Source organism: Lipophrys pholis, assembly GCF_963383615.2.
Source record: "Lipophrys pholis genome assembly, chromosome: 8".
NCBI lineage: Eukaryota > Metazoa > Chordata > Actinopteri > Blenniiformes > Blenniidae > Lipophrys > Lipophrys pholis.
In genome coordinates this window covers 5,897,589-6,041,767 of record NC_137630.1, presented here as the reverse complement: position 1 = coordinate 6,041,767, position 144,179 = coordinate 5,897,589, and the positions used below count along the sequence as shown (strand labels likewise).

Sequence of the window (144,179 nt, the reverse complement as noted above, 5' to 3'; positions counted from 1 at the left end):
AATCTCATTATATGAAATAAACCAAGATGAAATCCTTTCAAACTTCTTTTTCTTTATTACAACCGTGAGTTTTACACAGTGAGACGTGAACTACTCTGGACTAACTCATCTTCTACATCAGAGATTATGTTGCTTTAAGAGTTGCACGGTGCTGCACAAATCAACGGGTCGTATGCTGCTCCACAACAGTCCTGTCTCTCCTCTTCGTGTTCAAAACTTTGTTGTTTCAGCTGCCTTCTCCTCGTTATCAAGTTCATATACCTAATATAGGGCTCGATAAATAAATAATAAATAAAGTAAACTATACAGGTAGTCAAAATACGATACAAAATTATAAATATAACCAATATGATTATTTTTTCCTTTTATTCCCCACTTTAAATGACTCTGGTCAACTTCTAATCTCTATTGGCAGAATAAACATCTCTATGGATGAGCTTCATGAGGAGTGTGTGACTGCAAACAGCAGAACCTCACTGCAAAACCTCACTACAGTACATCACTACAGTAAATCACTACAGTACATCACAACAGTACATCACTCCAGTAAATCACTACAGAACATCACTATAGAACCTCACAACAGTACATCACTACAGTAAATCACTACAGTACATCACTACAGTACTTCACTACAGTACATCACTACAGAATCTCACTACAGTACATCACTACAGAACCTCACAACAGTAAATCACTACAGAACCTCATGACAGTACATCACTACAGAACCTCACTACAGTAAATCACTACAGTACATCACTACAGAACCTCACTACAGTACATCACTACAGAACCTCATGACAGTACATCACTACAGAACCTCACTACAGTAAATCACTACAGTACATCACTACAGAACCTCATGACAGTACATCACTACAGAACCTCACTACAGTAAATCACTACAGTACATCACTACAGAACGTCACTACAGTACACCACTACAGAACCTCACTACAGTAAATCACTACAGTACATCACTACAGAACCTCACTACAGTACATCACTACAGAACCTCACTGCAAAACCTCACTACAGTACATCACTCCAGTAAATCACTACAGAACATCACTATAGAACCTCACAACAGTACATCACTACAGTAAATCACTACAGTACATCACTACAGTACTTCACTACAGTACATCACTACAGAATCTCACTACAGTACATCACTACAGAACCTCACAACAGTAAATCACTACAGAACCTCATGACAGTACATCACTACAGAACCTCACTACAGTAAATCACTACAGTACATCACTACAGAACCTCACTACAGTACATCACTACAGAACCTCATGACAGTACATCACTACAGAACCTCACTACAGTAAATCACTACAGTACATCACTACAGAACCTCACTACAGTAAATCACTACAGTACATCACTACAGAACCTCATGACAGTACATCACTACAGAACCTCACTACAGTAAATCACTACAGTACATCACTACAGAACGTCACTACAGTACATCACTACAGAACCTCACTACAGTAAATCACTACAGTACATCACTACAGAACCTCACTACAGTACATCACTACAGAACCTCACTGCAAAACCTCACTACAGTACATCACTACAGTACATCACTACAGAACCTTACTGCAGAACCTCAGGAGAATGAAACATGGCAGTCCAAGAGAACAGCAGAGAGGTTCTAGTTCCTCCCCAACATCCAGGCTGTTGTGTCCTTTGCCCTCAGCATCCAGCTGATACAGTGTTTGTGGAGAGGATTTCTTCTTACATGAAGAATAAGTGCACTGATGTGTGTAACAAATGTTCTGCTGAATTATTAGAAGTGAGCTCATTGTCAGCCTTAAATGGTGAAATGTCTTGCTCAGAGTTTTACTTTGTAACACTGAAAGACAATAAACTCCTCACTGCAGCAAGAGCTCAACAGAAATACCAATAAAACAATGGTCTGTCTTTACATGATGGAGCATTGAGCTTTTGAATTCACGAGTTCAATCTTTTTTCTTTTTTACTTCAACTGTAGCCTACCGTCGTTCACTTGGAGGAACAAATATTCTATGTTTAGAACTCTTCCACAGACTTTCTGTTTGCACTTTTCTTATTGTACTTAATGTGCACTATTATAGGAATGTTCTGCTTTCTATGGATTTCCATTAATTTATACAATTTGAAGTACATTTTAATTTATTCTGTTGTAATTTAAGTCAGACAGAGTTCTGTTAAAGAAATATGTATTTTTATTCTATGAAGCGACAGGTATCTATTTAAGAAAAATACAGATTTTATTCTGTTAATTTTGGTAATTTGCAATAAAAATAAATTGCTAAATAATTTGTTTTCAATGTGTTCATATAACAAACAATATGCATCTACTAAAGGGTTCAAGTCAGATAGTAAAAAAATTGTTTCATACACAAAAAATAAAACCTAAAAAAAATGTCACCACGCCAGGAACGATGGACGCAGTTGGGTCGGCCGGCCCTGCCAGTGAGGTGTCCCTTATTTTTTTCAGGGAGTTGGCAACCCTAGTTTCAAGTGGGCTAAGACGTGTAAACAATGTGACGTCAGCAGATGGCAGGCCACTGATTGGCTGGCATGTGATAACGCAGATGAGTCAGAGGGCGGCTTATTCACCCTGCCACTTTTTAAACCCCATCACAACAGAAAACGCTCAGAAACAGAGATAGACGCACAGAAATAAACCCCACGGAGCAGCAACAATGTGCAGGTGTTTTTTTTGTCCAGCAGCAACCAGAGGATTCAGAGGGAATCCTCTCTGAGGTATCGGGAGGTCTCCGAGCCACAGTAATTTGGATTAACACGTTTCCCTGTTAACTGGTGACCGACGTCCTCAAACGTCCCCTGTTCACAGCAGAAGTTAAAAACACGACCAAAATCTGTAGCTGTCCTAGCGAACGCTGTTTAGCGGTATTTACATAAAAGTATAAAGTGTGAAAGCCGTGAAAGAGGAGACAGAGTTATTGAGTCGGCTTTTCATTATTGCTTCCGTTCACCTGTCAAACATTTCCCCATTGCATCACCGTATGTCCTCCTTTAACACCTCCCGCATCACTAGGCCTGTCACGATAACAAATTTTGCTGGACGATAAACTGTCCCAGAAATTATAGCGATAAACGATAATATTACCGTTTTGATACCAATTTTCCACTAATATATTAATAATGGTATAATAATGCAAGTATACCCTTTTAAAGATAAATAAACTTTTATTTCTTAAGAATATTTAAAATTGGAATTGTATTGTGAAAAAAGACATTGTAAATATCCAAAATAAATAATATGAACTAGTTCAGTTCATAGTTCCAAAAATGATCGAGTTCATAATTCATTTTTGTCAATATGTTGCTGCAAGCATTGGAGTTACGTGACGCACCTGAACGCATCACCCATGTAGCAGCGGCACGAAGCTCGTTAACCCTTAAAAAGCCGAGTCGTCCACCGCAGGGTTCAAAGCATGTAAAAAAAAAGAAAAGAAAAAGTAGTGGCTTGTTGTCCAGAAAGTACGGTAACCATACGAAGAGGAAGTATTAATCGCGGAGACAGAGGCCGTTTTCCAATACCCATACTTGTCTATACTTGTGCTCTCGTGTACTCGTGAAACGTCATCAGTGGGAGACCAAGTACTGTTCCAATTCTTAGGCCGTTTCTCACCGACTACACATGGAATACCCGGATGTATCCTCGCTCCGCCCTCTTTTTTGAGGATGCATCGACACTGACCTGTGCAGGCTTGAGAAGCCAATTTACCCATAATGCACTTGGCAAGAGAAGCCGGAGGAGGAAACACACAACGGTGCTTGAGTTTTAAGAGGGTTTTAGGCGAGAATATAGTTGTTTAAAATGTTGTTATGAGGTTGATATTTCAAGATCACGTTTACTTAAACATTTGTTCTGGCGTTTTCATGAGATCTAAATGTTTTAGTGTAAATCTAACAGTGTTCATGGACATTTATATTTGCTGCTGAGGGGAAAGATCCTGTTTAAAACTATTTAACTTGACTGAGAGGTGAAGGTTCTACTGGCCATAGTGTTTTGTCTCAATTGCACTGAAGTGTTCTACCCATTATACTGGAGGTTCTACTGGAGGTTCTACTGGAGGTTCTACTGGAGGTTCTACTGGTTCTACTGGAGGATGAAGTGGATTCAAACTAACACCATGCACTATTTGAATCCAGGACTCCTGAGGAACCTGAAGCCCCGGTCCAGTGGCGAAGAGGAACTCCTCCAGATGAGGAGTGAGGATTGTTTTTGATGTTTGAATTATTACATGTATATATTTTATTCATACATGTGTTAATTACTTACTGAACTGGTAGTGTGTCTTTCTTTTTGTTCTATGTTCTCTTCATAGACCTCATAGTTGTTGAAATTCCTCTGAGACAATTTCTTCTTTAAAGCAACATTACATTGTTTATCAAATAACACAGAGAAATGTTAAGTTCTATATTTTACAGTCATAAACAATCATTTACAGTCTGTTGATCTCTGTTGATCTCTCTCTCTTTATCCATCTATCTACATATATTTACACATGAGTAGGGAACATGACTACATGAGGAGAGCTTCCTGTCTAGATGTGGTTCTGCTCTCTGAGGCCTGCAGGTCCTTCTTCAGGAGCAGGTAGCTGGACAGTGAGTCTCGCTCGCACATCACTTCCTGCCAGGTCCCTCTGGGTGTCCTCAGTGTCACCTGGTCGTCTCCATCATCATCCCTGGACCTTTCTCCTCCTCCTCCCTGGACCGTCCTTCTCCTCCCTGGACCTCCCTCTCCACCTCCATGATGTCACCCGATGCCACACAGACAACACTCAGACAGCAACAAGAGGACGTCTCTCCAGGCTCTCAGAAAGATGGAGCACCAGCAAGTTTGGCCTGGTGTCTGTTGGGTTTCATCCTGCCTGTCAGTTAAAATTCACATGAAAACATTTGATATATTTTGATTTAATCATGAATCAGAATTTATTATTTCCTTCGTGTTCATGATTTAGATTATTGAAATAAAGCAGGTTGCCATTACAGTGATATAATAACAACTGTGCACTGCAGGCATGGATATAGTACTTCCTCTGTCACCCAGCAGAAAGTACTTGGTGGATACAGTACTTCCTCTGTCACCCAGCAGAAAGTACCCAGCTGGTACCAGTACTTGCTGGTATATGGAGGATCTGTGCAGGACAAGAGCATCCTGCACAGATCCCCAGTTGCCAATGTAGACGTCAGGTGTCAATAAGCCTCATATATTATAGAGTATTTTTTAACGACAGGTAGATGCAGGAAAGATTCTACCTTGCTGACATGTTTCAGCTTCATCTGTAGTCTTCCTCAGAGCTTCATCTGGTTGTGATGACATGTCGGTCTTTATCAGGTGACCGGCCAGATGATGCTCTGAGGAAGACTACAAATGAAGCTGAAACATGTCAGCAAGGTAGAATCTTTCCTGCATCTACCTGTCGTTAAAAAATACTCTATAATATATGAGGTTAGAAAGAACTTTAGAATTTTAAAAGACAACGTCATTATTCTATGTACATAATGTTTCTAACTTGTGTTTTTACTGTTGTAGGTTCTGCTGAAATTTATTAAATAAAATTAATTTTATCTTCTGCTTGATATCTTTCTTTACTTGATAGTGTAAGCGATGTGTGTATTTATGTATGTACTCTCACACAGTATAAGCCATTTATGTATTTATTCTAAAGAGAAATTACAGCTAATGATTGGAGTGCTTAACTGTAGGATGTATATTAGACAAATGTAATACAGTACATATTAATGACATGAGCAGAAGGATGACAACAAGCAGCAGGTATGTGAAAAGCTGGTTACTTCATTTAATAAACATCAGGGATCTTCAGTAAAACAGTAAACTAATTGTTTGTATTAGTAGAACATTTCTCATCAGCTGCTTTCATTGTTCAAGGAGATCAAGAGTAAAATAAAGGCTGTATTGGAGGAAGAAGTAATAGTAACACTGTCCTATACACAGAACTATACACTGTACTTTATACAGTACTGTACATGGTACTAAACACAGTACTGTACATTGTACTACACACGGTACAATACACTGTAATATACACAGCATGTATGCAACAGAAAAGGTACTATTTTACAATAATGTTCTAAAATTTAGATCATCATATAAAATATCAGGTACAAATCACCTTCCTGCTGAACTAGAGAGACAACAGGTTCCTCCTCCTCCTCCTCCTCCTCCTCCTACTCAGCTCCAGGGTCCATCATCCAGCCAGCTACTCGTGTTCCAATTCTCCTTTAACGCCGATGCGTCCTCGTAAATTTGCATTTCCGCACATCCGAGGACGCCTTGCAAGTAGATACTCGTGACGTAGGCGAGTACACACTGGCGCTCTAAGAATTGGAAAACGGCCAGTGTCTGGGAGGCTGGGGGGGTCTGGAGGAGAGTCTGGGAGGCTGGGGGCATTGAGTGGTGGAGGCTTCCAGTGCTCTTGTTGGATGTGGAGCCTCGCCTCTCTTGGAGCCGGCTCATAATATTGAGCCTGCTGGTCCTGGGTCAATTGGTTCCACTGTGGAATAACGTCAACACTCTGTCAGGACCCAAACTGCTGCACATCATCAAGCCGGCTGAACACACAGTTGAAATTCATCCTGGATCAAACCCACATAGAGGAGAGGAGACACTCCCCCTGTCTCCCAGGACTTTGTTCACTGCCGTGCTGCACATGCCCGTGATGGTTTTTCGTTGTTCTCTCAGGTAGAGCATGAAGGCGTTCAAGGGTTTCTTACAGCGCGGCTGGTCGTCATCCTGGATGTTCTGACGTTTTCTCTTCCTATTAAGATCAATCAGAAAAACCCAGTGTGTTAACACCATGTAGAGCCGCCACCAGAGGAAAGAAGCACTTTAAATACAAGAAAACATAGAAGCACAAAATGATTCTGATCATCAGACACTTGAGTGAGTATGCAGACACCTGATCCACTTTGATCCAGACCAAACTCAAGTTGGCGTGGAGGAAAGAACATTTCGGCCAAAACTGACTGAAGAAAACTAACTTTGGTTTGGAGACGGTGGGAACCTGAGCCGTCGGGTCCATCCAGTAGACAGGCTGAGCGTTCCTACACACATGTTTAGATCCTGGGAGTGTTTGATCCAGAAGCTGTGTTCTCATGGTGAGATGAACTCACTGTGTTCCTGCAGGCCTCAGGTTGGGAACCATGTTTGGTGCCACGTGGCCCACTGGCCCATTGTTCCACTGGCCGGCCATCAGGGGCGTCTGCTGCTGCAGCCATGGAGCCACTGCTGCAGTAGACCAGCCACCGTATCCTCCACCGGACACACCCTCAACACTGCTGAAGGTGTGTGGCAGGAGGGCTGGTCCGGGTGGAGGTGGAGAGGAGCTGGCTCAGTCCCTCAACAGGGCCTCGATCCTGTTGATAAAGAACTAACAGTGAGCCTGACTGATACTGTGGCACTAACATCTTATATTATTCCTAATATAAAATCAATCAACAAGAAATGTGTGAGCAGATGTTTTATTTTCTATTTTTATTAAAAGATGACAAAGATCAGATTCTTCCAGAAGTTTGAGCTAAAATGATCATTTCTGTTATGTCCAAATAAATGATCGTTTAATTAATTGATTGATTAATTAGTTTTGTTCAGTGTTGCTATTTTTTTGTTAATTTTGCTCTTTTCTCCGTGATATTATAGGAACTTCATTTTAAACACACTTTGATGGTTGGTACAAGTCCTGCTGGAAAACTAACCCTTTTTGTTTGCTAAAATGTGAGTCAAGAACATGATTATTTAACTAAGTAACATATAGTTTTCAAATCAGGTGACAAGCAGCAGCCGAAACCAGGAAGGTGCAGGAAACGCCATTGGCGAGGAGGTGGAACCAATCAATAACTTCCTCTCAAGAGCAACTCAGACTACAAAACACATGACCAAGTGAGCTACAGCACCAGATTACAAAATAGAATTTAACATGATTGGATGTCATTAAATTTAATACCATGATTTTGCTTAGTTTTTTCTTATTATGTAGATATTATAACTGTGCTTGTCCTGGGATGGAACCATTGGAGGGTGGAGATTCTCCACCAGACACTGGCTCAGAGATTTCTTGATGGAAGTAGTCTACAATGTGAATATTTACAGTTAGCAGGTTGTTGTTTTTTTAATGGGATATTAATAGTTATTGAGCTATTGCAAAAAATTGGATGCTGATTGACTCAAGCAAGAGCTCAACATCTCTCCTGAAGAGACCCAAGAAGAAACTCCAGGAGAGGAAGATGCACTACGACTCCATGTGAGCATCTGATCAAGCCGTCGATCCAGAAGCAACATGACGTCTCCGATGATGTGGTTCTGCCTCGGGATGTGCAGAGAGACGCTGAGACACCTTTTGGTGCATATAGAAGGAGAACCATTATGTTTGGGAGATTTGGACCAGTTCCATTCATGTATTTCCTATTTAAGTTTGTGTTTGTTGTTTTATTGATTAACATTATTTGCAGCAACCCTTTGGTTGGATGATGATTTAATGGTTTTGTTTTCTCATCTGTTCTCTTAAATTAGTTGTTTTGTTCCACTTGAAGAGGTGATGGTGACTGAGTCCTGCTCGTCAGACGTATGGAGGAGAAGTAATCCTTGTGAAGTAATGACTCACCGTTACCAATATCTAGTGAAGGAGGTTGTCCAGTTTGTCCTATTCCATTCTTAAACTGAAGAGGACATCAAAAACCACAGTGAAAACCCTTCGATGTAACACAGTAATCTTTAATCTCTTATCCAGGTGTGATATTTTCACAAAAATGTAAAACCTCAGAATGTTTTTGAAAATACATGTTTCAAGCTTCAGCGTTGCCTTTTGTTCGTTAAACATGTTTTTGTTTTTTTACTTTAGCGCCTTCTCCAGGCGTGACGGAAGAGGGACACGGGGGACTGCACTGCTGTCTTCTGCAGAAGCGACACTTTCTTCTGGACAAACTGAGGTCCGTCACCACAACCTATTCATGTTTTGACATGGACCCATCTTTTCTCATGTTGGAGGATGAGGAAGAGGAAGAGGAAGGTGACCAGGATGACAGCGGTTCAGAGGTTTCAGAGGAAGACATGTAAACCGACTGCTGTTTCCTTGGCAACGCTTCATGTGTTAACACATTTGCACACTGCAAGCTACGATGGAGAGTTCTCACAACCATTCAGACAGATTATTCAGACCACGTTGGAAATATACTGCCTTAAAAGTTCTGTACTCCAACTTTATTGTCAAAAGATTCACTTCTTAATGAAATGTAAAAGGATTTTAGTTCATTCAAATGTAGTATTCCTGTAATGTTTTGTATTACAGGTACTGCTGGCAATACGTTTGTATATGATATTTGGCTGGAGTACATTACAGCAGAGCTGTTTTTCCTCCTAAGTACCTTGAATTTGTTAGGTGAGTTACATTACACAACAGAATGGTATTTTAAATCGCAGGTGTCGTTGACCAGATTTTTAATCAAATTAAATGTTTTGATATGATTTTAATGCTGATCAGTTTCTTCCCAGTCACATATTATTAGTTCTATTTATGTTGCTTATGTATTCTGTGGATAACACGCAAGCATCGTAGGGCACTCACTGTAAGAATGCTATAAATGCTACTTCTGCCATTTTACAGTACTTTATCTGTTACACCAGGCGCATACATTTAGCCTATATGATTATCAATACGCTACAACAGAAAGAGACGTAGGTGGATTGTTAGGATATTGTAACGTTGTTGGACACATCCTATTACTTTCAAATTCAATTTTATTATGTGTCCCTTGAACATTGATTTGTCGCACAGCCGTTGTAAAAGTAAAAAATACAGTGAAACAGTACTCGCACACAAAACATAAGACAGACTCAGGTGCAGTTTTATGCAAACAGTTGCTTAGTCAGCAACATCAAGACAGGATAACAAAATGCATCACCAAACAAGAATAAGTGCAGTCTGGTAAATGAGAGGACATGGAGTGACTACTATATCTATTGTATAGCCATATGACTGTTGTTTAAACACTTGAATGAGTGTTTCCATGAGCAGATAAAGCAGCTGGTTAGGATGTCCTACATATGAAGGTTAGGATGTGAAACAGGGTTTAACCAGGAAAAACACATCTTTGACTAGGCCAAAAATATAACACATGAGTTCCAGTGAGTCAAAACAAAGTTGTCATTGAATAATTTACACACTATGTTTGACAAAAATATTTCAGTTTTATTTTATCAAATTGAGCTTCACACGTCTCCTTGAAAACTTCACCTGACATGGGGCTGCTCCAGAGGGGTGAAAATTAAAGATTTGTCATTGGACCAAACATACATCATTGAAAACAATACAGCAACATTCAGTCCACAGTAATATTTCCTTAATTTGTTGAAAAGGAGCTCTAGAGAAAACAAGCTTATCTAGTTGTCTCATCATCTAGGGAATACAGTTACTCCACAAAGGAAGTTTTTCATCGTGTAACTTATATTTTCAAAAGCCTTACACAAGCCGCATTGACATGTCATATTGTTATATGCATATTGAAGCATTCTGAGTGACCTCTTCACAGAGGTATGCTGTGATTACAGAGAGATGTTTATGCCACATAACTTATCTATGATATATATATAGAACTATATATAGAACTTTGCCTCACAGTGAGAAGGGTCCAGTGTGAGGAGTTTGCATGCATGGGTTTCCTCCAGGTACTCCAGTTTCTTGCCACGGTCCAAAAACATACATGTGAGGTTTACTGATATTTTCCCAGTGATGGTTGTTCAGGGTGCACCCTGCCCTCGGCCTCTCGCCCACAGTATGCTGGGACTGGCTAAACAGTGCTTTACAGTGTCATGAATATGTTGAGTTATATTTATTTTAACACAGGTTGGTTCATTAAATACATTCTAGAAAGCTGTTAAGATATATCACATTCCATAAATAATTGGATTTCAAAATTGAGTTTTTTTCAGACTTGTGACTTAACTTGAACTTTACTCTCTTGACTGGGACCTTGACAGCGGCACTTGGCCACAAGACATTTATGTAATAGAACTTTGAAGTACAATCAGGGTCTAATTTAATTGATTTAAAGCTGAGTCAAATGGGATCTTTTAGGAAATGAAAATATGATCAACTTAAGTTACAATACATGATTATACAATCTATTACATGATTATATTACATTAGATGATCACAAAGCAAGTTGACATAATAACCAGGGAACGTATCCTGTTTCCCATTACACTGAATAAAAATATGTTTTAAAAAAAAGTAGATAGATAGATAGATACATAGATAGATAGATAGATAGATAGATAGATAGATAGATAGATAGATAGATAGATTACATCCTGGATCATTTCCTTATTCTCTAGCTTTGTTTCGTTTACTTAGAATGTGAATACAAAGAATTATTGATTGTACTTTTGTGGCTGTATTGATTTGAGAACAAGCGCCATGGGTCCGTGTCTTTTTTCAACTTTTGTTTAAAATTTAAGTTTATTGAAAGAGGAAAAAAAATAATAATAATCGGTGGAGGAACCGGAAATACCTCCCGGACGTTCTCTATTACTTCCGGGTCGTCTTCGTTTCGACCTGACACACATCATGGCGGCCTCCTTCAGCCTCCAGCGGGCTCTGAGTGGAGTTCTCCGCCTCCCGCCGGTCTCCCGGCTCCGGCTCCGTCCCTCGGGGCTCCGGCCGCTGTCTCACGCCGCTCCGGAACAGACAGACTGCGGGTTCGTGGTGTCTGCGGAGGAATACCGCTTCGTGGAGCGGCTCATTCCGCCCTCGCGCATCCCCGCACCGCCGAAACACGCAGGCCCCCCACCGTCCGGCTGGATCCCGCCTGCGGACTCCCCGCCGCCGTTGCCCTACATGATCCGCCGCTCTCGCATGCACAACATCCCGGTGTACACAGACCTGACCCACGGGAACCGCAAGATGACGCTGATCCGGAAGGTGGAGGGAGACATCTGGGCTCTGGAGAGCGAGGTGAAGCGGTACCTGAAGGAGGTGACGGGGAAGGAGCTGCCCACACAGGTCAACGAGGTCACCATGACCCTGAAGGTCAAAGGTCACTTCGACAGGGAGCTGAAGGACTGGCTGGCGGGGAAAGGCTTCTGAAGGACCGGGATCTCGATCTGGGATGCCTGCTGATGAACTCTGACCTCTGGAGGAGCTGCTGCTTCACTTGTACAGACTTTATGTGACATTAAAGAAAAACGTCCGGCGAGAAACACGAGTCTGGTTGTTCACTTCCTCCAGAAATCAATTTCCTCTAAGTTACTTTAGTTACTCAAAACAAACACGACTGAGCTGAGTTATTGTGGCTGTACACAAAAACAAATACTTTGCGACCTAAAGTAGAATGTTTGGGTACGTATTCTGTACTGGAGTGATTATTCTAGCTTTTTTACATCATAAGTTCTCATGTAATTATCTATACTTTCTAATCCTCACATTAAAAACAGGCCTGTTACTCTTATTTCACTGAGGCCTGTGTTTTTTGTTATTTTAATTGTTAAAAGAAAATATAAAATCACCATCCAGATCAATTTGTTTGTGATTGGATGAGAAGTATAAACATAAACCATTCCTACACCCTATTGGGTTGTAGTCCATCCATCGCCCCTGCACATGAATGACAGATTACGTCACACACAAGCCAGAGACTTCCAAGTAGTACGGAGACGCTCTGTGGAGAACGTCCAGGAATAACTCATCCCTCCTCGCTATACCTGAAGACGTTTTCCAAATGGTTCGATTAAGAAACGACTCATTTCGATTGCGCCGCACGAACAGCTACAAGCTAATGCCTTTCAAAATAAATTCTTGTCGCTGGTATTTAAAAACATTCGAGTTTTGTTGGCAGGTGGGGGTCGTGCTCTATAGACCTCTGGCAAACAGCCTCACCTGGTTTTGTCCTTAATGGCATTTTTTTTTCTTTCTTAACATTACTTCAGTTTTATTCTTTAAATAGTTTTGAAGCCAGTACTTTTACACTTGCGTAAAAAGTTTGAGTGGATACTTTAACTTCTACAAAAGTACCTTTAAATCCCAGTATCTATACTTTTATTTGAGCAATGAATGTGAATACTCCTAAAATAAGTTTTAGGGCAGAAAAGAAGAGTGTTGCAACACTTGGGGACTATAAAGACGAACTAGATTCCTGTTTGACAGTCGCATGAGAAGATTTCAGCTTTTTTTACTGTTTTTGAAACTCTTCAGAAAAAATAAACAAGCAGGAGACAGAAGCTGCGTTATCAGAGGTGGGGGACACAATTAGTAGGAGAGATCTTTAATTATGGACATAAAAACAATCAAGAATGTTAAACTACAGTTTGTATCAAAGACATTCAGTCAGATATTTACAATACGGACAAAAGGTATAATGGATAGATTAAATATTAGAGCGTCACAGTTTCAACAACAAACTGTTCACGAGTGAATAAAACTCCTCAGTCACTCTCACGTCTGACGGCTGCAGACAAGACTGTGTGTGTGTGTGTGTGTGTGTGTGTGTGTGTGTGTGTGTGTGTGTGTGTGTGTGTGTGTGTGTGTGTGTGTGTGTGTGTTTCAGTGACATCATCAGGACTGCAGCACAGAGACGTAGTCTGAGATTCGTGTCCTCAGTTCCTCCAACTTTTCAGCTGTGGTGAAAAAAACCCAGGAAGCAGTTAAAAACATGATACTTAACCTGTGTGTGTGTGTGTGTGTGTGTGTGTGTGTGTGTGTGTGTGTGTGTACATACATAAAGTGTGCTTCTGTCCTCCCCTCCAGTACTCGGGCCTTGTTTGGAGCTGCTTCACGTCCTCCGTCACACAAGCAGAAGCTTCAGACGCTTCCTTCAGCATTTCCAACTCCTGAGGAGACAGACACACACACACACACACACACACACACACACACACACACACACACACACACACACACACACACACACACACACACACACACACACACACACACACACACACACACACACACACACACACACACACACACACACACACACACACACACACACACTTCATGATGATGTCATATTTTGTCTGACAGAAGATTTTCCTCCCTGGTCTGGATGTTTTTAACCTCCTGTTGTCCTGCAGTGAAACGTGTTCATGACACAAAGGTTGATAAAACACTCCTATCATGGACAGCGAATAAATCTGGTGACTTCATTTTGAATGACTGGAGGAAGTTGTGTTTCCTCAGAGTAGTCAACAGAACACACCACAAAGATAACAAACGAGCCTCAAACCCAGGCTGTTTGTAAAAACACCCATAATGCAACAGTTACAAAAGAAGTTGTTTGGACAGGAAGCGCCATTAGAATTGTATTTATACTGAGATTGGAGCCATTTTCTGTCATAATTGTTTGATTTTGTGAAAATATAGACATTTTCATCACATATGCGCTGCGCCACAACAAAGAAATACTCCAAAGTTTAAATGTACATTTTATGACACTTTTAGATAATATTGGCTGATATTGGCTGAATTAAAATGTGTTTTCACACCTCTGCCAGAGAGATTAAGAGGGAACCAAAGTGGATGGATGGTAATTTGTCATATTTGATAAAACGTCACAGATAAAAGCATCAATCAGTTGAGACGTAGACATAAACACTGTTCATGTCAATAAACGAAGACTGCTGTTTGCTCATTGCGTATATAAATTCAAACAATCACACACAAGCAGCTGTAATTTAAACTATTTCTTCAAGTCTTTTGATCCATACTCATTGTTTGGTTGGAGGAAACAGGAAGTTACCAAAGAACTCGTCCAATTAAAGACCTCTGGACACTTTACTGTAGGACCTCTTGCTCTACACGCTTCAGGCCACCAGAGGTCACTGTGGTTCTTTTATATGCTCATTTCAGTGACTCTTGGGCTTCAGAAGGAGTCCAGATAATGTGAATGAATTCGTCTTAACAGTCATGTGTTCTGGCCAGACTCCAGTCATCTGTCCTGGATTCACACTCTGCTTCCGATTGTCTCAACTGTCTCACTTCTTCTCATTGAGCTGGAAACACTCACATTGCTGAGATACGTTTGAAGACTCGTCTAGTTTCTCACAAGGTGAAGCTGGTGTGATTTGCGTACCGTGTCGCAGGCGAGCAGCAGCTGCTGCACCCTCTGGAAGACGTGGCAGTCGGCGCTGAAGCCGGGCGCCTCTCTGCCGCAGAGATCCTTCAGATCCGACTCAAACACGTGGCTGAAGGTCGCCATCAGCTGCTGGAGGTCGCACGCCGCCACGCGCAGCGAGCTGGGAACGAAGACGGCCGCCTGCGCCGCCTCGCTCAAGAAGTCACACTGAGGGGAGGAGAGGAGAGTCGCCGTGAGCGTACAGACACGGCGGGACGGAACGTCTCAGTTACTTCAACTAAGTTCTTCTTCTTTCCTGCATGTTTTCTCTGATGGTGCTTTTCCACTAGTTCCCACTCGCCTCGCAGGCTTTTCCATTACGTCTTAGTACCTGGTACCAGGTACTTTCCAGGTACCGACTCGACCGAGGTTCCAAGCGAGCTGAAGCGAGGAGACAATGTGATGTCGACAGACAGCAGGCCGCTGATTGGCCGACAGGAGAGAGGCTCATTCACCCGCCATTTTTAAAACCTGATCACAACATAACGCTCAAACTGATATCGACGCACAGACGCAGGCGTTTCTTTGTCTGGTGGCGACCAGAGGCTTCAGGAGCGCGACACGCTACGAGTATCGGGACCCACTGATAGCATCGGTGTTTTGGATTAACTGGTTTCCCTGTTAACTGGTAACCGGCTTCCTCCAGCGTCCCCGTTTCACAGCAGATGTTAAAAACCGACCGAAATCCGTAGCTGTCCTGGCGAACATCATGTAATCGCATTTTCATTAAAGGTTTTGTATCATTTGTTTGTCTTATTTTAACATCAGCTGCTGCTAACGGCTGGTGGCAGTAGTCACCAGTTAACAGGGGCGCGAGTTAAACCTAAACACCGGACAATGAAGCACAGCTTGACAATAAAGCGCGATCGGAACAATCCACATTTTGGAATAACGATTTGAGCTGATATCAAACACGGAGGTGTAACTCCACTCTTCCAAATGCCGGTTGGTTCCGCATCAGGAGACACAGATTCTATCGGGGGTGATTAACTTGTGCACGACGGGGAAAAGCTCTGACGACCCCGCCCACGTCGCGGTGGTGCAGCACTGAAACGGAAAACCAATGAAACTGAGTGCAGGTGAGGCGAGCCGAGTCTAGTCGAACTTTAATGTCATGAGCAGTAATTTCTCAATAACATGACATGAGCCGGTCAGAGACGTCCGAAGGGCCGCACTCGGCCGACTGTTTCTAAAGCCGGAGACATCTAATAGTGTGTGAAAATGTGGAAAGTCTTCCAGTTTCCTCTCTCGGTGGTTCAGAAGTAACGATGAATAACTTCCCCTCAAAGTGAAAACTGTCATTTCCATTACAAGATGTTCTTCGTGAAAACATAAGGATCATTGTTCTTTACTTTGTTATAGGGATCGGTGAGCTAAAATCTAAGATTTTCGAGTTTCGATTCGATTTCTCTCCCTCAGTGCACTAAATCAGATATAAGTGCAACTTTACTGCTGTGATTGTCCTCAGAGTTAAAACGATTATAAACAATCCCAAAATAAAAAGTAAATGAGGCTCAGCCATTCAACAAATTCAAGCTTTAACCCACAGGTTTAAGCAAAAGTTCAACAGAAACTACAGAAATCCACCTGGAAAGGTAGAACAGAACGTTAAAAATGTCCCAAAAACCTTGAATTTGCAAAATAAAAATCATACAAATTCTCAAAATTCGATGAAATCAATTTGTTGCTCCGCCCTACTTTGTTATAAAAAGAACAGGTTTTGATGGAGAAACGAGATGATTCATCCGAACCCATAGGTGAGACGCCACAGAGGCTTTGAGTCGGATCTCACTTGAGGTGATTTGGATTCAAAAACAACACGGAAGCAGTTTTCCTGTGAGGTTCTGGGGGATCCTGGCTGGACGGTGTGGCTGAGCTCCAGCCACGTTTCTGACATGTGGTACCTGCGACTGCAGCCGCTCCAGCTCTGACCGAGTGGCCTGCAGGACGGACTCCACCTCCGCCGCCTCCGCCTCCGCCTCCACCTCCACCGGCTGCTCAGACGACTTCATCTCATCGCAGATCTTCCTGCAGAGAAAAGAGAGCAGATGAGGAGACGAACGGTCGGTGCGGGAGGGACACGGTGCGAGACGTACTGGATGTCTGCGGGCCGCTGGGGGAGCTCGGGCTGGAACATCCCCGTGAGGTGAGGCAGGTTCCCACTTTTAAAGAGCTCGCCCACGAGGTGGCTTTCATCCTCCCCCTCCTCTTCCTCCTCACAGTCCTGGACCACAGTCAGGAGCTGCTGCAGGAACAGGAGCTGTTGCAGAGGAGTCGCCTCACCCTGGAGCCACAACGTAAACACAAAGGTCTGAAAACTGCTTCCTGCCACACAGGAAGGCTCCAGTGTTAAACACTACGACGTCCTCCAACATTAACATAACAGAAATAAACATAAACAAATAAAAAAAAAGAGAAAAGAAAACGTGGATGATGTGTAGCGTGCTTCAGCGTGCTGCCGCCGTTCACCTTGGTCAGTTTGAGGTCGTTTGCTCTGCACAGCATCAGCTCCTGTCCCAACAGGGCCATTTCTGTGAGCACAAGCAGAGGGAGAGGTTCTAGTGTGAAATGAAGACTTGTGTTTAGTGTGCAGGAGCACGGTGTTACCTCTCATCACTGCTTCAGGGTCTGTGCCAGTTCCTGGCAGCTTCTTGGATGTGGGAAAGTTCGGTTTGATCCTGTGGACAGAGACCTGCAGGTTATTCTCCTGTTCTGCTCATATGCTGCCGTCGACAAGGGGCGAGAGGTCAAGCAAAGTGTGACAGGAAACAAAGAGTCGGTCCTCCTACCTGCTGCAGATCCACGTCAGGATCTCAGAGCGGAGCGGCGAGGGCGAGCAGAGCAGCTGCACCATGCTGCTGGAATCCTGGAGGTACAGGTGCTCCACCAGCGGGCAGGAGACAGCCTCAACACAAACAACGTTTGTATGTTTAACGTAACTTTAATACCAATGCGATGCAAGTTTTACATTTGCTTCTTATTTAAAAAAAAAAAAAAAAACACACCCTGCAGACACTTTCACGGTGTCGTTATCGTCGTACAAACTTCAATCGGGTTTCAGTTTATCAGAGATTATTTGATGAGGCCTTAAAGGCTATTTTATAAATGTGGGGATGGAAACTTAAACTCCATTTATCTAACTAAATACTGCGACTTTCAAACAGTTGCACAGACACACATCGTTCAGATGCTGATCGTCTGGATGAACGCTGGTGTTGAACTCATTTAAAACTCGTGTTCCTTCATTACTCGTTGCACCGTTTGATAGAAATGTCTTTAAAATACACTTTACACTGTTTTTGTTGTTGTTGTTTTTTGCAAAGAGTTTGAACGTGAAACTAAAATAGGGAAATTCTTGTTTTGGGTCCATATTGAACTTTGAATTATGCGACTTCTCACTTATTGTTCAAGTGATGAAAACTGTTGTTCTGAGGTTCTCTCTGGAAAATTTGATAATGATCCGCTTCAGGTCGTGAACAAGCTTCATAGTTATTTACATTTAGAACAGATACGAAAGACAGAAAAGGGAGGTATTGAAAGCAGCAGTTAAAAAACTGTTGAATATTTAGAGGATAACATTTGTGTTTTTAGTTTGTCTACCTACAAGGAGTTCAGGCCACGTTTACTTATTCCAGTTATATTTTACCTTCGGTTCAGAGTAAACATGTCGGATGGGTCCGTTAGTTAGTGGTACTTATATGAGGTATTTTCTATTTTATTACCTGCAGAGCGGAATAAACATGTTGACTGAGTTCTTCTTCTTTCACTTCTATTTCTTTTCTGGAAACTCCCGCCATCTTTAAACCGGAAGCTGCTCTTCTTCGTCTTTCGTGTTAAATGGCGGGTGGCTTCGGCTTTCAAGCTGCATTACCGCCACCTATCGGGCTGGAGTGTGACCCAAAGTTCATGATGAGTTTTAACGCCGCCTGAATGATAGTGTTGTTGTTTTTAAATGTCTTTCCAGTCTGGGCTGGGACTAATAAAAATGTGTAATAATAAAGTTTAATCCATTGGAGTGTTGCATTAACTTTAATTCCCCATTGAAATGAAAAAGGTGTGAATAAATAAATAAGAGATTGAAGGGGGATCTGTGTTTTCTCCTCAGACTGGTGACACGTAGCTGTAAAGACAGCAGTTTCTCAGTCTGACTTCATCTAGACCACAGTAGTTCAGCTTCTTTCCTTTACAGTAATATGTATTTTTAATTCATTCTTCAGCCTCTGGTCAATGAAATTCCCAAACTGCTTCATGTGTCAGTGCCTGTTTTAGCTGTTTACAGTTTCCCTCCCTTTCACCGCTCTGTGTGCTCGTACCCATAAACATGATCAATATGTTCTTATTCTTCTATAACACTCTATATTAAAAGCTTAAAAAATATTTTTTTATTAATTAATCAATACTTCTGGGTAACAAACAAAATGTTTTTGTAAATTGTTTGTTTTTTCAACTGATTGAGGACAAGTTTGCACCGCTGAATCCGAACATGACGTCCGTTTCTCTGGATCAGGTCAGGTTTTTACGCAAAGTTGTTTTGAAGAAAGTCCGATCTCCTGATTGCATCGATTCTATTTATGTCATTATCGGTTGATTTTTGATAATATTTCTCACCTGAAATAGGTTTTTGAGAAAAAATCTTTTTTCCAGCAAAATGTATTAATTATATGTTACAAACTTCGATTTCTGTAAATTCAGGAATAGACACTGATGAAGCTCGATCATTTAGCTCTTTTTGGGAGAAACGATGTGGAGCGTCATCGTTGAGAATCACTTCTTCTTCCTCAGTTACTTGTTCACTGGAGGAATCTTCCTCACTAATGTCAGGAAGTTCTCCAGAGACAGGACGACGTGCTGATTGAAGATCAGGATAGTTGAGGCTACTCCGGTTCTTTCTGTTGATCCCAGTCACATCAGTAGTACAGAAGTAGTGACAGGATTTGTCCCTCCAAACCATCGGAATCCCAAACTTCAGACAACTCTTCTTGTCTTGGCGCAGACACTCAGTGCCTTGCAATACCATGTGTGGCACCCGAGCTTTGTCTTGATCACCAAGCTTAATACCAAGACTCACTTATATAGTGAGGTTTTGCTGAGATCAGCCCCAAAGTGCTTTACATGGTTCATCACATTCACTCATACATTCACACACCATTGGAGGCTGCAAGGCGTTGTCACTCCAATGGGGGCGGCTTGGGGTTCAGTGTCTTGCCCAAGGACACTTCGGCATGTAGGCATGCCAGAGATGGCAGAGATGGGAATCAAACCTGCAACCTTCTGATTGGGAGACGACCGCTTTACCAACCGAGCTCTGCCGCCCTACATACCAAAATAAGCATGGTCAGCACGCTTTATGAAACTTGTGACTGGATTTGTGTTTGGATCGACGGGGTATTCGCCGCAGATGTAGCAGAAAATGTCGGGCTTATTTTTGCAAGATCTTCTAGTCGAAGCCGTTCTATTCACCTGTAACATAAAGAAAAAATACCACTCAGTCATCAATTGGTGCATGCGAACTCTTCAGAGTTCCCTTATTTCAAGAAAGAAAGATTTTTGTATCATACAAAGTGAAAATAGTTGTACATGCAAACACAAACGTCAAAAAACATGTAACCAGCTTAGTTAAAAAAGTTGACCTGATTGAACAAAACCAACGTTATTTTTGGATTCAGCACATCAAAATTACTCTGTCAGTTGAAAAAACCCAGACAGGGTTATTATAAATGAATAATTCTTTCAGCTCACAACCCAGACAGGGTTTTTTGGCTGTTGACCAGTGTAATCGATGCAAAGTTTTAATATTTCTATATATATATATCTTGCTCTTTCTCTCTCCCCCAACATGGGAGAAGTGCTCTTGTATGTCTTGGATGTTGCTTATCAGAATTTCCTACATATCAGGAGCCCCATACATTTAGTAAAGTACAGATCTCTACTGTTTAAATTGAATTGGTCGGAATGTTTCATTGAGAAAATGTAATGTTTGAACTTGTTAGGAAAAGCAATAAAAGTGTTTTGGTTTTTTTTTTCCAGAGAATTTGCAATAATGAATATAATACTTTCACATCACAAATAAAATATTATTTGGGTAAGTGGAATTTGTCTTTAGCATGATCAAATCGTTTAAACAACAAAAGGGTCAAAAGATTTTCAACATTAATCTGAATGAAATCACACAATTTCTGCAGTTTCTTACAGTTGGGAAAGATCAAAATAAATGAATAATTCTTTCAGCCCACAAACTAAATGAAGGATTCCTCCCTCCGCCTCTTCCGTCTTCTCCTCTTCCTCCTCCCTCCTTATTTTAATGAAAAAATATCTGTTAAAGGTTTCCTTAGAAGGCACTAATTTGGATGTTCAAAATCTAAAGCAAATGATTGTTTTTTTATGAAAAATGATATAAGATATTATTGTTAAATGTTATCATACGATATATTATATCATTGTTAAATGTTGTTGAATGATATAATACATAATTGTTTAATGTTACTATATGATATAATATATTATTGTTAATGATCATATAATTTCTTTCTGACACAGAAACTGAACCTGAGCGCGGTCTCGGTGTTGTGTTATGTGTCATCTCAGCCGCTAGGTGGCGGTACTGCACCTGTAAAGAGGCGTCACCGCTCACGCACACGGAGGAGAAGAAAAACCACTTCCGACATGTAAACCAACGCAACATGAGAAGATTTTCATCTGGAAAAGCTTGAAAACGGCAGGATTTAACACGCGTGGGTTTTAAAAGCAAAAGATATTCGAGGATCGCTTCGTTTTCCGGGTTATAAAAGCGACAAAGTGTCGGTGGGAGGGCGACATGAAGAAGAAAAGCTCGGAGAAGAGACGCCATGTGGTGGCCTGGGCGAACAAAGCGGAGTGGGACCAGGTCCTGGAGTACCTGTACTCCCAGGACGCCTCCCTGCAGCTCACCGCCCTGCACCGCATCTCCGCCTGGAAGGCCCGCTACGCCAGCAGCACGCCGGTGGCGGTGGACTGCACGGCGGACCTGGTCCGGTGCCAGGTCCTGGACCGGCCGGGGGCCCCGGGGCGGCCCGGGCCGCTGAGCGGGGACGACCTGGTTCTGCTGTACGGAGCGGCTCTGGTGAGGTTCGTGAACCTGATCACGGAGCGGCAGCAGGGGAGGGTGGCCCGGCCTCTGAGGCGTCTGGCCGGGAACCTGAACATCCCGGAGTGGGTGGTGGACCTCCGGCACGACTTCACCCACCGGAAGCTCCCCACGCTCAAGTGGTGTCGGAAGGGCTGCAAGGCGGTGCTGGAGTGGCTCCAGCAGGAGTACTGGTCCAGGCAGATGGGAGGAGGCCCCGACGAGGACTGGGACTCGCAGTCTGACGGAGAGGATGAGGAGAGCAGCCTCAAGCAGCAGGATGAACTCCTGGCTCAGCAGAAGGAGATGGAAGCCTACAAGAACGCTCGAGAACTTCTGATCTCGTACGAGAAGGAGCAGTACGAGGCCTTCAGTGGACTTCCTGAAGACCGGGCCAGGAGCTTCTGTCCGGCTCCGTTTGCAGACCTGAGCTGGTTACTGGGTGAGCTCAAGCAGTTTTCTCTGGAGTACGACGGCCTGCTGATCGACGTGCTGCTGGAGGAAGGCTTCCTGATCCCCACTGTGGAGCAGCTGGACACTCTGGCCTGTAACACCTCTGAAAACGCCGACCCCGCCGAACCCAGACTCCCTCAAACCTTCCTGCGCTTCTGGCTGCCACTGCTGAAGATCATCAACTCGCCGTCCTTCATCCACCTGCTCCTGGAGAAGCTGTTTGCGGAGCTGAAGCTTCTCGCCGTGGAGCAGAACTCGCAGCACAAAGCCTTTTACATCTCCGCTTGGGCCTCAGAAGTCCTCCTTTGCAACAGCAACAAGTTTGAGTATCATTTTGAGACAAAGACGCAGAAGAAGGCCCGAGTGCGGGACAGGATCTTTGTGCACCGCATCCAGCTGAGGTGGCAGCAGCTGCTCTCTGCGTGCCTGGATGCTCCCTGCGTCAGCACGCCTCACCTGCTCCGGTTAGTCCTGGACGACATGGAGCATCCGCTGCCTCTGGAGACCCGGGAGCGGCTGCTGCAGCTCTGCTCCATCTACACGCAGACCGAGGCCTCTGAGGCCTCCCGCGACTCCCCGCAGCAGCAGCAGCAGCAGCCCATATACACGCTGGAGAGTTTGCACGAGAAGCTGCATCACTCGCGCGGCCCCAGCCGTCCTCAGCGCCCCGAGTCCTCCAGGGAGTACAAGTGGGCAGATGCTCAGGCGGAAGCGGCGAAGGTGCTGCGAGGTTCCCCGTGGCAGGTGTGTCCCGACGACGTCCTGTGGAGAAACCATCCTCTGGGGAAAGTGCCCGGCCAGTCCGACGAGCCCTCCAGCCTCATGCTGGACAACTACTCCACCATGACGGTGTTCGACCAGCCGGTGGAGCCGGAGAGAGACGCGGCGCAGAGCAACCCGGGAGCCGCCACGCCGGCCCGGACGCCCGACGGACTCCTCTGGAACCCCGGAGACATGAACAAGCTGAAGTCTGGACTGCAGCTGTTTTGATTGGTGCTGTGATCCCGGAGGGTCTGAGCTCGTTCCAGAGCGGCGATGAAACCTCGCTCGGACGCTCTGTCGGAGCGATCCTCACACGGCTGCAGCAAACTGATATTTAACTTATCAAATGTCACAAACTGGGAGGTGTGTTGACATGAAATGAACAGAGGTTTCATATTTATGTTGACTTCAGATCCTCTTAAAATGACATTGGCAGAGAAAGTGAGGTTGAATGTGAAAAATACGGGAAATATATTAATATTTGTCACTATGGTAACACGCCGGCCTTCAGCCTGAATGGTTCAATTTCTCATTTAAAGGTTTGTTATAATAATGTGGCTGCAGATAAAACTTAATTAAACATATGATTCCTAATTGAAATCCGTCATTTGTTTTTCATAGTTAATGAAAGAGACTTTTAATGTCATCTTGTGTTCTGTTCATTCAGTTTAGCTTTGAAGACAAGTAAAACATTACGGTTAAAATGTTTTAATGACTGAGAATTGATTATCTGTCCCGGCTAATTGAGTAACTTTGACCAGTCACTCATCTTTTATATTGTTTTATCATGTGAATCATCTTGTCTGTATAAACGCAGCAGAGACTAGGGTTTTGTTTTCTAACGAAACTTTCAGGAGGAACACAAACACTTTGAAAACCTCAAATTCTGGTTTGACGCCTTCGGGCTTCTGGTGTTTTCCTGGAAGAAAACCATCTGAATTGTAAATAATGCAAAACAAGGCAAATAGTCTCTTCAGAGGTTTTTTTTTTTTTTTTCAAACAAACCATCTTTGTAAAGCGAGACTGTGGAAATATTGACTGTTATCACAGTTCTCTTCAGTCTACGTGTTTCTGTGGTTTTAGTATCCAGCAAAAAATGAATAAATGATTTCATTAAAGAACCAATACAAGGATGTTTTCTTTCACTTTGGTTTGCTTTTCCCATGTTGAAGTATTCTGAATAAGGTCACATTCTTCAAAAGGGGTTTTTTGTTTTTCACTTCTTATTGGGTCGAATGAGCACGTTTATGTTTTACCAGCTTGAATACGTGCATATTTATGTTGTATTTATAAACAGTAACCTGCATAAAATACTTGAGAGAGCAGTGAATCTGTTTGGGACATCTCGTGCAGTTATTTATTCATTCAGAGCTCATAAATTGTGTTCATCTTCGCATTTTAATGACCAGACAGAAAGAACAAAGTTCTATATTAAAAGCTTGAACACATTTTTATTAATTAATCAATAACACTGGGTAACAAACAAAATGTTTTTGTAAATTGTTTGCACCGCTGAATCCGAACATGACGTCCGTTTCTCTGGATCAGGTCAGGTTTTTACGCAAAGTGGTTTTGAAGAAAGTCCGATCTCCTGATTGCGTCGATTCTATTTTGATGTCATTATCGGTTGATTTTTGTTTATATTTCTCACCAGAAAATGGTTTTTGAGAAAAAACTCTTTTTCCAACAAAATATATTACTTATATGTTACAAACTTCGATTTCTGTAAATTGAGGAATAGACACTGATGAAGCTCGATCATTTAGCTCTTTTTGGGAGAAACGATGTGGAGCGTCATCGTTGAGAATCACTTCTTCTTCCTCAGTTACTTGTTCACTGGAGGAATCTTCCTCACTAATGTCAGGAAGTTCTCCAGAGACAGGACGACGTGCTGATTGAAGATCAGGATACTTGAGGCTACTCCGGTTCTTTCTGTTGATCCCAGTCACATCAGTAGTGACAGGATTTGTCCCTCCAAACCATCGGAATCCCAAACTTCAGACAACTCTTCTTGTCTTGGCGCAGACACTCGGTGCCTTGCAATACCATGTGTGGCACCCGAGCTTTGTCAACAACCGAGGTATGCCGCCCTACATACCAAAATAAGCATGGTCAGCACGCTTTATGAAACTTGTGACTGGATTTCTGTTTGGAACGACGGGGTATTCGCCGCAGATGTAGCAGAAAATGTCGGGCTTATTTTTGCGAGATCTTCTAGTCCAGGGGTTCTCAATCATGGTCCTGGAGGGCCGGTGTCCTGCATGTTTTAGCTCTCTCCCAGCGTCAGCAGCCTCAATCTGATGTCATCATCAAGCTTGTGAAAAAGCCAAGTAACGAGGCCTTATTGCATTCAGGTGTGTTGCAACTGGGAGAAACCTAAAACATGGAGGACACCGGCCCTTGAGGACCAGGGTTTGAGAACCCCTGTTCTAGTGGAAGCCATTCTATTCATTCATTCATTCATTCATTTTCTTCCGCTTATCCGTTTCTGGGTCGTGACAGTCTGATAACTGTCACCCAGATCGCATCGCACCATTTAAGAGCCTTCCTGCAGGTGGTGAGCCCACGGGAAGGTGGCGCCTGGCGTGGGACACGAACCCACTGCCTAGAGATTGTTAGTCTCATGCTCTGCCAACTGAGCTAGCTGGGGCCCATTCTATTCACCTGTAACATAAAAAAATACCACTTAGTCATCAATTGGTACATGCAAACTCTTCAGAGTTCCCTTATTTCAAGAAATAAGAAAGATTTTTGTATCATACAAAGTGAAAATAGTTGTACATGCAAACACAAACGTCAAAAAACATGTAACTGGCTTAGTTAAAAAAAGTTGACCTGATTGAGCAAAACAAATGTTATTTTTGGATTCAGCACATCAGAATTACTTTAAATCAGTTGAAAAAACCCAGACAATTCTTTGGCTGTTGACCAGTGTAATCATAATTTCTCCACATGTGAGATAAATAAAGGATATCTTATCTTATCTTTTCTTATCATGAGTCTCATTCTGAGCTGCATTCCTTCCCCCGGCCGCTGGGTGGCGGTGTCTCCATCCAGTGGTGAAAAAGCGCTGTATTTTCAGTGCAGAAGAGAAACTGGATCGGATTCTTCGTCGACGGACCTGAAGAAGAGCCACGTTTTTTTCTTACACAAATTCATCTTTTGAACACTCCAGAAGACATCTGGGGACCGGGACTGCTTGGTTTAAGTCCATCTTTCTATTGTTTTTCACCTCTTTGGTAAGTTTCTGTCTTGGGATTTGCTGCGTCACGTCGATTTAGCACTGTTAGCTTTGTTAGCGGAGTGTAAGCGCCAGCGGCGTCTCGTTAAAACTTCACTCGGATAAAACAAAACTAATCCCAACAGGGGAGCTTAACAGGTATTGTTTTATTTAGCTTGGATTCATTGATTTATTTTTTTTCAAATTCGTGTAATCAAAGCACTCAGCCCATCAGGATTTGCCGGAGGACGTGTGGCCGTGCTGCTCGCAGCACAGCAAAGGCCTAGTTAGCATGTTAGCGTCACTATAGTTATCAAAATATTAAACTTTGAATTTAATTTTAACTGGAAGAGGCTTTTCTCATTTCGTTATTAGACCTGGCGTGATTTGAGGCACTTGACGGAGACATTCACGGTGTGTGAGCACACCACAAACATGTCCTTCAAGGCCTCGCAATGAGGCTTACGTCGCTGCAACGTTCATGAAACGCACGCGCCCACCTGCTAAATAGTTTGCTGCTCAAGTAGATTTCAGATTGCATAAGGTCATTTAAATACTTTTCCAATCCTAGTCACTAGGTGGCCTTATCTAACCAAACACTATTTATAATTATGCACTTTTTTTGTAAGGGCATGCTCTTCTGGACACCAGGATTCATTCCAGCAGGATAGTTTTGTCTGTCAGGATACTCTTGGTCATATAAATATTTAAAAATGACTGCCCAGGTTCAAACATATCCTGCTTTATTCCCCAAATTTAAACAGGAAGCAACTAGATTTTTTCTGTTCTGTAGAACTGATAAATATCTGAAGTTCAACATTCAGAACCGACTTTGTCATCCACCGATGCATGTCATTATTTGATAATAGCTTCTACAGCACTTGAGTAAACATGTTGTTTCTTGAATAAAGTGTAACAATCTGTGTGTTTTCTTTGTCTTCAGGTGAGGAAATAGAAGATCTACTTTGCGCCGTGTCTTTAAAGTCTGTCCTTGAAGCAGGAATGATCACCAGAAGAAGAGGCCGTGCCATCAGCAGAGCAGACGTGGAGTCTGTGGATGTTGAAGTGGTGGATGCTGTGGAAACTGTGCAAGATCTGCTCAGTCCACCTGAAGAGTTCCCCGCTGACGGTATTGGAGCCACCGGACTGGATGAGCTGAACGACCTGTTTGGAATCGAAGACCTGAAATGGACACTGGAGAAAGATTCCTCGTCTCCATTCTTAGATATGGAATTTGGTGATTTCGACACGTACAGCTCGAGAGGGAACGAGTCCGAGCTGGAAGCTTCGACAGCCTCGTCTCCAGAGAGGATGAAGGCCAGCTCCAAGATGAAGACCAGACAGCGGCAGTTGAGCCACGGGATCAACAAAAACGCCATCGCCGCCAGATTGAACCGCTTGAGGAAGAAGGAATACGTTAACAGCCTGGAGAAGAAAGTTGGCAGCCTGGTGACGGAAAACGGTGCTCTGAAGCAGGAGAACTGTCAGCTGACCAAGAGAGTAGAGGAGCTGGAAGATGAGACCAGGTACCTGAGAGCTGTGCTGGCCAATGAGAGCATGTTAGCCCAGCTCTTGTCCAGGCTGAGCGGTGTGAATGGGATGAAATTATCTTCCTCGCTTTTCCAGGCGCCCACCTCCAACGACCATGACTATGCCCTCCCCCGGAAGCGCGTGAAAGTGGAGGAGAAAGAGAAATCTGGTGGCGTGTGTCTGCACGTGGACAAGAACCACGTCTCTGTGGAGTTCTGCACTAAGTGTGCAGAGAGCGCGAGCACGTCGCTCAAAATGTAGGGTCAAGTACTTCTCTCTGTTTTCTGATATTGACACTGAGGCTCGCTGAGCTGTAGCGGGTGGATAGACCCTGATGAATGAGTTAAAATTACCTAAGAGCTGCAGGATGTGCATGTGTGTTGTTCTGATGATGGATTGACTTTGTGTTACTGCTAAACTTTGTTGACAGTTTCTTCTAGGTAATGATTGAGCCTCCATGTGGGATGAGTGGCTTTCTGATCGCCTTTACCTGCTTGGCTTCATGGTAAGGATCAGACAAGAAAAGACTGTTTTCTGTTCTTTCCTCTAGCTTCAGAGTCCAGCGGCCACAGACTTGTTAGTGGTTAAACTTTTTTTCTTGGTGAATTGTTGTTAGTCTAGGAAAGGGTTTGATTTTTAGGTAACTTGTAACTTGGGCTGTGTTCACTTTTGTGTTTCCCAGAAGAATCACGAGCCAAAGTGTTTTGGTTCAGTTAACGTGACACCAAACACGAGGCACTTTGAAATATTCTAATGACATTTATCAATCAAACACAGCAATGTTAAAAGTAAAATGAATCTACACCTCTCAACCATTTGAGAGCTGATGCATTAAATCGTTCTTCTGTTCTGCTTTCAGTCTTTGAGTTGAAATGTAAAGCAGACTGAATTTTGGTCTTTGTTTACTGACCTCCAGCCGGCTGTGGAAAACGGTCCGAGCTGAGAACAGTTAACCGCGTTAACAAAGTTAAATTGATAAAAGTGTGAACACACCCGAAGACATACCTGAATGAAACTGTAAAGATGGAAGTGAAGGTCCACAGAGAGTGATCCGACTCTGGATTGGAAATGTAAAAAACCTGTCTGTGGCTTCAGATTCAATGCGAGTCGAAACTCTTTTTGAACCTTCACTGATTTACTAAAGAATACTTTGATTTAGCGCCACCTATTTTTCTTTATGCTAAAGTGGATTCTGCTGGTGGAAGGTGAAGAGGCTGGACAAGCTGCTGCCGTCGTGGCCTGGTATTTTTTTAAAGGTAGTATCGGTAACAAATGGTATCTGTGACTTTTTGTTTTAAGCATTTCCTCCACAGCAGCTGTCGCTGCACATCCTGTCAGCTCATGGAGCTTTTCTGAGGCCTGAATATCCTGAATATCAGAGCGATGCTAAGAGTCTCTTTATGTCTGTAAATATTGAAATGTATGTTGCATCTACTCAGAACGATCTGTTGTATGGAAATCTCCAGTTCTGATCAAATGTAACACTGTGTAAATGTGTATATACGTCTAATTTTGACCAGATTGTTTGAGTTAAACGGCCTTTGAGAAACAAATAAATCCTATTTTCATTATGTTGAGTTACACGTATCTGCTTCTGTGCTGTTGATATTAATGCTTCTCTTTTTCTCTCTCTGAACAGCAAGCTCTCTGCAGATAATCTGAACATTTGGGTCAAGTCTGGTAACGGTTGTCAGTAACCGATCATGAGTCCTCATTTGACAGAAGTACAAAAGCACGCAGTCACACAGAGACCCAGCGCAGGCTGTTGCTGAGGCTTTACAGCAGGTTTCAGAGCCCAGCCACCGTCGCTGGTTGTTCCCTGTAGTGGTCCAACCTCTCTCGTCCTCTCTCTCACTCATAAATTCATTCAGACGCTGCAGGTAAGCCTATAAATGCACACGAGCCTGAAACGCAGTCTGTCCACAGAGTTCTGTCCAAGTTTTCAACTTCAGTTCATTATTGATGCTGGAAAGTTTTAAGATCTTTTTTTTCTCTCTCATGAGATCAGAATGGCGTCCACAATGTGTAGTAACAGCAAGTTTTTGTTCTGGGGTTAAGATTAGAAGAGATTGGACATGGTGGGGACATTGGGGGTCATTCATGTCCTTCAGACTTTTTACTGTTACAGTGAGATTTCTCTGAACGAGTCTGCAGACGACAAGAACAGTCTCTTCTCAATGTCTGCCATTGAAGTGATGAATTACAAATAGATGCATTACTGGAATCATTTAATCACCAAGTATGGCCACAATAATTTAGAATTTTCATATTAAAACCTATTGCAGTCAAAGAAACTCATTAGGATGAGTCAATTCATTTTAAAGTTATTTATTTTTTTTTTACAGACTTGTCTAAAAAAAAAAAAAAAGTAAGAGTTGTAGTGTAAAACCCTTCATTTTTGATCAATAGTGTCCGGCACGTGGCTCGACTGAGGGGTCAACCGTCTAAGCAGAGGTATAAATATTAAATTGTACTCGACTAAGAGTACGAAGTGTGATACTTTTATCCTTCCATCTTCTTAAGGACTTTGGAGTTGCAGACGGCTGCAGTCCATCACAGGATCGCGACAGGCTCATCCACACCTACCAACCAGGCGGTCGCTCTTTAAAGGTCCCATATTGTACAAAGTTAATCTTAATATGGTTTTCTAACAGTAATATGTCCCCATAGCCTGTATATGAGGTCCGAGCTGGGAAGAAAGTCTCGTCTCCCTCACTTGCTTCACTTTTTACTGAATATGTGCTCAAACAAGTAATAGATTGTCCCTTCATGACATCATACAGGGAAGTAACCACTCCCTCTGGTAATGGAGCTCTGCCTCACTGATATACTGAATAAATTTAGTATAATGGAAAAACTAGTTAGCTACTTGATAGTAACTGCAATGACACGATCAAACTTTAACATATTCAGACAATATTTTTAACTCACCGTCAATTTTCAATTTATTTATCAGGGACAGTGCAATATACATGGGTAAAATCCAATGTGTTGCACACAGAGTATATAGCTCGACACTAATTTGCAACTCTCGTCCCATCTTCAGGATTCTTTTCTTCTGAGTCACATTCTGGTCCAAACTGGTTGAACAGTGTTTATACGAGTCATAGTGATAAATTCACCGTAAACGGCGCAGTTGACTTTTTCAGGTTAACTAGTTTCCCTGTTCAGTGGTGACTTCCTTTGGCGTCCGTCGTTGCTGCAAGTAACAGCAGTTATTAGCATATAAGACCCAGAAGGTACGACACTTGAAAACTTTATTGTAAACACTGTTAAATGGCGTTCGTCAGGACAGCTGACCTTATTTCAGATCTTTAACACCTCTTATTGGCAACAACATGGGACGCTAAAGGGTCACCAGTTAACAGGGAAACCACTTAATCTGAAACACCAGAAAGCTCTTTTCCCTTGAGACGGGACTAGACGTGGACAGACGCAGAAGCAGCCTGTCCTCAGTAGAGGGACTTTTAGACTGGCTGACATTCAGGACCAAGGCTGGATTTGATGAAAAACACTTTGAATATATTGTTTGGACCTTTGACACTGATGTGAAATAGTTGAAAAACTGTATAATATGGGACCTTTAAATCTCAAAAGTTTTTGTACTGCAGGAAAAATCAAGGTTATGGGTGGAGCCAATAAACCCCAAAAAAGAACCCTTGAACACACAGAGGGAACATGCAAGCTGAGCCAGTTTACTGTGAAACTACTTGGTGAATTGAAGCACGGGGGAGTTTTGGTTGGAGGGGAGAATGTGGGTTTAAGGGCAGTTTGGATGTTCTGCCTGTGCTTCTGGATTCAATCCAGTCACTTTGATCCGAGTCAAGAGGTTTAAACTGATGTTTGCACCCTCAATACCAGGATTGAAAATTATACATTTTTCCTCAAACAATAAAGACGAGTCGTCTTTTAAACTGAAGTAGGAATAAAACACTTTATCTTTCTAAAAAGTACTCGTAGTTCATAAAAAATTTTAAATCAGCTTTTTTATTTTGAAAAAGTGGCTTAAACGTCCTGAAATCAAAATTAAACACATCCGACTGTAATTGCCTCCTTTCACACACTGTCCGTCATGTTTGGGCTCTAACTTGACCTGTGATGAGTAAAGTGCCGTCCTCAGTTTGTCCTTCATCTCTCCAGCCCTGAGCTTCCTGTGGACAGACCTGCTGCTTCTGACTTGTGGACATTTTGTGGCGTTTTACCCTCAAACACCTTCAGAGGTTCTTCTCTCCGCCTCTCGTTTCCCACTATGAGCAAAAAGGTCAAAATATTAAAGTCGTCTTTCACATGTCTGCTGCAGGTCAGTCAGGCGTGAGGTGTGAAGAAGTTACAGATGTTTTTGAGATTTAGCAGAAGGGACAATTAGTCTGCACTCTGGGGGAAATCCCGTTTTTTGACCACCTGAACACGACCCCAGCGGGGAAACTACCCGACTGGCTGCACGGCTCGGCTCAACTTTCAGAGAATCACACACCCAATTCACTCCCTGTGAGATTTGCATGGATCTTAGGTCCATTGTGACAAAATAGCTGAAAGCAGTTTTGAGTGAGACGTTATAAAACCCACATTTAATTTAAAAGCCTCAAACATGAAGAGCTCAGGTTTTAGTTGTAATTGAGTTTCAACAGATGTTCTCAATAGTGAAGTCGGCTGTTTAAACCCGCTGACTGAGTTGTAGATGTTGGTTTGCTTCAAGTGGAGTTTACCGACGACTCTAATCAACATCTCACGTTACGATAAATGGTTAAATGTTAAGCTTCTTTGAAAGTAGGTTCATGTGTCAATGAACCATTTCTTTCGATAAAACCAGTTTTCTGTGCTGTGCAGACGAAGGTCGTGAACCATTTTAAAACGTAACTCGTCTCAGTCTCCGGGTTTAGGACGGAGCAAAGTGCGTTTAACGATGATACATCTAAAGATTTACCGGCATCAGATGTCGCTAATGTACGGAGCCCCGGAGTGGCCATAGAGGAGAAAAATGATGCGTGGGAACGAGATAAATTGGTCCTTCAAATTAATAATGCATGGGAACGAGATAACTTGTGTAAATGGAAGCTTAAATCATTTTAGCCATAAAATGAACTTTTAGTGGCTTCATGTGAAGGAGAACTTTAATCAGCGTGTGTTTACGTAGGTTGTCATGGAAACGGCTGTAGAGCAGCGTTCTATCATTCTACACCTCCACTCCTCCATGCTGAAGCATTCGATTCAGACGCATCCAGAAATAAAGTGAAAGGAGCAGAAATTCTCTATGTAACGCAGAAATGTTGATAAATAAGCCCCAAACTCATTTATTTATGGTAAAAAGAGGGACTATATGAGAGTTAGATCCTCTCCTTTTGGACCCACATGATTCTGACGTGTCTGTAATTCACATGGTTTAGTTAGAAAACTATACCTAATGTGGTCCACATCATTTGAGCTCAAAGCTCCAGAACAGCAAATCAGACGGGGGTTGGTTAAAAAATATAAGCCGTGGCCATGAGATAATTCATTCCCTCAAGTTAATAACTTGAGGCCGTGGGTTAAATGATCTCGTTCCCTTGCATTATTAATTTGAGGAACGACTTCTTTCCTTCCCTCGCGTTATTTATATTTTTCTCTGTGGCCACTCTGTACTGAAGCACGCCTACAGAGAATTCAAGAAACACCGATTGACCTCACGAGTGTTGGAGGAAAATGGAGTCCCTTAGAAGAAGAAAAACAAGAAGAACATGCAAACGCCACAGAAATTCTGCAATCAGCCCTGCGGCACCTTCAGTATAAAGGAAGCTGGAATCTGAACAGGCTGCACGTTCTTCAGGCTAAAAACCAAAAATAAAACCTTTTCCTCGTGATTTGTCGCCGGCGAATTCTGCTCATAATGCTAAGCTAAAGGCTAAGCTGGGCTTGTTTTCCGGGAAGTGTATTGGTGTAGTTTGGTAGAAACAAAAAAATGTTTCTCAGCCACAATCCAACATGAAAACTGCAGATTGAAAGTCTCGGGAGACTTTCTGCTGCACCAGCTGAGGTTCCTGGATAGAAACGAGTGGGAATCAAAGCTGATGAGGTTTTGCTGTACAAAGTGCCTGCAGAGTGTATTCTTCACCCTGAACTGAAGGGAACGTGTGTATTAATACTGTCAAACTGACACTTCCTGTGTCATCACGTTGAAGTTTTGTGTGTAGAACTCGTGGACATGAGCAGAGAGAAAGTTGTGTAAAATCTCCAGGCTTCATCTTCTCTACTCAAACTGTCCAACGCCAGACGAACTCGTCCCGTCTGGTTTCACCAAACTAAGAGTTTCATTGAGAGAAACTAACAAACTCACCAGAGACAAATCAATAGATTTGCTTTAAGCGCCTCAGACTGAAGAGTGGAGCCCAGTTTGTGTCTGTACTTTTATTGTATTTCGAGTACTTGTCTTTTTGCTATTTATTTGTATTTATGAACATTCTAGTATTATGTATTGCTACCAGGACACACTTGTAAAAGACATTATTAATCTCAATGTGTTTCTCCTGAATACATTAAGGCTAATAAATAAATAAAATAAAGCAATTTAATTCCAAAAAAAACAAATTGACGACAGGAGACAGTGGTATATAACATGAAGGGAAATTAAAACACCCAGTGATTGAAGGTAAGTTGTAGTTTTTAAAGGAAGGAGTGAGGGTTTCCATATTCTCCAAAAGTTGTCGGATTTGTGATTTAGGTCACGAGCAAGTTTTTTTCAAGAGGAATAAGAGCAGAAACCTGTAATAGCCACACATTATATATATATAATATTTTCTTATATTTTCATTGGACAACACTGAAGAAGTGACACTTTGCTATAATGTAAAGTAGTCAGTGTACAGCTTGTATAACAGTGTAACTTTACAGTCCCCTCATAATAATTCAATACACAGCCATTAATAGCTCAGTTGGTAGTGCATGAGACTCACAATCTCAAGGTAGTGGGTTCATGTCCCACACCTGGCACCACCTTCCCGTGCGCTCTCCACCCGCAGGAAAGGTTCTTAATCGGTGCAATGTGATCTGGGTGACGGTGCTCAGACTGTCACCTGGAACCAGATAAGCGGGATGGGACAGCCATTAATGTTTAAACTGCTGGCAAGAAAAGTGAATACACCCCTAAGAGAAAATGTCCAAATTGGGCCCAAAGTGTCAATATTTTGTGTGGCCACCATTATTTTCCAGCACTGCCTTTAGCCTCTTGGCCATGGAGTTCACCAGAGCTTCGCAGGTCGCCACTGGAATCCTCTTCCACTCCTCCATGACCACGTCATGGAGCTGGTGGATGTTAGAGACCTTGTGCTCCACCTTCCGTTTGAGGAAGCCTCACAGATGCTCAATAGGGTTTAGGTCTGGAGACATGCTTGGTCAGTCCATCACTTTCACCCTCAACCTCTTTAGCAAGGCAGTGGTTGTCTTGGAGGTGTGTTTGGGGTCGTTATCATCTTGGAAAACTCCCCTGCGGTCCAGATTCCGTAGGGAAGGGATCAGACTACTTAAGGATGTCACAGTACATGTTGGCATTCATGGTTCATTCATGCAGCCCCAGGCCATGATACTCCCTCCACCATGTTTAACTGTAGGCAAGACACATTTGTCTCTGTACTCCTCACCTGGTGTCCATCACACGCCTGACACCATCTGAACCAAATAAGTTTATCTTGGTCTCATCAGACCAGAAGACATGGTTCCAGTAATGCATGTCCTTAGTCTGCTTGTCTTCAGCAAACTGTTTGCAGGCTTTCTTTTGCATCATCTTTAGAAGAGGCGTCAGAGCAATTTGATGCAGTGTGTGGCGTATGGTCTGAGCACTGACAGACTGACCCTCCTCCCCCACATGGTCTGAGCACTGACAGACCAACCCCCCCCCCCCCCCCCCCCTCCCACACACACACACACACACACACACACACACACCTTCAACCTGCGCAGCAATGCTGGCAGCACTCATACGTCTATTTTTCAAAGACAACCTCTGGATATGATGCTGAGCACGAGCACTCAACTTCTGTGGACGACCATGGCGAGGCCTGTTCGGAATGGACCCTGTTCTGTTAAACCGCTGTGTGGTCTTGGCCACCGGGCGGCTGCTCAGTTTCAGGGTGTTGGCAATCTTCTTATAGCCTCGGCCATCTTTATGTAGAGCAACAATTCTTTTTTTGCAGATCCTCAGAGAGTTCTTTGCCATGAGGTGCCATGTTGAAAATGGCTATTTGGGCCCAATTTGGACATTTTCACTTCGGGGTGTATTCACTTCTGCTGCCAACAGTTTAGACATTAATGGCTGTGTATTGAATTAATTTGAGGGGACAGTATATTTACACTGCAGACTACTTTACATTATAGCAAAGTGTCATTTCTTCAGTGTTGTCCAATGAAAAGATATAATAAAATATTTGCAGAATTGTGAGAAGTGTACTTTTGGGACATACTGTGTGTGTGTGTGTGTGTGTGTGTGTGTGTGTGTGTGTGTGTGTGTGTGTGTGTGTGTGTGTGTGTGTGTGTGTGTGTGCGTGCGTGCGTGCGTGCGTGCGTGCGTGCGTGCGTGTGTGCGCACACACCCACACAATGTGACTGCATGGTAATATTTCACTCCTCTTTCATTCTTTATCTTTAACATCGAAGGACTTTCAGTCCTCAGTTTTTAGTCAAAGCTGACTTGCTGCTGCTGATGGAGCTTCACTGAGCGTTGTCAGCTCCAGTTACTGCAGCATCAACGTGTTTTTGTTTTTTCACTCAGAATTGTAATGTATGTAATCAAATTGTCAAGTCATCTCTATGTGTGGAAAACATGAATAATTAATGATAACAATTACAGTATTAATAGAATTAAAATAAAAAAATAGACAGTATCGGCTCCAGTCGACTCATGATGCTGAACTTTAACTCTTTCCATGAAGGCACCACCATCTAAACCTGGTGTCAAACATAAGGTGCCGGACCAAAAATAAATTTTTTGGATCAAAGTCACTGTTCTGAATAATTTGTGTGATTCAGTAAGAGTATGGAACACAACACAGCCTGAGACCTGTACTCAGGAGCTTCACTGTGAGGGCGAATATGTAAAAAACTAACAACATAATGCTGAATTTGTAGCTATTTTTAATGTGGAACGTTTGCTTAAGTTTTTTTAAATAGAAATTGAATCAAATCTAAACTTTTTACAGTCATTGCCTGTAAACAAAAGAACATTTAAAGTTGTTGTTTTTAAGGCTTTATCAGCCCTGATTAAAAGAAACAGACAGAATAGAATCAGATGTCAACTCCTGAGATAAGAACATCACAATCCAAACCAGGTATGGCTTCATCCAGCTCCAGACAGATAACGACCTCCATGACTTCCCGTCAAGCTCTGACCTGTGAAAGCTGCTGTGGAGTGAAGATGAAGCAGCTGATGCTTCTTTCTTCATCACTTCTTCACCTCATCAGGAACGAAGGTAAATCCTTTGTGTCCATAAACCAGACGAATTCAAAGGAGGAACAAATGTTTCATGATAGTAGGAACATATCACTGTCCCGATGACACTGTCGACTCGTTCTGCCATAACGTTCTGCTGACCATGAAAATGTCGTGGCAGGAGACTGATAACAGGCTCTGTACCTCCCTGCCTCCCAGAAAACATCTTCTCCCCTCCTTCTTCTGATGGGAACTCCTGTAAACTGAAACATGTAGCATGTCTCTTTAAAAACACTCCACTGTCATAATCCTGCAGTTACCGTCTTGCCTGGACGTGTCAACTCCTGTTCATCTCTTTACATGAAAGTTCTTCTAAAATCTTTCATATTCAGAAGAATATTCTGGACTATAACTTCCACCAGAATCGGACTCAGACACATTTATCCTCCATGTCCAGATGGAACTGTTGATGATCCAGGTCCAGCAGCTGATGTTTCAGAATCTTCTGTGGATGTGATCCTCAGCTGTGAGCCCACGATGAGCCTTCTCTCTTCCCTTCATCATGATAACAGTTTCTCTTCTCCAGTCCCTCAAAAGTTTCTCACTCACTCTGGACTTTTCCAGTTGGCTTTCTTTCTCCTTTTACTTTAAATTCTGACGTATATATATTGAATTTTAAAATACTGGGTTGAAGTTGAGTGCCACCCCCACTCGGCGAGCTTTAGAACTTTAGAAGTCTGCCGCTCCCGACCATCTGAGACCAAGAACTTGTCTAACGTGTGTGCATCGGTTTGAAACAGCAAACAAACAAACAAACAAAAAAAACACAAGACCACACAGACTTTGTCAAAGTTATTATTGTAGAATACTTTGATGTATTTTTTCTTTCATACAGACAAAAGGTGTTGGACTTAATTCCCATTAAATTATCTTAGATTTCATTACAGATTTAGTCTACAGTATACAGGTGAGTTCTTCCTCATATATAGATATTTATTCGCTTAAATAACAGGCAGGTAACTCTTTAATATATTCAATAGTCTTTATGGTTTTTTTTGTACTTTTTTTTTGGTCTTTTTTAAAATTTTTCAGCACAGTTAAGGCTGTATTTTCTGTCGGCAGAACAGCACTGCGTTGTGCCAGGAGGAGGAGTGGGGGGGGGGGGGGGGGGGGGGGGGGGACTGATCCACACACAATATTTACAACAGTATGTATGATGAATAATGTAAAAGCTCCGTTCCTTCCCGTCAGCAGCGTGGCAGTAAATATTGGTGGCAGATCTAAAAGGGCAGCCTAAACAGTGCATGGAGGCACTGCACTTCTGCGCTCTCTAGCTCTGCGTCGGCCTTCAGCTCTCCAAACCCCCCCCCCCCCCAAAAAAAATAAAAATACAACCAGCCACCACTTTTTGTCCAGTCCTTTCATGTCATGATGAGGTACGAGTGATTTTTTTTCTTCTTCTATTATTTGTATCTCTTGTTGTCTATTTACAGAGTGGCGTCTCAGGTTTTAAGAGACGGCGAGCATCTCTGTACCTCTGCACACACTTCAAGGCCGTTCCATGGACAGAAAACACAGCCCTGGGAATATGCTCAGGAGAATGTGCAACCGTCTTGTTTCCATCAGTGGGAGCACCGGTGGAGAAAAATCAAGAATATAATCATAATAATAATTATAATAATAATATACAAGCGCTTCTGTTTGTGTTGTTCCTCTTTACAAAAAGCAACAGGAGTAGGAGAAAAGAAAAACAAAAAGTGTAACAGGAACATAGTACCTGTAAATCAAAGATGCACATGTGCACATTTGGGCAATCTGTACAGTCGTGGTGCAGTTGTACAATTTATAATTTCGATAAATAGAATATATTCTTTTTCACATTTGTGTTTTGCCTTCTGTGAATCTGTCTCACAACATTAGGATGGTAACGTGGCTGGACGGATGGACTGAGATGGCTGGAACTGGGACCGTCAATGTTGTACACCACTGGCACACCCACACACACACACACACACACACACACACACACACACACACACACACACACACACACACACAAACAAACCCCCCACCCCCCCACCCCCCACATGCTGGCGTTTGCCATTTGGTTGGTGTGCAGCGTGGAAAGCACTGATGGAGCCATGCTCAGAGGTGCTCAAGTAGAACAGGCTGAACCGTGTGTGTGTGTGTGTGTGTGTGTGTGTGTGTGTGTGTGTGTGTGTGTGTGTGTGTGTGTGTGTGTGTGTGTGTGTGTGTGTGTGTGTGTGTGTGTGTGTGTGTGTTTGTGTGTGTGTGTGTGTGTGTGAGTGTGTGAGTGTGTGTGAGAGAGAGAGAGAGAGAGAGAGAAGAGGGGAAACAGAGAGCTGGTGTGTAGAGTTCAAAGCACACAGAAGTGACAGTGGCCTAAATGATTTACCAACACATAAAGAGTGACATTAATGATACCAAATGCATGCTTCAAAAACAGACAGACCAATACAGTGCCGCTCCCCCCCGAAGGGTTCGGGTAGAGGGGGGGGGGCGACGACGATGATGATGAGCATTCAAGAAGAAGACAGAGTTCTGTACAGGTCGGAGGCGGTTTTCCCAGAGGGCCCTGCGCACATCCTGAAAGCAGACACGGCGGGACACGTGCGCTCTCTCTCTCGCCGCGGCGTCCCCCGTCACAGGCTAATCCCATGTCTGGGTGGTACACGTGCTGATACCACCATGGCAGTCTGTTGCATATTGTCTGCCCGAGCCTTCTGCTGGCGGCGGGACCGGGTCGGGGCTTCCCACCACGGGGGCATTTGGAGGGGGGCGGTGGTGGTGACTGGGATGGGGGAGGGGAGGGTCGACGGAGGAGGAGGGGGATGCGATTTTCTCTGCAGTTTCCGAGGCAACATGAATTCAGCAGTCCGCCTACACCTAGTGCAACATGGGAAAGCGGGGGCGCCAGGGGGCGCCTGGCGGCCCCGCTCTGGAATGTGGTGCCATTTGTTTGGAATGTCATGTGGAATGTCGAGGTGGATGAAGCATGGCGCTAACGTGGCAGTTGCTTTTATTTTTGGGTTTTTTTGTTGTTTTTTTGGGGGGGGGGGGGGGGTGCTCATGCAAATGGTTTATGGCTTTTAATGTTTGACAGGAAGCTTGAACACTGTTTATCTGTAACACAAGCTCGTTAGCTTTTTTGTTAGCTTAGCGTAGCATAAACACTGGAAACGGAGGAGAAACTGCCAGTCTGGCTCAGACTAAAATAAATAAAATCATTCAAGCAACAGCTCCAAAGCTCACCTGGTACTTCTACTTAGTTGCTTCCCTCACGAATAATCAGCACATGATCCTCCAGATAAATCTTTCTATACGGTCTGTGATTTCGCAAGGTTTTCCTTCACTAACATTCAAGGAAACGTCTTTTAACACCACTCACAGCTTGTAATTTGACACCAGCCTCCCCTTCTGTAACTACCCGGATGATGGTATAAACAAATCCATGACAAGCTGCCGTCAGATTGTCCAAATTGTGCATCCAGAATGTGAAACTGGAGGAGGAAACTGGACATGCAGTTCCCCTCATTCTTCAATACTTTGGCCACATTTACTAAAAAAATCCCCCCAAAGAAACACTCTATGCTGCAAATCAACTTCACTTATATTGTGCACTTCGACACAACAATTGGGGGTTCAGTGTCTTGCCAAAGGACACCTGGACGGGAAGGGACGAGCTGGGGAATCAAACCGTCAACCTTTGAAGACGAAGAGCTTCACCTGCTCTTTACTTCTGGTGTCGAGGTTAAAGCCAAAGATTACATATGAATATCATTAATATCTTATTTCATAACCTCGCTTCAGAGTAGTGGACAATTTCAAATAGCTATAAACTAAAATACAGTTTGAATGGAATTACACCTTCAGCTTCAAGTCATAGAGGAAGAAGCTGTAGAAGATGTAGGCCCACATGGCATGAAACAACGTTATCTTGTGTTCAAAGTCTTGTTGGGCTATATTGTGATTTAGAGTTCGCCCTCACAGACGCTCATTGTTTTCAGAGGAATTTTTGAGATCATGTTCATCAACGTGAAGTAAAACCGACTCCTGTGCACATGTTGGACGTCTCGTAGCACAATGGCGGTGTTCGGACTTTTCGCACTGAGATGCCAAGAGAAGAATATCAATAAATCAGCTTTGAGGTTCTTCCAGGTTCTTGTGACAGAGCCAGGCTGACTGTTTTCCTTAGGTTACAGTCATCATGCTGAGCTACTTCAACCTGACCGATATACAAACCTACTTTTATCATTTCTCGTCCTGGTACATCATGACGTTGGAAAAGGAAGCTGGACACACCACGTCCTGGATGTACCCGATAGATCTGAGCGGACTCTCTGTTGCCTGAACCTAAAACTGAACTCTGATCTTGACCAGAGAGTAAAGTGTGTTTTTTTTTTTCTTCTACCTCCTCGGTGAAAAATGAGCAGGCCTGAACATCGAACAAGAACCAAATGAAACAATCGTCGGCGAACAGGGCGACCGATGACGTGACGAGGACAACCCGATGGCACGTGAGTGGGAGCGGCTTCGAAGTCAGTGCAGGTTAGTCTTTAAAGGGCCATCGCCTGTGCATTGCGAGTTTTGATGGCATTTAAAGGGTTAATGCTTCACAAAGCGCCCGTCTTTTTCTCAAAAAGAAAAAGCCAGGCACACACACACACACACACAACCACACACTCATACAAACATGCGGACAAAATTGAACAAGTTGAGCGAATCGGGATCAGGTGAGGGCGAAGACGATGGAACAGAAAGGACAGTGGAAGAAGACGTCACCCGTAGGCCTCAGATGTTCCCCGAACGTGACTTCATGGACGTGTCGGTCGAGTTTGTGATGCATGGCGGCGTGTTTACATCCAGGTGAATATGAGAGATCACACACTATATCATCTCCTGACTGATAAACGTTCTCATGGACTCATTACTGGGAACACGACGAGTTCTGTGTTGTCACCGCATGAACATTCAAACCATAGATCCCATACTGTCCATCATTTTTTTTTGCAGCCATTCTACTCTCTATTAGGTCTCAATGAACAGTATCATTGTTTGCATTTTTTGTTAGGATTTTTTTTTTTTTTTTTTTTAACCAGAGACAAGACGATACACAAACACACACAGAAAGAAGAAGACGGAGGAGAGAAAAATTGAGAGAGAAGATATAAATCAAGCGAGATGAAAGAAAAGAAATGAATGAGCACCATTATGTTGAGAAATAAACGACCGAAAGACGGGAATGACTGAAGTCTAGTTAAAGCTTTAACAAAGCGTTTCACTTATATCACAAGCAAAGTGGTGACTTTGAAGTGGCTGCAGTCAGATAAACTGGTGGGATGAGGCGGGCGAGGAAGCTGACGACAGCACGAATGATGAACAGCGATAGAAACCGGGTGAGTCAGCCCCCCGAAGCCGTGTGGCACCGCTCTGCTGAAGTGTAGGGGGACAGGGGGGGGGGATGCGTTACTTTGCACATCTGTCCCCTCCCTCTCCTCCCTCACCTCCCTCACCCATCCCCTACCATCGCTCAGGACAACACAGTGAGAGCGGACCTGTGCGTGTGTGCGACGAGCGGTTGCGTGAGGTCGGTCGGCCGTAGGGCCGGGGCTGGGCTGGGGGGAGGTGGGCGGCATTCCTTGGGGACGGGGGAGAGCGGGAAAAAGGGGCGGATGAGAGGGAGGGGAGGAGCCGGAGCTGGTGGCGGGAGGCGGTGGTGGAGGTTAGACTCCCGGTCTGACCCCCACCACGACGTCTGCCCGGGAGCGAGGGCAAAAGTCGCAATGTTCTCAGGGGAGCTGCGATACGGAGGCCATTGTCCACTCCCTCCTGCTCCTCCCTCGGCCTGCGCCGCCTCCCGTGAGCTCGTCGTCGAAAAGGGGAGTGGATGGAAATGTCATGTGCACGTCCTTGGCCCTCTCAAGTGCTCACCCTTTCCTCCCCCTCTCGCCTCCCCGAGACTCCACCCCACACTCAGCTCAGTTATAAGGACGTCTCCACGCAGTAGAGGTGGGCCAGGTGGGGGGCGGGTGGTTTTCCCAACTTGTCCCTGCCATGATGGTTGTGGTTCTGATGGTGCTGATGGTGCTGACGGGGGCTCCGGGTGTTGGGGGTGACTGCGTCGGTCGTGTGTTTGTTGCCGTGGGCGGCCGTTGAATTGATGCTGCTGCTGCTGCTGCTGTTGTTGTTGTTCCTGTTGCACGGGGTCACCGGGAGGCTGTGCTGGCGGTAGGGCCGGGTCGGGTGGGAGCGGGCCGGGGGCTGGGCGGGAGGAGGAGGCGGCTTGCGGAGGGCCGGGTGCAGGTGCTGGTACCTGCTGAGCTCTGATTCGTCGTCGACGTCGGTGTCGTCGATCAGCGGGATGTTGTGTATGAGGTCGTTGATGAGGAACTCTGGGTGGGCCATGAAGTTGTGGATGGAGTTGCGGGATTCTGGTTTCTCCCGGCCCTCGTACAGCGAACTACGGAATGCTTTCACCACTCGCATCTGCCAGGAGGAAGGAAAATGAGGGAGAGACCACAAAAAAGAGAGGGAAAAAAAAGTCAGACAGTTGAAAGGGCGGAAGAGAGGAGGGAGACCCAGAGGCAGACAAGAGTCCTTGAGCAGACAGATGGATGTACAGACAGACTCTCAGGACCAAGAGGATACAGACACACCCTCACAGTGTTGGTTCTGATTAAGCTACAGAAAGTTTGACACAGGACACAGATGTACGTCGACAACATCCTCTTACAACTAGTTTCAACTGAAGGCAACGTCACGTGACCACGACCGGCACCCGGTAGAGGTGCATCGGTCCAGCAGTCAGTGAGAGGATTAGGACACAGATTAACACTCTTGTTTTCAGCTTAAGTGTCTGCACATATTTATCTAGAAGTAAAACTATTAATTCAACACAAACGGTGTTTCATTTTCTGCCAGGAGCTGGTTTCTGTTACCAGAGGAGTTCCAGTCTTTTTATGTTATGGTATACCTCAAAGCAACAAGAAAAGGGGATTAATACAATAATGTAACTATTTACAGGTGCATTGTGGGTCAGCAAAGGACACAGTACATGGACAGAGTTTATGTGTCAACGTTGGTGAATCACAGTGGTGTCCAGTCCGTCCTTAATCCAATCTGTTTCTGTTTTTATTATTCCAGGTATAAAGGTCTGACTACAGGGACTAATTACATTATCCTGGGATTTATTAATCTGGGGACCTTAGTTTAACTTACTGACTTCCGCAGATATAATCAGATAATAAGAAACTTTGAGGTCAATTTTGAAGCTGAAGCCAAAAGATCTATATTTATTCCTCATCACGAACACTGGCAGAGGGAACAGATCTCGGTTCTGCTGGACTAACAATCCAACTCAAATGACACCAGGATTCCCTCCACTTCGCCTCTGATTGGCTTGTTTGCTGTTTTGTTTGGCTTCAGAAATGAGGAGTAGCAACGGTTCTGTAAAGTGTGTTTATTATGAGCGCCTCTCAGAGCTTCAGCCACGCTGAACGTTTTAGTCTCAAGCCAAAGTGGTTGAATGTCGAACTTACAGAAGCTTTTCATATTTCATATTCGGGGCTCGTTCGATACTTTCAATTTGAACTAGAACATCTACATTACAATGAGTGACGAGACAAAGTACTCCTTAGCGTTCTCATCCACTGGCTTCTCTTTTATTATCATTTATTCCCAAAGATTTAAAAAGAGATGATTAAGCTGAGAAGAGGCTTCCTGTAAACTCCAGATTTTACTCCTGTTGCTGCACCCCGTAACGCCAGCTGGCGTCCCCTCGAACGAGTCCTGCTTCACTCGATTACACAAGTAAAAGAGTCTGCAAATACTACTATGACTTTAAGAAGAGCAGTACAATTAAATGCCAAACTTTTGGATTTTATTAGGTTAGATTAACTTATTCCCTGATGATGTTCAAATAGCCATGGAAAACTGTCAGCATGACAGCAAAATTACAGTCATCAAATCAACTGGAACTGACAAATTAAAGTTCAGGAAAAAACTCTCATTGTAAAAACTTCAAAAAAGCGTTAATTGTATTTTAAGCTACTTGCACCTTCAAACAGTGATTGAGAGTAATTCTGTTTGTTATTATTGTGTCAGGATGTCAAGATGACATCATAGGAGCACAATTATCTTTGTTTCTTTAGATTTCTGAAGCAATATTAACAAAATTAAATCAAAAGTTGTATTCATCTATAAATGCACTCTTAACATTTAGATTTTATTTGTTCCTGAAACAACTATTTTCTAAATAGTAGGATGATGTTATAAGAGGAGTGTAAGAGAGGTCTCTGTGTACTGTGACAGCACTTCATGATTGTACCGCTTGTAAAGTCTTCATCCTCCGGATCCCGTCTGTCTCCAACAGAAGAACAAAGTGGAAAAAGAAAAACCCAAAAGTGTCTCAAAATGAGTTGGCTGATGACATGTTTTTGTCAGTTCTCACACAACAGTCAGACCTGACGAGACGAGAGCATTCAGGAGCCACCACAAAGACCACAGAGGCTGCACACGCACACACACACACACACACACACACACACACACACACACACACACACACACACACACACACACACACACACACACACACACACACACACACACACACACACACACACACACACACACACACACACACTAAGGTGAGTGTTTGTCATGTGTCTCCATTCTGAGCCAACAATACAGGGTTTTCAGCACATGAACATGTTTTTCGAAGGAATATAAAATCTTAGTGAAAACAAAAGTGATCAGCAAAAGTGACACTATTATTAACAAAAGTAAAAATGCTAACTTCTTTTTTATGTGCTGCCCTCTCGAGTTTTCACTCCCTGCGCAATTAAGTGCTTCTGCACATCTTCAACAGTAAAGGTGCCACAATATCAACCAATGAGGAGTCAGCGTCGCACCTGAACAGATCAACAGCCTACATCACGGAGCAAACCAGAAACTTAAGAAACACCAGGTCGCCTCACTTGCATGTTTTATGACTTAACCAGAGTTCCTGTGGAAATCCCAGGCACACACAGGGAGAACATGCAAACCCCCCCATAGAACTTTTATTGCTGTGAGGCGAAGGGGGAAGCCACGACACCACCACTCTGCTCAGAACAGGTAAAGTCTGATTCGCTCCAATTAGATTCATTTAACTTTACATTCACGTCATCAAGGAGCCACAAACTGACATCGAAATAACGCCGACTATTGAAATGGGAGCATTTCAGTCAAACCAACACATGGAGTTTTTAATGTGTTTTACAGAAGGTCTCTCTGTTCGTTGGGTTAAAATGTTTTTATTGAAATCGCAGAATTTTGTCGGGAAAATTCAACTTTTTGAAATCTGTGACTATTTGATGTTTTTCTCCATTATAGTCACAACAAATAACTATTCACCAGAACATCAACACTATTTGTGCTTATCACTTTTTCTTACTAAATGACAAAAAAAAAAGTAATCTGTCACCCCCCGATCGCCAGAGAAACACTGGCTGTGTGTAATAGTTGAGTACATTACTAAATTAATCATGTGTTATATTTGTTTGGTCACCTGCTGAAAACTTTCAATTGTTCACTCAGAACTGAGGCACAAAATGAGTGAGAACATCCACAGCTCATGCACACACACACACTCTAATGGGCAGGAACAGTGAATGTGTTAGTTTAATGCACAATAAAATAAATAATTTGCAAGAACCTATAGCGGTGACCTAACGACACACACACACACACACGCACACACACACACACGCACACGTACGTGAAAAAACAATACGTAAAAGGTCCATGCAGAGGCTGCGAATGAAGCTGTGTCTCGGAGGCTGACGTCTGCATGCATCAGACTGCTGTCAGTCACTGGAGCTGTTTGAAAAATAAAGCTGGACCACACACACACACACACACACACACACACACACACACACACACACACACACACACACACACACACACACACACACACACACACACACACACACACACGCACCCGCACACACACACAAAGTGTACTGCAGCCATGCACAGTGACAGTCAGAGGAGAGCAGATGATTGAAGTGATGGCGATGATGATGCTGCAGGATACAAAATAAAAATCTTGCAAAACAGAAAAGTGATGTCATAGAGAGTCAGCAGGTTAGAACAGTGTGTGATTGGTTAGATCGCTAGAAAACACAAGGTGATTGGTTCAAAGGCCAGAGCGTCAGCCCCGTCACACATAGAGAGGCAGCCAGGTCATGCTCAATCAAAACACGCACACACGCACACACACACACACACACACACACACACACACACACACACACACACACACACACACACACACACACACACACACACACACACACACACACACACACACACACGCTCCAGAGTGAAGTCTATGAGTGTACTTGGGGGTGCATTATGCAGTGTATGGTGTGTGCGTGCAGAAACACATTCCTTTGCCATTGCAGTTGGTCCATGCACCCTTCACCCCAAGCCCAAACAGAGGAAAAGAAGCAGCATGAGCTCGAAAGAAACCCAGACAGTTCAATGCAGATACAGTGACAGGCAGAGGCAGGCAGAGCCCTACATAGAGACAGTTTGGCCAGGGGAGAAGATTTATGTCAACCACAACGCCAACCGGAGTCCAAACTGTGATTATGAGAGGAGGATGGTCAGGCAGCTGAGTGCAGATCAACGATGCAGTGGGCCAAAGTAGGAGGAGTCTCTATATATGACTCTGGCTCATATGACAGACTAAGATACAGACAGACACAGACAGACACAGACAGACAGACGGTCAAGCAGTAGGTTCAGTGCTTATCTGTTTTTCCAAAGAGCCTGTCAGACAGTAGAAAAACACCTCATGCAGACTGAGAAGGTTTCAGAATGTTACTTTCTCGCTTTCTTTACTTTTTTAAATCTTTATTGTCTCCATGGACAGAGTAAACTTTCGAGTATATGACGCCCACAGTGTGGCCGGAGAGGCCTGCAGGTCAGGGGTATGGCTGTGTCACTCATCCCTCTCACCCACTTCCTCTCTCTCTCCCTCTCTCCCTGCCGGCTCTCTCAGCAGCGCTTGATGGAAAAACGATGAGGGTTAAAGGTACCAGGAAGAAACTGAGTGAGGCGCTGGAAGGTGGGAGAGGCTGCTGAGTGCAAAACAACTGCTGATGAGGAGAGACTGCAACATAAATACAGGGAGAAGCTTTGAGATAGATGGCCGATAGTGAATGGCTCCGGGAGATGTGACGGCTGAGCTGTGGTCCACTTGCAACACCTCCCCCCCCCCCCCCGCCAACCCACCCCCTCGATTCACACCTCCTAGCCCACATGACTCTCCATCCTGCTGACCGAGTGAAAAGACCCATCTGAACAAACTCATAACCTCCCCGACTGACCTAAAGTTTCCAATGGATTTCTCTCTGGAAACGCCATCGGAGGTGAAACTGGTGGCCTCTAAAGTCTGGTGTTAAAGGTCCTGCAGAGGCTAACTGAAGAGGCTAACTTTCACTTCCACATGGCAACAGCAGACACAGAAAATGATGTAGTTAGCATTTCAGGCCACGAGGTGGTGCCATTGGTTGTTTTTACAATGACACCACACATATATGTGTGGAGAGAAAAATACGCTATCAACATTAACAATGGATAGTATCTGATATTCATATGGACGGATAAGAATGGGCAGGATCTCAACTAGAAAACTACCAATATCCACTGTAAAAGCTAGAATACAGACTTGGGGTATGTCCGAATTGTCCCTCCTAACTCCTTATCTATGGACTTTAGAAAGGTGTTAGGAGGCTTCCTAAAGGAGTTAGTGAAAGGCGATCACAGTGGTGTGGCAGTCGGACCGCACTTTCACTTCGTGACGTCATAATAATGCGACGGCGGCGCAAGTTAGTGACGTCCACCATGGTGGGGAAAAGACTACAAGTTTCCGAAAATGTTGTTGTTGTTCAAGGCAGATTATTGTTTTGGTAACTTACATGATCTGCTCCCTTTTTCTGACATCAGGAGTTTCCCTGAACGCTACGATGAGCGGGTCCCTTTAAATGTTGTCGCCGCAAGGAATTGTGGGACAGCATGAGCTCGCCTCCTTTGATAAGGGATGCATCATTGGTTCCTAAGCTAAAGGAGGTTCTAAAGGAAGCAACGAGCCTCCTTTCCTTTGCTTATTGAGAATTCAGACAGTCCTTATCATGGCCGCTACTCAAAACGATTCCGGGGTTCTGGAAAAGTCGATAGTTAAGGAGTTATATTCGGACGTACCCTGAGAGTCATGTTTGTTACTCTTGCATGAGCAGAAGAACTATGGAATCAACATAAACACAAGCAAATCAAATTAGTGCTTATAAACTAGTTTACTGGAGACTTCCAATACGCTCATTTTGTCAAACCTTAAGAGGAACTGATTTGATTTTGTGTGCTAATTACATTTAACCTACAAGGAATATCTGCGATCTTTTCACTGGACCGAATGATTTTAAAACAGTAGTCCTATTTGATAAAGATCTTAAAGTTAAAACAGTTCATGAGGTAAGTTAAGAGTAAAGCTCTTTGCAGAACATTGAATATAGTGTAAAAGCTGCGTTAAAATGAAAACACACTAAAGAGTAAATGCTTTCTTTCAATATAGCATCCTCCCATCATGGTACATAAATATCCCTGAACTTATCTTTTAATACCAAAACTGTTAAAGTGATTGTGTTTTATTTAATAGATGAGTTGAGCAGATAATCTCCCTGTGTGTGTAACGATGGTGTCTAACACTGTGAAATTAACTTTGGGTTTGGACTCATTTTCTACTGGAAATGACTCCCAGCGCCAAAATGCTTTGGACAGCTCTGATAGATTATCAAAAGAGTGTTTCACCTCTTGTTTGTTTGTTCTTTGCAACAGATTGTACAGAGGTACAAACACAGGACCCATTCATCTGAATCATTTCAAAGTCTTGAACACAATATTTAACCCTTCATAGGGCAGATATATACAGTCAGTTTGAGGTTTTTCATCTTTCTAAAGGTCGCATTTCACATGTATCACATGTTTCTTTGCAGGACAGGTCACCTGTGTAAATTAAAATGAAATCACAGGGTTGTAAAACGTTCTTTAAGAAATCCAGAGATAATTAGATATTAGATAATTAGAATCTTTAGATAGTTGTTAAACTATAAATTGTCATTGTCAAATACTTTTTCATTTTGGTCAGTTTTCAAACATTGTATTTGGATTGGTATATATAAATAAAATGCAGCTGCGTTGTTTAGGACTCCACAGTCAAAAACAAACACATGTTTAAATAAGCTGAGCATCCTATAACGGGTGAACAACATAAACAACGTGATTATATTTTATATTTTAATACATGGTCGAGTCTCTGCCTAAGAAATTTTATTTCTATCTGCTGGACTCTGGGCTCATTTCTAATGATATCATTTAGTTCAACTGCATGTTGTGGTGTTTGAATTGATCTCGGTTAAATTCCGTTGTGTTGATAAAAAAATGACCCCACAGAGCAACACAAAACAGACAGAGACAGACATTGAACACGTCTCGCCCCACAGTGGGGAGAAAAACTCCCATGACGGAGCGTCCCAGAGGTGTGTGTCCATATGTCTTCACCACTGCGTCAGACTATCTGAGCTCAGAGGATTTCAGGGTTCATTCATGTTTGTTCTGAAGCCAATCTAACTGAAATTGAAATCCAAATTAAATCCCAGAATGATATAATTGATCAATTTAATTCGAACAGATGTCGGTTGTGGTCGTCAGTGAGAAAATCTCTATTTTTCAGCTGATTCTCCAAATAGACATTTATAGCATGAGTGGGTGCCTATTTTCTAAATAATCTAAAGAGATTTACAGATTATTGTCTTGATTTTTAATCTTTCCAAAGTGATTCCAATGGTCGATGAACATAGAGGTTATGGCTGAGCTATTTAAACTGATATCATCGCGTTATAGATCAGGAGTGTCAAACATAACTCACTCCAGGAGCCACGAATTCCCCCATTTTATCTTGAGGGGGCTGGAACAGTAACGTGACAACAAAACATCCATTAAAAATGAATTTCTGCTCAACTCTAAAGGATTTAGTGCAAATAGACAAGAGTATATTATGAAAAAGTTTACATTGATTTCAGGACTTTTTACAAAATACACTCACAAAGTTACAGAACTTAAACATTATGACATCTTGCAGTCATTATGTTATTTTTTCTCCACATATTCACAAGTAATCAGGTTGTTATCTTTCACTGCTGAATCACTCATCATTATTGTGTGTTATATGAAACTAATCTCTCTAAAACACCAAACTTAAAGCTACAGGAATTGACTTGTGGCTTAACCCCGCCCCCAAACACAAACGAACCAATGGCATTAAACTACTAACTGCCTGGACTGGGACAAACAAGCTCTGTAGCATTAAAGCTGGTGACAATTCAGTTGTTTTCTGGGCTATTTTAGTGTTTTTAGACACAAAAATGTTCAAATGATGTGCCTGGAGCATATGCAACAGTAATACGAGGTATCCTGTGTGGCAGACCAGAACTCAACGCCACAACTATAAACAAGGACGTCTACATTTGTTCCAAATTAAAGCAATGTCTTGTATAATCTTAGCAAGCATATAATATCAATCACATGACGCCCTCAGCGATGAGCTACCTTAAGCCGGCCACATAGCTCGCCTGATCAACGCTGATGTTCGCCGCTGAGATCAACGCCGCTAGCTAACTCAGTAAGCTAGGTGGCTAAGCGCTAAACTGTCTAGCGCCTGTTGCGTTGTGGTTTCTACATTGACAGAAACACGCAGTCGGCTGCAACAGCTTGTCCGAGTTAGCAACAGTAACTAAGGGGGCGGGGCTTAGCCAAAGGTCAATTGGCACCATTCATTAAGAAATTACTTTCTGTATTTTCTTTTAAAGAGCAGATTGGACCCTCTGGCGGGTCTCTTTTGGCCTCCAGGCCATATGTTTGACACTCCTGCTTTAGGTGTCCATGGATGTTGCCTGCTCAGTTTAGTTTCAACACACTGTAGTTATGAAGTGTAGTAAAGGAGCGCAGGTATAAACTAGCTGCCTCTGGTCTTTTCGTGTTTTTGGCCGTCAGTGATAAAGCTCCAGAATACAAACTAACACAGACAGGAGTCCATCTTTTCTACCAGTCTCTGCAAGCCAAAGCGAGCGAGAGTAAAACCCTTTCATTCTACATGAACTGACTGAGAATACAAGCTTGGGTCAGGCCAAACCCCCGAGGTACTGCTGGCTCCTTCACGTTCTCTCAAGAGACTGAGCGGCGGCGGGAACACGCCTCCACTGTTTGGACACAACAAGTGCTCCAGCCTCGGGTAAAAGAAGTGAAAAAGCAAGCGAGGACGGGCGGTGGTGGGACCTGAATCCTAGATCCATACTTTGACAAACACATCCTCTCTTCTCCTCCTTCCACAGGAAGTTCGTGTCGTACAAGGATGTGTTTCCAAAGTACTAAAAGAAAAAAGAGAAAAAATGAAGCCCAGGTAAAGGTCTGCACAGGATGATCAGGACTCGAGCCCCCCGGGGTCCGGGGTCTACGTCTACAGGTGACGGAGGGGGCAGCGTGGAATGGAGGGAGGGAGGGAGGGAGGGACGGGGTGGACAAAACGGAGCAAGAAAGGTTCGGGAGAAGCAACTGAGAAGACAGATGAGGACGATCAAATGAAGAGACAGCACACATACACACACACACATACACACACACACACATACACACACACGCACACACATACACACACACACGCATGCACACACACATTCACAACGACTCAAATGTGTCAAATGCACCCGCGCACACACACTCCCAAACTCAGGCGTGCAGAACTGACATACAAAGAAATCAAGAGAAAACATGGGGGATGGTCTCTACTCTGGTGAGGAGATGGGAGGATGAGAAAAAGGGATGAGGTAAAGGATAAGGTAAGGTCCAAATCAGAGAAAACAATGGAAGAAAAACCTACCAAAGAAATCTTATCAGTTTGCTACATAAGAGCCTGTATTTAGATCTGATACAATCTAAATACCTCGACAAAAGAACAACTCTACTTATGAAGAACAATCAGAAGACATTTCACAGATAATCTCTGCAAACAGGGAACCTGTAATATCTCGTAAATACAGAGGAAGAAGAAGAGGAGGAGGAGGAAAGAGAGAACTGCGACGGAGAGAGAAAGGAGAGCGGACAGAGAGAAATCCCAACGTTTTTTTTTTTTGGAACATCAGTCGGCGTCAGACTTGGGACGTCGGAGCTGGAAATACTGTCACAGAAATAACCAAAGTTGACAACAATTGTGGCACCGAACAAAAGCGAGAGAAAGGAGCAGAAGAAGGGAAGCAGGAGTGATAAGAGGAAGAGAGAGCACCTTGTTTGACTGGTCGTCATGGAAGCAGCAGTGTGTTGCCGGGCTTTTATACTCGAAGGTTTACATTTTGAAGAAGCCATGTGATGAGAATGAATTCTGGTGGCAGTGGAATATAACTGCAGCATGTTTCTACAGTATATTAGGAGTCACATTAGTGTTAGAACAGTTCTACGTTGAGCACTCCCTCGTTAGAGGGGCCGACCACAGTAACCACGCTTGACCTCGTTCACGGACAGGTAATAACAACATGGTGCAGGAGGAGCCGCCGTTCACTCTCCGACTTCCCGGATGGACCCCCGCCTCGTCCAATAGCAGAGCACAAGCGTCTCCCTTTTCTCGCTTCCCGTCTTTAAGCAGGCCACCCAGGGTTGGAGGTCACCTCGGCCAGAGAGAGAGCAGCGAGCTGCCTCCTGCAACTGACGACACTCGACAACAGTGACAGGAAAGGGTCTGGCCTGGCACCGGGTCAGGTCAGCTCATTTCTGAACCAGACCGGGTCAGACCAGAAAGACACAGCCGGTCAGGACTGGATGCTGTTTGAAAAGGGGGAGAGTGAGTGAAATAAACCCCAAAACAACAGAAGAAGAGGACACATTGCCACACACACGAGCAGCGAGCGAGCCGGAGGGGACACAACCATAGAGAGTCAAAAATACTGCAGTCCACGTGCCGTGCAGCAGTGTGTGTGTGTGTGTGTGTGTGTGTGTGTGTGTGTGTGTGTGTGTGTGTGTGTGTGTGTGTGTGTGTGTGTGTGTGTGTGTGTGTGTGTGTGTGTGTGTGTGTGTGTTTGCCTCGGTGGCTGTGTGTGTGTGTACATGCGTTCGGCGGACTCACTCCCGGGGGCTGGGCTGGTATTGGCTGTTGCGGTGGAGAGAGCTACGTGAGAGGGGGTAGAGATAGTGTTTACGTCGTGGAGCTGACTGAGCACGGAGGAGCGCCGTCTGACCGCTCCCTGAAACGAACCGCTTCGCTTGAACGTGCTCACTACCTCCATCTGCAGGACAGAGACAAAACAGCAGCACTCAGTGAGGACAGGAGTCTTGAGTGTGTGAGTGTGTGTCTGTGTGTGTTTGTGTGTGTGCACGTGGATGTTTTCAAGGCCATTTTCCCCAGCTGCTTTCTTTGAGATCGTGTGTTTGTGGTGTGCACACTCAGACCAAACCTCTCTCAATCAACAACCGGCCACTTTATTCAAAGACAGGCACTTGAGCAGAGTGTGGCCTGGTTCTGTTACTCCTCAGCCTGCTGCTGTTCGGACCCGTTTGTCTGTTTCCACACAAAACAACACCTGAAACCAATCACCAGTCGCTGTGCTTCAATCCAACAGGCCGTCTCCTCAGAAGCACCCTGACCCATGTGTAATCACACCCGACTGGAGAAAATATCAACAACTGGCCAGCTCCTGAAAATGAAGGCAAAATACCTGGGGTGCCCCCTGGTGGCTGGATGTCATTACAATTGAAGGCGTTCAGACAGATTTAGTTCATCTGAACAACAATCTGAATAAGAAGTAGTGGACGTGTCTGAAGAGTGTCTGTGGGACACCTTGAGGTGTTTAACGTCCTCACAGACCTCACCTTGCTCCTCTTTCACAATAAAACACTAATGCAACCTATCAACGTTTTCAGTGACTTCCTTCATCTTTTTATAAAATAACTCGACTCTTCTTCTTGGTATGTAGAGCAGCGCCCTCTGGTGGACTTTATGCAAAATGCTGATTCCAACATGATGGACGTGCAGAAGTCTAGAGGAAGTTTACATCATGTGAAGTGCATGCATCTGTTTTTGTGATCAGTGAGGAATAAACTAACCTCCCTAGAATAACAGTTTACTTTTACCATCATAGGATGTTCACATTAGCTTTAGAACAATTATTGCAATGTGTTTAACTTCTTTTTCACATTCATAGCTTTCATTTTATTCATCAGTAATGGAAAGACCTGTAAACATTTGGTTATATTTCACTTAAACACTTCCTGTTGGTGTGTAACAATCAGGAAAATAACCCTCCTGTCAAACTGGTCACACATTTTGACGACAGAGCATGTATAAGTGTGAACGTGGGTCAATATGAGAATCATCTGAATTCAGCATTACTGCAAACTACAGCAGCAACACCAGATACCAGACATTGTTACTATGTGGGCATCGACTTGTATTGAGCATGGCTTTAGCAGTAAAAGTAGTACAAATCTTTCAGTCTTGTAGGATATACTTCTGAAATACTTCTGCCAAAGAAAGTCCCCAATAACACACAGTATACACAAACGGTTGTATCCATTATTAGTTTAGTGTTTGTATGACGGATGCAGCAGCTATGGACGGCCACTGATCAGTCTAATGCTGACTGCTTCACACATTCATTCTGCCATCACAAAGTCCGACTCGATTTCAGTGAATCTGAAGCAGTAATATTCAGAACTTCATTTTATCTCCTGTTGATTCTAATGTCGAGTCTCTGTACCTTCATTATGAGAAAAGAAAGTAGTGGAATTGCAGTAGTTTCTGTGTATTCCTTTGTACAACTGACTCCACCACTTTGTCACTTTCTGTGTGAGAAGAAGGAAAAGCTCATTTACAGAATATTTTGGCTTCATTTTGTACGTCAGGAGGAAGCAAAGACACGTTGTTGATCTTTATATGCAGTCTGTGACACACACACACACACACACACACACACACACACACACACACACACACACACACACACACACACACACACACACACACACACACACACACACACACACACACACACACACACACACCAGTATTTATCGTCTCTCATGAACCTCAAGAGTTTCTAAAATACCACTTTAAAAAGAGCGCTTTTCTGAGGGTTTGAGTAGATCAGAGCTGTGTTGGAAAGAGGGAGAGAAGAAAGCTTGAATCATTACGTTTGGCACAGTTGAGAGAAAAACAGCACAGACAGGATTAAAAAAACTACGCGAGAACCGTCCAGATAGAATGTTGAAACTACTCTATAGATGAGTGGATGGTTTATAGACGGCCTCTTAGAGGAGCCCTGGGTCGAACTTCAGTGCAATCTAAATGTGTGGCTACAGATTGAAAGATTGTGGAAAAGCTTTTTTTTTTTTTGTCAATTTCAAGAGAGTAAGATAATCTACGGTGAAACTCACAGAAAAGAGAATAGTCAGTGAGTTTATTAGAAGCCACCATAGTAACTGCAGAAGCAGAAGGTTTACCGGAAGAGGACTCATGAAAACATGAAGGATCTGCTCAGAGGTAACGAAAACACAGTAACGTTTAAGAAAACACTACATTTCTGCTGGGAGATGCCTGAAGTTCTACCCAATGGTCCTTAAGAGGAGTTCTTTCTTTCCGAAAGTGTCTTCAGTTAGTTTGGAGAGGCCATGATGAAGGCAGTTTATTCAGGCAGCGTTAACAAGCTTCCTCTAAATTTCAGCATCAATCAGTGCAAACGGACGGACCGTGTGTTTTAGCAATGCTCGTAATTCACCTCCAACAAACTGCTCTTGTGTCATGGCCTGCTGAAGCTTCGGGCCGAGGTGTTTGTGTTTGTTCCTGCGAGAAACGTCGTGGTTACGGCGCTCCGGGCGTCCTGGGCCAACAGTACCTGGGTTTGAATACGGTTGAGGCCTCTGAACCAGAGGATCTGCCCCCGACGCAGTTCTCTCTCAGCACAGTCGATCTCCTCCTCGTCCTCCGCCATCTCCTCCCCTTCCTCCTCCCCGGGCTCCAGGCCAAGCCCCGCCTCCTTCAGACATGGCAGCCGCTCCGTCGGCACTGTTGCGATCACCTAGAAAACGCAAAGATGACACATTTCACTCTCTATCTATCTATCTATCTATCTATCTATCTATCTATCTATCTATCTATCTGTATGTGAAGTTGAATCTTAATGTGTAAAGAATGGATTTACGTCTAACTTTAATTAGACGCCACACGTCACCATAGTTAAAGTGATTATTCAAGTTTCTGGTGGCGGTGGAATCGAACCGTCGCATCGAGGGTCATTTTGTACCCAGAGTAGTGTAACTTCTTAAAGTGGTTAGTGGAGAGACGGGGAGGTTGTTTAAGAGCATTGAAGGCCAATTAGAGACTGAGAGACAGGCTGTGGGAGACTGAATATGAGCAATGAAGTTTGAAATGATGGCAGGAGGCCACCGACGGCTGAATATGAGACTCTACCGATTGAAGGATAGTTTGAAGTGAGAGCGAGGATTCCATCAAGCTGTTGTTGTGACGGTGATATTGCACGTGGAAGACGTGGAGCAGATCTGATATAAAGTGAGAACAGGAGGCTCAAGATCACATTCCATCGAGAGATGCTCGCCATTGAGAGCTGATAGAGGAATAGTTGCTGAAAGTGGACAGCTACAGAAAACTGAAATTATATATTTCAATGAGGTATTTGAAACATCGGCCATTGAATACCAAAATTCTAATAATTAAGATTGCTTTGAGAGATGCTGGATAAGGGAACCAGTCCAAGATGTTCACTGATCCTCACTTCCCATATCAGATATAAGCAGATTTAGATTGAAATGAGCTTTTTACAATATACGATTCACTTCATGTTCATTTTATTTTAATAAACTTTGCAACGTACCTAAACTTAATAAATCTCATATTTTTATTGTTTAAATACTGTAATATAGTTCAAAACAGTAAATTCAAGAGTATAGCTGTATAATCAGATGTCTTTGTGTTTTTCTGTATGAATCTGTGTATAAATAGGCAAAATGTTAAAAAAGAAAATAACATTTTTATGGTCACTAGACCTGTTTAGTATATATACTCGTACCACATCTTCGTGCATAAAGAAAAACTGTGATTGATTTTAACTCTGAGATCAGGAACATTTTGATGGATTATTACAAACTGAAGTGAGAGTACAGTTTGAAGTAAAATTGCTCATTGTCCTGCTGTACTGAAATAAGTGGAGTAATTTGAACTGGCACTGCACCTGGTGGTGGTCTGGCCACATCTGAGGGCTACTACCTGTAACTATAATACCTGAAATTCAATCAGAGTAGCAGTCATTCACTTTCTGTACAAGGAGCACATCTTTTGAGTTTATGACATGAAAGTGGCACCCGGCCAGCTCAGTTGGTAGAGCATGAGACTCGCAATCTCAGGGTAGTGGGTTCGTGTCCCACTCCGGGCACCACCTTCCTGTGGGCTCACCACCTGCAGGAAGGTTCTTAATCAGGTGCAATGTGATCTGGGTGATGGTGCTCAGACTGTCACCCCCACTAAGTGGAAGAAGATGGATGGACGTGAAAGTGGCTTTCAAAAGTGTTTATGCCCTTTGAACTTTTCCACATAAATGTACATGTATTTTATGTGATAGACCAACACAACATACTGCATACTTCTGAAGTGGAAGTAGAATGATTTTGCCTTATTTTTACAAATGAAAAACTGAAAGGAACATGCGGAGGAAGGTTCTCTGGTCAGAGGAGAGCAAAACTGAACTTTTTGAACTAATGTGAAACGGGAAACGAGCACTGCACATCACCCTGAACTCTACTGTGAAACATGGTGGCGGCAGCATCATGCTGCAGGGTTGCTGTTCTTCAGGACGGACAGGGAGGCTGCTCAGAGTTGATGGAAGATGGATGGAGACAAATACAGGACTGTCTTGGAGGAAAACCTGTTAAGAGTTTGCTAAAAAACTTGAGACTGTCGCAGGTTCAGATTCCAGCAGGACGACGACTCTAAACATCCTGCAGAGCTCCAATGGAAAAGTTTAGATCAAAGTATGTTCGTGTGTCAGAATGGACCCGTCAAAGTCCAGACATTCATCAAAATCTGTCCATCCAGTCTGACTGAGCTTCAGCTATTTTACAAAGAAGAATTTTCAAAAATGTCAGTCTCTGCAGGGGGCAGGAAGACTTTTGTACAACATATTTTCCTTTTTTTAAATTATACATATTTAAAAAAATCATGAATCATTTTACTGCCACTCCATGTTGTGTTATTCCATCACAAAACCCTAATAAAACACATTTACATTTGTGTCTGTTACACTTAAAATGTGGAAAGGTTCATGGGGTATCCATGCTTTTGCAAGTCACTGCATACTACATATTAAAATCAGATGAACTAATTTTTTTAAGCACCGTTGTGCTAATTGGAGGGTAAACTGATCAGCTGGCAGCTTTTTCTGAACTACCATTCTCACGTTTTGATTGTGATAAGCCCGGATTGTTTCCCCTGTCAGTTTCAGAACAGCACGCATCAGAAGTCTTATCTAAGCCGATGTGAAAATGTTTCCTTGGCCTCACCTCAGGGGACACGAGGCCTGCCAGCCTACACTTGCTCAGTGTGGTTTGACTCAGCAGGCTGAAGAGCTGCTTACCTGCCCCCAGAGCAGCTCTCCAACCCCCACAAACAGACACCAGAGCCACTGCTCCATGTTGAGAGGGGCGCAGCTGAAGGGCTTCCCTCCCCACTGCACGATGACGATCTGCAGCACAAACACAACAAGGACAGGATTACACACACACGCAGGCACGCACGCACGCACGCACGCACGCACGCACGCACGCACGCACGCACGCACGCACGCACACACACACACACACACACAGGCACGCACGCACGCACGTACGCACGCACGCACGCACGCACGCACACACACACACACACACAGCAGCTTTAAACTCAGCTGCATTCCTCCGGTCTTATCGTATTTTCATACAATAAATACAGTCTTTATTGTATATATTCTGCTGGATATAAAATAAAGTCACCCAAGAACAATGTGAAAGCCTGGTGGAGAGCATGCCAAGACACATGACAGCTGTGATTAAAAATCAGGGCTATTCCACCAAATATTGATTTCTGAACTCTTCCTAAGTTAAAACATTAGTATTGTGTCGTTTTAAACTGAATATGATCTTGTTTTCTTCGCATTATTTGAGGTCTGAAAACATTGCATCTTTTTTGTTATTTTGATCATTTGTCATTTTCTGCAAATAAATGCTCTAAATGAGAATAGTTTTATTTGGAATTTGGGAGAAATTTTGTCAGTAGTTTATAGAATTAAATTTTTTTTTTCATTTTACACAAACACATACCTAGAAGTAGTAAAATCAGAGAAACTGATAATTTTGCAGTGGTCCCTTAATTTTTTCCAGAGCTGTATATATACATATCTTAACTAACCCTTAACTTAAGTTAACTTAACTCTCTTTTATTAATAAAACAGTTAAGCTGTGCAGCGGCTGAATCTGGCCTAATTTTGGTTCCACTACTGCGAGTTTAGATGTTTTACGAAAGTTTCACGATGCATCAGACCTCTGCTCATTTGCATAAACGTGACTGGATTCTAATTCATGCAAATGAGCAGATATCTAACCTGACGAGAAGATGTGTAGTCAAACTTCATCGCAGTCTTCTGACTCTCTTTCCTTCTGTTTCCAGTCTGCGACTCGGAAGTGTGAATTCACATCAAAAGCTCAGTGAAGAGTTTTCCTGACCTGCACGGCGAAGGTTCCCAGGACGATGGAGCAGAAGATGGGGTTGGCGAAGATGCCGTCAAACACGTTCCTCTCTCCGTGGATCTTGCGGGCGTTGATCTCGTTGAAAAGCTGCATGAGGACGAAGGTGTTGAAGATGATGGTGTAGTGCTCGGACGGCGGGGAGTGGAGGGGGGCGTTACGACCGCTGTCGATGTTGAAGATGCGTTCACCTATAGGAAAAAGGAACATAATGGATTTCTGAACATCTAAATATTTTTTTGCTGCAGTGGTTAGTGCTCTCGCCTCACAGCGAGAAGGTCCTGATTCAAATCCAGCCGAAAAACTTTCTGTGTGGAGTTTGATGTTTTCCCTCAAGAGGATTAATGTGACAAAATGAAAAAAATCAGGTTTATCTGTAAAAAAACTAAATTGAGGCAGGATGTTTACTGCAAAATGGATAAAACCACCAATTTGTGAGTGGCATGAAACATCTTTGAACTTGACAGAAAATCATTGAGAACCACAGGCCTTTAAAATTACATTATTTAATGGGTACAAGCAACGACAATTGGTCTTTACATGACAACAAATGCAAACAAGCCATTTTTCAAATAAAAAAAATAGCACAAACATCCCATTGGCAGGTCCCCTCTCTCACACAAGTTCTCAAATGACATCATACGACACACTGTGACGATCTCAAAAACTGTTATTTATCTTGTGTATGTAAACCTGCACATACAACACTGAACAGGAGAGCAATCACAACAACTCAAGTTGCTGCAAGAACAAATAATAAAGGCTCAAGTCAACATTAACGACCCCAGAAATCTGAAATCCCAAAATATTTGGATTTAAATACTCAAAAAACTGAAGACAAATTCTAATAAATAAAATGTTGCGCTAAAAGCAGCAGCTGTGCAGCGTTTGTGACGTCAGCGAACTCATAGAGCTGCAAAGAGGAAAAACTTTAACGTTTTATTATTTCCAAAAGCTGATGCTGTATGTCTGCCGGCAAATCACAGTGTGGTTTGAGAGTGGGACGGTCATCAGCTTGTTGGCAGCAGCAGCCTCCCCGATCATCTCAGCTTTTAAAGTTTAGAGTTGCCAGTCAGTGACACGATAGATGGGTCCATTCCTGCATCTGTAGCGCATTTTCTACTCTCTTGAAATAATTCAGTGGCTTTCCAACCAGCTGTGGACGTTTGGTTTCGAGATGCCGCCGGGGTTTTGAAGGATTCAGCGTTAATCCTCAGTGACTCAACACAGTGGGCTGTAGGCTTTGCCTCACCACCTCCGTTCACAAAGCGTAACTTAATGAAGTCAGGGTTGTATTTGCGGACATATTTCACCTTTGAGGAGGGGGTGGCACCACTGTCATCCTCTTTCTTTCATTTTAAAAAGTTCTTCATCACTTTAATAAAAAGTTTTGGCCTGGCTTCTTCTTCTGATGCTTATTGGAGCGTGTTCAACAACTGAATGATGCATAACTGCCCCAAGTGGTGGGAGGCGGCATTGCGGCCCCGCAGGAGCAGAACTGAACTTTTTCCGCGTCCCAGTATCTGGTTCGCACGGCCCATTCTTGGGCCACAAGCCAATGGTTGAGGATCACTGGTCTAGATGAACTCAGACTCCCTCATGTCATCAGTCTGAAGTGAAAACACAGATTCCCCTTGAATCAGTTGTTGTGACATTATTTATTTGTTCACACATCTGCAAATCAACCTGTTCCAGCCATTTTTAGTTTATTTCTTATTTATTAAAGTTTTTTTCTTTGAAATGAGCCTGGAGATGAAAGAGAAGTACCCATGAGGTTTCCATGGGATAGAGCTTTTCTTCAGCTTTTAAATTAGGTTTTATTTGTGTTGATACATGGACTAGCAAGCGAGCTCCGAATTTCTTTTGTAGATTTTCTAGCCTGGGATGTATATGTTTAGCACCAGCGGTGGCGCTGTAGGCACGTCGTGTCACTTTAAGATTTTTTTTGTCATGTAATAGCCGCCATCTTGGAATTCAATTGGAGGAGGCCATCTTGGATTTTTAGCTGGAGAACACACTTTTCTTAAATCGCATATTCTGAACATCATTTGTGCCAAATTTGCCACTATCCACTGAGCAACAGTGGTCCAAATCACACCTTTAAGATAAAGAGGATAGGAGTCTTACCTGGCATGAAAGAGGTTTGGGTTGGATTCCAGGTGTGGTCACATTTTTTTTTCATTGCGTCACATCATCCAGAGGTCTTGTTTGGACGTTTATATGACTTCCAGACAGGACCGCCATGCAATATCCAGGAAAGACGTAAAAAAAACCCCCTTTCATTCTGGCTTCCCTGAAGACGTCTTCTGAGGGAATTGAAATGACGTCTGAAAGACGTGATTTGGACCACTGTTGCTCAGTGAGTTGTACCACCAAGTGAAAGATTCTGATAGAATATTGACTTAATTTGCACCACTATTTAATAAAGTCAATCTCAATGAGTCATATATGGTGATGCAAATGTCTTTTTAAAAGAACTCAACTCAGTCTTTGTTGATTCAAACTCAGTGCAGGTTGTATGTGAAGACTGTAAAATAACCAGAACTACTGACATAATGTACCGTGGTTTTATAAATCTAATCCAAACATATAATTTAATAAAACTTACAGAATGTCATTTGGGTATGTTTACCTGAAAGTTAAAGTGAAGCTAAAGTCTATTCTCTCATGAATGTCCAGGGTAATTCCTCTTTAACGAGTCCTCTTAAAATGTGTGAAGATACCAAACTGCACATTTTTAGTTATCCTCTGATTCTAAAAGAAGGGTGCTGTTAGGATGGGACGAAGTATAGAAATATACAGTAAGATTTGATCCATATAAGGACATCTTATAAATAGTAGTCACTGTAGTTTAAATTGAGAGTTCTGGGGTATATCATAATTTTTATCAAAAAAGCACAAAACAAAAATCCAAGAAAGACAGTAACATTATATTTAACACTCATTTCTGGTTGTTGCTCAGTAAATTGACACGGATACTCATTGAAAGCAAAGCTATATGAAAGATGCCGGCAGCATTTAGATGAATTACGGAGGCGACCACAGTAGTACCAAGTTTGTGTCAGAGCGAGCCGTGAACCCACGAGCAGACTAATGACCGATGCTGTGAAAAAAAGCAGTCAAAATGCCGGCTTAACTACACAGGGAAGGAGGGGAGAGGACAGGTGCTGCGCAAGAGACTGACTGAAAAGTCAACTGCATAATTGGAAACGTGAGGTGAGACACACAGGCCATGTTCACACGTACTCGAGTTTAAAAAAAAAGAAGATATTTCCTCCTCTACGTTTACAAACAAAAATCTTAATTGACACTGACGCCCATATACACCTGCTTCAGAGCTACCATGAGCAGCCAAACCTGTAGGGGGCGGTGTAACGAGAAGCAGCAAGTCATGATAGCCAATCAGAATCCTGGATTCTGGAAAGAAATGCAACGTCACGAATTGCAACGTGATTCTCCGCCTGTACTCCTTTAGATACAATTGGAGATATGGAGTTTTCTAAATCTCCACTGCGACCAGAGTTTTCAGGAATCATTGTTTTGTGGAGACTCGTAGTTGCGTTTGTGAGTAAATGTAAGGCCCAAACGCAGAGAAATATCGCTATGGAACAATTGGAAATGACGTCGTAAAGACATGATTTGGACCGCTCTTTGCTCAGTGGGTACTGAAAATATCTAACCAGACAAAAATGCTAAACTGTATTTTAAATGAATACATAGAAAACATTAATAAATAAATACAGAAATAAGTAAAAAAAAAAAGCAACTAAAACAGCAACAATGGCTCAAACAGGGGAAACTGTTCAATGGCTAAATGGCTTTTTACACAGCGAACTGTGGTAAAACACACCAAATCTAAAACGGTCAATAACCTGGAAACTAATAAAATGTTCTGAATTATTGCTGTGAAAATCTGCAGACTCAACATAAACTACAGTTTGTGTCATATAAATGAGCTGTGTTATCTTCATTTTGAAGGTTAAACATGTTTTGTAGCTCCACGCGAATTTCATTTGGTGAAATCGAGCAAAAACCCCTTCAATTGTTTCAGTTCTAAATGTTACGGACCCTGAAGTGAGGGGTACAAGAGCCCTTCGAACCACCGGCGTGGAGAGGAAGCAAAGGCCTGAGTAAAGCGTGTCAGCTGGGTGAGGACAAATAAAAGAGCGAGGGAGAGGACAAGTCTTCCCCGGATGGCCTCATCATTGTCCTGAGGTTCCAAAAAGAAAAGAAAAACAACGGCCACTCAAGAAATAATTTGAATTTTAAACTTCGGTCTCTAAAGTGTTGTACTTCAACTTATTTTGGACACAACATATTCTGAGCATGTGGTGTTTCGCTGCGACTGCCTCCATGGCTGCTTCTTTATAAAGTTCACTTGCTAATTGTCACGGTGGAAACTGAAGATACAGTCCAGACGAGTGAGTCAGTGAAGCATTAATCTAGTCCACAAAATAAGCTCATCTAATCATGTGTTACTCCACAAGCAGATAAAGTGTGTGTGTGTGTGTGTGTGTGTGTGTGTGTGTGTGTGTGTGTGTGTGTGTGTGTGTGTGTGTGTGTGTGTGTGTGTGTGTGTGTGTGTGTGTGCGTGTGTGTGTGTGTGTACCTATGAACAGCAGGGTGAAGATGATGACCAGCTGGTACACTCCATGTCCCAGGATGTTCTTCATCATGGTCAGTGAGATGAGCGGGTTGTTGCGGCCGTAGGGTTTCCGTAGCAACAGGGCCTCGGTGGGGGGCTCGGTGGCGAGGGCCAGGGAAGCAAATGTGTCCATGATCAGATTCACCCACAACATCTGCACGGCCTTCAGAGGGGAGTCCTGCAGGGGGAGGGTGGTGTCACACATCACGTCCGCTTCACTGACCCAACCTGAGGTTTCTACTAATAAACAACAGAAAGGTTTCCCTGATTTTCTGGTTCAGTTTGTCTGCAAGACCTTCGCTCGTCGAGACTGACAATGAGAACAGCCTTTCATTTTTAAACGTGCGAATCAAGATGGACAAAGCTGGGGAGGTGAAAATGGGCATTCACTGTAAAATCTCTAAAAATGACTGTTTATTACTGATAGAAAGAGAAGCCCTGGACAGGTGGTCAGTTCAACAGAGGTTTAGTATCCATCCATTAACACATCCATCCATCCATCCATCCATCCAGTGGGTGAATATATATATATATATATATATATATATATATATATATGATTAATTAATGATTAATTAATAATTTTTTGCTACCATAGGTTCTTATCCTTGCAGACATGAAAGTTTCCACATGTCAGGTCTTCTCTTGTTATAAAAACTTGGTGCATAAATGCACAAAAAGCATTTCACCGTTTGCTTTGTCTAAGCAGATCTGAGGTGAGCGACGTTTACAGAACTGACATCCGCGCGTGTGTGTGTGTGTGTGTGTGTGTGTGTGTGTGTGTGTGTGTGTGTGTGTGTGTGTGTGTGTGTGTGTGTGTGTGTGTGTGTGTGTGTGTGTGTGTGTCCGCAGCTGTCCACCTGAGTGATGCAGGCCCCAGTGAAGGCCACGATGACAGCCACGACATTGACCGTCAGCTGGAACTGGAGGAACTTGGAGATGCTATCGTAGACATTTCGTCCCCACATCACCGCCTTCACGATGCTGCTGAAGTTGTCATCAGTCAGGATGATGTCGGACGCCTCTTTGGCCACGTCCGTCCCCGCGATGCCCTGACCAACATTAAGAAGGAGTGAGGAGGAGATGGAGAAGGTGACCTGATTCACAGCAAACCTGTCCGGAGTAGTGTTGTCTCAATGTAACAATGGGACAGACTCATTCCCTCAACACCTGTTTTACTGCAATAAAAGACATCATGTCTCCATAGAAGGAGAAAGAATGGACAGAAAATCACACTGCACCAGCCTTGTTTTGACCGTTATTTAAAATTTCTCAATGTTTCTTGAATTATTTATTCATTTTATGTATTCAGAGGGTGATTTGTGGAGAAAGCAAAGAGATTACAGCTCCACTAAATCTGGTGAATCTAATTCAAACCCTGCACTTCCTCCTCCTTCATTCTTACTTGTGCGAATGTCTAACGGGCAATTCAGAGATACTAGAAATTGTTCTTCACACTGAAGCCGCGGAAGGTGACAAGAGAAGGAAATCCATCCAAAGGGAAAGTTTTAAATGGAAATCAGGGTGTTTTATATAAAGCTCAGGGAGGACTGCAGCTGTTTCTTTTATTTAGATTCAATTCTTTCATAACTGGTGCTTTTTACTTTTACTCTAGTAAAGTTGAATTAGCACTTTTCTTTTTTTTTAAAGACCACTTAAGTAGAAAACGTGACTAATTTTGGCCACCGTGGAAGAAAATATCAAGCATTTGTTTGCATTTTGGCTGAATAGTAGTTTCCCTGTAAGACCACTGTCCCTGAGACTGATCCAGACACAATAAAATGTATCTGTGAACAGTTTCTATTGAAAGCTTTTACTTCTCTCTACATAACCTCCAATAGGTGTGACATCTGGAACAAATTCTATCATTTTAATTTGTCTACTTTGTATTAAGATGAACAAAAGCATGTAGCTGTGAATCCTACTGTACATTTATTTTTGTTTTATTTGAAAAAAAAAGAAGTCTGTCTGTGTTCATGATAAATCAGAGACTGCATTAATTTATTGAGAAAGGCAGCGCAAGAGAGATAATCCATCCAACGATAAGAGCAGTTCTGAAGGATTTAGACAGCGAGATGAAGATGAATGGTTACCATGGCGAAGCCCACGTCGGCCTTCTTCAGGGCCGGCCCGTCATTGGTTCCATCGCCTGTCACAGCGACGACCTGCCTCTGTTCCAAGACGGTGCTGTCGATGATGCCTGCACACCGACAGGAAGGAACAGTGTGATTTATGACTTTCAGTGTCTCCTTGAAGTGGATTTTTCTGCTCGCTGGTTTCTAACCTGGACACTCACCTTTGACCAGAGTGTGTTTGTCGGTGGGCGAGGACCGAGCCAGAACGCGCAGTTTGGGCCAGATTTTGTCGATACGCTCCTGTTCAATCTGTCCGAGAGAAAAAGAAGAGGAGTTAATCACCAGACTTTTCTTTGACCGGATGTCACCTAACGTAAAGCATGAGAGGTTCAAAGCTCATATGCAGCCTCTCTTTCACTAAATCTTAAATGTCACGTGTGTCCACTTAACAGCCTTAATTTAAATCAACTCAATTTACCAAAATAAAACAGCTTTATAGAACTTTTTATATCTATTATAAGCAGGAAAACACACTTTATCACACTTATTAATTAAAGACTTGCTATTTCCATTATAAATCCATGTATTGTTTTTCTCTGTATTTGGTCCCAGGAGCCCCCTTCTCTCTAACGTGGGTACCTGAGCTCGACCATCGACCCAAGGCAGATCTCTGAACGATACTTAAGGTTACCCATCTATATTTGGTCATTTCACATTTATTTCTAAGTTCACTTTACAAAAAAAAAAAAAAAAAAAAACAACCTTAAAAGTAGAAAAAGAAAAATGCTCCAACGGCAAATAAAACCAAGTGTTTAATTAACTTAATTCAAGTGCAAACAAAAGGGAGCATGACTCGCTGTTAGAGCAGTAAGTGGGAATGATATACTAGTGTTTCATTTAGCAAAGGTTTGTAGTTCCTGAAGCATCCATCAGTGTGGGGAGTTAAGGGCTTCAACCTGGAACCCGCAAACTTCAAACTTCAGGTTCTCAGCTTTTTCACCCTGGAGGTTACCAACTGACCCTAATAGAGGTAAAATGATCAAATCAAAGCTGAAAGCTCAGTGTGAGTGACAGTAAAGTTTTTTAAGCTACAAAATCTGCATTTTCTCTCTTTTATTTGGTTTCAGAGCCTTGAAGTGTCGGATATCACAGGAAGTACGTTGGTATTCTGAATGTTGTTGGTCACATGTTGTTATTGTAAAAACAAGAAGGACCCAGGGAGAGGTGAACTTCAAAAATATGCCATCCCCGCAGCGCTCTGTTGTATAACACAAGTAATTTTCTTCTGCTAATTAAACTGACAAAACTACACGGAGGCATGTACTGCCACCATATCTCAGTTTATCTTTATTGCAGAGAGAAAACTTGCAGCGACTTTCTTGAAAGAGCCACGTGAGCCGACGATGTGCTTAACCCACTTAAGACTGAAGCGTACCTCTCCTTTCTCGTTCCTGATTCGCCGGTTGAAGTCTTTGCCCTCTAGACAAATAAAGTCATCTCCAGGGTGGATGATGCCACATTTAGCAGCGATGGCCCGGGCTGTGTTAATGTTATCACCAGTCACCATCCGCACCGTGATGCCTGCGCGCTGACACTTACGGATGGCCTCGGGCACCTGGCAGAGACGGGGGAACGTGCACAGACTTTTAATACGTTGCCGTACTGGTTCCTTATGTTTCGGGCTGCAGACGCCCGGGCCGGCGCTCCTACCTCGGGCCGCACGGGGTCCTCGATCCCGACCACAGTGAGGCAGGTCAGCTCCGTCACGATCTCGGCCTCGTTCTCCCAGTCCGGCTCTGGATTGCTGGCCAGGTCGCGGTACGCGATGCAGATGGTCCTCAGGCCCTCGCACGCCATCGGCTCGATCACCTGCCAATCAAAACCTCGATTCAATGCTTCATCAGGAATAATGTGACTGAATCACACTGCGTCACATGTGACATTACCACAAAATGCACGTGCAACTCATATTAACCCCCTTCCATTCGCTTTAAACTGTGTACCCATTTTCATTTTCATGCTCAAGTTAAATGTTTTATCCACAGTTAACCACAGAGCTAAAATCTAATGATGGAAAGTGGTGTATTGTGCCCTTTTTAACTTACATTTTTAATTTAAATTCAGTTTCAATTGACAACATAGTTGCCTCAAGGCACTTTTACAGAGAAACATGCAACTATTCCACAATCACATCAGGAGGTAGTGAAATAAAAACAAAAACAACAAGTATAACAAATGACTGCTTTTAAACTACAGTTTCTACTTCACACACTAGCAGGTGAGGAATTCTGGAGAAAACGTAACCTTGAAAGTTATCTGCTGCTTGCAACAGTATTGAGTTTGTTGAAGCAGAAAAATGGACCAGAAAGAATCAAGAATCATCATCATAATATTGCATCGGTCCCAATTCAGAAGAAGCTTTTAATTCCTCGGAAACAGGCTTGACAATATGTGGTGGTCTTAAATCTGGGGTCTGATACTCGGAGTTCTGTCAGATGGACACCATGAAGGGTGACTTCATCAAGCGGTTAACAAGCTTTAGGAGAGCAGTTACGCTGTTAAACATGTTCCGGGTGTTACGTTCAGACGAGTTCAGCAAACTGTTCTCAGATTTACTGCCACTTCTTTTCAGCTCTACAGCAGTCTCAGCTCCACACCCAGATGCTTCACTTAAATCAACTCAATCAACAAGTGGAAGGATGAACTAGATAATCTTTGCACTGTTTAGGAAGCAGGATGACTGTAGATGTTATAGGTGAGTTCAATCTGTGGTAATCTGGCCTCATTTGAAACGTATTCTTGAAGGAAAGTGTCAATGAAGGAATGTATTGGAGCTTGTTAGCTGGGAATAAAAATAGTTTTGGCGATGAACTATGTTACTTTTATCTATTGCCGCTATAAGTAGATGTCTAGAGTCACCAGAGTGACATTATTGTTTTTATTTGTATGCTCTTCATGTGTCACTGCAACGTTGATTTCAAAATCCTTCCTGTATTTTCACAAAGCTGAATCACTTCTTGAAATTTTTTTGTGAATTACTACACATGTCTATTTTGGTCTGACACTTCAGGTAATTTTTGAAGAATTAATTTCCAGGAAAGAAAAAAAGTGTACTTACATTCATATTTTGGACGAAACAACTGACATGATCTTGTTATAATATGATGCGACACATCAGTGAACCTGCTGCTATCATTTCTTTTTTTTTTTTACATTTTGCTGCCATCAGATTCAACGTGAGCAAACATTTGTAATGCAAGGACACGTGTTATTATCTCGACCTAAAACCAGGGTAGAATAAACACACATCTTTGCATTCTGCACACATTTCAAGCTACTTTTTCAGACCCAGACTGGAGGGGGGCTGTGATGCTCAGCCATGTGGCTGCAGGGTGAAGACCTCCAGACCTTCTGCAGTCAGCAGAAGAGAGACAATGTGACATAAAGCCGAGGCGGCAGAAAGCTGCCACGATGCAAACTGAACAAGTGAGCTGAAATAAAGTTGCGCAAGAAGCCGAGTTGTTTTTGTTTTTTTTCTCTCACGGCACAGTCTGCTTGTCATGAGGTCAGCCAGCGTGTGGAACAAACATTTATCCGCTGAATAATGAGGCTGATCTATCCAGATCATTCTAACACATGGAGAACGTAATGAGTCTGCTAATGCCGATACTACAGGTGGTCACGATACACAGTCGCTACAGTCGTGTACAGGCGAGATACAGCCTACGACCACTTCTGATTCCACCGCTGCTTCCTTGATTGCTGAGAACAAAACTAGTCCTTGCTCAGGGCCCGATCACACACGTGGAAGCTGATCAACACGCAGAACGGAAAAATCGCGTTTGACAGACACAAGATAGCACACGCTCTTTATTGAGTGCATTTGGCTTGATAATTATGGGATGTCAGATCTGTGTTTCCAACAACAGAGACTGTTGTGCTGAGAGACATTTCCTCAGCTGGCTTCTTATGACCTCTTTGTGTGGACTTTATGCCATATTTTGTGTGTTGAACCCCTTCTTCGGCGTCACACTCATTTCTGAATCTCTGCTGTTGCTTTTATTTTTCCCACAGCTTTGACTTTCTTCCAGATCATCTCCTTTATTGCACCTGGTTTTCCGGTTTATTTCCTCTGAATATGTCTGTTTAATCACCGTATGGGAAATGCAAGCAAACAAACAGGGAAACCATTTCAAATGACCACTCTCATATAAAGAGGAGCTCATGCAACGTCAAAGCTTTAAATACTGTTTGCACGTCAGTCATGGGATTATTCTCACCTGCGAAATGCTGACAAACCAAAAGTGCAATCTGTTAGAATGAACATATAATTTAGCTCTCTGTGGAGGATTTTAGTGAAGTCTGGTTGGACTGAGTGATTTTGAAGATTGAGTGAAACTTCCTGTGTTTTAAAATTGAAAGAGATTTTTCCTCAGTGGATGATCCAGGCATTGACTGGTGTTTGTTGAAAGATACCACTGTGAAAATAAAAGTATTCTGCGTATGAAGCCTGCAACCAGTGCACCTGTGACATTTAGAGTGGTCTTACATTTCAATTGATTTATATTACACGATTACATTAATTGCATCGGTTTTTACTAAAACAAACACTTGCCAATCTCTCTATTCTCACTTACATGGATTAACTGCCGGTATTATAATAACATCTGTAGTCGGTACCCACCAATGGAGGTCGGTTCCAGTGTGTGCTCTACCAAACACTACAAACTCTACCGCGACTCTGCGGTATTAATGGAAAAGAATCTGACAACTGGAGGCTGAAACCAATGTTCAAGTGAAGAAAACGATGGCGATTCTACTCGTTTGGATGCCAATTTTCAAAAGCCATTCAAATTATTTTGAGCAGTTTGACGACTCGGATCATAGACACTTCTAAAAACATGCTACAAAGCTGGCATGTTCATGCTAAAAGATAACAAAGATGTCAGAACTTCAAACACAGCTGGTTCGAGTGGCACAACGGCATATTTGCCCTCAAAAGGACAATAAAGTCGGACGGTGGCACATAACAGGAGTGCCAGTCAGGGGAAACAGTGATAAAGGTTGTTGGGGTCTTCCATATTTATTTGACAAAGACAATCTAAAATAGGTTCACTGAAGACACGACGAGCCTCACCTGTTTGACCATCTCGTCTCTGTCACGTGGGCGGAAACTGCGTGGCTCCCCGTTGGAGTCTTGAATGTAGCTACACCTGGAGCCAGACAGGACGGATAAAGAGTTCAACCAAGATTGAAACCAATGTAATCTATATATTGATCAAGTGTCTCCACATTCTATCTCATCCCTTACTTTTTCAGCAGGATCTCAGAGGCTCCTTTGCTGTAGAGGCGGAAGGAACCATCGGGAAGCTTGATCACCGTACTCATGGATTTACGCACTGAGTTGAAGGTATAAACCTGGAAGAGAGTGAAAGAGTGAGGGTGAGGATGACGTACCATTACCATTTCATCAGTTTGTTGTGCAGATGTCTGAAATTACATTTTATAAAAGTCTGGTCAGTTCAGTTCAGGTCAGGTCAGGTCAGGTCAGGTCAGTTCAGGTCCTGAAGGTAAACTTCAGGAGATGTTCTGGAGACACTACAGGAGTGTTTTGAGGCGATACACTGGCAGGCACTCTGTGAGCCAGACGGCAAAGAAATTGACGGCCTCACGGAGTGCATCATGGGAAACGTCACCTTCTGTCGGGACACCATCGTACCAACTAGGACTTTCCTTAGTGGTGACGATAACAAAGGAAATCAAAGCCGCCCTAAACAAAACCTTTAAGGTGACGAGCCGGTGAGAAAAGTACTGGAGGATCTCAAGACAAAACTCAGGAGGCGAAGGAGAGATATATGAGGAAGTTGCAGTGGAAGCTCAAGCAGAACAACACAAGAGACGTCTGGAGTGGCATGAGGACCATCACAGGCTACAGAGTGACTACCAACACGGGGTTGGATGGAACTATAGACAGGGCTAATGAACTCAATCTGTTCTTTAATAGAGTTGATATTGAGAAACCTCCTGCATTGTTCTTGTTCCAAAGACAACAAGTCCCTGTGGATCTAAAGGACTACAGACCAGTAGTGCTGAGGTCCCACATCTGAAAGACTCTAGAAGAGGCCGATTGTCAAGCCTCACCTGGACCCCCTCCAGTCATCTTCATGCTCAACCCCATCTACGCCCACCTGGATAGACCAACCAGCACTGTGTCAGTCATGTTCTTTGACTTCCCCAGTCCCTTCAACACATCAGGCTGAGTATAAAGCCATTGTGGAGAACTATCTGGAGCTCATTGTGACAAAGTGCAAAGAGCTGGTGGTGGACCTGACGAGGAACAGGGTGTGACTATTCTATTCTATATCCATCTTCTCCCGCTTATCCGTTTCCCAGGGGTGACCGTCTGAGCACCGTCACCCAAATCACATTGCACCAATGAAGAACCTTCGTGCAGGTGGTGAGCCCACGGGAAGGTGGCGCCCAGCATGGGACATGAACCCACTACCTTGAGATTGCGAGTCTCATGCTCTACCGACTGGGCTCGCCGGGGGCTTCCATTCTATTCTATTCTATTCTATTCTATTCTATTCTATTCTACTGCTGTTTCACTGTATATTCTGACTCCTTTATATCAAAACCAGCCAACCTGCCACAGTTGGAGCAGCAGCATCGTGGATCATATTACACAGACTGGCCCTCACCCTCAATCTACATCACTGATCCTGTTGCAGGTTCAAGTCTTTTCACTCTTTGGACCCCTTTGGGTAATTAATGACCCCTGCGGACTGGGAACCTCCGACACCGCTACAGTTTATGAGATGCTCTGACCCAGATTTCCAGCCATCCTAATTTGGTCCTCGTCAAATTCAATCAAATCCTTATGTATGTCAGTTTTCTCAAACATCAACTTGGGATACAAAATGTTCTCTTGCTGCCTAATATATCCCACCTACTAACAGATTCATAATAAGGAGATTAAGTGTTATTCACTTAATTACGTTGCTGGGACTTTGACATTCTTGACAAAAAAAAATAAGAAAACTGGGATAAATCCACAGCAGCATCCAGAAAGCCAACAAGGTACATACAGCTGCAGGGGTGGTGGACTGTTTTGCTTGAGAACATATTCCAGATAATCATATGATCGCAGCAGGTTTAAAGCTCCACACCTACTGTTCTTCGTTTCAAAGGTCTGGTTACTCAAACAGAAAGGTTCCTAACATAAACACTCCATGGAGAGCTGCAACACTCCATTAGTCTGCCAGCTCAGACTAAATAGCTCGACTACTTTTAGAAATAAAACTAGGTACGAGATATTTCATGTCGATGTCAACGTTTATGGAAGTTTGAGTTTATGTTTACAGATTTCTGTTTTTCTGGGGTCAAGACTTACAGTTCAGTTTGACAGGCTCCTAGTGGAGCTTTGTGATGTCAAACGTACCAGTGAACTGAGGCATTAGGTCAACTCATTGCTACGTTGTGAAGTCACGGATCAAACATATCCATGGTTCAGGTTCAAATAAACGCAGCATTTTAGCTTCCCGTTGAAGTCCTACATGAAAAGGGTAAGGCTGGTCGTGGTGCCCAGTTGCCTACCTTGTACAGCCTCTCCTCGGGGATCTGCTCCCTGACTGGAGCGTAGTCCCGCTGCAAGTCCAAGACAAATCCCAGCAGGCCACACTCCGTCTTGTTGCCCACCTGCTTAGCCAGACCCCCCTCCACGTCAGGCGGCTGGCAGGGAGACAGTTAGAGGCACGTCGGAGTGATAGTATGGGGATAGAGGAGTAGGAGTTTCATGTAAGAAGAGAGAAGGATTCGCAGGGAGAAGACAGAAAGAAAATGATGGCATTAAAACAAAAGGATTGATTTAGAGTTGGCAAACAAGGATGAATTTCTACCAATCAGAGGTATTTCTGTACTCACTAAGATCTTGGAGGTGTAGGCACTGTTGATGGCGATAGCGTTGACTAACAGATCCAGTGTCTGAGGGTTGATCTGTCCGGGGTCTGGGACCAAACGATGGTGCACGTCACCTGGAAACGACATATCACTTTAAAACGTGACAACAACATTCCCTGTACCCTGAATGAACACAATCTATTCTTTATGCAATCTATTTTTAGTCCTCAGTGAGACACGCTTCCCAGTAAAACGTAACAGGGCCCGTTTAAGATCACCACTGAAAAAAAAAATGCAGCAATGTGGAATGTAACTGCGTTTTCTTGGCGTTTAAAGTATTTTCCCCTCACCGATGTAACTCTGCACGACCGTCATGCGGTTGGTGGTGAGTGTGCCGGTCTTGTCGGAGCAGATGGCCGTGGCGTTGCCCATCGTTTCACACGCGTCCAGGTGCCGTACAAGGTTGTTATCCTTCATCATTTTCTACACATGGCAGAGTGAAGGAGAACAGAGGGAGGAGCGTGGGGCAGGGGAGGGGGTGGGTGGAGATCGGAGGAATGATGATGGATAGAAGGAGAGCAGAATAGCACCGAGAACTGAAGGAAACTGGTTGGAGGCAGGAAGCGTTCAGGAACTGTTAAACCTAAAAACATACCTGAGCAACAAACATGGTGCTTAATAACTAATAGGAATTATTCATCAATATAATACTTTAAAATGTTACTGTAGATCTCCACCTGGCCACCATAACAAACTGGTAGTTGACTGTATGAGTATTTATGAGTTATAACACCTGATGAAACTATTAAAGAACTTCACTTCTCAAACAAGGTGGATCACAGAAAAAACAAACAAAAAAAAAAAAAACTGCGGTCAACCAAGAATGTCAGACTGAAAGAAACACTAGATGAGAGGTGATTTTTGTGAGCCAGCTCATCTCCAGTCAGTGGCCCTGCAGTTGCTGAGGTTTTCCTATATGTGGACCCTCAATGATAAACGTTTGAACTACCACGGTGTGGCTGCAGTTCCTGAATTGTCCACCAGGTTTGCATCATTTTGTTAACATTCGCAGATGGAACTGAACATTGTTGGCTTGTTTTTTTTATTATTTGGTAAAACTCTTCTGGATGTGTCACATTCATCTGTAATGAAGGACACAGTCACTTCAGCTGGAGCTAGATTAAATTTTTTGTTAGACAGAAACAGTGAGGGAGAAACACGATATTTCCTCTCCTTCACTCAGTGCTGAAAATGACACATTTCCACATCTCATGTCTGAATGCATTATCCAGTCATCCACTGAAGAAGAAGAAGGGGGTGGGGGGATACCTTGACAGAGTAAGCCAGAGAGATAGTGACAGCCAGAGGAAGACCCTCCGGGACAGCCACCACCAGCACCGTCACTCCAATGATGAAGAACTTGACAAAGTACTGGATGTAGACCGGAGTGCACTCTGTCATCCACGTGCGACCTGCAACGCACACACACATACACAGACACACACATCAATTCAATTTCAATAATGACTGAGACTGTGGCTGAACTCGGTATCGAACTGACATTTTAAATGCAACACAGTCGATGTCAAAATTGTGAATTTAATTTCAGTAAGATTACAAAACTTGAAGTACTTAAAGAACAACATAATAAGAGTTATGAGAATATTGATAATCCACGACTTCCGCTCCCGGGCGTGAGTGAAACCGAGATCCAGGGAGGAAGGAGCATTAGCAGCACCAGCATGTTGGGAGGTTGTATGCACACAAACCTTCAACGACGAAGGTGTTGATGACGAAGTACAGCACCAGAATGATGACGGTGATGGCAGACATCACCAAACCTGTGAGAGGAACAAACACAGATATCTGAGTCAGTCCAACAGGTTTCAACCCTTTTTTTATTTAGATCTGCAGGAGTCCAGTAAAATCGAATAACTTCTTGAAATCAATAGTTTGATTTAATTTTCATTCAGGTTTTGTGGTAACAAACATTCAGGGAGAAGCTGAAGATCCACCGAACCACTTACAGAGACCACGGGGATGCAGTTTGTTTCCTTTAAATCCTTTTTATCCCTCTCTCACTCACGAAAGCTCTTCAATAAAATGCTTTATCTCAATTGTAATCACTATCAAAACATGGAAGCCACGTTATTCTGCGTACCCGCTTTGCCAATCTGAACAGCTAGTTTGGTAAGCTTTCCCTGCAACACGCTCTTCTCTTTCTTTGTGACGTTGGTCTTCTTCTTCTCTCGGTCCTCCACCTCTCCGCCCTCCGCACTCTTTAACGGCTGCATCTCCATTGCCACTCCTTCGTCCTTCTTCTTGGCTGAAAGACACAAACAGCACAGGAAAAAAAAAAAGTCTTGAAGAAACATCTGGACATAAAGTCACTGCAACAAAAACATTTTGAACTGTGATTGTCATGTGTCATTTAATCACATCAGCTTGTGTATGGTATAATATTATGAAAATATAATTATTTCAATAAGGGAAAATGAAGACTACATTGGGTCACATGTATGTAAATGACCGGATGTGTACAATTAAATTTAACCCGCAAAATAATGTTCAAGTATTGTATTTGCAGAAACTGGAGAAATTAGTTGTTTCTAGTGACTGTGTGACAACTTATATATCTTCTTCATAATGAGAGGTACCACATACTATCCAATCAAATAGTACAAAACCCAGTTGAGAGCCTGTACTAAACTGGTTTTGCTTGTTTTCTCCAAGGAAAAAAAGTATTGCAAATTTAAATTTAACATGCGCGAAGGAGTAAGCTTGTATACATTCTCAGATTTCATACATAAATACTATTAATTTACTCTTAAGGTTGAATTTTTAAATACAATTCTCTCTCTTACACTTGTACTTTATTCATCACAGTGAGTGTTTTCTGTATCCGTATTTTCCTAGACTGGTTTTACATTTCTGGGTTATTTCTGGGCTTTTTAAAATAGAATAATGATGGGTGGCCACTCCTGACCTGTGCCCACCTCAAGCCCACCACTTATGTAAATAAATATGTAATGCATTTTCGATACTGGTGAATTTAGTTTCTCCCACTCACAATTAAAATCATAATTTCTTTTTAACATAAAAGCTGATTATGTACAAGTGAAAGGACAGCAGAAGATGATGTTTGAAAATACTGTTTGAGTAAAAAAATGTGCTTATTTATTCTTGAATATGAAGGTAATATGAGTGTTTTCACAGGAGAGTACCAGTTACTGTAATTCACAGTTTACTGAAGGCCCAATGTTTGTAAGTATATATAATCCAATATTTGAAATGAAAAGAAGTACTTAAACACTGAAGTAACCCTTGTTTCATTTAAGTTTCAGACGAAAGACACGTTCCCATCAGCTTCAAATACACACACACACACGTTAAGTTAGTACCTTTGTTCTGATTGTTCTCCACCGCTCCGTCGGGCTGTTTTCCTGAGGGAAAAAAAAAAAAAATGGGGAGAGTCATTTAGGCGTGGAGGTGACACCGAAGAAAGAAGGGTTTATGAAAAGGTGGAGCACAATAGTCTCCATCAGCTCGTCATCTTTCTCATGTTGGGACAGCCACACACTTCCAGAGACCACACAGAAACAATACTGAAGGGAGGAACGAGAAGGTATGCATATCCTCATACACTGGGTCAGGAGACTGAGGTCCATCATCATCATCATCATCATCATCATCATCATCATCATCATCATCATCATCATCATCATCACTTTCACTGCACTCGGTACACGGTGGAGTCTATTCACTGGCTGAGGAAAGGATTCGGGGGGCAGACAACTTAGTGCTCACATACCATTGGTGACTGTGTTGTGACTGGCCTCTGTGGAGATGGGACACTGAGTACTGTCCTCTGTTGGGGGGGGTGTGTGAGGAGGGGAGGTTTTTTTGGGGGGGTGGGGCAAAAAAGGGAGGAACAAAAGAGAGCAAAAAGGGAAAAGTAAAAACCTCAGGAAGTCAATGGGTGTGTAGCACAGACTGTGTGTGTGTGTGTGTGTGTGTGTGTGTGTGTGTGTGTGTGTGTGTGTGTGTGTGTGTGTGTGTGTGTGTGCGTGTGTGTGTGTGCGTGCGTGTGTGTGTGTGTGTGTGTGTGTGTGTGTGTGTGTGTGTGTGTGTGTGTGTGTGTGTCCTTCCTCTGACGGTACGAGAGCAGCCAAAACATCATGAAGGGACCAGAGTCCGTACAGTGACTGTAGCAGTGTTTTTATTGACTCGTGTCAGTAAAAAAAAGAAAGCGAGATTAATAAAAGCTTAAAATTCAGTGCGTTGTAAACTATTAAACACCCATATGTGTGAAAAGTGTAAGGCAGTTATGCTGAGCGGTGGTTTGGAGAAAGAGCCCTCTGAACGCAGGCTCAGCAGTTTGATCCCTGCCTCCACATGTCCCACGAGTCCTTGGGCGTCACACGGCGCAGTCACTCACTGACAGAGGCTGATGAACATGGTGCACGGCGGCAGGTCTTCCCTCTGCCTTTGATTCAAAATGCTGCAGTGGGAGCTGACAGGAAGCGGCGGGACTGATCAGATCAGGCTTCAAATTGCTTTTATTTCATTGACTCCTGGTCATAATAATTCTTCTCACAAAGTCTTAAACAAGCAGGCACCATTGTGTCCTAAAAGACTGCTGGTGCCATAGTACTCCAGCAGAACACGTTCTAGAGCCTTTTATCTCAAAATAAATGTCACTATGAACAAGATGATTTGAAACTTTAACCACTGAGGAAGGTTATACAAGAGCTCAGTGATCAATCTCCTCTGATTGAACCTCACACTGTCTCTGCTTTTAAAACCTTCATGTTCGATCAAGCTTACAGTCCAGGGTGGCCATTTTCCCCCAAATATTGGGAAAAATAAAAATATAGATTCAGCTTCTTCACTTTAAGCTGCATTACTCAGATCCTCAAGTAGGACGCATCAGAAAAAAACTTTGTGCCATGTGTATGCAATATAATCTCTCCACTGGAACAATGAACAACCTCGTAAATATCAACCTGCACCTGATCGTAGCCGCTGCTAACGCTGCGAACCACACCAAGGCTAGTGTGACATCGTTTACCCTGAGACACTGTGATCTGAGAAGACAGCACAGCTCATCACCACAATAACCTCAAAGATTGGCTTCACTTCACGTTTTGAAGCTTTGAAGGCTCCAGGAAGTTTCTGGAAGAGTACGCGCTGCAGGGACAATGCTAAATGCTAAATGCTAATTCGGAACCTCCAACTACAGTAGGCTTTATAATTTGATAAGGATTCAAAGGTCTCTTGATCAAAATTTTCATTTAGTGGACAGAGAAGTTATTTTGCAGTCAATACCTCAGGGTGAATAATATTTGTGTGGCTGCAATGGAATTCTTTAGGACTGAATACAAACGCAAATATATCCTCACAAATATCTGTAGTGCATACAAATTTCATAACAGTCATGTAAATAACATTTCCACACTCAAACATGAAAAACTAAATAGCCCCAAATTCATCTTTTTCCATTTGTTTTATCAGCAATACTGCAGCCAGGGGGTGATCCACGTAATCTGGCCTGCAGTGTGTTAAAGATAAGAAGAATTTTCGGGCCACTGAAGAAAAAAAAAAGTTCCGAGGCTAAAAAAACAACAAAAAACCTTCGTGGCCTCAGAAAAAGTCGAAAATCAAAGTCAAGATTTTTTTTTTTCATGGTGGAAAAAAAAGTCCATCCATCCAGATGCCGCCACGTGTCACTGCTTCCTCAAAATGCATATCAGGCGGTTTAATGAAGTGATGAAAAGATGCTTCAGAACAGAATGTAGCTCATAAACAAGGTGCCGTTATCATCAGTATCAGGACTAGAAGAGGTGGAGCAGCCTGCTGCCTTGTTCCGTCGCGGAAGTTCGTCGAGTACGAAGGACAAAGGCACGAATCCCGGGCTGCTTATTTAAATGTGTTATTATTAATCGAGGAAATCCTGTGTAAAATCACACGTCCATAAGCAGTGAGCAACCCCATATAGTCAGAATTAAGTGATTTAATGTGAATTCACATCTACGGGCAAATGATGAGGGATGGACAGACGTCTCTCCGTGGAAAAAAAAAATCTCCACTTTGATTTTTTCTGAGGCCACGGAGGGTTTTTTTTTTTTTTTTTTAGTCTCCGAATTTTTTTTTTTCTTCAGTGGCCCTAAAACTCTTCTGTATAAAGATGAGTGTACAGAGCAAAGAAAAAAATAATAATGTGAAAGTAAAGGACAGAATGAAGAGAAAGTAAACCCCCAAGCCAAAGTCACATCGCACAAGGAAAAACTAACAAGTTCTGGCATTTGTCGACGCCTCATGAATAATGTAGTTGCTCCAGTAAATGGCGGTCTAATTGATCGAGGCCAACGAGGACGCAGTACATCCCGGGACACGACCCACACTTTGGGAACGGAACATGCAAGCTTGGCAAGAGTCTTTATTTCCTGAAACAAGCAACAAAATTGCTAATTTGTTGCTCATTTTTGCATTTCAGGATGACACTTTGGGTTTTTTCACCCCACAGCAGTAACATTCACATTCCCTTGCAGCATGAAGCGCAGTGGTTGGAGGCATGGATGAGTGCGTCGGTAACGACATCATCCTTAAGTGCTTGGGAAAGTACATGCAGCCTCTGTTGTCTGCAGCTCTGCTCTGACTGCAGGGCCCCTCCAAAACAAATTTGAGCACAGACTAATGCTTCATGCGTTGACCAACCAACACTCTTCCCTGAATCGCTCCGGCTCGCCTCGCTCTCCCAGCTCTTTCGATGATTGATTCAATCTGCAGCCTCTCTCTCCCTCTCTCTCTCGCTCTCTCTCTCTCTCTCTCGCTCTCTCTTGCTCTCTCTCTCTCTCCCTGTCAGCTGATAAACAGAGGGGTAATGGGAAGTGAAAAAGCAATGGCAACGAGGGAAAAGTAAAAGATCTTAGGGTGAATGAGCAAGAGAATCAGCAAAAATAAATAGAGAGAGAGTGAGAGAGAGAGAGAGAGAGAGAGAGAGAGAGAGAGAGAGAGAGAAAGAGAAAGAGAAAAGGAACATGAGACAGGGCAGAAAGGAAGACACATGAGGAGAGAGAGGATGAAGAAGATGTGGGCTAAATTATCTATGAGGTTAAACTGGTGTGTTTCCTGTTGAAGCTCTTATCTGACTACACCCACACACACACACACACACACACACACACACACACACACACACACACACACACACACACACACACACGCACACACACACACACACACACACACACACACACACACAAGCACACACAGACACACCCGCTGCAGTGTGTGGTGAGCATGTAGGATTATGCAACAGCTGGACCCCCTGAGTGCAGACGTGTAACAGGACCCCGAAGAGACGGCGCCACAGAACCAGGATGGAGCTGCATCAATTGTAGCGTTTCGCCTCTTTGAGGCTGTTTGTGTCTGTTGGTTTCTGTTGGAGGTTGTTTTGTGTCTGTGGTTGTTTAGCGGGTGTTGGAGGTTGTTTTGTGTCTGTGGTTGTTTAGCGGGTGTTGGTGGCTGTTTTGTGTCTGTGGTTGTTTAGCGGGTGTTGGAGGTTGTTTTGTGTCTGTGGTTGTTTAGCGGGTGTTGGTGGCTGTTTTGTGTCTGTGGTTGTTTAGCGGGTGTTGGAGGTTGTTTTGTGTCTGTGGTTGTTTAGCGGGTGTTGGAGGTTGTTTTGTGTCTGTTAGTTTCTGTTGGAGGTTGTTTTGTGTCTGTGGTTGTTTTGCCAGCTCCACACAGAAAGGCCTGACCCAGATTTGAACCCACATCCGTCCCACTATGTGGAAAGACTGCACTGTGCAGATTTTCAACTTGAAAGGCTGCATTTAAAATAAAAAGGTAAAAGACATAAAACAAAACACAAGTTTGTGTGCTCTCACTGATACATCATCAGACCTTGATTGGTACAAAAAGTTCACGTTGGAAACAAAGCGTGGGTCATGGGTGTCAAACATGTGGCTCAGGGGTCAGAACCGGCCCGCCAGAGGGCCTCAACCAGACCAAGGCACTGTGAAACACTGAAAAAGAAAGGAGTAATCTTTTCATGTGAGTGGGTGGTCAGAGACTTGAAAATAGTTGAAATGACAAACACCCTCTGTCATGGTGCTCATTTTAGACACAAAATTCATGAAAGTGATTTAAAATGAGTGAATATAAGGGAGCTGAAACGTGTCTGTTTTTATGATCTGAAACGTGTTTTGTTTGTCGGGAGCGTCTCGGCGCCGTTCACACACCTTTCTTCTCCTTGGCGTCTTCCTCAGCTTCTCCAGCTCCCAGCAGGGTGAAGATGATGCCCGTCTGGGAGTTCACCCCCACCGCCGTCACCAGCATCCGGCCAGAGCCCTCCATCACATGGGTACCTGCACACGCACACACACACACACACACACACACACACACACACACACACACACACACACACACACACACACACACACACACACACACACACACACAAAGCGAGTTTAACCACCAAAACAAAGCGGTAACAGCTTATAAACGAGTTAATATTGTTTTGTAACATTTATCAATAATGTAGCTTATATTGAATTTATCCATTTTAGGGACCGTCATTAAGAACTGTGACATTTCACTGTAATTTTAGCAGTTTTAGTTGATTGAATCATCTCTGCTGTTTTTGGCAGTTTAAATGTCTCATAGTATTTTTACATTTCCACTGTTTAAAATGACGAGACACTAGCAGTATTAGCCATTTTAACTTTCATTTCAGTAGTTTTACCTATTCAATCCAATTTAGCTGTCTAACACTTGTTAGTGTCTCCACCTGTCAGATATACAGGTAAACTGGTAAAACAGTGTTTCTAGATTTGGACGAAACCCTCTTTATTTCTGAATTTTGTCAAGGTCATTCTTTCAGAGAGCTGCTCACACATACTGTAGTTCACAAACTTTCTAGTTACAGCGTCACATTTGTCACCTGGAGCAGTGAGATAAGATAAAACCTTTCAAAGATAAATTGTTTATTTTTTTAGTTAAGAGAAAGTTAAAGCCCTTTAGGGCCACATGTACTGTAGTTGCAGAGCCCTGGGCTGATGTGACTGATGGTGTGATGCAGGTTGAGACCAATCAGGTGGTGAAATGAACTTTATGAACAATAAGAGTTTACCAGTGTTAAACTAAAACTCTTCTTCGCTCACCACTGGAACTGATTCAACCTCTTTCAAAATGCTTATTTCCATCAAAGGGTATTAAATGTATTGTTAGAGACATGTTAGTTAAAAACTTTAACTTTCAAAGAGGAAGTTTTTCTTACTGAAGACATCCTGCAAATGTCATTCCTCTTTAGTTTGCTCACTGTACCTTAAAATATCATTAAAATATCATTTAATTACATATAATAAAATAACGACCATTTTCACCAAGTGTTCTGACAAGAATCAGACTTTTAGGTAAAAATATACACATAGCATAACTTCCAAAACACAATCTGAGCATTATTTTATCAATTTGGACAATGAAGACTCGGATCTCAAGATATTTGTTTTTTGTATTCCTGCATAGTTACCAGATAACAGAGAGTTCTTTTTTCTTCATAGTGAAACGGTAGAAGACATTAAGTTAATATATATCTTATGTTGAAGTTCTTTATCTTGCAGGCAGTGTAACATTCTTAAAAAAAAAACAAAAAAAAAAAAAAAGTTTTCTGGATGTTTTGGAACAGTGGCAGTTCTCATAAATGAAATCATTTAACATTTATCATTCAAGACGAGGGACGAGGTCTCGATAAGGCCTACCATCCACAAATCTTTTATACCACTTTTACCAAAAAATAAAACCGCAGGAACGTCTCCAGTGAAAACCCATGTTACCCAGTTAGAACATGCAGACTTCCCACAACCTAAAAACCTGCTCCGGTAAACTCAGTGCAGAGAAGATTTAAAGGAGATTTGACTCGGTGACCCATAAATATTGTAAAATGTAATCTTGAGGTTGTGTTTTTCTTCTGGAGCTTGGCCATGCGTTCATAAATATTAGATAACACAAGCAGGTTGCACAGAGTCTTTCTTTCCGGCTGAAACATCTTTCAGTGGAATGAACTGTGGAGGAAACTACGTCCTGAAGCAGACCAGAGGTTCAAGCGTCTGTCTCAGGGTGTAGTTTGGACAAACATGTCGACATCCTAAAAGGGCTTCAAAACAAAAGTACAATGAATCATCTTTCAGATTATTTTCTAATTAAATCTTTCAATTGAGTCCTTGGAAATAATAACCTAGATTTGAAGCCTTTTGATGCTGATATAACAGTGATATATACAGTTTATAAGGTTTTAATTTGGATTGTTTTTTTACAGAACTATTATTACATTGGAATACTATTTGGAAGGGATCATGTCGGACCTCAAATGAACTCAGAGGGCAATAAATTGTAAATCTGATGCTACACAGGAGCTACAGATGCATGCAAGTCTTTGACATAAAGAATACTGATAACGAACTGTATAATGCATTTTTTATGTGTTTTGTTCAACACAGCAGCGACGTCAAATACTGAAACCTGCATTGAAAATCCTCAACACGACTAAATGTTTGATAGATTTTTACAAAGCTGAAAAAATAATTCTCTGTTTTTATAGCGGCGTATTTTAGGTGGACAGTTTTGTAATGAATTACTTTATGGGCAGATGAATGAAGGATTTTCTTTTCTTTCTTTTTTTCAGACTCATTTTAAGATCCAGTCCATCCCAGTGTTTATTCACTGTTTTTGTCACGTTCATGTTACATTCTGTCATTTTCCTCCTGAGTCATCAACGCCGCTTTTGTGTTATAGTGAGAAAGTTGCATGACTTCTTTGGTTAATGCGGCTTTGACACAACGCCAAAGCTTTTCTCTGGAGAATACAAAAAAAGGAAAGTCTGGATCTGCTGCAGGTCTTTCAGGAGATTTCTTCTGTCTCTCTGTTTCTCTAAATGTAAATTGATAGTAATGTGCCGTGAGATGGGGCTGCTGCAATGTATCCTGTAAAAATGAACCGGACTGAATTGAAACACAGAGAAAGAGCGTAAATCAAAGCTGCGAGAACAAACCTGACAGCAGCATGGGGTCCTTATCCACAGATTTGCGTACGTCGTCGGACTCCCCTGTAAGAGAGCTCTCATCTATCTTCAGATCGTTGCCTTGGACCAAGATACCATCGGCTGGCAGCAGGTCCCCTGAACACAGACGTGCACTAATTAGTGTTTGATTCGCCGTGCTGGTACCACTTTCTGGGCTCACCACGTCACCACACCCATTCATGTTCTGTGTATCTCTTGCAGACACATATGGGAAGCTGAGGAATTATTCCTGCAGCCCTCCAAACCAAACGGATTCAGGTTACCGCCGCCTGAAGTATGAAGAACAGACTTTCTCCCATCAAACGTCAAGAAATCCATCACCTTAAGTGGGACAAACTTACATATCGAACAGTCACACAAATGCTCTGTCAGCAAAAACTGAAGATAATGTAGAAACAAATAAAGGTCCTCTTCAAATGTCTATATGAAAATAATGAAAAATGGGAATTGAAGAGTTAAACATTTTATTCTTATCTACTGTAATCACCTGACAGCCTAACATCATTCTACAGAAACAATAAAAATATCTGCAGGTTTCTAAAGTGTTTCAGGAGTTTCATTCAGGACCCTCACCGTATTTGACTTGCGCCATGTCCCCGACCACCATGTCAGCCACCGGTATCTGGATCACGTTTCCTTTCCGTACGACGGTGAACTTCTGCTCCTGCTCGATCCGACTCTGCAGACCTCGGAACTGCTTCTCTTTGGACCAGTCATTAAACGCCGTGACCAGGACGACACAAACGACAGACAGCAAGATGGCGGCGCCCTCGATCCAGCCAGCGTCGGCCTCACCTTCATCCTCGGCTCCCGCCGACACATTCCCGCACGCTGCACACAGCAAGGGACAGTTACACCTGCATCTGTAACAATAACCTCGAAGATAATACACATAAAAGGCTTTTGGTTCTTCACATGACCCTCGGGTTCACGACTGGAAGGCCAGCTTTTATAAAGTTGTTTTTTTGTTTTTGTACACTGACCTCTTGAAATGTTCAAGTGTTCTGGGGGACTTTTTGATTAAATGTGATCCGATTCGGCTCCAAGTCAAAATTACAGACAATTATTCAATGTATTTACTGAGCATAATAACAATGTACTGTATTTATTTCTATTTTTTATTTTATTTTATTTTATTTTATTTTATTTTATTTTATTTTATATATATGTGTATATGTGTATTTTATTATTTAAAAAAATATATATTTAGTTATTTATTTAAGAATGTATTTACAACCCTGGTTATGAATGTGTCTAGTAAATAGCTGAAACCAGTCTCTTCCTATCGGTTCTTGTACTGTTCTTCCAGAACATTCTCAGCTCATCCATCCGTCCATCCATCCATCCATCCATCCATCCATCCATCCATCCATCCATCCATCCATCCATCCATCCATCCATCCATCCATCCATCCATCCATCTTAATCCTGTTCAGCATCGTGGGCACTGGAGCCAATCCCAGCTCACTATGTTTGAGGGCAGGATATACAGAGACAGACAACCAAACTCTCACATTCACGCCTTGGGGCAGTTTAGAGTCACGGATTAATGCTTTTGGATTGTGGGAGGAAACACACACACAAATGGGGGGAACATGCAAATTACACAAAGACAGCCGTGAGGCGAGAGCGCTAACCACTGCGCCACCGTGTGGCGTTCATCATCATCCTTTGGATCCTAATTCCTCCAAAAGATGGATTTTCATCTTTTCATGCTAATCTGTGGTGTTCTTTCTGAGCTTCACCGTCCCAGAGGATCTACTGATATGTCCAGGGATCGTTTTATCTCCTCCACAGCAGCAAGTACAAACTCTGACCTTCATGTTAGTATTAGTGCTTTCAAACTAGTAAACCTCCAATCTAATTAATCACAAGGTTAATGTCGGTTAATTTCAATGAATCACTTTTAAACATTATTCATTTTTAATCTATATTAATCATGTTTGATTTTGCATGAAAAGTTCGAGAAAGAAGGGACTATATCTGCATTTAATATGTTTATAAAACACCATTAACACTTCATGTTAACAAAAAAATTATCTATTTTTCAAAAGAAGCAGAGCTTATATAACAGTCGGTAGAATCCCCCGACTCACATTTGCCTCACGTTAATGTGGGATTTTAAACTGGAAGTGCTTCGGTGAAAACAAAAGTCCGTTCTGCAGAATGTGTCTAATACTTTATGTTGGTCAACTGTTCCGTCTTGGGTTCCTTCAGAGGTCCAACGTGCTGTTTAGCATCTTCCATATCGAGTTGGTTCTGTGGCTACTGGAACAACTGGCCATTTGTCCATTCTGTCCAGTCTACTTCGACAAACTACCCAAAATGCATTTCCAGAGGTGTTTTAAGGATATTGAGTCAATCTGCGGTGTGGATGGGTTAATTGTGTTAAAGACTTTTATTGAGATTAATCATGATGATAAATTAATCTGTGTTAGCGCGTTCGTTTTGATAGATTATTCCGTATTAGCGTGATCGTTTTAATAGATTAATCTGTGTTAGCGTGTTTGTTTTGATAGATTAATCCGTGTTAGCGTGTTCGTTTTGATAGATTAATCCGTGTTAGTGTGTTCGTTTTGATAGATTAATCCGTGTTAGCGTGTTCGTTTTGATAGATTAATCCATGTTAGTGTGTTCGTTTTGATAGATTAATCCGTGTTAGTGTTTTGACAGCCCTAGTTAGTATGCGACGTCCTTTTACGTCATCAGGTTTGTTCTTAACAACTCAAACTTTTTCTAGACCACAACATATATCACCTGTAGTGTTGTGCAGTGTTAAACTAAACTGGTTTAATTCATTTTGAAGGATGAAAACAACTGGTAGTTTCAGACTTGAACAAAAGTACACATGGAATTCCTCAAGGCTCCGTTACTCTTATAAACATGCTCCCACGGCAGCAGATTTTAACGATTAGATTAGACTTTAGACTTTCTATTCATCACGTATACATACTGGTACAGCAGTGAAGTGCAGCAACTGTCCACCAGACGCTACAACACAATGTCAAAAAGGCAGGAAATATTAAATACAGGTGAAAGACAAAACAGTAAAAAAGGGCAGATTGAAAAAAAAAAAATCACAACAGGCAAAATCGTGACACCCATGGAATGCACACAGGGTTTGTGAAAGTGGAGGTGTGTGTTCACACAGTGAATGTTCAGTCTGTGTGATGTGCGTGCGCAATGATGCAGTGATTTACAGTTGTGCGTCTATTGTCTCTATTTGTGAGGCGCTGACTGGAGGTCATAGTTCACAGTCCTGCCGGCGTGAGGAAAAAGCTCCTCCTGAGTCTCACTGTTTTCTCCTTGATGAGGCGACGGCATCACCCAGAGCGCTGACACTCAAGCAGTCAGCTGTTGGGGTGAGGAAGACCCTTCATGATCCTGTTAGCCCAGGGCCACGCTCCTCCTGGTGTGGATATCCTGTAGGGTAGGGGGTGTTGTAGCCATGATGCGCTTTGCTGACCTCAGCATCTTCCTGTACCACTGGGTGATGCTTCCAGTCTGCACCACTCCAGTGAAAAGTTCTCATGATGTCAGAGACTCTGAACTTCCTGAGCAGTCTGAGTTGATACAGGCGCTGCCTCGACATTTTCACTAAATTGTCAATGTGTGGTGTCCATGTTAGGATCTGCACTCCCGGGTACTTAAAACTGCACACCTTTCAACAAACGTCCGGCTGATCATCATGGGGTGTAATTCCTCTTCTGTCTCTTTCCAAAGCCCATGATCAGCTCCTTGGCAGGAGCTGATGTGTACGCCAGTGGTTGGGGCCACTCAGATGTGGGTGTACGGGGTGAGGAGCACAGGGCTGAAGACACAGTCCTGTGGGGCTGCAATGTCTCCCCACATGGACCACCTGAGTTCTGACCTACAGAAAGTCCAGGATCCAGGTATTTGGGGAAGTGTTGAGCTGGTCATGTTGTCCTGGAGGCTGATGGGGACTATGGTGTTGAAGACTGAACTAAAATCAATGAACACCATCTGTGCTGATGCCATCAGCCAGAGCTTCACCCTGACTCACCGGAACGTATGATCCTCCCCTTAAGTCTATGATGGTCTGCAATCCTTGCCACAAGCTCCTCATCACAGTTCCACTTTGTCCTTGTACTTGCGCCTACCACCCTTCACTGACTATCTCAGCCTGTAAGACACCGCTTTATATTCCTCGATCCTGCCCATGAGAAGCACAGAGATGTAGGCAGCGGTGCGTTCCTTCACAGTGGTGCGGATAGTCTTATCCACCCATGGCTTCTTGTTAAGGAAGACCCAAACGGTCACCATGAGGACAGCGTTGCCTACAAGAGTCCGTCTCCACTTCCGGAAACTTGTTCATGTCACTCGAGTCGGATTGGAACATCTCTCGGTCAACATCGTTGTTCCACTGGTTCTTCCTGTGCCATCCGTTGTTTGTATTTCGGCACCAGGAAGATGGAGGCATAGTCTGATTTGCCGAGTGGAGGCAGGGGGATTTGAGTGTAGCCCTCTCTGAGTGGAGCAGTGGTTTAGTGTATTGTCTCCTCTGGTGGATCATGTGACGTGTTCCTAACATTTTGCCAGAACTTTTTTAAAGTTCACTCTGTTAAGATCCCTCGCCACGATGAAGGCAGCGTCCAGGGTTAGCTTCATGCAGTTTCAGTAGTGCTATGTCAGTGTCGGCTTGTGGTGGGATATATGCCGCCGCCACAAGGACCCATGTGAACTCCCTGGATACATGAAAGGAACGGCACAGGAAGAATGGGCGTTCCAGATCTGGCGAGCAGAAATCGGACAGCATTTTAATGTTCCCGTGGTTACGCTATTTGTTGTTGGTCATAAAACAAACTGCTCCACTTTTGGACTTGCGAGATTCTTCCGTACTGTCCTTGCAGAGCAAAGAAAACAACTCCGCTGGCAGGATGTGAGGAGTGAGCCGTGTTTCAGTCAGGCAAAGGATGTTGCAGATCTGCATGTCCTGTTGGGATGGATTGTAGGACAACTCGTCCATGGATGGGATTTCAGAAATTTTTTGAGAAAATAAATCCTGTACAATGTACTTTTACATGTTATTTCAAATTGATATTTTATATATATTTCATATATCTCGTATATGTCTGTATATATTTAGTATAGTATGATATGGCTTTGTTTCTCTTGAGAATTGCTCAACTTTAGCTTATCACACCTCCCTCACACCTCCGCTGGCCTGGTCACACCTCAGCTCTAACTCTAACCCTAAAGACTGCTTCATAATGAAATATATACAGTATCTTATCTTTCTGTGTCAAATATACTTAATAATCCATACTTTCAGAATATACATCTCTTTGGTGCACACTATTGTACTATGTTCTATTGTTTGCTGTTTTGCACATTTGTATTGCACAATTTTGTATTTCAATAATAATAAAAAAGTTGAAACATAAATATACTTAATAATCCTTCCAAATGTGTCAAATATACTTTGAAATCCTTCAAATCAATAATGCTGAAAAAAGTAGTCGTGGTCGAGTTGTCCAAGGTAGCAGTTTTGTGAACGAGGTGTCCGTGGATGTAGTGTCCGTGGACGAGTTGTCCGTGCACCGTTGGGATGTAGTCCGACCTCTGAGCTCAACCGGATTGTTGTCCAGTGACTGGACGTTGACAATGGGATGCTGAGCAGGGGTAGATGATGGGCTTAGGATCACAGCTTGTTCCGAATCCCACTTTTTTGTTCTCGGTGCTTTCTCGACATTTGGTCATTGTTGTCATATGTCAGCGAGACACTTCTAAATGTTGAGAAAAGAGTCAAAGAGTTTGTTTGTGACGATTTCCCCCTATGTGTGTACCGCAGTCATAAGTCAGCTTCTCTGTGCAGGCTGATATCACACAGGATACCATAACGAAATAAAAGAAAACGTTGCAGCGCCTTAGTGGAGAAGATTGGACGGTGTCTGGACACAGCTGCACCATCTATGCAATAACAACAAAATGGGCCTTTATCACTATGCAGATGACACACAGACTTACATCACTCTTTAGGAGGAGACTGCAGCTCAGTACAAACACTGAGTGAGGGCTCAGTGAAGTGAAGTCCAATCAGTCTCCGCTGGATTGACAGAAGCTAATTCATTTGTCTCTACCGTAATACTGTCTTTACTGTTCTTCATTGGAAATCTGATTCAAAGCACTGCTGCTCAAGTCCTCACAAACATAAGGAGAGTGGTTCAAAGTCCATCAATACAGTTCTCAGAGCTTCACACTGCTTCTCTCACACAGACAAACTAAAAGCTCTGAAATCCACCACAGATCTGTGAAGTTCTGATCCATCCAGACCTCTCAGCTCGGATCAAACCTGCTTTCTCTTCCTGAACCAAACATCAATAAACTGCTTTTAGTATTTACGCTCCAAATATTTCAGATGTGTATGTTTTCAAACTACTTGGATTTTTTTTTTTTAAATACTTACCTTGCCTTTTACATGATAAGATGTGATGAAACGCTTCACCCTGACCACAATCCAGCACATTTCACAATTTCTATTTAAAAAAGCCTCAAAAGTTCATGTTTTTCATTGTATTACTGTGATTGCTTTTGTGGACTACATTTATATACATTGTAGTGACACTAATATTACTTGCTTAAGGCTTTTGATTAGGTGTACGTATGTCAGAAAATTTGCACTATGCTTTGCTCAAGCAAGGTTTTTTCATAGTTCATGGTATTTTCAGGTAAGCACTTATCTCACCGTTTAGCATAAGAATTTAATTAAATGACTGATATTAATATCAGGTTGAAAGAGACAGCAAGAAATGCAAAAGTTACCAAATGTTGACGCTTGTGAGATGAGAGTTAATCAACTTTACTAAAACTTTAAAGACGATCTATCATGTTATTTTGTGTTCTGGGAGGAAGGTTTCCGGGATGTAACTGAATCTACGAGCTTGGAGCATGGAGCGCTTGTAAATTGACACCAGCCTCATCCCACACATGCTGTGTGTGGAGCAGGTGAGGGTCTGCAGAAATCTGTGATAAGGCCACGTATTTAACCCTTTCGAGGGCAGTGGTGGAAGCAATTGGAAACAGAAATGTTTATTTTTAACACACACGTGTTATTTATATATCATAAGTATTTTAGAAAGAGTCAAATGCAACAAACTCACGTTGAATTTCACAGCTTATAGTCCAGAATAAAAATATCTAAACAGGCTAGAATTCTCACTTGTGTGTTTAAAGCTTTGACAGTCCTGTTGTCTCATCCTGGTCACCACATGGTTCTAGTTAGTGTCTGAAGAAAATGTCAGAAAACTGTGTTCTGTAATTGTTAGCAACATAAAAGCTTGAAGTGTTCATATATGGGTAGTTTTTTCTTTGCCATTTAAAGAGTTAATACTGAAGTCCACAGATGTATCATAAAACTCAGTTGATGCACAAGGTCGTATTTAAACTGTATCCCATTGTTGAAGAGAGGACAGACGACATGGTACTGAAGGTGTAACATCCTTCATCTCTTACATTCGGTTTCCGATCCAGGAGGCTGGTAAAAGGAGAGGCCCAGAGAGATGATGGCAGCGGCCTCCAGGATGATGAGCGTGACGTCCTGTAGAGCTTCCCACACCAGCTCCAGGAAGGTCTTGGCCTTCTTTGGGGGAATGAAGTTTTGGCCGAATGCTTGGTGCCGACGCTCCATGTCTGCTGGATCCCCTGTGAGGCCTGAGAGGACAGAAGTGGAGGAAGATTCAACAGAATGTCCCGTGAAACCAACAGAAAGTCACATTTACACCTCAGGAGATAGAAAACATCACACAGAGTGACACAATCATCATGTAGCTCACTGCTTTGAGAAGCCACCATTTACATTTTAAATTGTTCAGTTGTTCAGGGACCCCAACCTTCAAACCTCAGAGTCTAGGTCTTTATAGACAACTACACTGATAAAAACTTTTTACTTGATCTGTTTAAAAAAATGAGGTAACTTGTTGCATAATTTACTTATGTTGATGAAGCAAGACTGTTCTTTGTTTTGACTATTTACTTATTTATCTTGCATGAAAAATAAAATCCAAGTAAAGTGAGCTTAGTGTTTTTCCTGTCTCAGGATTGAGTGTATGTTTGATAGATTGCTCCTAGTCTATTTTCTACTAATGCAAAGATATCCGCCGTCTCTTTGTATGGCTTCCTTCTATCCGTCTACGGGCCGAGGAACACTGACGGCTTATGGGTATTGTAGTATATGGTGTTTTAAATACTGAATGAAATCATGTGGCTTGATGGCTGAAGACCACACACACACATATTCTGGACTTTCCCCCCCGGCTAGCTCAGTTGGTAGAGCATGAGACTCGCAATCTCAAGGTAGAGGGTTCGTGTTCCACTCCGGGTGTCACCTTCCCGTGGGCTCACCACCCGCAGAAAGTTTCTTAATCGGTGTGACAGCAGGAGAAGATGGATGGATGGATGGGACACAATATGGCAGACCTTTTCTAGAAGTAGAATGGGAGGCAGTCTTCAGCTATCAGGCTCCTCTAATGTGGAACCAGCTGGCGGTTTAGGAATCTGACACAGTCGCTACTTTAAGTCCAGACTCAAGACTTCTGTTTACTAAAGCTTACAGTTTGGGCTGGTTGAACACACTCTGGAGCATTTTCCAGTGGAGCTGCCATGACTGTTCCTCCACCCTCCGCCACACACACACACACACACACACACACACACACACACACACACACACACACACACACACACACACACACACACACACACACACACACACACACACACACACACACACACACACACACACACACACCCCTCCTCTCTCTCTATCTCTTCCGCTCTGCCCCTCTCTCTGCAGCTCTATCTACTGCCCCACCTCTTCCTCACCTCACATCTTCCTCCCACATCTCCACGGCTCTACCTCTCTTTTCTACCACTCTGTCTCTCTCTATCTCTACCCAGCCCCCCCCCCCCCCACCCACCCCCACCCTGTGCATCTGAAGCCTCCTGTGGAGTGGAGATCCTCCTGCTCCAACCAGGTTCTGCATCCCTACCTGAACCAGGATTTGAATCCTCACCCCCCCGACCCGACCCAGGGTCTTTATCCCGGCCTTAACTGAACCAGTGTTCTGAGTCGTTCTCCCAGTCTGTCTGTCTGTCTGTCTGTCTGTCTGTCTGTCTGTCTGTCTGTCTGTCTGTTCTATCCTTTCCTCTCCTCTATCCCTTCACCCCAACCGGCCAGCAGAAAGCCTCCACCTCTGAATCTGGTTTCTGTAAAGGTTTCTTCCTGTTGGAGGGAGATTTTCCTTTCCACAGTCGCTATATTGTCTCATGTGGATCTGTTGGGTTTCTCTCTATAAAAAGCAACAAGAAATGATGTGTTGTATAGGTGCTGTATAAATAAAGTTCAATAGAATTGAATTGAATTGAATTAAAACTAATATTAGGATTTCAGATACCCATATACACTAGGGACAGGTGAGGTTGTACAAGAAGAGGATCAGTACCTAATTAAAATACTACTGTTGGCATGTAAAATGTCAATCACAAGACTGTGGTACAGACTAACACTCCGACCGTGGAGCAGTGGGCGGGCACTGTGGAGGAGAGTCATCTGATGGAGAGACTCACAAACAAACTGAGACTGCAATTTAATAATAAATGGGAAAAATGGACAAATTACAGAAGACAGGAAGAGGACGACACCATCACTTCTCCCCGGCAACAAGAACTTGAATCATCGCAAAGCTGAATACTTAATTATGTATATGTGCGTTACACCGAGCCCCATAAATCTCAAAGAAAAAAAAACAAATACTGAATAAAACACAGTTTTTCTTGTGTGCATGAATTACTTAAATTATTCAATTACTCATGTTCTGAAGGGGAAAGAATATTTTGAATAAATGTTTTTGAATTCAATACTAGATATATTTGAGTAAAAATACTAACTTGAATTTTTATTGCTGATTTCACAGATTCAAGTTAGATTTACTTCTGAGACACACACACACACACACACACACACACACACACACACACACACACACACACACACACACACACACACACACACACACACACACACACACACACACACACACACATCTATCTATCTATCTATCTATATCTATATCTATATCAAAGAAGAAAACCTTTGCAATGTCAGCATTACCGTTTGAAGAAAAGCAGTGAGATTTGACATTTTTACTATATTCTATATCACATGCAACTATTTTCCAATAGTTTCAAATTATCCTAGTTATAAGTGTGTGTGTTTCTTGGAAGAATTGTGCCAACATTAAAATATATATCCTGTTTTTTTAAAGAGTCACAATCTTAAAAAAGAGCACACGTTTGTTTTAGGAGGGTTTGAATAAAACAGACAACAGATATAAACTGTGGTATTTACAACTTCAGCTGCACGGCCGTGAATAAGAAAGTGTGTGAAAGAGATCATTGAGTCTGTTTTTAATTGTGAAAAATTCAAAGTCAGTTCTTTCTAAATGCTGCTGTTGAACCGAGCTGCTCTGGGCTGATTGAAATAAATGTAAGTCAGACACTGTAATTTAATTCAAGAAGGGTAGCGCTCTTATTGTGTTATTGAACCATTCATCTTAGCATTTATTACCCTCGACAGTTCTGTAAAGGTTTTGCGCAACGTTCTTTAAAAGGAAATCAACTTTACAATTAGACGGCTACGGAATCCGTTATCAGAAGTAAAGTGATCCTGCGACGCCTCTACTTCTGGCACCAACAGGATTTTAGTGAAAACAGTTACAAAGCTGCTGTCTCGCTCCGAAGTTCACGTTTGAACTGTCACTGTTTCACTAAACTTCTGTTTACTGATGGAGGGACTAAAGGCCTCTTCATACTCCATAAGAAATTTGTTTGGGCTGTGCCAACCGCCCTGGACGAACTATGGAGGTGCCGCACTGCCGAAACTTCTGCACTGCCGTGTGCTGCGCATGCGTGTTCCAGTTCGCTCATGACTATCAGTCATATTTTAATCATATTTAGCTCGTAACATCGCTACTGTACGAGCGCCGCAGCTCGTTAAAAAGTCAGAGTACAGGCTTTTACATGATGCACCTGAACGCATCACAAACAGCTGTCAGCTCCTGTAGTTAAAACCGGATCAACATGGCGCTCGGACAAAAACTCTCTTTTATTACTGGAACAGTTCTAAATGTGTTTCTAAAAGCACTGGAGGCCAGAAATAAACCGCAGTTGAAAAGTTTAAACGCTGCATCACAGACGTGTGGCTCCTGCGAGGAGGCGTGGCCTGCTGTGAGGGGGCGTGGCCTGCGAGTTCGGCAGCTTCTTATCGGAGTATGAACAGTCCTGCCGAAAAAGCTTTTTTTTCAGCAGCTGGCTGACGTCACCGCCGAATTTTCTTCCTGTTCTTATGGGTTCAAAAAGGGAGTATGAAGAGGCCTTAACCCAGTCCTCCTGACTGTATGTGAGAGAACATCAGTTTGTCTGGGCTCTTTAGAGCATCTTCCTCCCACAAACTTCAGTTCAATGAGTGACTCAGTCTTCAGGTCGACACAGAAAACACTGACAGCTCGGCTAATGCGTCACACAACGCCACAATAATACAGATATTATTAACAGACGGCGATAATGAATCCTTTACAGGTCAATTTCCTCTGAACCAACAATTATAAATTGATGGAAATACAAAAACAGGAAAAAATTAATGGCTGATGGGTGAATTTTTCTATTTCTAAAAACAGGATAAACAGTGTTCATCTCCTTCTCTTATTCTCAGTGAGTGCACCTAATCGAGGCATTTATGTACATAGAAATCTACCACAACTGGCTGAATATAAATGTTTAGATGTGTCTAATCTATTAAATCACTATTAGTGCACATTTGTTGCAAATAAGACATTGTATTGTAGTATATTAAAGGACATATATTGTTTGAACTGTAAATGAGGAAATACATTTAAAAAATGTTTAATGATATAATTAAATCTAATGGTGCATCTTGCAGTATAGCAGCTCACCAACAACTTACATGTAAGTGGGTAAATGTTTTTTTTATATCCGCCAAGGACTTAATAAAATCATTGGCATGTATTTATTTGTCTGTTTGTAGGGCTGTTGGCAAGATTACGTCAAAACTACGGCAGGGATTTTGTCAATATTTTCACCACAGATAGATTTTAGTTCCAGAATCCGAATCCGGATCCGGATTCTGATCAAATTTTAGAGGCTTTTGAGGATTACGTCAAGTCTTCATGACAGATTTTCACCAAATTTTCACCGCTGATAGATGAAAACTTTGGCGGACGTCAGAAATCGGTGATTCCTCTAGTTTACTTGTGTTTAAGAAGGTGCTCCACTATAGGTTAAAAGGATCACGAGTTACTTTCTACAAAGAAGTAACTGTAAAACAAGAGTTTCTCTCTCAGTATAACTATATAGTATAAGTATAACTGCTTTTAAAAGAGCAGCAGGCAAATGAAATCAAGTGTTCATTGTGAGCAGAGCGTCAAACCCGGAGGAAAACGTCTATAATGGTTTATTTACGGTTTATGAGCTTAAAGGGAAAAGTGTGTGTTCAGAGGTTGATGTGTACATTGTGTGGTCTGTGTTTAAAGGACGGTCCCAGAGGAGGAGGCACCAGTTTAAACCTCCAGAACTACACCTGCGTCCTCATCCAGGGTCTTCAAGGAAGCTACGCAAACAACGTGAAGGAAAGTCTCCTGCTAACGGCGTCAAGTGAAGGCTGAATGCTGATACAGACCTCAATGCCACTCATAATGATTCAAAAACCCAAATCCAGCGAAGAATGTTTTCTTCTATAACAACCTTCAGAATGATTCAAAATCATATTTTTGACCTAAACTATCTTTTAGGTGACCTTTTTCAATTCTCTTTTTCGAAACTCTTTTTCATCCTCTAGTCTATTCTACTTGACATTTTTCTGTAAACAGTGCAAAACCCAGTGAAATGACAGCATTTTTATTTTTAACTTTTTAAAAATTCTAAAAATGGGACGCTTCATCTTATTCAGGCCAAACTATTGATACCTGAGGTTTCCAAAGGTCACTAAAATCACATAATTTTGTAACACTACAGTCCATTTATTTGTACTTAAATATGTAAAACTAAAATAAATTGCACATATTTATAGCTTTATAGCTAAAGAAATGTGAAATATTTCTCACTGTATTTCTGTAAGAGGTTATAACATCTCTTTCAGTCAGACAATATAATATATGATCTGCATCAGCATTTGAAATATATACTGTAAATGTGTTTATCGTCACATGTTTGGTGCTGCAAGTGAATGTGGTGTCACAGTTGGAATTAAACACTGACTGGACATTAAAAGGCAGCGAGTCAAAACACAGCCGTGTTTATGTGGATATATGAGAAGTTTGAAACAGGAGTGTTTGCTCATTATACTACAAATCCTGAGCAAACAGCTTCTATTTCAGGCCCTGCTGTACTTTCACTATGGGGGTCTGTCAGAGGGCGCAGTTATTTTTCTGTCTTCTGATTTTCAGGTGTGTGTTTCTCGTAGGGGGGGAATTGCTGGTGGGGGGGGGGGGGGGGGGGGGGGCACGTCTTCCTTCCATGTGGCCTCACTAATGTGCTGTGATAGAAAACCTCTCCATCCTCACCTTCCTCTCCCCTTCAACCTCACCCCTAAGTGATTCAGTTTCCATGGCGACGGATATCAAGTCCGGGGCTTCCTGTCTCCAACAAGTTTCTGCCCAGCAACAGGTGATGTCACTGGTCCGGTGCTGCTCCAGCCTTTAGAGCCAAACATTTGGTCTGAGCTCTGTTTTTTGATTGGATGCAGGGAAGGGGGGGGGGGGGGGGGGGGGCGGGGGGGTTGAGATTGGTCGAGATCGGTGTGTGTGTGTGTGTGTGTGTGTGTGTGTGTGTGCGTGTGTGTGTGTGTGTGTGTGTGCGTGTGCTTGCTGCAGGGACGGTACGTTGCCCCCGGTGTGCCCAGGAGTTGCATGGCAATGTGTCAACAGGCTTCCGAGTGAGGCGAGGCAGCGAGAGAGAGGAAGCAGGTGACCTTATGCTGAGTAATCATAGCGAGCTGTATCCTCTTTTCATTAGTCCCTCCCTTCCTCCCTCCCTCCCACCCCTTCCCTCTCATCCTTCCCTCCCTTCTTCACTCCTTCCTTCTTATCCTCTTCCACAGCCCTCTCTCTCATCAGGTCTCCTCCTCTTTTTTCTCCCTCTCAATCTCCCCTTGATGTGTCCTTGACAATGCGGCAAGCTGTTCTAGCTTCCCTTCCTCACCCCTCAACCACCCACCCATCCCTCATTCCCACACACACACACACACACACACACACACACACACACACACACACACACACACACACACACACACACACACACACACACACACACACACACACACACACACACACACACACACACACACACACAGTCGTCTCTCGTTGCCTCTTCCTCATCGTTCCTTCTTTCCGTCTCCTCCGTGGACGTCTTGGTCTCATGCTGCAGTGCTGTGGTATCCATATCTGTTTGTGTGATGATTCTGTATTGGTTTAACCCCCCCCCCCCCCCCCATCCCCCCCTCGCTCTGTGGATCGCATTACAGATGATGTTCAGCATCAGCTGCATCATAATGTACACGCCATCTTCGCCCCAGTGTGTGTCTGTGTACCCTGTGTGTCTGTGTAACAACGTACACACCCATAATTTCCCCTCTGATGTGCTGATTCACATCCAGCCCTCTGATCAGTGTGTGTTCATTGTCACCGTACAGAGGCTCAGATCTCAACATCTCCAGCCGCTGATCCAGAGCCATCAGTGGCGCCACTTTGAGCGGTTTCCAGTGACGCCGTCACCTTTCTACAAGGTTTATTACGTGTGTGTTTGCACTGTGGCAGGTGTGTGTGGCTTTACACTACGTGTCTGATTTGTGAAAGTCAGCAGAATCCAAATGTAGAATTTCAAAGTTTGTGGATAGGGGTGTGTATGTGTGTGTGTGTGTGTGTGTGTGTGTGTGTGTGTGTGTGTGTGTGTGTGTGTGTGTGTGTGTGTGTGTGTGTGTGTGTGTGTGCGTGTACTTAAAGGTTTGTTTGGAGCCGCTGCACTGATTCCTGAGCTGCCCACAGTATCAAATTAGCAACACTCAACACAGACTTACTGTAACTTTACACCCACCAACCCCTCTCTCCTTTTATCATCTCTCTTCCTCACACACACACACACACACACACACACACACACACACACACACACACACACACACACACACACACACACACACACACACACACACACACACACACACACACACACACACACACACCATTTCCATCTTCTCCATCTCACAGTTCTCAGTCATCTTTCTAGCGCTGTGACTTTCCAGGCCCACTTCTCGCTGCTGTTGTGTTGCTAGGCTACAAACTAGTTGGAGAGGTGGGCGTTGTGTGGTACCACACCCCGTTCAGAGCACACCAGTACGCACACACACTGATCTATCTATCTATCTATCTATCTATCTATCTATCTATCTATCTATCTATCTATCTATCTATCTATGGTAAGTCAGCGTGAATGACATTCATTTGATAAAGGAGCCATATTTGGAACGACGCCCCAGAAGTGAAGACAGTCTGTCCTCTCTCTCCCTGGCTTGTTTCAGTTTTTAAAAAGTGTGTTGCTCCAAACAGCCAATCAGAAATCAAACCCTATGTAGTGTCATCGAGGGGTTTTAGCCAATCCCAATCAAGGTAGACCTTCCCTTTGACTCCTCCCACAATCAGGCAGCTCTGCTCTGGCACATGGCACCACGAGAGGAAGTACTTCCTCCTCTTCCCAAGATGGGCATGTGCGGGCGGAGCCAGTCCAGCTCACACAGACACAGCAGATTCTGAATGCAGCTTCTATGATCCAATATTAAAATGGAGGAAAATCAAGGAAAAGCTGGATTTGGAACAATAAACTTTGAAGATAATATTTTTGAACCAGCGAGACCATGTGACAGTGTTGAAAAGCTGTATGATATGACCCCTTTAATTAAAAAGTGAACTCAGGTAAAAAGCAAATTTTCTTTCAAGTCACAATCACTCATTTCAAAAAGTATAAAATCTGTGTTGGGAGCCTTTGACCTTCAAGGAGTACTTGCCAGTTCTGTCTTAACCCGTGATTGAGTGAGGAACCACATTTGGAAACTTCTTCCTGTTTGTGGCAAACTCACCATAATAAGCCCATGATATCAGAAGACGTGAAAAACGAGTGGTGTTTGTTTAGGATTCATAGAATCTGTTCAAAGAATTTTTCATGTATTCACTATCAGCAGACGGAAGATGGTTCCTGGATGGGAGACGTCGCGGCAGCATAACCGCAGTCAGTCGTCACGCCAGTGGACTCGGTACGCCACAGCGACTCACCAACCGATCGAAAAGCAGCAAAATAAAAAAATGTAATAAAAGGAAAAAAAGAGTAGAGAAAAAGAGAGCGACCTGTAGAGCTGAGACAGCAGAAGAACCGTCTGATGTAAAAGTCAAAAAGCCTTTAGCAGAGAATCTGCTGTTTTAGTGGTGAGAGACTTTTCCTCGGCTGGTCTCCCATAACCCTTACAGTATTTGTGGACTATATTATTGACATTATTTATCTAAATCACTTCTGTTGCTCTTCTTTTTCCTAAAGCTCTTGACTTTGAGTGATCATCTTTCATGTGGTGTTTATTTTTTCCCAATTTCATATATATTTGCTCTAATGATCTGATGTGTCTCACCTCTCCCTTCAGCTAAACGTCCAACTCAACGCTGGCGGATTTCATATCACGTTCATAATCAAACCAACAGAAGCAATGATACAAGCAAACCCTCAATGAAATACTCTTTGTGTTATTCTTCTTATTTGATCGCTTGCAAAACACATGCAAACTGAATGTATTTAAGCTCCTTCACACAGATACTTAGGAAATCAGCTTCTATGTGTCGTCCACTTAACACGGCTTAACACGTGTTTTTTAAAAGAAGGAATTTCATCTTGCATTTATTCAATTAGTTTTTTTCTAAACAAATAGAAAAAATAATAGAGTTACCAGAGATGTGAATAAAGGCTTGAAATTACCCGACAATATATTTAGGTATAATGTTTATAATACTTGACTATTTGTTTTCTGGACATTGTGCTTTATTAGACCTGTAGAACTGTTTCACTTCGAATTTTGTTCCGTCAAAAGAGAAATGAGTCTCTTGGACTGTTTTGTTTGGGAGTATTCATGCAGAGGTCTGCATCAAAATACTACATATACACTGTATGTTGGTTTGACACCAACAGACAAGTATTACTATATATGAAGCTTGTTTGAGTTGATCTGATGTGATCTGATTTAATTTGATGTGATTAGATTTAGTCTGAATTGATTTTAATTGCTTTGACTTGATTTGATGTGATTTGATCTGGGGTGACTGCCCCCTGTTGGCAGAGTTCAGAAGAGGTCATACATTCCACACACCCTTATTGGCAATTAACCTTTGGCTAAGCCCCACCCCTGAACGCAAACAAAGCAACAGCATTCAACTACCAACTGCTCTACCTCTCTTTTCCTCCCTCTACTCGAACCACGGTCTGTTTCTCGCCAACGACCCAAACCAAGGTTTGTATCTCCTCCCCAATCTATCTCTCTGTCAATTCTATCCTTTCTTCTCCTCTATCCCCTCACCCCAACCGGTCAGCAGAGTCTGGTTTCTGCAAAGGTTTCTTCCTGTTAGAGGGAGTTTTTCCTTTGCACAGTTGCAATTAAATCTGCTTGCTCATGTGGATTCGTTGGGATTTTCTCTGTTAAAAGCACCAAGAAATGACTGTGTTGTATTTGGTGCTATTGAAATAAAGTTGAATTGTGACTTGAAATGAATTGAACTGCACGGACTTGGACAAATATTCTCAGCTCCGTAGAGAAGCTTAGGAGTTAGCGACATGTTTGTTGTTTTCTGGGTTATTTAAGTCATTTAAAGGGGTCGTGTTGGGCAAAATTCACTTTCTAATGGTTTTCCAACAGTAATAATCGTCCCCATACCTGGAATGACATCCCAGTCGTGAAGAAAGTCTGTCCTCTCTCTCCCTGGCTTGTTTCAGGTTTTAAAAAGTGTGTTGCTCCGATAAGCCAATCAGAAATCAAACCCTATATAGTGTCATCAGGGGTTTAGCCAATTCCAATCAAGATAGGCCCTCCCTTTGACTCCTCCCACAATTTGGCAGCTCTGCTCTGGCACATGGCACCATGAGAGGAAGTACTTCCTCCTCTTCCCAAGATGGGCATGTGTGGGCGGAGCCAGTCCAGCTCACGCAGACACAGCAGATTCTGAATGCAGCTCCTATGATCCAATATTCAAATAGAGGAAAATCAAGAAAAAGGTGGATTTGGAGAAATAAACATTGATTACAAAGTTTTTGGACCAACGAGACGCATGTGAAAGTGTTGAAAAGCTGGATAATACGACCCCTTTAAGATGGAAAAAGGTCAAACTAGAACAGGCTCTCAGTAGAGCACATACCTTCGCCAACGCCACATTTATCACCATGGTAACCAATGGATTAGAAGTCGATTTGATCCACCACACCACTCCTTCTATCATTTGTCATGGTCGTTTGAATTGCTTCACATTATCACTGTTTGACACAGATGTAGACATATTTTACTATTTCTGTGAACCCCTCCCCCCCGACCTTTGACCCTCAACCTCTGACCAGGATAATGACATCACTGCATCATGTGGCATATCAGAGGATAGGGAATTGAAAGCAGAACATTTTGGCATTGATTTGACTGACCGCGGTACGACGGAAATACTTTGTTGACCTTTTTGTGACCAAGACCTTGACTTTTGATCCAATCACCCTCCACCATCCTCGGATAAAGACAAATCATCCCTGAAAATTTAATGTTCCGGTAAATAGCTTTCGCGAAAAGTTGGTAACATACATACATACATACATACATACATACATACATACATACATACATACATACATACATACATACATACATACATACATACATACATACATACATACATACATACATACATACATACGCAGACAAAAACATAACCTTGGCTGGCTAACTTTCGACTTAGCCAAAGGTCAATTGAAAACTCATAGACACCTTAACAACGTCTGCACCCTGGTATATTTAAACAATATTTCTGAGTAATTTTATCACACTGATAGATGCTTAAATATCTAATAATCTGACCACTGTGGTTTTCCGTCATGTCATCATGTTGGGATGTCGTCACTGTGGTAGGGGACAGGTCAGGCGGTTGCATGCAGGAGGTTTATATTTGGTCGCTACAGCTCAGACTGTGAATGAAAAAGATATCCAGCATGTTCTCATAAACTAAATACTATGAATGGGTTAGCTGCTGTTCCAGAACCTTCTGTGGATTTGTTCCTCAGCTTTTAGCCCACAATTAGCCTTCTTTGGTGTCTTCAGCATAGTAAGTTTCCCTGCTTTTATCGAGTCCCTTACAAGTTCCTCACACTCTCTGAACTCTTTCTGCTGCACTCTTTCTCTTTCTGCTTTAAATATTTGATAATTTTTTCATTTATCTTGCTCTGTTCATCACAAACAGCAGTAATGAAGGTTTTTCTGTGGCGCTCTAGCAGCTTTCTGTTGTCATACAGCGACACTTAGTGGTCCCAGATGGTATTTACCATATATTTTTAATTTTAAGCTGATTCTTACAGTAATACAAGCCACATGACAAACATAAAATATGGCATACAGATGTTTCTACTATGATGATCAGCATAACGATGCATTAATAGCCCGTGAGAATTTTCAATGATGATTGCTGATTATAACATTTAAGCTTCAGTGTAAGTCTTTTGGTTCTTTGGTCAGAACTCATTGAAATGAGTGAGGTAGACAAAAACCGTCCAATCAACACCTGTGAAAAAAGGATTTCCAGGACAGGAGCCTTCTTAACCTGCATGCACATACCTGTATGTACTGTATGTATTTAAACTATAAGAAAACACAGTGAACTGAAACTGGCAGACTGTTTTAACAATAACTGCATGTTAATTACTCTTGTTGCACATTGCCTTTCTTTCTTTTGCCGCAGTCCAAGAGAGACCAAACAAATATTTCGGTTACGCACTGAAACCAGCGGCTGCTTCCACAGGTGAGGCGTAAGAGATTTGAGTTAATCCTTGTACATTTTAGCTTCATTCATCTATTTATTAATTTACTCTATCAGCTTTCAATTCATTCACCCACTTTAATCCCGTCATTCACTCATCAATCAATCCATCCCCCATCTTCTCTCTGTTCACCTCAACCAGAAACCTGCGTTCTGTGGCAGGATTACTCTCCACCAGCAGCTCCTCCGCCACTTTTTACTGGATGTGCTTCATCATGTCAAAGAAATAAAGTCATTAGCTGTTTTAAGTGTTTTCAGTATTCTTTCATAATTGTCAGAATATATTTAACATTAGGTTGAGATAATTATCAGGATGAATATGTATTAGAAACAACGTGCTACGCTAACAGACTGAGCTAGAATTTAGCACCTGAACACAAAATGGCTGAATCTGCAGTATGCCACCATACCCACTTGTTTTTAGGATTTGAAAAGCACACGGGAAGTTATGGCTGAACAAAGATGTGACTGGATTTCACTAAAGGGCTTTACATGAGAGGGTATGCTACCTGAGCAGTGTTACGCACAGTTTACAGTCAAACGGAAACAGAAAAGCCACACGAGCAGACGCCAACATTTTGATCACCATATTGTAGTTTGTATGCCAGGCCACTAGTTGGTGCTGTGTTTTTGTGACACAACGAGTCTGTAGATGGTCCGAACATCCGTAATGTCAGCGCAGGTGAAGACGTCTTCAGACCTGGATTTTTAGCAATCTTATATCATTATTACTCTGCATGGAGGATTTAATATACATTAAGTTTGACTGTATGACGTCGCGCTTCACAGAATCTGAGGTGACGATGCACAATAACGTCATACATACACGCCTTTGTCTTTAGGAAATAAAAGAATGTACCATTAGTATTTATTGTATAATGAAAAAGCTAATTATGGACTTAGAGGGAGAATCATATCATTTTGCCGCGTCAGTCTTTTTTTGCGCAGTGGCATTGTTGGTTTTATCATTCTGTGCTGCATTTCTATTGGTTGTTGTCACCTATGGTCGCACTGGCTGGTCTGATTTTTTTCCACGTGATGAAAAAAACCCCAAAGATGGTGATTTTTCCTCTTCAAGACCGTCTTTAAATATTCATACAGTCAAGTGCAAGTTTCATAAATCAAGCAGATGTTACAATTGGCTGCATGGACCACGCGCTGAAATGGACCTGCAAGCCGTAGTTTGAAAACCTTCACATCAGATCCATCTCGTAAAATCAACTCTCACATTTACAAAATGTCAAAGCCTGGAAGAACGTTTAACTTTTCATCATAACCACATTGAAATGTGTTGTGTTCCATGTGGAGCAACAATAATCAACAGAAATCCAACCATGAAACAGGAGATCCATCCTAAACTGGTGGAAGTAGTATTCATAAGACACAGGTGTGGTTTTTGTAAGCTGCAAACTCAAAAGACTGATACTGTCCTGGACAGTTAACGCTAATTATAGACAGGTCATGTCAAGAAAGTAACTGTGACTAATTCAATAACACTCTAAGGTTTCTGTTGACAGTCACAGCAGCTGAAAATAAGAACTTATTATGATGGAGAAAATAGATGGTAATGCTGCACAATATATTGCATTTTTATCATTACTGTGAAACCAATATGCACAAAACAGATATCACAAGAGAGTGGACTGAAGTAAATTATGTTTCCAAGCACATGTGAACACATTGGGCCAATCAGACGGGTTCCTTTAGCCGGAGGAGCTGCTCAGCAGATAAATGTGAAGAGCTGAGGTCACACAGTGTGTAAAAAAAGCCCAAAGACAGATCATCTCTAACTGAAGTGCTTTTTTTTTTTTTTTTTTTTTTTTTTCAAACGTTATCGCAATGGTGGACAAGATTATCGCGTGTTCGCCTGATAACGTGCAGCCATATCCAAAGACGACTGTTCCTAACAAAACAGGAAGAAGCTCTTTGATCGACGACGGACGTTCTGAAGGTGGAACGGAAAAACTCCGAAAGACAGAGAGGATTTAAATTGGCGTTGACTTGTGGAGCTGAAAAACCACAGACTGCGTCTTTCCTGGCTATTCGACTCAGCCATGACGGAAAGTGATCACATGTGGTGAGGGATTATTTTATTAGTGCTACAGGCTCAATGATTAAATAAATATTAGACTAATGTTAGGACTGTACGCTCTGGCGTAGATGTTTCTGCATCTTCAGTCTGCTGACATAATGGTTCCCGCTGATTAACAGCAAATTAATCACTCTTTAACCCTTTAAAGGTGAAGTACAATCAACATACAGTTTCTAATGAGCCAAATCTAGACTTTATGCTGAGACAGTGGTGCTCAGTAAAATATAGTTAATCCTTTGCAATCTGTATGTAAACAATGTGTTCAAATAAGATTCTAGTCAGCTAATGTATTTAGAACAAGTCACAGATAAGTCACATAAGGATGTTTACTTATCATTTGACTATCCTCAATATATTTTCACATGCGCTGTGGCCTATAAAGGGTTAACAGCAAATTGTGTGATGTTAAAATCATAACACCATGAACGCAAAATGATCCTTATGCAAGCAGTCAAACTGCACAGACAATTTACACTTTAAATAATAAATGTATCAAGGAAAGACAGTAAATGACTCAGGTTGTATGCTCATTCTCTTTCTTGCAGGTAAAAAGCATCTGAAAGCCATTGAATGATGTCAGCTGGACTTGTTTTCATCCCGATCTCAACAGTTCAACAGAGTTTGTATGGATGTTTGTGTTCCTTCTGTCAGATGCCATCATGCCATCAGGGAACAGATTCCATGTGAGAGAACAGATTCCATGTGAGCTGCACACCTCACATCTTGTCCTCATGACACAGAGGGACGCAGCTGTGGACACTTTCCCACTAAAAGCGAAATCAGTGCTGAAGCCGCGTCACAAGCTTCCATTTTTAAAAGACCGCTCCACACGATGGTAGAGTACCGTATCAACATGACTGCTTGACTCATGGAGGACATGTGATGGGACTGTTTTCTCCCAAGTCAGTGATTAAAGCCGAAGTCACTTTATGAACCGCTGCAGCCTTTTGCTCAAATCCCTCAGACTGAAAACGTGTTCATGATCAGCCAGCTGAAGGACTTTGAAGGAAACTGCCCCTGTCCAGACCGATTTTGTGTTCGTTGTTGCTTAGATTGACCATCTTCTGGATGGAACGACGAGCATCACAAACACAAAATTAAATGAGATAATAAGATGGCGATACCAGGAAGTTATCAAAATAAATCCAGTATACGAATTAAATCTGTCACTAACTCAGAGCTGCTGGAAAAGATTAGCACGAGAAGAAAGTCAGAAAGAGGTGTAACCCCAGAGGAACGGGTCAAACACAGAACATATCAGATACAAGTCATGTTGAGCCAGCTGAGGAAATGTCTCTCAGTACAGCTGAGCTGCTTTACATTGAAACCAGACGCAATCAGAATGTGGTAAATCACAGAGTGTTGATCATGAATCTATTGGCATATACTGTGTTACTCCTAGTATTTTCTGGGACACGGCTAATATTCACATACATGAAGGTCAACGCGCTTCATTCATTCATTTTTTTTCCATTCACTTTAATAATCCCTCTTGGGAAAATTATTTCTCCGAGATTAAGCCCGTCGTATTTCTGATAGCAGTGGACTGTCACAGCATGCCTCACCTAGAGCTGCTGGGGGTCATGGGTCATGCTCTGAGACCCTCAGTGGTGACCTGTCAGCTGTGGGATTTGAACCTGTGGACCTCAGGTCACAAAGTCCACCTCTTTAACCTCGAGGCCACCACGAGCCTGGCTTTGTCTTGTATGTCTGCTGGACTCTTTCCAGCTAGTCCAGCAGCTTCTCTCTCTCTCTCTCTCTCTCTCTCTCTCTCTCTCTCTCTGTGTGTGTGTGTGTGTGTGTGTGTGTGTGTGTGTGTGTGTGTGTGTGTGTGTGTGTGTGTGTGTGTGTGTGTGCAAATATCAAGTTTTTAATTGTGTGTTTCAATTCAAATATTGGTGAATTCAGGGTTTCCATTTCAACTTTATAGTGCAGTCTACAATAGCGAGGTGATATCGATGTCATTTAATGGAGCCATCTTCTACACCACTTCATCCCGTTCAGGGTTTTCTAACCAGACCTGGCTCAAGCCACCATCCCAGCTGACGATGGGTTGGTCGACAGCCATTTTGCACACTGTTAGGAGTCTGTATTTCATGTAAAACAAAAAAAAGTCTTGAGTCTGCATTTTATGCCATTTAAGATTATGTTTGAAGAGTAGAGATTTGAAATGTACTAATACTGCCACCTCACTTGTTACTGAGCCAGGCTTTTAAAAATAGATGGTTCACAGTGACTCCATCTTTGTGGTTGGTGTGACCCAAGCAGACAGTACAATCTCACTCATTCAGAAAACCTCAGCAAACTGACTCCTTTCCTGTAAATGCATCTCTTCCATCCAACAAGCCAGCCACCCATTTATCTCTTCACGTATCTTCTCTTCCATGCAACGCACTCTCCATCAGTCTATTCATACATCTGCGCTCTCATCCATTCATCCACTTACTCCTCCATTATTCATCCATCCATCCAACCTTGCATTCCATTTGCCCTCATTCCAGCATGTACATGTACGGCCTGCTCACCGTCAGTGGTGCTGGACTGTAGTCTCTGGCAGAGTCCCTCCAAGTCGCCGTAGTTGTCCTGGACCTTCTGTAGGGCTTCGGACCCTCGGAGCTCCATCAGCTCCCTCAGCTCTGTCACCGACACCACAAAGTCTCCGCCTGCATGGCTGCCGTCCGCCCTTCCTCCTCCTCCACCCCCGCCTCGAGTCCCTTTGGGGTAAAACTCCACAGCGCTGTTTGCCATTTCACCCATGGTGGCTGTTGTTGACATGTCAGTAAGGTTAACGCTCTGTGTTGGTCCTCCTTTCCTCAGTGGTCTGCTCAGGTCCCCCTTCGTTTGGTGGGTGGAGAGTTGCTCATGTGTACAACAGTCAAAACCTTGTTTATGATTTAAGGTTCAAATCAAATCTGAATTTACCCGAACCTCGTTTTTATATCTTACTGAAGGGCAAAGGGAGTGTTGGTTGTGAGTGTTTTTCTTCTCCTGGCTTCCTCGGTCAAATCTCCCACTGCTCCTTTAAACCTCCATCACGGATGGAGGTGGAGGAGGAGGAGGAGGAGGGGGAGGGTGGGGGGGGGGGGTGAAGGACAGCACGCAGGGGCACCTCAGAAGCGTGACGTCTGAAGGAATCCAGCTTTCTTGTCCTTCCTTTTCCACTGCGACTCTTTTCTTGTTTCTGTCCCCCTCCCTCCGGGGTCACAGCCAGTCCATCGATGGACGGACGGACGGACAGGCAGGCCGACAGACGTGCCAGCAGACGTGCCAGCAGACTTACAGAGATGAAGGGGTGATGGGCGGGTGGGGAGAGGGGCGAGCGAGGCGAGGGCTGCTGATAAATCAGACACAGGAAGCAGATCCAGTCCAGAGGTAACTACTGCTATACTACCGGGACCTGGAAGAGAGCAGGAGAGAGACAGAAGCATTACCACACTGATCTCACTCACCACCAGCACATCAAAAGCCTTTGCGAGCAAGATGACGCCGGCCGAGCCCGGATTCAACTCTCTGCCTTTTTAGACACCAAGCCCTTTTACTCTTAACGCCAATAATAATGCCCGGGATAATCACGCCACTTTAGGGCCTTATTTACTAAGATCCTGTACAAAGCGTGCTAAATCGCAGGCTCACTCAAACAGATGGCACTTTTGATTTGTTTGCATTTTGCAGGCGATTAATAAGAATAACACAGCGAGTGACATCACATGCAAGCAGGAGTATTCTGAGTATAATGATGGCCGTGAGTGCATCAGGCCTGTTTACATGAGAACGATCTGCTGGACGCATCATTTCTGTGTTCGGTTGATTGAGTTCACTGTGGAGCGATCGGATGGACTGAGCCCCCACAGGCACCGGGTGAAATGTGATATTATGGAGTTGAACTTGATGGAAGAGAAAGTGATCAAACAACAGAGCGTCACATCCAATAAATCTGGGAGATGAGCTGAAGCAAAGCCAAACTATGGAACAAACAGGCAAGATTCTGAAAATACTATAAGACATAAAAAGAAATATAAAACATATAATCTATTGAAAGTAAAAGTTGTGTGGAGCCAGCTGAGGAAAGGCCTCTCAACGCAATAACAGCAGCGCTCTTCTAAAGACTGAGGCTGATTGCACCTCCTCTTGAATCTCAATTAAAACACATACAATTATGAAAAACACATAGATTTTCAGACATTATAATCACATTTTGCATTGTACAATAACCCATTAGCATAAACTGGATCTGGAGAACCTGACACTCCATAATCATGAAGATGATAAATCAGTGGTGAATGTATTTTGTTCAGCTTCCACATGTGCATGCAAACTTTAATCAGACCCTGAGAAAAAAGCCTTCCTAAACACACATCATAGCCTTATTTCAATCTGCTGCCAATCATATTGACTTTCACACTCCTGAGCAGACACTACACAAGACCAACAACTGCACATACTACACACCCAGCTAATAATCAGCAGCATTAGTATTCTTTGGAAGATACGTTTCGATCATCAATTCTACTGTAAAATATTTGTTCAACAATCTTTATCCTTAACTGTATTTTTAGAGTTCATACAGTGGTGAGCTACATCGCTGTCATTTATACTGCATCCATCTTCTATTCCACTTTATCAAAGTCTTGAGGGGGTGAAGCGTATCCATGCTGACAGTTGGCGAGGGCAGGTGACACCATGGACAGTCCATCACCAGACAAAAACATGAGGCAGTCTCACACACTGACACTGACTCCGCCGGGAAAATTTTAAAGAGACGATTTGTACTCAGATACCTGTTTTTGAATGAGCAAGTGGACAAAAATGATGTAAACTCCCCCAACCAGCCTCAACCCACATTGGTTTGACTTAGAGAATCTGGCAGCAGGCTCAATCCCTCAGTTCTTTGAGCTCACCTGCACACTGTTACCTGGTCTGCACTCCACCGGCTATAATTCTGTCAGTGTTTCCTCTCTGGAGTCTTCACAGATCCTGCTAACGATGCAAGAACTGAGAAATGTGTTTATTTCCCTGAGGGAGCAACAACAGAGTGAGGTTTGTCCAGGACACTTCAGACTTCAGGGGAAAATCAAAAGAGAACTAATTTATCTGTTTTTGTGGAGCCTGTATGAATCTGATTCTGAATCTTAAATCTGAGTCAGCCAACACCTCGACTGACTGCCTCTGCTTTTTGTTTTCTCTTTGGCAACAAACACATTTGTTTTAGTACACATGTGTCTGTCTCTGTCTTTTGGGGGTTCGCCACAGACCAAAACTTAACAACCATATTGAAAGATATTCATCTATGTATGACACCGTTACATTACTATGTCGTCATTAGTGCTATATAATTTGAATTAGTACTGTATGAATGACAAATCAATCATTCTGAGTTAGTGGTGTGGTAAATTACATTACATGAATGGAATTGGCAGGACTCAAAATATTATTCTATTTGAACAGAGGTTCTATAATTAATTAATTACATCAGTGTTTGATATAAAGAAGTTCTATATTTCAACTCAGACTAACGTTCAAATCAATAAATTGACTTACATATGTCCAGACAATAAAATTAAGTATTTTACTTCATTTTAATTTCTGATGTGGATAATTGTTTTTAGTTTAAGTCTACCAGCATTAATAATCGTAGCATTAGCCGTTACATACTTAGCATTGAATTTCTTGGGGATGCGTATATTTGTTGTTCATATTCCGCACATAGCAATGCCCTGATCAACACTTCCATCCCAGTTTATAAACAGAAACTTTCTGTTTCCATCCTTAATCCTTTAGCTGCTAATATTAGCTTAGCTTCTCTCCACATGGACACGCCGCTGCATTCGTATTGTAGCTATAAAAAAAAAGGAGCAGGAATTGTCTTTAAACACTTTATTAAAGAGGGCACAGAGAGATCGTAAAATGTCGCTTGGTGGCTAAGCCAACAGCCAACTGACACCGGCTACCCGGGTTTTGAATGATTCGTTCAAACGGCAACAATACTGGGCGGGACGCGATCTCCACTTCAAGGATAGTGGAAAACAGATTAAAACTTTGTGTGGCGTCCCGGACAGAACGGGACAGGTGGTTCTGGAGGAGCTAGCTACTAACAAGCAGTGGTGTGCAGTCAGGGGGAGCAAATGATTTTTCTTTTTTTTATAATTAAAAAGTGATTCTGAAATCTGTGTCTGGAATCAATTAGGCTGCTTGTTCAGTATGCACTTTATCCAGAAAATGAATGGTTATATTTTGTGGAGCTCAAATCTCCCTGTCTCACTGTTATAATCTGCTATTCTGGAGGTGATGGCGGCGAATTTCCCAGCAAGATCGGATGATATGATAGCGGACCTGCTTCGGGGGCCTTTTTCAAGGTGCCTGTTTGCAGAAGAAATGGAAATTGTGAGTCGAGGAAGACCAAAGCAGGAAACTACCATCACTACGACTGGGTGACAGCGAGCTGGAGCACAACAAACTGTCCTGCTGGACAAGAACATGGAATCGCAGTGGTTCTGGCAGCCTAATAGAGCCATTCATCAAAAATGATAGATTTCATCTACAAGTGACGGGTGAGTGCCAGTTTGTTTTAGTTTTTTTTACTTTCTCTGGATTAGATTGGCGCTGCTGTTGGCATTCTGTGCTGTTTTTGATTATAAAGTGTTGTCTCCCAGACAATCCTGGCGGCCGCCATGATTAAATGCCATCAGGTTTTGGTTTGACCAACGCGATATCGCTCCGTTCATTCATCTCCTCATAGCCTCTTTCTCCGTTAATGTCATTCACGCAGACAGACGAGCGCACATGCATGGCAGTAGTAGTGCGCGAGACCCGTACGGTCCGAACCCCCAGTCGGTTGCTATGATTGCCCCCTCCCCCTACCCCTCCCCCTCCCCCTCCCCCTCCACCTCCCGTCTCCTTGCAAACCCGTGGGAAACACTGGAAGATGATCTGATGGCGATGCTGCACAGTGGTGTCTTGATGTGTTGTGCTTGTTGATCAGCTGTCATGTTGGTATTGATAAAGTACTGATGCATAATAGTGGCCTTACATTGGATTCGGATTGTGTTTTTACTGTAGGACATAATATACGGCTGCATTGGCTGTATCTCATAGGCAACAATACTTTTTTTTTTTTTTTGGGGGGGGGGGGGGGGGCGACTGAAACACCACCGCACGCTACTGCTAACAAGTCAAGGTGCTATGGCCCGTGTCAAAGTACCCCAGATTTTAAAATTCAACTGTTGGATGTTTTGGCCCGCGAGCTGCCAGGTTACCAACCACTGCTCTAGACCCTGTAGACCTTCTACCAAAGCAAACGACATCCAACATTTCACTTAATAAGAGGTTATAACTCTCAACACATTGAACGTTAGAGTCACTACAGTACGATCAGTGTGACGGGAACTGAAAAGAACCTTCTCAGGTGCACTGAAAAAGCTTTGTCCCACATGGGGAATTAGCGTCGGATGCAGCTGAATATTTGTGGTATTGCACATGCCACGCATTCCTTATCTGGACGTTTTACATTCGGATGAGCATTAAAGAAGGGAAAAACAAGAGAAGCTCATGATTAATTCCTTTCCTCCTCCTCCTCCTCCTCCTCTCCACCCTTCACTCTCTTGCATCTTCTCCCTCCTTTCCCTCTCAGCTCTGCCATGCTTCCATCCTGAGTGTTAGTTTATGACTGAGTCACCCTGCTCTGCCGTTCAGGCCTCCTCTTCTTCGCTCCATCTTCTCTCATGTTGCTCTCATCTGCTAATCCCTTTCTGTCTACTTGCAGAAGTTTACAGGTTTTGTTGGAGGGGTTTTTCTCTGTGTTCTGTCTTGTTGTCTCATCGCTAGTTATTATTTTACCTTCCCCTCTCCTGACTCCCCTCATTTTGTCGCGCTCTCCATCTATCTGCTTCCCGCTACTGCAATCATTTATTTACTCAGGCAGTCGCGCATTTTCTTCCCAGCCCAATCTCTTACTCACTGATTCTGTCTGATTTTATAACGCTCACGCAAGAAAGAGCTCCTCTGCTCATGCTCCGCACTACTGCAACTAACTGGGAGTCTGTCTTTCTGCTTGTTTCTGAGCTTTGATGTGTACCCTGCACATGTGAGGCTGCATTGCAGAATAATCCAAATGAAAGAAAAATACTTTGTTGTGCAACGTGTTTGGCCTTCGTAACACATACAAACAGCCCTTGCTGTCTTGTGTGGGATTCTGTTTTGTCTTTTGCCTTCAAGGCTTATTTATCCAGTGTGTTGTTTTGTGCAATTCCCTCACAGTTTCTTGTGTTTCAGGTCTTGTTGTGTTGCTCTCGCTGTGATTCTTGTCCTGTCTCTTGTTTATGTAAAGGTTTGCTGTTGCTGTGACCGCTCAGTAGATATCTTTTCTATTCCATCGTTCTTGGGGCGACTCATGTCATCGTTGAGAAGAGTTTCAGATTACATATTTTGGTTTTGTATTTGGTCAAGCCACGTTGGGTTTCCTGTTCCCCGTCTGTACTGATGTGTGCCATGTCTTGCCACATCTCAAGCTATCACCAAGACTGCAAACGACAAGCCTATGAGCCCTACACCTACTGGCCTGCTTGCCTGCAGTCAGCTAGCAGAGGGTTACGTAGGACCAGATGTTGCTGGAGGCTGTAGAAGTTGGGTCGGCTGACCCATTAATGCCACCCTACCCCATGTCTCCAGAGGGATCAGTATGTCCATTATGTCCACTAGCGTGTCAATCACAGCCCCAGCTATCACCACACCACTACCGCCACGTCTTGTAAGCATCTAGGTTGTTGATATCGATGAACCTGCACTACAACATGGCTGTATCTTCAATGCCGCCCACATCGGGCCAAGTCCAGGGGGCTTGACCCAGGTGAGGCTGTGAGGGAGTTCAGCTTCATTGTCAAAGCCATCCCGCACCATCTCAAGACGTCATATCCTGCCTGGTCCAGGGTGGGTTAATGCCACCAAAGGATGGAGTCCCACCATGCCCTTTCAGATCATATCAATCGCTCAGGTCACACCAGGTCCAGGAGGGTTGACAGCGCTGCAGCATCAAGGGAGTCCAGCGTTACTGTCAACACTGCCGCACATCGAGTCACAACGAACAACCTGTGCCAGGCTTCAGTTGGGTAGTCGACGCGACGCCAAGCCACCTATCCACAGGGGTCGATGTTGCAGAGCCGATGTGTAAAGCTGAATTCTCTGCACTGTCCTACACATTGTCTTCAGGAGGTCAAAGCTGCCCGGACTGCTGAAAGTCAAACGTGGATTCGCCAAGCTGGGTCATCAACATCGCATCAAGCCGTCTAAAGTCCTGAGAGGTCAGTGCCACTGAGGCTGTGACAGAATTCACACCACCTCATGTCATGTTCAGGGAGGTCAACGCTACGGAAGCTAGTCCAGCCATATGATCAGCCAGGTACCCACTTCACTCCATGACAGATGGAGAGTTATGGCACCTCCGACTGTCCCCATACCCAATTTCAATGGAGTCCTGGAGTCCTTCCACTCCCTCTTATTTAACACAATTTTGAGTGGGTACTTGCGGTAATGCAGCCCTCTATTCTCATGCCCGACTCAAAGGAGATCTTGAGGAACCAGCTTCCACTCGCACGCACAAATGCACTTCATGGAGGCCACCCCCCTCTGTTTTGTATCAAAACAGGCTCAGTATTCTACTTTTAAGACAGCGAGACTTTAATTTCACCCTACTAATTTTCCTTTTCAAACTGAAACGGATAGCTGACAAATGCTCTTTGTGTGGTTGGACAAACTGGGAAAATTGTGGTACTCCTGCTTACACGACTTTAGGTAAATACAAATCTTCTCAAAACATGAGCTTTTCAGGGCACAATGACCTTGTGTCTTCAAGTGCAATAATGTATCCAGACTACAGGGGGCTCATACAGTGTTTTATGTATTGGAACTGAGTAGAAATTATTTTTGTAATTTGAGTGTAAAACTCAGTTCAGAGGCCAAGTACAGCCCACTCTCTCTCTCTCGCTCTCTCTCTCTCGCTCTCTCTCTCTCTCTCTCTGCTCTCTCTCCATCTCTTATTCTTTACCAGGACTATCTCAGAAGCATTCAATACGCTAAGGCTATTTCATGATGAGACGAGACGAGACGAGACGAGACGAGACGAGACGAGACGAGACGAGACGAGACGAGACAAGATAAGATAAGATAAGATAAGATAAGATAAGATAAGATAAGATAAGATAGGATAGGATAAGATAAGATAAGATAAGATAAGATAAGATACGATAAGACAAGACAAGACAAGACAAGACAAGACAAGACAATTAACTTTCAGTGCTGCATTACACGAGGCTTCGTTGCCATCTGCTGTTTAGTTTTGGGTCTTTGTAATGTGTTATGTATCCAAATTGGGAATCACAGTTTTATAGGGAAATTACTTCTTTGTCATTATTACATGATGCAGTGTCATCCTACAAGACAGATTGAGCCTTTTGGCATGCAACTTTCAGTCCATATCATTGGAACCTCTCGTTTAATGCAAATAGCTTTGTCCCCATGCTGATTGAAGCACCAACAGAAACTGACACCAAAGTCCACCAATAATTAAACGCATGAGAAATGTCTGTAAGGGATAGAAAATCAATGCAACATCGTATCTGTGAGAATAAACCAAAATAGAGTACTTCTTGTTTTATCTGAAACCTGGCTGGTTGGTTCACCCTGAGCATTACAAATTGCACATGTATGAAATAAACTGTTGTGATAACCCTCCCTGTGATTGCAGCTTTCAGACTGTACATTACACCGCAAAGAAAGAAAATCAAAGGAAAACACTTAGTTACTCAGTTTGTTACGCATTGAACACAGACTTTTAGCAACAGGATGGGAGCAATACCCAGTAAACACACAAAGAAGACAGTGACACTCGTGCCTAGAGACATCAATTATATGATCTCTGTAATGACACACACTAATGTGTCATACACCACAGCACTTTCAAAATGAGAGTGTAAAAGGAGGAGCGGGTGAGGGAGAGGGAGGGTCATCCTGGCTGAAAATGTGTTTGAACATGAAAAGAGTCAGACAAAAGGTCACCACAGTCCTCAGCAGCCGGCCCATTTATCCACACTATCCCTCAGAGGGTTACAGCAATTTGTTAAGTTTCTTTCTTTTCTTTTTTTTTTAAGAAACAAAATAAAAGTAAGTGGACACTGCTTCTCCCTCAGGTGTTTTCTCTTTATCGTAGCAGCAGGAAGGCTGAGGAGGAGTGGAAGACACAGGAGTGAAAGTCCTCATAGGCTCTGAGTCTAGGCCAAGCAGGGACATGCACATATGCGTGTGTGTGAATGTTTGTGTGTGTTTGTGTGTTTTGTGCAGCGTGGTCCCGTCCAGGCATCCAGCCACACTCGGACCACCCCGTTAGGATTTTTTCAACCTGTGCACCTCCAGTCACATTTTTCCTGTCAGACTGAAGCGTCGCCTCTCTATCTGGGACAATGATGCGGCTGCTGCTGCTGCTGCTGCTGCTGCTGCTGCTGCTGCTGCTGCTGCTGCTGTTTGCCACCACTGGCTTGGCGCCACCCGCACTTCTTGTGAATGCCCAGTGGGAACAGCACACTTAGAATTCGACACAGCCGAGTGGCTGGAGCCATTACAAGCCTTTACCAGGCAGATCACCGTGTAAGGTGACTTCCTCATTTGCTCATATTTCTTCTCAACTTCTGCGTTACATTTATATGTTTGCATTAAGTGTTTTGCTTTAATAAGTGAGTATCTCTTACTTGCTTTATATGTGATAGTGAATGCAGTCTATCTGTCAGTCATATGAGGTGAAGTTCATACATATAGGTTGGGCTCAATCACACAAAAATCTTATTTTTCAGCTAAAAAGTCTTACATAAGCAAGCTTTCTGTTAGTTTGGAACTTCCAAACTGATTTTGCTCAGGACTTAAAGCACCGAATTAGCACATTTACCTACTTTGAAATGATGGATGAGCAGCAGAGTTGTTTATAATTATCTTTCCCCCCAGAAAATCCAAAGATCAAGTATGTGCCCTCTTGAAAGGGTTAAAGACCAGGTATAGGGACTATCTGCATTACTGGATGAAGATGGAGCAACAGCAATGAGAAAGAAAAGTCTCATGAGGATGGATGTCTACTCTCATCCTACTCTGCCCCATGTCCCTCCCACACGAGCCACTGTCCACCTACACACACACACACACACACACACACACACACACACACACACACACACGCACGCACACACTCACACGCACGCACCCACACACACACACACCCTGCAGCTGCACCTCCTCTGTGCAGGAATTGCCCGGTGCAACAGTGTGTTTCCCACACAGAACGACCTTTCCTGGTCACCTTCAGACGTGCCTCCATCCTCTGCACATGCGGGTCCTGGTGGAGGCTGAGCTCCGACAGGCCCGCGCCGTGCAGCGTGCGTGCCACTCGCCCGTGTACCCTCCGTCCCTCCGCAAGGTTACCGGCCGGCCAGCGCCGCGGCCCCCCCTCCCTGCTTCCCCCCACCACCGGGAGGACGACTTGTGAAGGTCCCCCCCACCCCTCCCACCCCCAACCCCCCTCCACCACCACCGACACAGATTGAGCAGATTAAACGGACACCCCCGCAGACTTGAGCGCTGCAGGTGCGATGCGCCGGAAAAGAGACAAACAAAGCCATTGATACCTAAAAGCCTCGAGAACCGGGAGAACCGGGAGAACCGGGAGAACGAAGCCGGAGGGGAGCGCACGCCGCCGGGCAAGAGACGCTGCCTGCAGCCGCTTCATTTAAGTGACAACCGGATGATTGGACGGATGGATGGAGACGTATCATCAGCTCTGCGCACATTGCACGCACGCGCGCGCACACACACGCACGCACGTACGCACACCTCCTCATAATGTCATAGCGGTGTTTGCCAGGTTCCTACTGTAGCGGCTGTGATTCCAGCTGTGGAGGCCTCAGAGGAGAAACCCACATCAGGCCGGGCAAAATGAAAATTAAAAAAACCTCCCGGTGAATTACTGCTCTGTCTAATATGTTCAGGAAAGAGAGTGAGAGAGAGAGAAAACACGCGTCCTGCGAAAAAAAGAGTCACGCACAGGCACCGGGCGCGCACGGACTCACCGACTCACCGTGCAGGCCGAGCTCAAGGACATCAGCATCCGCGCGCAGGCGGGGAGGCAAAATCCCCGGTAATCTGCGTGTGCGTGGCGCGGAGAGTGTCCCACACCGGATGAGAGGAGAGATACAGCGGGGAGGGGGGAGGGTGGACCGGGGCTGCGGCAGCTCCGGTTGCCTGGAGTCCGAAGGAGTGGAGGGATGAAAGACGACGACAGTGCTGATGAATATTCCGCTCTCCGCGGTCACCTGACCGATGGACGGCGGAGTGCTGCGGCGGTGGAGAGAGAAGGAGGGAGGGGGGAGGGAGGCAGAGAGAGAGAGAGAGAGAGAGAGAGAGGGAGAGAGAGAGAGAGAGAGAGAGAGAGAGAGAGGGAGAGAGAGAGAGAGAGAGAGAGAGAGAGAGAGAGAGAGAGAGAGAGAGAGAGAGAGAGGATGCGCCGGGTTGAGGGTTTAAACACCTCCGTCGTGTGGAGGAGGAGGATGATGGTGATGATGATGGTGAGGAGGAGGGGGAGGAGGAGGAGGACCGCAGACTGCGTGCGCTCGGACCGGGGTACCGACCAGCGGCTTCTCCCCGCACTGACAGCCGCTAGATTGTAGAAGAGGGGAAGAAGAGAAAGAGAGAAAAGAGACGCCGCGGTGAGAGGAGAAGCTCCTGCGACATCTTTGGAGGAGGAGAGGAGGAGGAGCTCGGTCGCAGCATCCACATGAAGGGGCGGATTGGGGGGTGGGTGTGGGGGGGTGAGGTGGGGGCTGTGGGGGTCTTCAACGTCACCCCCTCCTACCGGGCTGCGTGATGACGACATGACCTGCGCCGCAGCTTACGTATTCTTTTTGTGCAGATTCCAGGTGTACAACTCTTGAATTGTAAATTGAATTAATGAATTATATTTACTGCAAGAATAGAATAAAAATAAATACACTTGATAGATAGATAGATAGATAGATAGATAGATAGATAGATAGATAGATAGATAGATAGATAGATAGATAGATAGATTTGGTCACTGTGGCACAAGGGGCACGTCCAAACTGTGTTGAATGTGTTGAATGTGGGTGAGATCAGGACTGCTGTCAGGTTCCTCCATCCTCTTCACTCCCAAATTATGGCGGTGGTGTCTGACAAACTCGCTCTGTGGAGGCGAGCACGGCCATCTTGGAAGGAAGTTTGATTTGCAGAGTTTTGAGATCGATGCCGGTGGCAGCTTCATCCCCACGTCTCCGAACTGAGCGTCCTTTGAATGATGACACTCATGTTTTCCCAGCGACGCCACTGAAAGAAGTTTCTCTGTCGGAGCAGTGATCGGCAGAGCGTCCTACACGTTTTCTTCTCACATTGACCCAATAAACAAAGTGCAGCAGGCAGACTCAGGACTTTTTGCGGAGCTCCACATTTCCCCACATGTGGAGGTTCTCGTGCAAATGTTACAGCCACGGCTGCCTCCCGTCCAATCACACCACAGTTTGACTGTGTGGGTATCGAGGGAGAAGCACGCTGTCGGCCATCTTGTCCTGTCAACCTTCACTAGATATCTGTAAAAAGCAGCTTAAGGCTCTGAGGCGCAGACAGGATGAAGGCTATTTGAGGGCGCCGTCCTCTTGAGACATGAAATGAAGATCTTGTCTCACTCTAAAGATCGGGAACAGCAGCTTCTGTCCTGATCAAACGAGTCTCACAGATTCCTCGAGCAGACAGAGACGTTCTCACTGATGATGAAAATCAAGTGCGATTCGGTCCTGAATACCCCAGAAGCTCAGGGCAGGAGCAGAGAGCAACAGTAAAGGAAAAACTGTTTGGGAGAGACGATTTGATTCAGTTTTTCTTTGAGGACACAAACCCTCAAACGCAACTCTGCTGCTCATCCCCCAAATGCATGTTCCCCACAAAGGTGACACCTCGTGGAGCCGTCAGGTTGACGATGAGATGAGAAAATGATAGCAACAGTGCCACGTGTATGATCAATACCGTGAGTAAGAAATACAAGCCTGTTCATATAAATCAGTTAAAATGTGCATTGAGGGGTCTACCTTTGAAAGGAAATAAATGTTTTTAAGACCCTTTTTATGGAGCTGTCCGATGGTCATGGAGAGCTTTCCACAGGCGAGGGGCAGCAAAGCAGAACCCCCCCCCCCCGCCCCAAATGCCCCTGCCACATGGTGTGGGATACTTTGCTCTGGGGGGTGGAGATGGTTGGAGTTGTTTGTGGAGTGAAGAGCTCCTTCAGATGGATGATACATTTCTGTGCAGTGAGGAGGGAGAGACACGGTCCTGGAAGATCAAAGGAGCCGATAGAAATAGTAGAGGCGAGATCTTCAGACGTTTACGTTCTCGCCTGTTTCTGTGTCTGTACACGTCTATCTCCAGGCCCGTCTCGGGGAGAAGACGTGGCAAAGGTTTACAGCAACTCTATTGCCGTGGCTCGTAGAAACGCTGGTTCTTCACCACGCCAGTTTGAAACGGAATCTGACCCAAGAGGAGATCAGACGTTTCAGAATAGTTAGTGTGGTGTTACAGGTACTACCAAGGAGCTAACTGCAAAGGTAACTATCAGACATTTCCATAATAGATATTTATTCAGTTCAGTTCAGTTTATTCGTCTGGTTGTCTGTCAGTCAGTTAACAAGATATCACAGAAACTAATGAGCCGACCTTCAAAAGAAAACTGGTACACAGGTGCATTTTGATCAAAGGAAGAAGCCATTACATTTTGGTGATGATCACCAAACTAAATAAATGAACAAATGCAGTTGATCTGGATGTGGAATATGTGTCTATTCCCTGTGTCCATGTCGATCCTTGGCGAAGGTCAGGAATCTCTATTTGCTCTTGTTTACATTGCATCAAGTGCAACACAGTCATTTCTAGGCAGTTTTTCAGAGAAAACCCATCAATTCCACATTTACTCGGTACATAAGTAATCTATATAAGAGTTTATCTCTCCCTGTGGGAGGGTCACAGTCAGTATCCACTACCAGAGGGAATGGTCCCCCCCCGCCCCCCCCCACCCCCAGATGACATCATGAAGGGAAAATCTCTGATCCACCTGTATGAGCACACGTTCAATAAAAAAATGGAGCAAGGAAGTGAGGGAGAATGATAATATGGGACATTTAATCAGAGTCAATGTCTTTTGCTTTGAGATTTGTTCTTCCAAATAACAGCGCTTCTTCTTCTTTCCTTTAATTTGACACCAACTGTGATTAAACCATGTTTTACAAAATCAGTAAGACTTTGTAATCTGTGGCCATTTTTATTCCTTCTTTGTGCTTCTGATTCCAGCCCGGTGGCCACCCTTGTTCGTGCTACATATATTATTTACAGTTATCACACTGATCCAAACACTTTCCAACTGTTGTTAGAATAAAAGGAGCCTGAGCGGCTCGATCTAGACAGTAACATGATTTTTAAGCAGGGAGATAAATTAACAAAGTAACAACAACAAAAGAAGCACATGATTTTGATAGTTGAACGAATGACGGTGTGTGTGTGTGTGTGTGTGTGTGTGTGTGTGTGTGTGTGTGTGTGTGTGTGTGTGTGTGTGTGTGTGTGTGTGAGAGAGACTCTCCCTCCTTTGCTCTCAGACTAAACAAAGCCGAGGCCTGAGGCGCTGTCCGCTGTGCTGAAAGCTCAGCACACCGTAGTGCCGAAGAACAAAGAATCATACGTTCATTTCATACAGGCACCCCCCCCCCCCCCCCCCCCCCCCCCCCACACACACACACGCACACACACACTTCCCACCACACACGCACACACACACACACACACACACACACACACACACACACACACACACACACACACACACTCTCCCAGCCACATGCATAGCTATACCCAACTGGCTACTGTCAGAGCTTGTTATGCAGCGAGCCGGTGTGAGGAGAAAGAGGAGAAATGTATTTATAGATGAATCAGATGAACTTATTAATAGATATCCTCCACACTGCAGGGAGATGGACCATAGATGTACCAGCCTATGATTGCACATGTGCACGCAGCTTGATTAAAAGCGGTGCTGCTGATTTTATCTCTTCCTTCTTTTATCTTTCGCTGTTCCACACCATATCTCTACGTAACCTCACTGGTCACTTTATTAGGTACACTTGTACGATCTAATCTAATCTAATCAAATCACATAGCTTCTGGTATCAAAAGATCCCACTCTTCATTTTGCCAGGAGATTTGAATTGAAGCACATGCTCATTTCAGAATATGAGGTTTGCAGTAATTGAAGCTGTACTGGGTTACAGTTCTCCTCCAGTGTGTGGTAACTGGGCGTCCAAACACAAACAACCAATGAGAGGAATAAAAGGGAAATAAATGATAAATAGTTTTATTCCCTGAACGAAAGTACCTGGAAAGGTAAATGAATATGAACAGAATATGTTTTTCAAATTATATCTTTTATAAACAATCAGATAAGCCAGCATATATGGAAAATAACGGTGCAACATGATCTAAAAGTAAAAGTACAACAAAAGTTCCAACATTAATAGACTTTCTATACATTAATGTGATTTATCTCACTAGTTTCTGTCGACTCTTTCAGCGCCACAGTCAGAAACAAGAGATGAATCCTAAAAAAACACATTTAATCCACTGAGGACTCACAGCTCAGACACCACACATTTATAATAACGGTCATACATGCTCTTATACTAACATTCATCCCTTTTTTTACACAAACATTCATGCATGATGTAGATGCACATTTTGTTTATACTTTTAAAAGCTGCTTTTCTTTGTGCTTTCTACTCTGTTACATATTTTTGTTTGTCTTACTGTGCCACATAATTTTTTCGTATTTACTCTGTAAATAACTTGTATTTTTGTATCTTAGAATTTTTGTCTAAACAAAATGATTTCTCTGACTGGTGGATAAAGTAAACATAACCATTTAACAGGGATTATTTTGTATTTCATGTTGCAGGCTACTTTTTCAATACCCAGATGTTACGTACTCAATACACCGAGCCACAACATTAAGACCACTGACTGTTAGCTGTTAGGGGGTGGGACGTATCTGACAGCAAGCCAACTTTTTATTCTTAAACTGGATGTGTTAAAAGCAAACACAGGACAAATTTAACCTTTTCCTTTCTGATTTTAAAACATAACCCGACTTGTTCTTAATCTTTTTTGTGTCTTTTGTATTTTTCCTTCTTCGTGGTATTTAAATATGTTTTTTAACGATCCGCTGTTGATGTACACGCACTTTTGTGTCTTATTATATTTTTGTGAGTGAAAAACTTTACAAATTGGGTTCAACTGATTGAAACCAAATGTAAGAATACATTTTCACGAATTCCTCATGAACCAAAGACCTCCTGGAACTACTGGACATGAAAATGAGTCATTAACACTGTCTTTAAAATATCCTATTGTGAAACACTATAATCTACAATAAAAAGTTCTGTGGTAATTGGGGGTGTCAAAATTGACACATTGACGCAGATTAATCCATCATCATGATTAATCCATCATCACGATTAATCTCATTAAAACTGGGAACGCAAGTTAACCCAGACGCAGACTCAGACGCGGATTAGGAAGTTCACAGAGTTTATTCAAAACCAGAGGCGAGGAGTCATCAACAAGTAGATGTCAGGAACATGAAGAAATCCAAGGAACACATGAGGGAAGGGCTGGAGTGACGAGGCAGGCTACAAGGGGGGACAAGGGGGAAAGGGGCTTAAATGAACGATCATATACAAATCGTACACAAAATTGTAAATCTGCCAGATTATAGAAAAACTGCTCATTTACATCTGTAGTCCTGAGGCGGGTCACACAAGCTACAGTATATAATGTATAAAGGAATACAAAACAAAATATAAAAACTATACAAATTACATTTATGTAAAATGATTGCAGGACTGGTTTACTTTAATGTTTAGGTTGTTTTTTTTATGTAAGTCGGGCATTCTCTTATATCTGTTGGCAAGCTGGTCCAAAACTGACCTCCTCTTGTGGACAGTGCAGTTTGTCCAAGTCGAGTTACCGTCATGCTGATGTGGTTCCAGTGGTTTTGAAAAACAGGTTTTTTTTTTTTTTAACATGAACTGTTAAAGGTGTTTATTAATCACGTTAAGCGTATATATATATATATATATATATATACATTACCTTCTTTCTCGAGTCTGCTCATCCAAAAATGAAACCCGATTAATATCCTGTAGAATAAAAATGTATATTTAATTGTGATTAATTCATTCACAGCAATCCCGTGATTAATCTGATTACAAATTCAAATAGTTTGACAGCACAAGTCAAAACGTACATAAATATAGTGGAAGCTGAAGAGTGACCTGAATGAAGGTTTGTTACTTTGCTACAGATTGTTTGAAGGCTATCCTTCATTTTTTTTTATGGACGACTCAAGTTTTCAACCAAATGTTCCCAAACAGGAACTTTCCCAATTACCAACTAACAAGATCCTCAGTGAGATCACGGAATCCCAGTCCACCGCCACTTCCTCCATCTCCTCCGGGTGGACACCAGTCATCGCCCCGACAAACCAGACGTCTTTTCAGCGGGATCAGGGACGACCTCGGGACCAGTCTCAGGTTTGAATCTTGGTGGAATCTGAGGGCTGCACTAGGGGTCCCGGGTCCCCCGAGGGCCACCCTTGGGATGCCCCCTGGTGGTCTTCTAACAGAGAGCGTCTCACTTTAAGCAACACCAGAAGATCATCGCCTTTCTGAGCGCTGTAAAACAGACTACATAATATTTATTTATTTTGTCTGGTGAAGTGACATATTATTACTTTGTACTAGTGAAGTTACCTCAGTCATGTTGTACACGTTCAGGTCTATTTGATATCAGTATCACCAACGCTTCAGAACTCTTGTGTTTGAACTTTATGACATTGTTAATGTATTTAAAGAGTAAAATCACCTGGCTGCACCATATCAGGTGAACATGCAATAAACATGTTGATTATTGTTACTGCCCTGTATATATTTTTTTGTTTTTCTTCCATCACGCCCGTATCTGCAGTTTCCACCAGTCGTGTTTCAGCAGCTGAGCAGTTTGTTGACTTTTGCTGTTTTCAGTCATCTCTCCTTGATTTTAACGCTTTTGTCCACAATTTTCATTTTAAGAAAAGAGTATAAACCAGGCCTCAGGGGTTCGTGCTCGCACTTGCCATCACAATGCTCAATAAACTCTCGAGTGTGTGTGCACACACCTTTTCAGTGGGTGGATCTCTACTGCAGTATGTCTCCATCTAATTGGTCAAATAAAAAATAAAAAAAGAAAAAGTGTGAATGTACAGTGATTTTCAACATAATTTATCACTTAAAACCTTGTTTGGTCATAAAGTTGTCATAAATCCTCGCTCTTTTTTTTCTTCCATTCTTCTGACGCCAGTTTTTACAGACACATGCAGGACGTGTTGCTCTTTCCAGCCGGTGACAGTCGGGCTTGGCGCTGATGTTTCTGCGCTGATGACGGGACTTGTTGAGTGACTGCGCTCGGCCTCTTGACCGAAGGCTGGACGGTTCTCTCCCTCCTACTGACCCATCTCTCTTTTCGTCGTCTCACAGTGGATCACACAGACACACACACACACACACACGTCCTCGCTCTCTTAAATCTGTTGTCTACACATTGGGCATTTGAGATGTTGAGGAGCTCTTGGATGATGTCTAATACGTAGGTCTGAGCCTTAAAGCTACGCTGCTTCTATCAGTTCAAGGACACTGACTGCAAGCCTGATCTCACATTATCGTCCCAAACTGTCAATTTGACAGGAACACACATGCGCATGGAGACGTGCACACACACACACACACACACAGCTGGTTATGAGGGTGTGTGTGTGTGTGTGTGTGTGTGTGTGTGTGTGTGTGTGTGTGTGTGTGTGTGTGTGTGTGTGTGTGTGTGTGTGTGTGTGTGTGTGTGTGTGTGTGTGTGTGACCTTCTGACTTCCCCTGAAGCCCAGTGTAAAGGCAGAAGTGTTGTGTAAGCAGGTCAGAAGCACACAAGAGGAGAGGAGAGGCGACCGGAGCGGGATAGACAGTGTGGAACACACGATGAAAAATGATAAGCTCCGCTCCCTCGCCTGCCATTTCTCCCTCTCCATCCTCGCCTCCCGTCATTCCCTCCACCTTCCTCTCCCATCTGTGTGCTGCTCCTTCTTCCTGACTCCTCCGACTCCTTCCCAGCTGATGGTTAATTCATGGAGTCCTGGCTGAACACGCACCCTCTCCATTATTAATATAACATTAGGGAGACAGAGAGGAAGAGGAGGAGGAGGAGGAGGAGGAGATGGAGGGAGGAGGCATGAAGAGATGGGGAAAAGAGAAGGAGGGACCAGGAGAAGAAACGGAGTGGAACGTAGAGAGACCGGCTGGTGCGGAGGAGGCTGAAGAACACTAGGGCTCAGGAAGGAAGACCATCGAAGAGAGAGAAAGAGTTGATCGGTTTACGAAGGAGGTTGGGTGTGTGTGGGGGGGGGGGGGGGGGGGGGGGGTCAGGGTGACAGTTGAGAGCAAGAGAAGAAACATCATCACACCTTCATCTCGAACTTTGTGAGGATGTCCATGGATTTAATGTCTTCATCATCCCATCAGTCTGCAACCTGCTGCTCTGGAGCTCCTGAAGACAAACAGATGGAAGCAGTAAAATAAAGTAAATATTATTTATGCAGCACACAGTCTTTCAAAGTGAAAGGTCTAAATCTTTGGCCCTTTTGTTGTGAGGCTTTCACTAACTTATACCTAAATGAACATTTGAGCTTGTTTTTAATTTATTTATGCACACAAAGTCATTTTCAAAAGGACTTTTAACTCTTGGCTAAGAAGGGCTTTTAAAAAAGGCAAAACTAAAATAGATAAAATGTGGAACAATAATTAAAATCACAAGAAATGAAGGAAAATAAACTGCTAAAATGGCTTTTTGTTTTTTAACTAAAATTATAAAGATTTATGACACTTAAAGAGCTGCGTCAGCTTCGTTTTAAAGGTTTTAAATGGTTTATTTTCGCGGCTTCAGTTAAATTGGATGGAAATTTACATTAACGGCTCTTTTGGTCATAAAGGTTGCAAACCTCTGATCTAAATGATCCAAGTAAGGTTAGAAAAAAAATAAGAGTTAAAAACCACTGTAAGTGACTCCTGCATGGTGCCTTTCACTTCCTCTGGGAAATGTGGAGTTTCCAAAGTCTCCTCTTGGTGAGATGACCAGAATTTAATCCACATAAAGAAACGTCCCAGAGGAAAACAGAGTTTCACTCTTTTACTTTCACTGACAACCTTCTGCTTTACCTCTGAGATGTAGACGTTAGAATAAACAGCTCCAGAGGCAAAACAGGGAAAAAAACAACAACAAAAAAGCTCAAGTTGGAGCGAATCTATTACCAGGCTGCACAGAGGATCGAGTCTGACAGACACCAACATATTATTAAATGCATATGTCATGTCAGGCATGTATTACAGATCAGGCAAAATACTGGGAGACGTTTATGTTAGCTGATTAAACTGCATTGGACAATGGTTTACCAAGTCGGACGTGAAATGGTCGTGTTGATTAAAAGTGTGTTTTATCCAGCTCCGCCTTTAACCGAGACGCTGCCGTCATTGTGGAGATATTTGAGTTGAGACGTGAGACAATTGAACTGCTGTTGGTCTCGGTGTTGTTAGTAGAGACCTTCCACCATCCGAGGATGCAGAGGTAAAATGAATCTTTCATGAGTTTGAGACCTACTTCTAGTTCACAAACTTTGTGCGGAGCGAGGCTTAAAAATCCAGACTTCAAAAAGATCACAAGTACGACTGGTTACCTGCACAGATGAGTAGAACCATGCACTGGAGCAGCTCTGATAATTCAACATGTTCAGTCTCTGATAGTGAATGTAGGTCAGTCGTATCGTGGAATGATTCTTTGTTTTAAAAACACTGGAGAGTTGTTGGCGTTGACTGTACTTAAAGTCACATTTCCATAAGGGGAAAGCATCATGTGCTGGAGGTATTCCTTACTTCTCTTGTGTCTGCCTGCAGGCAGGTGACCCATAAGAGAGTTCAGAAGAAAGTTTTTAAGAGTGGGTGAAGAGTGCAGAGCAATAAGAGGAAGCTGAGCAGGAGCTCCTGTTTTCTCCTTGTTTTCGCTATTTTCTATTTCTATTATTATTATTGGGTTTAATTAAGAGGGACGCTCTATTTTGGGATAAATTATTGGACACACACCCATCCGAAACGTCTCGCATTGGAACAGACGCCTTCAGGATACACAGAAATACAAAAAGAGAACACAGACCTTGTGAGGTGCTGAAGAAAAGACAAGTTAGTTTGGCTTTTCACGGAGCCGGAGGCAGCAGAGGGTTTTCCTCAAAGGTTCACATCTTCACTTTTACCCTGGAAACACACAATCAGAACAACAGACGACATTATCTGAGTGCTTGGACATGTATCTGTCCCTGAGAGGACATTACGCTTGCTCCTTAAACCGACTCCATTCTGTAATATAATAGAACTTTAACCTGAATCTAATTCTCATCATCGTTCAGCTTCTGTAAAGAGTTTCAAGCAATCAGCAGACCTCGGGTCCTCACAAGAGATGGAAACTCACGTTCACACACCAACCTGGGACAGACAGGCAGACCTGAATAGAAAAAGGAAAGTGAGCCAAACGCTCGTCCCCTAAAAATATCGATTGAGGAAAGCTTTATACAGTGAAGAGAAGCAAATGAAAGCAGACTTTAATAGGACTCACGGCGTCTTGGCAGGCGGACGTACAAAGACTTTTCTCTGAGATAAGCAGCAGTGATGGCCGAGGTTTTTCAGCTCCCGCATGTAAAGAAGAGTTATTTTAGATTCTTCTGCTTTTCAGTCACAAAAACCTTGGAAACGTTGTTTGAACCTGAATGAAAGAAAACCTGCGTAGCACGAAGGGAAAAACATGAAAATGTACACAGCAATACGGAGAACATACATCTAATAATGCTCCATATAAAGTAATTACCTTATCATTTCTACAAGATTTGAATTTAATTAAAGAATAAAATTGATTACGATCTTTCCAATACCAAAAAGAATATAATTTAATATTTGCTTCATGATTAACTGCCCTAAGTCACTTAATGAACACCAACATGAACAAAAACATGAAAACCTGATCAGATCTTCCCGTCAAGATTTAATCCTTCGAATATTAATATTATTTTTATAACAGTCGAGCACTGAAACGACAAAAGGACGATGTGATAACAGTTACTGAGACTGAAATACATATATTTCATTACAATTGTAATTATGAGATAAAAAGCAGGAAATGTACACATGAAAGATGAATGATCTAATTATAAGTAACCGGTTCATCAAATAATAACACAGACATGGAAAATCTGTTGGCAGAAGTTTTTCTAAATGTGCGACACATTTTGTCTGGAATAACTTAAACATACAAGAGCTGTTTGTGTACAAGTCATATATTAAATAGTATATCGAAGTGTCAAAAATGAAATAATTCCTGCTACCACAAGGTGGCGCCATGACTGTTAATAGACAATAACATATGGATGTGATCAGGGCAGGATTGTGACGAAACATGAAGTTTTCGTCAGATTGCAGCATGTCGAGGAGAGTTATACATCACTTCCGGTTTGATGACAACACTTTAATATTCTGAAAGATTTTAACAAAGTTTTGTTGTACATACTGGCTGAATTCCAGGGGAATTATGTGCAAAGATTTGCAGATGAGGTGTGGATTTCCTACTGAAAAATGGACATCAAATCCAGTAAATTTCCACAAAAACGTTTTTCGTGAAACTGTCTCATGAAAATGCGAGATAATTATCTCGTTAATGCCGAAAAACCGAGACATTTATTTCTTTATAATAGATCATTTTCTCAGAATCACAAGATAGTTATCTCATTAATTTAGAAAAACAGAGCAGATTTTTAAAAATTATTTTATTTTTCTCATAACTATGAGATAATTATCTCATTAATTTAGAAAAACAGAGCAGATTTTTAAAAATTATTTTATTTTTCTCATAACTATGAGATAATTATCTCATTAATTTAGAAAAACAGGGCAGATTTTTTTGAAATTATTTAATTTTTCTCGTAATTACGAGATAATTATCTCGCGATTTTTAGTTTTTCATGTGAATACATTATGGTTATATACATGTTTCACTCTGAACTCCCCACTGAAATTTGTCTTGCTCACTAGTCAATAGTTTGTTTTTCTGTTTGTTTTCCACACAGTTTAATATGATAAGAAATTGTTTCCTGTACATAATACAACTCGGCAAGCTCTGCACAGGCTTCATAAAAACCTATGAGGTGGGTTGGAGCAAGAAGTCATTTCAAACATTCCAGGTTGTAGCTGCACAAAATCTAAATAGGAATAAAGCTGAAAACAAACTGTGTTTCCTTTTAGTGCCCGTTTGAATCATTTTACAATATTTTGTGATGACAATAGACATACGTATATGACGCCAGTGTTTTCGTCCCAGATAGACGCTTCCCAGATAGACGCTTCCCATTTAGACGCCTTATTATAATAAGTTAATTATTTGTAACATTTCAGTGGCCTCGGATGAATAGTAATGTATTTTTTCACGTAAGGACACATATAGTGTTGCCAATTCCCTGAAAAAAAAAAAAAAAGGACACCTTACTGGCAGGGCCGGACGACGCGAATGCGTTCACCATTCCTGGCATGGTGAACTCTTGTTAGTTCTTTTTTCTGTTTGTGAAACACTTTTTTTTTACTATCTGACTTAAACCTGAATTTTAGTAGATGCATATTATTTGTGATATGAACACATTGAAAACAAATTACATAGCCATTTATTTTTATTGCAAAATAACGAAATTAACAGAATAAAAGCTGTATTTTTCTCAAATAGGAACCTCCATAGAATTTCTTTAACGGAACTCCGCTTGGCTTTAATTACAACAGAATAAGAAAAAATGGACTTAAAATTGTATAATTTAACAATAATAAAACAGACACACACACACACACACACACACACACACACACACACACACACACACACACACACACACACACACACACAGCACACCCCCACACTCCAACTGCACCGGTTCGGCCGGAAAAAAAGTTTTTATTAAGTCTTTGTCTGTGAAAAAAGTTTGTTGACTAATATTTTCGGTCATAGTCAACAAAATTAACACTGAAGACCACGACTTGTTTAAGCCTTTTGTTGAGATTCTGTGTATCCAACTTCATCTGTGCCCTGTGAAAGGGTTTTTCAAAAGCAGGAGAATTAAGCACTGTCGAAAGGTTGCTGTTCTTGAATAAGAATGAATAAATGCCCCCCAAACACAAGTTACATGAGCACATTGGTGTTCATTAGTGTGATTTTTTAAGCTCAAACGATGTCAGAGCTTCACATTGAAACCACGTTGTTGAAAATCACCACTTGCTTTATATGTATCGTCCACCTGATGGCGTAGTAGAGCAAGTGAAGCGCTTTGACGAAGACTTGTGTGAGTGTTTACAAGTCACAGGGTGCCTCCTCAGTGTTCCTTTTGTAGGCTTTTAACCTGCAGCCCCCACCTGTGTTTCTGAAGCAAGACCGCCGTGTAACACAGCTGTAATACCTGAGGCGAGTACATGAATTCATCTAATAACAAACCAAAAAACATCTTTTAGTTCTCCTGATAATAATATTTTCTCTGCTGTCAGTCTCAAAATGTGCCAGTTGTAGGAGCACATTTCTCTTTTTTGAGTAAAAATTATGTGTCTATTTAGTTATTTGCACCACTCTTTGATTGATTGATTGATTGATTGATTGATTGATTGATTGATTGATTGATTGATTGATTGATTGATTGATTGATTGATTGATTGTAAAAAGGGGTGCTTCCTGCCAATATATATGTTTTTACTGAGGAAAATTACACAAAGAGTGTAACATCTCTGGAGTTGTGTTCTTCCTGCAGCGTTGAGGACGTTTGTTGGTTCCGATTCCACTGGAGCTAATAGCTGCTACCGGCTCCTTAAGCTCATATGAGGCGTTCAGTGCGCATGCTCGAGTCTGAAAACTGAAAATCATCTGCAGTAAAACCTCTGATGTAGGGACGCCCTAAAATCCAAGGGCAAGTGTCCCCTGAAGACAGGTTCTCCTCTCTTCGGAGGGACACGAGGACAAATTGTAGGACCAGTTGATATTGAACGAACCAAACACCAAATATGTTCTGGTTATTTAAAAGCAAATAACTGAACCAATACAAGATGTATACGATATAAATACAAATATACATACGTATGTATTTAAGATGTATACAAAATAATTATTAAATAAGCTTTACTTTACTTCAGGGACCACATACAGTCCAGTTTCATCTTGAGTGGACCAGACTGGTAAAATATTGTTATAATAACCTTTAAATTTACACTTCAAAGTTTTTCTTTGTGTACGTAATGAAATTCTCTATATTTTTGCAAGATCAAACAGTTAGTACTGAAAATGATTACAATCTCAACATAAAGTCAATTTTAATGAAACATTCTGGTGCGAAATACAATGAAATGTAAAATAAAACTTGTATAAATCCTTTATAACCTCTTTGCTTGGTGGGACCAGATTGGAGCCTCTTGCCGGTCGGCTTTGGCCCACGGGCCTTATGTTCTCTGCTGTTAAGGGAAAGTCAAACTTTGGTGTGCCCAGAGGACACGTGACGTCAAAATCATCATCCACCCTGTGCGCTAGGCTCCGACCTGTAGTCGACCTGTGATCTGTGCACGCAGACTGTGCATGCGCTGGAGCTACTGGACGCTTGAGGAGATCCTCCGTCTCCCCGTCTGAAGAATCACAATTTAAAAGCAAATAAAGAACCAGAGGCTCAGAACTCTTGAAGTGAAACATAAACTACTTTAGAAACGCCGGGCAGCAGAAGTGGAGATATTTTTGGGATCGTTACCTTATGCTACCTTATGTTACCTTATGTTACCTTATGTCACGTTATGTTACCTTATGTTACCTTATGTTACCTTATGTCACGTTATGTTACCTTATGTTACCTTATGTTACTTTATGTTACCTTATGTTACCTTATGTTACCTTATGTTACCTTATGTCACGTTATGTTACCTTATGTTACCTTATGTTACTTTATGTTACCTTATGTTACCTTATGTTACTTTATGTTACCTTATGTTACCTTATGTTACCTTATGCTACCTTATGTTACCTTATGTCACGTTATGTTACCTTATGTTACCTTATGTTACTTTATGTTACCTTATGCTACCTTATGCTACCTTATGTTACCTTATGTCACGTTATGTTACCTTATGTTACCTTATGTTACCTTATGTCACGTTATGTTACCTTATGTTACCTTATGTTACTTTATGTTACCTTATGTTACCTTATGTTACCTTATGTTACCTTATGTCACGTTATGTTACCTTATGTTACCTTATGTTACTTTATGTTACCTTATGTTACCTTATGTTACTTTATGTTACCTTATGTTACCTTATGTTACCTTATGCTACCTTATGTTACCTTATGTCACGTTATGTTACCTTATGTTACCTTATGTTACTTTATGTTACCTTATGCTACCTTATGCTACCTTATGTTACCTTATGTCACGTTATGTTACCTTATGTTACCTTATGTTACTTTATGTTACCTTATGTTACCTTATGTTACCTTATGTTACTTTATGTTACCTTATGTTACCTTATGTTACCTTATGTTACCTTATGTTACCTTATGTTACTTTATGTTACCTTATGTCACGTTATGTCACGTTATGTTACCTTATGTTACCTTATGCTACCTTATGTTACCTTATGTTACCTTATGTCACGTTATGTTACCTTATGTTACCTTATGTTACTTTATGTTACCTTATGTTACCTTATGTTACCTTATGTTACTTTATGTTACCTTATGTTACCTTATGTTACCTTATGCTACCTTATGTTACCTTATGTTACCTTATGTTACCTTATGTTACTTTATGTTACCTTATGTTACCTTATGTTACCTTATGTTACCTTATGTTACTTTATGTTACCTTATGTTACCTTATGTTACCTTATGTCACGTTATGTTACCTTATGTTACCTTATGTTACTTTATGTTACCTTATGTTACCTTATGTTACCTTATGCTACCTTATGTTACCTTATGTTACCTTATGTTACCTTATGTTACTTTATGTTACCTTATGTTACCTTATGTTACCTTATGTTACTTTATGTTACCTTATGTTACCTTATGTTACCTTATGTTACCTTATGTTACTTTATGTTACCTTATGTTACCTTATGTTACCTTATGTTACCTTATGTCACGTTATGTTACCTTATGTTACCTTATGTTACCTTATGTTACCTTATGTTACTTTATGTTACGTTATGTCACGTTATGTTACCTTATGTTACCTTATGTCACGTTATGGAACGCGCACGGTAGTGAGTGCAGAATGTAGTATGGAGGCAACCGTGTGGCACCCACGACCTGAATATTCCAATAATCAGGTCCAGTCAAAGTATTTTGGCCGTTTCAGTGTCGCTCAGCTTGAAATTTACCAGGAAAACCTGTCCGTTGTCCTCGTCAGGCAGGTTGTCGCTCATCACGGTGTGTTAACAGTTAAATATGTGTCGGTGCACAGTGACATGTCCACTCAGTACCGCGGGTGTCGCTCTTCACAGGTCCGCTCTTCACAGGTCCACTCTTCACAGGTCCGCTCCTCACAGGTTCTACTGTGTATATTAAAACATATATCAGCTATATTTGCCATTCTGAATACTTCGTATTTACTTTATGTTTAATGATTTATTTAACTTAGTTCCTGAATCAAATAAACCTAAAAAAAACAACACAAATAATGTAGAATAAACAGACCAATAACGAGGTGAGGTTCAGCTGAGAGAGGGTGGAACTGCTGCGCATGCACAACTGACTCAAATGACTCATGATTCACACACCCGGTTCATCTTGGATGAACGACTCAAAAACCCTTGAGTCAGTTTAAGGAGTCGGGTATTTCATCACTTGTGGCTGTGAGAGCTGCTCTGGGGAGGCGGGGCTTAATAGTGGTCTCACCAATTACTGATCAATATGAATGACTGACATGACATTAAACCAATCAGCCTCGTTTGATTCCTTGGAGAGACTTTTAAATCTCCCATCAGGCCTGCTCTGTGATTGGCTTAAAGTCAGTTCTGGTTTGTTGTCATTGTTTCTACAAGATGTTGAGATGAAGACAACAAGCGGTGAGTCTCTGATTATTAACTCTTTCTAAATCTCACATCTGTAATTTACCGTTTGAAAGAAGAACTTTGTCTGAAAGCTGCAGGTCAGGTTCAACTTTCTCTATTCTAATTATTTTTAAATGCCCACAAACAGAAATGTGTTGAGAATTTTCCAAATGTGTCCAGGTTTGTTAATGTTTATAAATGTTTGGATATGCTCGTATTTATTCATGACTGAAAATATAGAAGCTTAAAAAAAAAAGCATGAAGTTTATTTTGAAATTTCTTTTTTTTTAGGTTTCTTTCAAAGTCATTCTAAAATGCTTTCAGAGATGAATTGATGTGTTGTTTGAAAATATAGCTTGTATACCTTCTGTTTTCCCTAAATTCAGACAAACTCGTTTCCAGTAAACCAGCAAAAGGGACTAATTAAGCTTCTGCTTGTATTTGTTTACAAGTATGTTTAATAAAAGAGTCATATTAATAAGTGCTCTCTCTTCACTGGCTGTTTAAAAGTACAATAATGTTCATCACTTGGGGCCTCTCTCAATATGAAAAAGACAGATTTGTTGTAATGTGGTTTATAAACCACTGTATTTAATTAAACAAAGAATAATAATGAAGAGCCGTCACTGTAAATTACTTACAAACTGAATAAGGTCTGTAGGTAAGCAGGACAGAGCGAAGTGACTGCACACAACAGCAAGAGACTCAGAGGGAGCAGCAGATTCTTCTCGTGAAAATTATAGCGACTCGTGAGATAATTAACAACAACTGAAAAAAACACATCTATAACTGTTTAGTCAACAGGCCCATTGTTCTTCTCACAGTTTCTCACAGGAAACAGTTGGTGGATTGAGGATCTCAGCTGCAAATAAAGAGTTGAGTTGCCTGCAAAACAAACGAGCTTAAAACAATACAAAACCACAAAAAAAGGTTTAACTGTTCTGTTTCTACAAAATACAGGAAACGGTAAGGTTCATGGTTTTGTTGTTTGTTTGTTTTATATTTATAAATATTTGTAAATACTGGCTATAATGAGAGGTCCTATTGAATTCTTATTCATTCTTATTATTAACAGATTTTCCTGATAATCAGAGAAGTGTGTGATGATTGTGCTAATACTGACTCCCCAAGACAAGGCAGGGCAAGGCAGGGCAAGGCAAATTAATTTATAGAGCACCATTCAAACACGGGGCAATTCACAGTGCTTCACAAAGAAATAAAAGAAATATATTAATAAAAGAAATACATTCAAGCTTTAGAAGAAATGAGAGAAATACATTAATGCAAGTGATGAAGAATCTTAATCTTAATCTCCAGATCTTGAAGTATTTTACTGAGTGTTTCCTACAAAACACTGTCCATACGGTCACTTTGGGACGTCGTAGATCCTTCATTTCATTTCAAGGCACCAAGGAGCCAGGATGTGCCGCGCTGATTGGGCATAGTGACTTCAGTCTCCTCCAAACTCACACACACACACACACACACACACACACACACACACACACACACACACACACACACACACACACACACACACACACACACACACACACACACACACACACACACACACACACACACACAGGATGCACTGAATTTCCCCTGTGTGTGACGGCCGGACCCCGGCTGGGGTCCCCTCTTTACGGGTGAGCTTAAGCGTCTGATCAACGCTTCAACCACTCCTCTGGTTACTGATTCTCAGTATTTGGCCTTATGATTTTTCAGTTGTATTAACAATTGGTATTATTTGAATATCATTAATTTACAGGCTGGTTGCTATTACTAAATTTAGAATAAATGTGTATTTCGGTAAAAACATTTCGCTAAAGAAACTAAAATATCTGGACATTCACAGTTCTTTCCCCTGATTTTAAATGTGAAAGATGACGTGTACTATTCAGTGATACTGACACATCATATCAAGTCCTTTACAGGTTATTTCAACTTAGTTGCTGCAAATTGATTTTAAACAATGCCCTTGGGTCCTCTGCCTGGACTCTAAAACCTAACCCGACAGTAACAAGTACACGTTGACATAGAGGGGCGCAGATGTTAACAGAGGTGGTTAACACTAGACAGTTCGGGCCTGAGGTCGCTGATCTGAGCTGGCAATGTCGACTGAAGCATGTGCATGACCTCTGGACGCTAGACTGTGAGAGTTAGAGCGAAGCTCCTTCGCCACCCAGCCTAAACAGTTACTCAGTTGTTTTGTTCTCCTGTCTACTGAGCTGCAGCAGGGGCTGGGTAACCTTACCCTCGAGACGGAGGGCTGGAGACCTGGTGTAAGCCAGGTCAATTTTACATGGTTGACAACAATAACACAGCAGAGAACAAGGAAGACAAACAAAAAATGTAAACAAAAATAATCCAGTGTGGCAGACTTCATAGTGATATTCCAGGTGAAATGAGAATTGCATAAATGACATCTTAATTATCGAATATGTTTGTGTGGGTATTGATCATTGATATATTTTAATTTGTAATTAACTTAATATAACTTAATTACCTTAAATAATGGACTACCATTTTTTTCACACTTATAAATATGAAATTACCCTAATGAAATATAGAGATTAACAATAATACATAGTTTCTTGCCATGGAATTCCAAATAGGTAATAATATTTTTCCCTTCATTGTGCTGTTTTGAACAGAATATTGTTCGTCAGTTCTTTCCAAACTGCACTACTACATGAGCAACCATCAAACAGGTGAGTTACGCGTTCAGGTTCAGTTTTACAAAAGAAACTTTTGTTATCGACTTCAAGGAATGATTTTATTGGATTAAATTAACCGAGTTCGTTTCTAGGACGTGACGTCAAAACAAACGAGCGTGGCGAGTTATCGCGAGATTATAAATCCAGCCGATGAGATCCAACATGGCGGTGCCCGGCTGCTGCAATTCCAACAATATCTAACTTTGACCAAACTTTCTTTTTTGATGAATCCAGAAACATTTAAATCGTAAACAAAGCTCTGCATCAGCTGATAATGGAGTAAACAACAGACCTGCAGGATTATTTAAATCAAGACTACAACTGCGGTATAACAGCCGTGAGTCAAACCTCCACGGATCCTTAAATATACTATAATAACCCGAGGTCAGTCTTCAATAATCTGTAAAGGTCTATTATTAAATAACTACGATTCGTTGAAGGAGTAGAAGGAGAAATCACATGTGAGTTTTGTGTAGCCATGCGATTGAAGGCTCACGTTATCCATGGTGTTTACAAAATCAGATTTATTAGGTGGCGTTCAAGACTGAAAGCTGAAAGTGTCTTCTGTTGAGATCTGCAAATACCTCAATAGGTATGTTTTACAAAGTTTTTGAGAAAATGTGCACACCCTGCTTATGTTGCACTGTAGAAGTGCTTTGATCAGGTGTGTGTTTTAATGAATTAATACTGTGCGTCTGCGTTTTACGGCAGTTTGCGTCCATAAACTGCGCATTACCGCCATCTGCTGGTTCCAGCGAGTCCATACCATTCCCACCGCTCAAAAAAAAAAGAAGAAAGAAATAATAAAGCTCATCGTTAACTGTTTCGACTCTCCAGTCTTCCCAAAGCGACATGTTTTTGGGCAGGAGGGAGTTTCCCCTGACTGGCGAGCAAAACAAGGGTTGTAGGACGTGAACAGGTGGAAGCAGAAATGCAGCAGGTGAAGAAGAATCGGGAAGGACCAGAACCCTCGCATGTTAACGGGGAACTCTACGAGAAGCCATATTGTCATCAAGTGGACGAGTCCCCGACTACCCGTGTCAAAATGAGAAAGTCTGCAACGTGTGACGTCTGTGATGAAGCCTTTCGAGATACATTCGACCTGAGAAAACATTACAGAATCCACACCGGGGAGAAACCATATATTTGTGAAAATTGTGGGAAACATTTCTGCCGCAGTAGCACTTTGACTGACCATTTAAGAATCCACAAAGGTGAGAGGTTGTATTCTTGTATAACGTGTGGAAAAGCGTTCTGTCAGAACAGTGATCCGACGAAACATACAAGAATCCACCCGGGTGAGAAGCCGTATCCCTGTCCACGGTGTGGGACGACGTTCAGTCAGAGTTGCAGTTTGTCGAAGCACATGAGGATTCACACGGGTGAGACGCCATATTATTGTGAACTATGTGGGAAGACGTTCAGTCGCAGGTACAATCTGACACTGTCCACATGAGAATTCACAATGACGAGAAGCCGTATCCATGTGAACCATGTGGGAAGAGTTTTCGTCAAAAAGGGGCTTTAATCAGTCACATGAAGACTCAGTCGTGTAAGAAGTCGGAAGATTAAAATCAATAAAGTTATAGGATAATCCAGTTGCTTCAGAACTTCCACTTCAAACATCATCAGTATTTCCAGAGGTGTCGAGGAAACCTATTTTAATAGCTCACATGTTGGTAATTCATCTGCAGATTGTTCATGAGGCTGATT

At 42.7% G+C, this 144,179-nt stretch overlaps 5 protein-coding genes across 9 annotated transcripts; 3 read left to right on the top strand and 2 right to left on the bottom strand.

The window, feature by feature from the left end:
• The first annotated feature begins 11,604 nt into the window (after window positions 1-11,604).
• mrpl49 (mitochondrial ribosomal protein L49) lies at window positions 11,605-12,497 on the top strand. The gene has a single exon (XM_080470434.1). The coding sequence runs from the start codon at window positions 11,625-11,627 to the stop codon at window positions 12,141-12,143; it is 519 nt and encodes a 172-aa protein (XP_080326560.1). The 5' UTR covers window positions 11,605-11,624; the 3' UTR covers window positions 12,144-12,497.
• A 779-nt stretch (window positions 12,498-13,276) lies between these two features.
• On the bottom strand, window positions 13,277-19,010 carry haus7 (HAUS augmin-like complex, subunit 7). Its single transcript, XM_080470285.1, has 9 exons — window positions 18,891-19,010; window positions 17,958-18,073; window positions 17,776-17,846; window positions 17,638-17,699; window positions 17,265-17,452; window positions 17,073-17,196; window positions 15,127-15,336; window positions 13,771-13,882; window positions 13,277-13,669 (listed from the first exon to the last, which is right to left on the bottom strand). The coding sequence occupies exons 1-9, from the start codon at window positions 18,963-18,965 to the stop codon at window positions 13,608-13,610; spliced, it is 1,020 nt and encodes a 339-aa protein (XP_080326411.1). The 5' UTR covers window positions 18,966-19,010; the 3' UTR covers window positions 13,277-13,607.
• A 2,799-nt stretch (window positions 19,011-21,809) lies between these two features.
• On the top strand, window positions 21,810-24,611 carry las1l (LAS1 like ribosome biogenesis factor). The gene has a single exon (XM_080468739.1). The coding sequence runs from the start codon at window positions 21,983-21,985 to the stop codon at window positions 23,711-23,713; it is 1,731 nt and encodes a 576-aa protein (XP_080324865.1). The 5' UTR covers window positions 21,810-21,982; the 3' UTR covers window positions 23,714-24,611.
• Window positions 24,612-26,557: 1,946 nt separating this feature from the next.
• crebzf (CREB/ATF bZIP transcription factor) lies at window positions 26,558-29,812 on the top strand. Of its 4 annotated transcripts, none has more exons than XM_080468534.1 (5): window positions 26,558-26,724; window positions 27,649-28,231; window positions 28,332-28,492; window positions 28,666-28,740; window positions 29,422-29,812. In XM_080468534.1, the coding sequence occupies exons 2-3, from the start codon at window positions 27,708-27,710 to the stop codon at window positions 28,378-28,380; spliced, it is 573 nt and encodes a 190-aa protein (XP_080324660.1). In that variant the 5' UTR covers window positions 26,558-26,724; window positions 27,649-27,707; the 3' UTR covers window positions 28,381-28,492; window positions 28,666-28,740; window positions 29,422-29,812. The 4 variants fall into 4 exon arrangements, with proteins under 4 accessions (XP_080324660.1, XP_080324661.1, XP_080324658.1 ...); XM_080468535.1 differs by having other exon boundaries at window positions 26,566-26,724; window positions 28,676-28,740; XM_080468532.1 differs by having other exon boundaries at window positions 26,566-26,724; window positions 27,649-28,492.
• A 12,931-nt stretch (window positions 29,813-42,743) lies between these two features.
• On the bottom strand, window positions 42,744-122,803 carry atp2b3b (ATPase plasma membrane Ca2+ transporting 3b; the record flags this gene model as incomplete). Of its 2 annotated transcripts, none has more annotated exons than XM_080468666.1 (26): window positions 42,744-44,136; window positions 54,869-55,028; window positions 57,633-57,815; window positions 60,384-60,491; window positions 61,507-61,718; window positions 66,137-66,350; window positions 67,033-67,224; window positions 68,266-68,372; window positions 68,469-68,556; window positions 69,683-69,862; window positions 69,958-70,116; window positions 73,385-73,460; window positions 73,559-73,665; window positions 75,844-75,978; window positions 76,171-76,280; window positions 76,497-76,629; window positions 77,476-77,618; window positions 77,916-77,987; window positions 78,308-78,472; window positions 79,548-79,589; window positions 79,958-80,014; window positions 84,390-84,515; window positions 87,200-87,325; window positions 87,803-88,060; window positions 94,703-94,900; window positions 111,973-112,222. In XM_080468666.1, the coding sequence occupies 26 exons, from the start codon at window positions 112,220-112,222 to the stop codon at window positions 44,111-44,113; spliced, it is 3,627 nt and encodes a 1,208-aa protein (XP_080324792.1). In that variant the 3' UTR covers window positions 42,744-44,110. The 2 variants fall into 2 exon arrangements, with proteins under 2 accessions (XP_080324792.1, XP_080324793.1); XM_080468667.1 differs by lacking the exon at window positions 79,958-80,014 and adding an exon at window positions 122,553-122,803 and having other exon boundaries at window positions 42,750-44,136; window positions 54,942-55,028; window positions 111,973-112,844.
• Window positions 122,804-144,179: the final 21,376 nt, after the last annotated feature.

Coding starts and splice junctions, on each gene's coding strand:
- mrpl49 (XM_080470434.1), top strand. CDS start 11,625: ATGGCGGCCTCCTTCAGCCTCCAGCGGGCTCTGAGTGGAGTTCTCCGC.
- crebzf (XM_080468532.1), top strand. CDS start 27,708: ATGATCACCAGAAGAAGAGGCCGTGCCATCAGCAGAGCAGACGTGGAG.
- las1l (XM_080468739.1), top strand. CDS start 21,983: ATGAAGAAGAAAAGCTCGGAGAAGAGACGCCATGTGGTGGCCTGGGCG.
- haus7 (XM_080470285.1), bottom strand. CDS start 18,965: ATGGCGGGAGTTTCCAGAAAAGAAATAGAAGTGAAAGAAGAAGAACTC. Junction 18,074..18,890: donor ATGTTTATTCCGCTCTGCAG/GTAATAAAATAG, acceptor GTTTGTGTTGAG/GCTGTCTCCTGCCCGCTGGT. Junction 15,337..17,072: donor TGGAGCGGCTGCAGTCGCAG/GTACCACATGTC, acceptor TCCTCCCCTCAG/TGTGACTTCTTGAGCGAGGC.